General features: G+C 36.8%; 2 protein-coding genes and 2 long non-coding RNA genes across 5 annotated transcripts in view; 2 read left to right on the forward strand and 2 right to left on the reverse strand.

Annotated features, from left to right (window-relative positions):
• Positions 1 to 3856, forward strand: part of LOC140342628 (uncharacterized) — a 12118-nt gene extending 8262 nt beyond the window's left edge. Inside the window, exon 4 of one of the 2 annotated variants that reach the window (XR_011923113.1) lies at positions 3732 to 3856. This is a non-coding gene — a long non-coding RNA (uncharacterized lncRNA). Of the gene's footprint in view, positions 1 to 390; positions 777 to 3731 lie in introns of those variants that run through there. The other variant, XR_011923112.1, reaches the window with a different exon arrangement.
• Positions 3857 to 29061: 25205 nt separating this feature from the next.
• Positions 29062 to 59837, reverse strand: C12H14orf39 (chromosome 12 C14orf39 homolog). The gene is made up of 16 exons (XM_072427654.1): positions 59807 to 59837; positions 59592 to 59715; positions 56912 to 57001; positions 48912 to 49099; positions 48774 to 48816; positions 46848 to 46968; positions 45453 to 45529; positions 44170 to 44303; positions 43988 to 44052; positions 42375 to 42445; positions 42250 to 42302; positions 35072 to 35136; positions 34108 to 34289; positions 33854 to 33986; positions 33175 to 33229; positions 29062 to 30407 (listed from the first exon to the last, which is right to left on the reverse strand). The coding sequence occupies exons 1-16, from the start codon at positions 59835 to 59837 to the stop codon at positions 30211 to 30213; spliced, it is 1629 nt and encodes a 542-aa protein (XP_072283755.1). The 3' UTR covers positions 29062 to 30210.
• A 778-nt stretch (positions 59838 to 60615) lies between these two features.
• On the reverse strand, positions 60616 to 82132 carry LOC140342368 (uncharacterized). Its single transcript, XR_011923060.1, has 3 exons — positions 81839 to 82132; positions 60762 to 60837; positions 60616 to 60674 (listed from the first exon to the last, which is right to left on the reverse strand). It is a non-coding gene; the product is annotated as an uncharacterized lncRNA (long non-coding RNA).
• SIX6 (SIX homeobox 6) lies at positions 79087 to 83188 on the forward strand. Its single transcript, XM_072428524.1, has 2 exons — positions 79087 to 80292; positions 81987 to 83188. Exons 1-2 carry the CDS (start codon positions 79721 to 79723, stop codon positions 82147 to 82149), a joined length of 735 nt encoding a protein of 244 aa, XP_072284625.1. The 5' UTR covers positions 79087 to 79720; the 3' UTR covers positions 82150 to 83188.
• Positions 83189 to 144179: the final 60991 nt, after the last annotated feature.

Consider the following 144179-nt stretch of genomic DNA (forward strand, 5'->3'; position numbering starts at 1 on the left):
AAAATATCAATGTAACATTGTTGATGATGATGATTGTTCAGATGTATTTAACACCTTTCTTTCCTCCTATTTTTTAGTATGTAGTGTATCTATAGGGAAGAATATTTCTTTCCGTCAGATAAATGTACCATCAAGCTGTGTTGACCATTTCAATTAATGCACCTGGCCTCACAGAAAGAACACTTTACCAGGGTGAATATTGTGGCTTTGCCAACTTGATGCTCTGTGGGTTCCAATGAGCCTCCCCGCTGCAAGAAAACATTTTCTGCTCTGTGTAATCACATTTATAATCCCCCATCATGATATTCATATTTCATCTTTTATGAGATTTAACAATGGCAATTCTAGATATGTCCTTGATCACTAATGCAATCTTTTCATTTGACGCAGGAAGAAAAAAACATATGTAAGATAGATAACTATATGGCTGTGCTACAATACAAGTGGAGTCTCAGTGAAGTATACATGCAATATGCTCAACTAGCAAAATATAAATAGAGAAAGAGATTATATGATACATAAATAATTCTGTTCCTGAAAATAAATTAATTCAAATGAATACAGAACAACTTTATAATTATTATTTCCCATGAACCTGATGTACACGGTGGGGTTTTAAGTCCATTTAATTACTCATTTTTTACAATCGCATTTTACCATTCCATTTTAACATAAAAAATATAGTTAACAATAAAATTATATGTATATAATTAATGTATGTAAAAAATAAAAAATATGTTAGGTAAAAATCCATTTTACTAAAAAAATTTATGTTAAGTTAAAATCCATGGTATTAATATATATTATTATATGAAAATACGATTGTAAAGCAAAGAAAAATGGATAAGTAAACAGCTACACAAATCTCTCATGCTATTTGTTATTAACTATTTTTTTTTTAAAGTGGAAATTTAAATGCCAATTTACGTCAGATGTACAAATTTTTAGCTATGAGTAGAATTGTTTTAAATTTAGCTTAATAAATGTTATTATTCCATCTTTTCCTATTGTGATCACCATGAAGGCAACAATGTTTTTTTACATTACAAAATATATTTTTAAATGTTAGTTAAAAATTTGTTTTACATTTATTATGACATTTTAATTCACTGTCTTCTCTGTGCTTTTTTTTAAATTTTTTTTACGTTTTTGTTCTAGGTGTTATTTCTTTAACCCCACTCTGTGATATTTTCAACCCATTGTTTTATGCTTGTATTGAATTCTCCATACTAAAAGGAGAGGGGTGAAGTAATATAAAAGTAGATTTTGTTTAAAGTGGAAAAAAGTAAAACAATAAAAATTCTAATTTTTAAAGTAGTCCTCTTCTAGCATTAACACAATATTCCCTCCTGTAACATAGTTTTACTTGTTGACCCTTCATTGTTGACTATTCTACTTCCTATCATAGGGTGACAACATATTCATTCTTCCTGTAAAATCGAGCATTGTCACCCTATGGACAGAATAGTCTTCGATGGACTTGTAGATTTAAATGAACTTTAAGTAAGCAACAAATAGGCTAATGCCTAAAGTCACATAACACTTTTATGCAATTACAGATTTTTAAAATCTTTTTAGTAAAAAGGTTTAAATAATATAAATGAAAGTTGGCTGTTTTTACCACCCTGGGTCTGGGTCTATTAATAAAGCATAAAATCTGACATTCACTGAAACATTTTGTGATGAAGATTAAACTACTGCCATCAAAACACAGGGATCTGGAAGATTCTCCACCAGGCAATGTTTCAGTGAATGTCATATTCACTGTTTTATAAATAGACTCCTTACAGTCTATTCTAGCCCTTAAATGTATAATTCAGAATATAACCCCATAGAATTTTTATGTCGTCTAATATTTTACACAGTCATGATATTTTATTGTTTACTGTTTGTATACCATTAAGGAAATTAACCTCCACTTGCTATCTACTGGAGTTTTAACAGGAAATTAAAAGGAAATCTCCAAAAGTAAGGGTAAATCCTGACACAAGTGGTCCCATTGAAAGTTTTCTCCTGTATTTCTTGCTGAAATAAAAACGGAGATAGGTCTAATCCTAATCCATGCCATACCAAACTAAAAAAACGGTTTTGCTTTGAATATACTTTAAAGAGCAAACTAACTAAAACTGTACAATAATGATGATAATTCAGTGATTTAGTGAATTATATGCTAGTTATTTTGTTTTGTTATTTTTCTAGTTTTATAAAAGAAAGGGTTTAAAACCAATGCTTGGTTTCTTTGGCTGTCTGAATTCCGATTGGGGAGGTTCACACTCTCTTTGTTCAGGTGACCATTTTCACCAAGACAGAATCCCAAATTTGTAGTTGCCTCCCAAACAGGAAAATCTTCCAACGGGGAAACATTTCATGAGATAATTGTCTAAAAGAGGATTTATCTCACTTTAAATAAATTTGTCCTTCTTTTCTATTGTACCTACTGGATAACTACTGGTTTTTAACTGTACCCTAATATATAGGAATAAAAGGTTTAGCTATTTCATATTTAGATATACTTTAAGCTTTATAATGAAAACTAGCTGACTAGCTAATATGAATTTTGAATTCAAGTTTTAATTGGCACCATCTAATGTAATGATTTACCAATGAGGAGGCAAAAAGACATAAATATTACAACCTACAACTTTTATCATAAAGCTCTTCGTAACCTGCTTTTGTGTTGACCTCGAAAAACTTAATTTGGGCATTCAGTGGTGGAGAGGATACACTTTCATCAGTGAAGCTGGATTTTCTAAAAGTCTTTTGTTAGCAAATGTTTTTAATCCTGGACCAGATCCATTACAGGCTTTCTGGATCACCCAGCTTCACTGATGAAAGTGTATCCTCTCCAGCCTTGGAGAGCTTTAATAAGTCAGGGCCATTGTGTAGTTTGCACATTCAGAGATACTAACTATTTTTAGGCACTGTCAACTTTTGTACAACACGCAGATTTAGTTCCAATGCAGTAATCAGTGGAGCATTGACGCAAGCCAACAACATCATTGTCATCTGCTTGCTGGGTTTTTCTAACATTCCCAACATCTGACTGACGTCTTTTGGATCATTCACAAGCATGCTGATAGTTTTATAGCCATAACATTGAAAAATATGCTACAATAAAGGCACCCAGCATACTTTATTTCCAATTTTTAATATTGGCTAAGATGGTGAAGATTCTTCAGCGTTGCCAGAGGGTGAGAACTTTTGGCACCTTATGTAACAGTTTTTGTTAAAATAAATTGTATGTTGCAGTAATAGTAAAGATTTAATTTATTTATATTTTCCTTTTTTTATTGGAGGCATATAGGGAGAAGAAACAGACAGGGTTTCAGGCCGTTTTTCAAACACGGCCTGAAACCCCCATCTGTTTCTTCCCCTTTTTTAATTTTACATAAAAAATACCTACAGGGAGGCCACTACATATTCCTTTGTAAAAATATAGGGATACGGAGAGAAATTTTCTCCAATCACTTATGTGCATAACTATTCTAGCTTGGTCACTAATAAAGCAATGATGAACTAGCAAAGTAAGAATGAAGTTGACAGCCCTTAGATTTACAATTAGGCTGATCCCATGGTGAAACACATGAGACCTGGGAGTTCTGAAGCTTCTATGGCCATGTTTTATTGAATGCTAAGACCAACAAGTCCAGAGAGCTTCTTCCTAAAGGAAAGGAATCTGACTGATTCATCTATAATACTGCTACACTGATACACGTTGTGCTTTATTACAGATTTTACCTTGGACTTTGGGAGGCAGCCTTCCTTTCCATACATAATGTGCCTGATTTATTAAAGCTCTTCAAGTCTGGAGAAGATACACTATCATGGGAGACACTGAGTGACCCAGAAAACCTGGAATAGATCTGGTCCAGGATTGAAAACCTTTGCCATCTAATAGTGAATGATTTTTAAGAAATCCTGTTCAGGTTTGTTGGATCATCTAGGTTCTTCGTTGAAAGTCTATCTTCTTCAGTTATGGAGAACATAATAAATTAGGCCCAATATGTAAACATTTCATTATGTAAATGTCCTCCCTGCCCAGTGATACCGTCTATTTTATTAGCTCAACCAATATTCATACACATCAAGGATTTTAAAACAACCATACCATTAGGGCTATGAAGCACTATGCAACTAGGTTTTTATTAACTAGATCAATGCCAAAAAAAAACTGGCCTGTCCATCCATTTACCTGCCACCATGTGTCAAGTTGTGTACTTTAATGGATTTCTGATTTGATTCCATTTAGTGATTTAAAGTTGTCTCACAAACCACCCCATTGTTGATTACATTGGTAGATTGCATGATCATTAAAGTACAATTGTTCCCAGACCAAAATATGTTTGTATGCTCTGGTTATGCTTTTCAAACAGATGGCTGTAACAAAAACTGTAGGTGAAAAGAAGTCCCCAATGTTACTGCCCAGAAGAGCAGGGGTGTACTCATAAAAAAAGAAGGGGGGGCATGGTACTATCCATGGCAACATTGGTATGTAAACGCCTCATTTCTGAAAAAAGTTAGGGCAGGGCGTGCCCACGCATGCTCACCCCACTACAACCCTGCAGAGGAGTCCTAAAACAGTAGTGGTGAGCACTGTGCCCTTGCAAAACTGAGATCTTCAGTCACATTGGCTCTTTTTGTGCCACATTCATTCCTTCTAAAATTGTGTTGAAAGTTATCATATATGACCGCAGACCTAAACATTTAACTAAATCAAAATGTTTCTTAAAATTTGAATTGATTAAGTGAATGTTTAATCTCATGGTGTAATAAATACCTGTCTGTGTCCCATTAGAAAAATTCTACTTTACATCCAGTCCCACAGGCACAGAGAGGAAGTTTAAAAGGAAGAACTGTCACCAGAACAGATGTCACTACTAGAACATTTACCCTCACTTACCATTGTCACACATTGTATGTTCCACACTATTTCCAAAATAATGAAAAGGTGGTGCCTTGCCTGCATGTTAGCAGATTGCATTGTAACTAATGAAAAAAAAAGAAAAAAGAAACATTCACTTGATTTATTCTGATAAATCCTTACTAATAAAGTCCACTTAATAAACTTAATAAAGGTAACTCCACAAATGAATAAAGTGAATACTTTTTTAGACAATATATTCAAACTCTTTATTTATTATACATACTTACAAATTAGTATGAAGAAAGGGAAGATGATAACTTAAAAAACAGTGTTTATATTTGGTATGAATGTGACTTTTTTTAATTAAGGAAGCAGTGGTTCTCCTCTGAGCTGCTGATTGACAAAATTACCATTGGCAGCTGCAACGCAATGTGTACAAACTGGTAAGGTACGCATTTGTCTGTGCATTGTCAGGGAAATGAATGACTTTTGTAGGTTGCTGTTGGGTTCTGCCTTTAAACAGGTCTGTTGTAAATGGGCTCTATACAAGTTTTCCCTCTATTGCCTTTTCTTGTTTAAGTTCTTGGTAGATGGACCCAGACATCTTGTTACAAAATGTGTGTTTTCAATGAAAATAAAAAGCAGTTTTGAGTTTTTTCAATATTTGCCCCTTTTCCCAGCAGGGATGTGCTTTGAGTGCCAAGAGACAAAAAAGTGTGTCTTCAACAAGCAGAATTTAAAAAAGAACATCATTTTCATTATGTAGTCAATCTCAATTACAAGCTAATGTTTTCTCTGTTGAGACTTTTCCCTTTTCAGGGCATTGTGCGGGCCTCTTTTGTGGGTTGAGAGAAAGGATCAGTGGTCAATAGGGAGCAGAGTGTTGTGTACAGTGGATTTTTGTATCCTTCAGTCTACTACATAATGCTTTTTGTCAGGAGAACAGCCCAACATCCTGAGCAGATTTGCTGAATTAAAGAGCACAGCGGGGATAGGAAACGTGTTGCTAGGTGACTGACAACTGCTGCATGTCCGTGTCTCCATGCCGGAGGTTACTCTATCCTTTTCTCCCACTGCTCAATCTTGCTTTATTATTATTTTTTTGTGTAATCTGCATCTTTAATTAACTCTGTTAATTCCACATATTGCTTTTTTTCCGCCAACCAGGATTAAACGACACTGCAATGCAATGTATTTGGGAGCATCTGTCTATGTAAGGCTTTGTCTTGTTGATCCCCGTACAAAACAAAACAAAAAAAATAACAGTGACACTTGTTTTACATCTAGATACCATATGTTTTTAGTGCTCTGGCATTATTCTTAGCCAAGTTAATCAGGGCTGAAACGATGTGATGGAACTTTCTTAGTCCAGAAGGCGATACAAAGCTTCATTTGTTAATGTGTTGGAGGGATGGAAGATCTCAGATAGTCTACTGCCATTGGCAATGATTGATATTTATACCTGTGCTTGGGAGAGACAGTTGGGAGTTCTTTCACACATCCATGTCTCTCTTTTACATGTTAATTAGGACCCAAGACACACTCAGGCCTAGGGAGTTTTTAGGGTTTCTTGATGGTCTTCAGTCAACTTGGTGTACAATTGAGAATAGAAACATTGAAATACATTAACACTTACACATGTTAAACTGTGCTATTTGCTAGCTATTTACCTAGTAAGCTAAACAATTAAATACCCACCAAGGTTTATAAAAAGAAAAAAAAAACAATAGAAACAGTTATATCAGTTCTACAGAGGGGGGTCTCCTTCTAGCTCTCTATGTGAATACCAAGATGTATAGCGGAAACAAATATATAACCGAGTCTTCGTTTGGGTGTTGAGTATGTTAAAAAGTATATAAGTATATAAAACTTTAGCCCAAATTTTTTAATTAATTTTAGATAGAGTTATATACCCTGTCTGTTTTCCAATAGCTTTCTATTACCTCACCATCTCACCAATTGACAATGGTCATTAAGACAGGTTGTAAAATGTGACACAAGGGACTAGGTTTACTTAGTTGAGTGAGGTTACAACATTTGTACCAAAATGAGTCTGATTTATCAAAGCTCTGCAAGACAGTAGAAGATAGACTATCATGGAAGAACATGGGTGATCCAACAAAGAATTCCCTTCCAGGTTTGCTGGATCAGCCAAGTTCTCCTATGATTGTTTATCTTCTGAAGTCTTGGAGAGCTTTAATAAATCAGGCCCAATGTCTGCAATATAATGGTGGATGCTCTACCAACATTGGGGTTTACTGGGACTTTAGTAAACTCCTTATTTAAACTTGGTGTCTTTACTTTTAATCACATAGGCTTTTATTGACATTAATAAGGGAGCACTTGAGGAAGGATAGACTCTTTGTTTGTCTGGTTGTATTGCTGTCAATTGCCCTATTTGTGAGAGCTTTCAACATTTTTTAACTTTATCAGGTCAAGAAATAAAGAGAAGTGAAGTTACTGAGTAAAGAAAGGCACCATGAGCATTACATGAGAAAACACTTCATCAGCATTTAAGAGATTTAAAATCACTTTCTGTCCCTCTGATACCATGTTATCCAGTTTTTGCAACGAAGATAAAGACGATAATAAGAACAAAGGCTCTAATCTTGCATCATTTTATCTAAAACAAAAATATAGCTTTGGTTGAATTTATGTTTTAAAGTATATCTAAGGCCACTTTTTACTGTTTTTGGTTGAGTAAGGAAGGATATAAAACCTTATCAAGTTTGCTATCAATGTCTAAATGAGGGTAAAAAACTTTTTGTTTCCACAAACATCGCAAGGAGGGAAAAATGTCTTCAAAGACAGAATGCCACCAGAACCGGTGTCCTCTTTCCGAACTTTTATATGTTAGCTTTTTTCCCATTTCTAGGCCTGGTAATAATGGTCACAAACAGAAAGAGCAAAACTTACAACTCTATGTAGAGGTTGACAGTCTGCACCCTTCAATTCTGTTGAGGTTCATCACTGCACGACATATGAGACAGTCAGTGAAACAACTAGCTGCAGCATGGAATCATACATTTGATATATATATAATTACAAATTATACATGGAAACTGTGAGCTAGCCTCTTTTAAAACATATCTAAAAATCATTTGAAAGGGGTTATATAATGATTTTAAAGATTTATTATTATTTGTTGATTAGCTGACTGCTTCTCTAGAACAAAGCTGTTACCTCAAACAAGAATCTAATAATTACAACAAATTTAGCACCAACAATGAAAATCATTGGGTAGCTTTTTACTCAGGTTGGAATCTTCCTTTTTTTTAAAGACAGCCCCCACTTCTCACCTGCTGTATGAAAACCTCCACCACAGTGCCCCCAGGAGATACCCACTATCGGAGCAAGGTAAATCTAAGGTGGGTATTTTTAATTTAGACTAGGTTAAGGTAGTAGCTAATGGGGACTGAAACTTTTCATCTAAGCCCTAACATCCTTAAAAACAAAGCATTGGAAACCTTAGAAAAGCATTAGAAAAATTTTAGTAATAAACGTCTTTCCTATAGTTTTACAACTGAGTCACCTACGATTACCATCCTGCTGATTTTGTTTCCTTTTGCTATTACCAATTTTGGTTTATTGGTCTGCTCTGCCAAACTATCATCCTTCAGTACACAAATAAAACATTTTACTGGAAACAGTGCAAGTGAGGTTAGCCTATGAGTCAGGATATTCAACCCTAGTTAGAAAGTGCAACCAACTCGTTGAAATTATTTTTTGGGACCCAATAAAGATTAAAGTAAAGAAATTGCAGTGGCAGAATGTTTATATTATAACTGACCTAAAGCAGAAGTATACTTACCTAACATCTGGCAATGCCATATTTTCCATCTTCCTGACCAGCACAGACATTTTCATCTGATCTTTCTCCAGGTTCAGCATCTTCAACCTTCTTGATTTTTATTGAAGATGGGATATAGAATGTCTCTTCTGCAAATGTAAACCTGTTTGCAGATTTTTACTGCTTAAGTTAAAGGTCCACTTTATAATCTTCAGGAATAAAACCTCTACAGTTTACATGTACCCTAATAGCACAGCTGCTCCGTCAACAATGACCTTTACTGAGAGCTCCGTGATTCACTCTTCCTAATGATGCTATGCTATAATGGGATGAAGGAACTGATCCGGCAGTTTCTAGACCTGGAATCCCTCAAATAAGCTGCCCTTGAATTCTAGACCTGTGAAGAAATGCTAAAGATAACAAAGCATAGGAAAACTTTACAATATGATGCATTAAGGAGCTTCAGGAAAGTTAGAGGGATACCTAAGGAGTGATAGAAGATGTACTTTTTATGTATTTATAGCAGGAAACCCTAAATCGACAAACTTCGAAAGAAGAATAATGCAAAGTCAAAGTGGCTTATATCAGACCTATTTTTTTACACTACATTCTTCTCTAATAAGATTTAATTTTTCTATTGTCAAGCTTCAGTCTGGTGGGCTGTTTAGAGGAAATATATCAAGTTCTTTTAAGATACACAGACTGTCACTTTTGACCTCCTTGTGATAAAATATGTCGCCTGGCTGTCATTGTAATCCATTGGTGTCAATGCTTTTTGAGTCACTGACTAGGAATAAGTACACAGCTCCACAGTTTTGACTAGTGCTGTTGCCAGGTTAATCACTCAGAAAGTATCACACCCATACCATAAGATATAAAAGTTAGGCAAGTAACACTTTTAGAAGCAGGTCTGTTATGACCGTATTTATGTTTCAAATACTTTTCTTGAATAAATGTTGTATGTTGTTTAACATCAATGATTTTACTCTGTGTTTGGTCAACTTGGAATCTGAAAGTCAAAAATTGGTTTGCTGTTCTGGGGGAATGCAACCAGAAATTCAAATAAGGTTTATAAAGGAGGTCTGTTGATAACAGGAAAACATTGGCATGTACTACTCTTCTCCAGATACCTCCTTTGTGCTCACTACTGAAAAAAAATGGTTTCTCTTTTTAGTCACCAAGGCACCTATTGACATTAGTGTATAGAGTTTTTAGTGTGCTGTATCACTGTTCAGAATGGCTGCTGCTTTCCACTATTCTGCTTCTGTGGAACTAAACTCATTGGTGGGTGATAATATTCTGCCATAATCAGTTTTATGCTTGCCAATCATAACACATATTTACCTATGTGAAGCCACCCTGCAGCGATGTATCCTTGAAAGGCAAATGCCATCAATATAATGGTAGGTGCTGAACCAACATTGGTTTTCATTGGTTCTTTATTTGACTTTGGTGTCCATGCTTTTAGTCACATAAGCTTTTATTGCTGTCTACATCAATAATGAAGCACTAAAAGAAGAAGAACAATAGACTCCTCCATCTTCATCATTGGCTCCATGGCGATCTTCCATAAGGACAGACAGTCCTCTTTAGGAGTACTCAGTTTTGTGTGCTATGTCATTACGGTATGCAGGCTAACTGTTGAAGTAACATGCGATCACGTCTATTCCGCTTGTGTTCACACTGTCACATGCATGCCTGATGGTTTCTTCCTATTCCCCACCTAAACTGTATCAGTGGCCAAGTAGCTTATCCACCCAGTATCTCTAATCTAGCTGCATCTGAAAAGTCATTTAAGGTTATGTTTGTTGCACAGTTTCGAAATATGGAATTGGTTTTGCTAGATTAGCTCTAGTTTTTGAAATAATGACCTCAATAACAACCAATAGAAAACTAATGAAACATGAAAATTAACAAGCAAAATTAAACTAGATATGGCTACATATACAAAATTAATTTTTTGAAATACTTGATGTCAATATATTCTATATTCAGTAAATTTACAAAACTAATCACAAAGAAGTAATTGAAAACCTCTGTTTGTATGATTTCCTTTTATGCTGATGATCAGGACAATCACGTTGAAGGCTCCAGCAGTAGTCTGCCATCATGTGTCTATCCCATCTGACCTAATAACTTTCTTCCATCACCTTTATATCTTGATGGAACGTCTACTCTTGTTCCTCTCTGAAATTGCCAAGGTTTTCTGGAAATTTTTGCAAATGGCTATGGAGATAGTGTACCTTTATGCTCATAGTAGCACCCAAATTTTTAAAGTTTAGGAGCAAGTTTTGTACCAGTTCCTCATAATTATGTGCTTTATGGTTACCCAAAAAGTTCTTGACAACCATGACATAGCTGTGCCAGGAAGAAGCTTTAGTATCAGTCATGTAATTTGTGAAATTTTATTCATTTATCAGTTTCTGAATCTGGGGTCCATGAAAGATTCATGCTTTTTTTCAGGACTCAATCCAGGGAAGAATCTACAAATGTATTTGAAGCAATCACAGTCCTTGGTCAGCGCTCTAACAAATTGCTTCATTAATCCCAACTTTTTGTGTAGTGGAGGGAGAATGATTTTTTCTTTGTTAACCATTGGCTCGTTAATGATGTTCGAGGCACTTTATTTCATGTTCTCCCTTGGAGGCCATGTCACTTTTTGCCAGTGATCCCGCTATGTTCTACTATTCCACAAGCACATGAAACATGGGTACTTTGTGTATCCACTTTGCTGTTCAAGTAGGAAGTTCACCATTTTTAAATCAACACATATGGATGTTCATGATCATGTGTTCATGATAGCAAAAGCATTCTGATATTTTTATATTCTTCTTTAAGTTTTGGGGAGTGACCAATTGGAATTGATGCAGAGCTGTTGCCATTATGCAGTAAAACAGATTTCAAACTTCGAGTGGAACTGTCTATGAAAAATCCCCCTCCTATTGTGTGTAAATTGCCCCCCCTACTAGATTGTAAGCTCCTCGGGGCAGGGTCCTCTCCTCCTGTATCACTGTCTGTATTAGTCTGTCACTTGCAACCCCAATTTAATGTACAGCGCTGCATAATATGTTGGCGCTATATAAATCCTGTTTGTTAATAATAGTAATAATAAAATGAAAAGCCGCCGATCTTCTGCTCAGTGTTCTGGTACTCCCATATGGGCTAGTAGTCCAGGAATTTTACAACAGTACACAAAGTCTCCATCTTCACTGAAATATGGTAGGAGTGTCACCTTTCTTGTCTTATTAACCATTTTTTTACCCTCAGTCTCAGAAAGTTATTTTCTTTTAGTCTGGATGCTAAAAGTTCAGATGTTTGTTTTGACAGACTTAGGTCACGTAATAAATCATCGAGCTCTTCTTGGGAGAATTGCTGGTTTGATGAAACACTTCCTTCATATTCACTTCCCCTGCTAACTCCTGGATTACACTCCAAATCCTGTATATCCTCCATGTCAGATACAGGAATATCAGGGAGTGTACTGAACGCTGGTATGGGAAAATCAGCACCATGCAGCACAGATCGTCTTGCTGATTCCAAATCGGTACTCCCACTTGTTTTCTTGTAACGATTGAAACCTTTTACATTCACTGTACAAAAATAAGAAATTATTATGATAATTTTTGGGCTCTCGCCATACCAAAGGTACACCACTTTTCAAACTTTTCAGTTTTCTATTTTTCCATTGACGTAGACACTCTACACAAGTTTTGAATACCATATACCAATATGCCAAATACTTATCTTGTTCCCTCAGTTTAATACCAAAATATGCAAGATATGCTTGTGTCACAAATTCTGTAATGTTTCTTCTGTTTTTGCTGAGAATATTCACCACAAATGTAGCAAAACACATTAGGGTCATTTAAACAACTTCTTCTTGAAGAACTCATATTTCTGTAAAAAAAGAAAATGTAGGAATAAAAAGAAGGCAAATGAAAGTTTAATGAAAATAATGCTACATTTAATGTATAAAATGCAAAACATTGGTGTAAACAAAAGATTGATATTAATATTCTGTTACATTACATAACATTTGTTGTTGGTAAAATCGTCTATTCAGATTCATGTATCACAAGAACTAGAGCCAATTCAATGAACCTGATGTCATTTCTGGATTCAGCAGACCCGAAATACACTAAATATATTGAAAAATCCTTGGCAAGTAAAAAAAATTGCTTTTCTGCTGAGCTGTGTAATATATCTATTTTATCTACTAAGTTCTTTTTTGTACCCCTTCCTCTGAAGTTGGTAATTTTTCCCCTTTTTTGTGCTATTCAACGATATGTTTGTTGTATTATTTCTTTTATTTAGTTTTAATTCACTATGTATACAGCTGAAAAGGAAAAAACACTGTAAAATATTGTAATAGTAAATATCATTTTTAAGAAAATCAAGAGCAAGCACAACTTTTACTATTTTACTATGTTTTTTTCCTCATTGCAGACATTCTTAGGTAAAGACATGTCCACAATGGGTCTGTGAATTGTTTTTAATTTATGTCTTTATAGACATTGAGAACACGGAAGAGGTCTGAGCATGCCCAGATATAACTAAATAATGCAGAGCAAATGTGTTGCTTTTGAAAAACTTTTGTCTTTCAGAATAACAAAAAACATCTACTATTTATGAGACATCTCTCATATAGGCAATGGTGTTATTCAAGTTTGTAAACTCATGCCATATTCATTTTAAAATAAACATTACCTAATTTTCTAACTTTTTATGACCATGAACAGCTTAAAAGAATTGTTCTGTGATTACAGTATTCTAGCGTTACAGCCATACATGTGTTGCCATGCTTATTTAAGCAATGTTGTTTTAAGCCATACTTATTTATGTTGACATTAAACACAGAGAATTAAGACATTCTATCAGAGCTGGCAGTTATCTGCTGCTGGAACAGAACTAGTAATCAAGCACTATCCTTACTGAAATATCTTATGTTTTCCTCATCAAAGTGATTATTGATTGGCTTAAAGCAAATCTGGTGACCGAACATATGGGGATATCTCTTATCCTATTGGATTAGCTTGAGAATCCAACTATCCTTTATCTGGAGGACTTTAGAATCAATACTTTAACGAGGAGATGAGTGTCAGGCTAGAATTATTAGCCTGGAAGATTTGTTCGCTATTTTCTCTGTTGCCGAGGGATCTTATTGTGTGTTGTGTGTAAAGGCTCTCAGCATTAGAATACTGTATTTACAATCTGCAAAGTTACTGCTGTACTTAAGAAAACTGAGTTTGTTAAAGTAAGTTAAAAAACTATGTTTTTTTTTCTTGTTGCATTTACTAATAACCCAAATTTACCTTTTTCAGCTCACACATCATTTTGATAAAGTTAGAAACAAAAAAAAATGCATGGATCTGTGTAAGTTTAATAAACACAATTGTAAGTACTAACTCTACAGAAAAAGTATACACAAATACATAAGAAAATGCAAAAAAAAAAGTATAAATATGTGCTTTTATTAAGTAAAGGAGCTTGACATTGCTATCCAGAGAAAAAGGCATGGTGACCACAAGTCAAAAAACTACCACCAACCATTACCTATTCACTTTTCTTCATAATAAAAGAACGGCCCTTTATCTAGCATAGCAGTTGATACAAATACACACAGCTAAATGGCCACAGTTTTCAGCAAAATATTCACCAGTGTATGGCTGTCATAATTAAACTAGCCATACAGAATCAGATCCTTTAATGATAATTATGATAAAAAATAAGCATTAACTCCAACAGAGGTCACGTATATTTTTATTAACATTATTCAGTATTTATAAAGTGCCAACGTATTATGCAGCACGTTACAAAGTCAATTGTCGCAACACTAACTGTCCTTCAAAGGGGCTCACTGTCCTTCAAAGGGGCTCACTGCGAGCAGTCTTTCTATGTTCTCCTAATATATTGTGAGCTGGACAGAAACTATTCTTTTATTAATATTATTATTATTAAACAGGATGTATATAGCGCCAACATATTACGAAGCGCTGTACATTAAATAGGGATATCTATTGTGTTATAGATTTCCATTAGTTTGTTAAACTTGGTACTTAACCCATGCATTTCTAGATAAGTGTATGCTACCGTATACGGACAAAAGTATGTGGATACCATTTTCAATTTCAATGATTAAACGTAGGTGTTTCTACTAAAGGGTACTGATAATACTATAGCATACAAAAACATGTTTGAGAATTGTTCTAACCTTTGGGGCAACAGATTGAAGAATTTCATTTTCTGTTTTCACAAATCTGCTTTTGAATGGCAACAGGTTTTCATGGACACATTCCAAATCTTGTAAAAACCTTCACAGGAAAGGGAGAATGTTTTCATGCCCATGGCATTGAAATGGATGTCTAACAAGCTCATGTTGGTGTAAAGGTCAACGGTTCACAAAACTTTGGCCATCTAATGTATTTTAAATGTGTAGCACTGTTCAGGCAACATGTAATACTTAAGTTTCTTAAGATTTTAGTATCACAATGCATTATTTACACTTAGGACTTTATTTTTTTAATACAATAGAAAACAGAATTAACATCAGTAAATATTTAGTGTTTTTTTCTTCCAAAATGCTAATACATGAATTTTTAGCCAATGTGTTGGTTTCACATGCAGTGTGCTGTCTGAATGTAAACATATGTTGTTCTGGGCAAGGCAGAATTGCAGCTAACGACTTTCTGATGTGAGAAAAACAGTCTGGGATTACTAATCCCTATTACTGAGAGCAGATGTTGATTGTCCTATTAATCAAAGCAAATCATTAGACATTTAATTACACTTTTAAAGATATTACTAGATTTTTAATTGCTTAGCTTACCCCAAATCATGTTCAAAGTGCTTCTGAATGGTACAGGTAAATTTTAAAACTAAAAAATGAATGTCAATTGTATATGTCTATATAAGAACTCATTAAGAGGTAGAAGTATATATTTATTCAAACAAGAGACATGTACATTGTTGATTAAAAAAAGGCTTTCTGTTGTTTTATTTTGGGTGCTTCCAAAAATAAATGCTCCAAGGTAACCACCCTGCTGCTGTAATTGCAAAATTCAGAATTTGGTACTGACCTAAATCCATGGTCATGGGACACTCTAGTCTTTACTCTTTTTCTATTTACAGGGGTAAAGAGGGGTGGTATTTCTTCTTCAGTCCAAATTACTACCTGGATAGACATTTCATGTTGGTTGTCCAAAAAATGTCCTCTCAGCATCCAGAAAAGGAATCTGCAGCAGTCACTTCAACGTAAGGCATCCCCCCATCCCCGGCACTCAGGGTTAAAGGGTAAGAAGCAAAGATCTGTTGGTGAGACCTACTACCTAAACAAATGTTTGAAAGTGATTACATAATAAACCTTGCTGTTGAAGACGATGCAGATGTGAAACTTTTTTTTCCTAATATGCCCTTTGAGTCTGCACTCTGGGCTGAAGTTTAATATGCAAAAGTCTTGAGCAGGTTCTTTCTTAGTCACTACATTTGCGCCTGGAAACTACAAAACCTTTATGGTACCTTTTAGGTTGGGAGGAAAACAAGTACACAATGGTTAAAGGAAAGTCTGTGTCGTTGGGTTAATGTTTGTCCAGACATAAGCTTTGTTACATTTAAATGTTATGTGTTGTGACTTTCACAATTAACAAATTATGTAGCCAAAATCACCAAGGTGAAAAAAGATGGCTTGGAGACCCAACTTAATAGCCCAATGCTTGTCAAAGACGTTGACCACTTAGAACCATTCATGTAGCAGCAATGCATGTTTTTATCTTCATTAGTGCTCATTGCTCTACAAAATGTTCTAAATTTGTGGACAATTTCTACATGATGGCACTGGCCTACTCCTTTTCCAAAGAGTGGAGCAAAAGAAGGGATAGACACAGTTCTGTCATCAATTGAAACAAAATAGAAGCACTAGGACCACTGAGATTGTTTGAGTTGAGGCTGGTTTCTTTTGGTAGTGCAAGTCATAAAAACATTTCACAACTCCATATTGACATAGAGAACATGATAGAACAACCAATAAAAACAGTGGATTAAAATGCCAGAACACAGCTTTCTTTGCAACATTCAAAATTAGCTTTTTTTAAAGGTTTTAGGGTAAGAGGCTCTCAGGGCACCTGAACATATTTGCTGGCACCCCAATGTTTTCCTGGTTTACAAACTACCTTCAAACTAAGGACCACAAGGGATGCTCTGAAATTATGTAATTTTGTTTTTTTTCTGTCTCTATATATTCCAAAATAACATTACATTACTGGTATATTGCAATATCCATGAGATACTTTTATTTCTCATCTCAAAGGTTTAGGGAACACTCTTGTCCCCATTCTCATCTAATCCTTACAGACAATACTTGATTTGAATTGAATGTATTCAAGAACTGAACTGTGTAGAGACCCCAACCAATAAAGAATTTTTATCCATCATTGTCTTATGCTGAGCAGTATCTGCCTAAAAGATTTTCTTGCTATTATCTCTGTTGCTGTGGGACAGCTGTTGCTGAGGGAAATAGAAAACTTTCAGCTGCTTTGGTATCTATGGTTTACAAACAAATGAACAGCAAGTACTAAGCCAAATGTCCCTGTCTGATACAATCTTGATGACTTTCTATCATTAAATTGAAAAGAGCATCTGGAACACTAAGCCAATCCAGTGAAAAGATGAAGAGGGTCATATACACGATCTATCAAGTAGGCAGGGGACAGGCTTGGCTGAGATTATCTAAAAACATGTGTCTGAGAAGTTCTCTTTAAAAAATAGAGGTAGGATAAAGAATTTGGTGTCTAGTGAGCTACAATGGAGGCAGAACTTGAAATAAACCTCCACTGTTGCTTAGCAGGACACAGCTGAGTTGGTTTACCAAAAGAACAGAGACTGTTCACTTAGAATATGTCCCCTAATATATTTATTCAGCTTAGTAAATAAATTAAAGCTATATCAAACTTGCATACCCAATCATGAGCAGGGGAAAAATTTCCAACATCCCTTGGTAATTAGGATGAAAACAAAATTCAACCAGTTTTGTTTTATTAAAGTAAATTAATGTCATCCGAGCCTTCCTATAAGCCCTTAGTGAGGTTAATATTTGAGATTTAATTTCAAAAGGCTCAGTGCATGAGAATGTGCACTCCCAACGGGACCTCTTCAAGTACTGATTGATAAATGCAAGCATATTCTTATAAAAGCTAGTACTTCTGCTTACTTTATATTGCTGGTTGTAGCCATGCAGCAGTCTTTGCTCAATTTAGATGTGGAGAAAGCCTTGTCACCAGGGCAATAGGTAAAAGACAGCAGATAGCGGTAAAACAACAGACAGTACAAAATAACCCTCAACCCCATACAAAATAAAAGTGTTGGCTGGGCATACACAAAGAACCCCAGAAGGACTACAAGCACAGATTTATGTTAACATTTGAGTATACATTTATCAGAAAATGAGCCATACCCTCTTTAAAGTCTAAAGATTTATGTATCAAGACACAAAAAAAGTCATCTGGTCCTTACCTGATCCTGTAGATATTTAATTCTAACCTCGGGTGTGAAACACCATACAGTAGAATTCACAGTTTAAATATTTTTTTTAACAACAATAAAGCAAAATGTGGAAGTCATGTGTGAAAGTTACACCCCATGATTCAATAGATTGTAGAACCATTTTTAGCAGCAATAACTTGAAGTCATCATTTTCTTTATGACCAGCAGTATTTCACAATATTGTTGAGGAATTTTGCTCCAGTCTTCTTTACACCATTGCTTCAGTTCATTAAGGTTTGTGGGAATTTGTTTACACACAGCTTTCATAAAGCAGAACTATCCAAAAAAATAACACTTACCTTAACTTTTGAAGAGATGTCAATCACTCTGCAATCCAAATCTAGTAGGTCCAGCGGCTTCCCGGCTATTTTCTTTACGGTCCAGTTTTTCTTCTTCTTATGTCTTCTCCATGCCTCGATGTCCCGATCTCATACAGTGCATGTGTGAATTTGGGTGACAATATTTCCTGAAACTAAAAAAAAAAAAAAAAAAAAAAAAAGGTACCTATCTTCAGTCTTTACAACCATGACGGTGTGTGGATGGATAGGGATGGGTCCTCCCCAAAAAAACAAAAAAACATTTGTAAATATATAAAAAGGTTTGCCTTCCTTTTATATAATGTAATGAGAAATCCACCTTAAGGCCCTGTCACTGGGTTTGAGGTCTGGGCTGGGCCATTCCAACACTCTAATTTTTTTCTTTTTCAGCCATTCTGTTGTCGATTTTCTTATGTGTTTGTTATTACTAATCTGTTGCAATTTAACCCAAAAAGAAGTTCATGGTCAGCTCAGTGACTGCAAGGTGCGCAAGTCTGGTAGCTGAAAAACAAGCTCAAATCATCACCCCTTCACCGCCCTGCTTGACAATTGGTATGAGGTGCTGAAATGCTGTGTTTGGTTTTAGCCAAAGGTGGCGCTATGTGTTATTGCCAAACATCGTCACTTTGGTCTCATCTGTGCAAAGTCTTGTGGTGTGCAAACGTTTAACATTTTTTAATGCTAACTGAGGCCTGTAGAGCTCCTGGGTTTTTTTTTTTTGCAATTTTTCTGAGCTTTGCACAGTCTGATCTTGGAGTGAATTTGCTGCAATGTCAACTCCTGTTGGCCTTCAGGTTGTTTGCAAATGGTCTTTTAACCTTGGATGGGCAGCAACATTTGCTTCTCTAAGATCATTGCTGATGCTGATGTGTTATCATACACCTGAGTGGTCAAGACCTGCAAACTGTCATAGCTTCTGCTTTTATAGAGGTGGTCACACTTGCTGATGATCAGTTAATCAAGTGCATTTGATTTGCAGTTGATTGCTGCTATTTACCCTCCTAGACATATCTGCTAAGGACCAGACATTTTCTGATATGCAAAACTATAGAATTAAAAGAAGTGGAGTACATTATTTTTCTCATGACTGTATGTCTGTATCAAAACTGTGTCAATAGACTAATATTTATCTACTTCTATTAAAAAAATCCTGTTTCCTATGTTAGCAGCCTGGAATAAATATTTGTTTTATTAGATATTAGGAATCTGTGCTTTACAAATCAAGCCTGATAGTGGATTGGCCAGTAGCTGTCACTGCTCATATAATGTTATGAACAAACACTGTAACTAGTTTTGAAGCCCTGGAAGAATTTACTATGCTACCAGCAATCCCTTGTCAAAATCATCATAGTAACTGACAAACAAGGTAACAAACCAATGACAGATAACACATATGGAGAACCATATCGCAATGTGCCAATGGTATGATAATGACAATGTGCTATATATGTGCTATATATCCCATTAATATGCAAATGTAAAATAAATCAGTTTATAATATATGTTTAGGGTATTAGTTAGAAAAATTGGATTTACAGTAAAAAATAGAAGTTTAAATCAGTTAAATTACATTACCACATACCTTGTCCATTTTTATATAGTGTACCTGTCATCTATAATATCTTATTAATTTAGGCCCTTTTTTCAAACTGGAATATAAAACATGTGTATATATGATATACCATTGTGATAGGGTGACTTACCTTCAAATCGGAAAGTGTATTCTTCTTTCTACACACAGTAACCAAAGTAGGGCGGTGGGGAACCAGTGATTAGTGACCAGTCCTCCTGACATTTCACTGGTTCCCCAATGTCCTCTTATGCAGATTTCTTCATCAGCCTCAAACTGATACACCATTTGGCCCTTACATTTATTGGCCCACTCAGTTTATCATCATTAGGTTTTTTTTGGTGCCATTTCTTTGGCACTTTTCTTGGCCATTTCTAGGTATTGTCTGCTGTATAGTACCCACAATGTTTTGTACCTTTGTTTGGTGTTTCCACACACTGGCAGTTCAATCTACTAATTACCTCCTTCTTTCTGAAGAAGTGGTGACTTGTACTATGAAACGCGTAGAAATCAAAATTTTGGTACTGTTAATCACTAATTGCAGGGTGCAGGGACAACATATTCAACTAATCCAAACCGCTGCACTATTGTAGGCCTTTTCAACTAATATCCTGATTACTATATGGTTTACTTTGTATGTTTGTTTCCTAATGTAAAAGTGATTAATCTTTTAACTCATTGTTTCTTTTTAATATTTCTTATCTGCACTTTATCTATAAATGTTTCCTTGAAGGCCAATTTTAAAGTTAATTTTAGGATGTGCTTTGATGCCTCCTCCACTGTTTTGTAAATCAATAATAGAGCTCTAAATGTATGTTTTAACGCAAGTAGTGTAAAGCATATGAATATGGCATGATTCCTGCCTCTAGTTTCCTGTACAGCAGTGTTCAGAGAGGGAGAGGCAACACAAGGCGACAATAGGATGTGTTTTCAGGGAACATGCTGATCTTAGAAGAGGGTATAGTAACATAGAGATAAGCTCATCAGCATGCTGCTTTCACTGTCCAATCATGGGATGACGTTAGGGGGAGGACCTGTAAGTGAAATTGAAACTGCAGCTGAGAAACATCAGTCTCCCCCCCTTACCAGGCGGGACTGTGCTGTGTGACAGTGTTATGTAGATCTGGAGACTAAATAGATAGAAATACATATGTAAACACATGTATTTATTTCTTTTTATGATTTCTAAAGTTCACAATTAGCTGAAAACTCAATGCAAACAATAATTTGAGCATTGTGGTTTACTGTTTATTGTGTTGGAGTGCGTTTCACAAAAAGTGACACAGCTTGCTTTATGGAGGGTACTAAAATGCACATTTGTGAAGTGGAGGTTGTGGAAGCTGGAAGCATAATTTTATACCCTGCTACTTCCTGAAGGCTTATTGTACTAATAAATCCCAGTATTTGCACTTCCTTATTTGCGAACAGCGTATAGCTTCTTTTTTAGGCGCTGCTCTTTTGGAGAATGGGCTTTTCTTGGTTCGGTGTACTTTATTTTTATATGCCACACAAACAAAAAAAGGCTCCTTGATTTGCCAAAGAGTTAAAATGTCAGTTTTAGCTTTCCGGAGAAGAATTAGTACATAAAGCTTTTAGTCTTCAAGCAGAGCTGCTAATCACGGCCTATATTCCAAGAACATCAGCTTGGTTTCTTGTGGCTTATGTGACTTGTATGCTTTTGAGATATTGAATTCAACCTTTTAATATGGGGAGGACAAAGGTTTCTAAATGAGCTGTCTCATCTCCAAGGCATGGATCCAGGCTAATGAAACTTTACTGGGGAGTAAAAGACATTTAGGGTTTGAAATTTGTTTGGTTTTTTTATGACCAATTTGTTGATTTTTCCCCTTTTGCAAGATTTTACACACAGGAGTGGTTACATTCATTATCTTTTTGCAGCTGACCTAGTGAATAAAGATACAGCTCTCACTATGATATCTTGTTGCTCTAAAGGGGAACCAAATCACCTGTTCAGACTCATTAGTGTCTATGAGGTTTTAATGACCTACTCAGTAGCAGTAAATGAAAAACTAATCCTTATTTTATTTCATTGGCCGAAGAGGATTAACTAATTCGTGCTACCGTGCAATCAACCATGTAGTGGAGAGATTACAATTTCTAATACAGTAAGTCTACACATTTCAATCTGTTACTGTAAGTAGCATTTAAGAATTATTTTTTTTCAGCAATGCCTAAGCACATTAAAAAATTAGTTTTGTCACTGTTGTTACAAGATGAGGGATCACATCCCTGACATAGGTTTAAAAATTTACTGTAAGTCCATAAACAGCCAGATGTATGTAGTGTGCATATACAGCCCATGTGGTGGGCAAGACACTAAAAAGAGACTAATTCATCAAAATTACAGAAAAATATTAGGAAACTGATGGTTGATTAAACATTCATTAGTTATTATTTAATTTATGCATCTTCATAACCTACAAACACAGACACAGACATTGTGCAGGCTCTGTTCAAAGACTGATCCTCAAGTGAACTTTAAATATCCCAGGGCAGGATGATCTAAAAGTACATTAGCATAAGATTAGAGTATTCTATAAAATAAAAGATACAAAATAGTAAAACTTTTCAAACAGTTTATACTCGGATTGCACACATTCTATAGGATGTCACAGTCTTTGTCTTTACCAGCCTTCCCCTACAGCTGCTATAATAATTATATCCACAGCTCAGTACATTACCACTGGGAAGAATATCACCCCTACAGGATAGCTAAAAAAGCTAATTGGTGGGGAGTGTGGCCGGCTGATTGTGGCCTAGGAAGCGTGACTTGAGAGCTCCGAGCTGCCCAAGGAGAGAAACAACTGGTAAGCACGTTAAGTGCTTTCAATTTCAGCATGGATGGGTCCTAAAGAAAAGGGGACTCAGAAGAACAAAACAGCAGGGAGCGGAAGAGCAGCATCGGGGCTGGCAGGCTTCTTCTCAGCTGGCACCTGCGCCACAAGGTACCAGGCCGCAAAGCCTCAAGTAAATACTGTGGTAGCGGCTTCCACAGCGGGCTCGCGGGCAGTGGATTTGTGAGCAGTAGACCAGGGGGACAGCCCTTACCCCCCTAGCCTCTGAGGATACCATATTTTTCCTGCAGCAGGAAACACAAGGCTCTCCAATAGGGACCCCTCACATTTTTTGCAGCATGGATGATTCCCTCATCTCCAGGGCATCCCCATCAGATATTGAGGACAATTGGGATTAGAAAGCCCATCTTAGAGAATTCAATACTAGGTATGATTTGAAATCCAGTATGAACTAGGTGAACTGGAGGCAAGTTGCAAACCTGAATTTCAAGCCATGCAGAGGCCATTGCATCAAGTTACCAACACTACCCTCTCTTTACAAGCTACATGTGCTGAGCTATCCACCCACAGTGCGATTCTGGAACAAGGCACAACTTAACACGCTCTTTCTGCTCCACTATGATGCATAGAATCGTAACCGGCATAATAATTTTTGCATCAGGGGCCTTCCGGAGTCAGTACCAAACGCAGAGCTCCCCACAGCGGCTTGTTCTATCTTTGCCTCACTTCTAGGGATGCCCCCTGACATGGATCTTGAAATTGACCTGGATGCATAGAACCATCGGCCCGCGCAGTAAAGACCATCAACGCCCAAGGAATGTCATCTGCAGGGTGCATTTTTACAGAACCAAGACATCATGAGGAAAGCTGAAGAGGCTGAATTGTATTTGCATTGTATACGCAGGCGCATGCCTTCAACTTCTGCCGGATCCATCTTAATTTTTACTCTGAACCTCCGCAGAGCTCTTAAACCATTACTTAATGAGATAAAGGAAAGGAATATACCGTACCCTTGGGGCTACCCGTTCCACCTGGTCATCCAAAGAGGCAGCAGAAACCACATTTTCTGCTCCCCGGCGGATCTTCCTTGACTCCTTCAGGATTTTCATCTTCTATTCTCCTATTACTTTGCCGGACTGGCCTTCAGCGATGACCATACTGAATCATAACCCCCTCGCTACTGAGACCACTCACCTACAGCAAAGTTCTCCCCCTGTTCCCTCTCCACCTGCAAGCGATCCCCAGGTTCAACCCTCGGGTCACACCTCAACGCTGGCTGCCACTCCATCGCGACATCAGTAGTCTTTTCTTGGCTGATTGATTACAGCTCCTGATCCACCATCTGCTAACAAAATATTTCTGTTTTGTCCCTTGTCTCCCCCACCTTGTTTTTCTTCTACTCCATTGTACAAGAAAGGAACTGAAACTCTACCATGAACTCCCACGCACAGCGCACGGGATTCTGCCATCTTTGAGTTCTCCCAAGCATTTAGGTGGTTATCTCCTGAAGGCTCCTCCTTACATTGGAATTACATTGTCCTGTGGAAGCAGTTTTTAGGAACCCATTGTTTTGTTGTTTTCTCTCTCTTCCCTCTTCAACTGGATTATACCTGCAGCGGATCACTAAACATTGGACACATTTTAGCGGACATACCCGGTATTGTTCTCGTTCCCCTGGTTTGGCCATTTTCAACTGATTATCATACACCGGCTGCAGGCACGATGATTAAAAACAGAGACAGCTCCACCTACATTTGTGGGATGCACGTGGTTGGGTAGCTATACGTGATTGATGTTTTAACATTTGTTTATTTTACATGCTCTGATGGTGTTTCTCCCCGATTTCCCCGTTTAACAATTTTATATGTCACCTGTGTCATCCGGATTCTCTGGGTAAGGTCAGGCCTGGGACATCTGTGGTGAGAAATACCACACCAAGCATTCCTCTTGAGTGGGGGTTAAACGTATTTTGAGTTATGTGATGTTGTGGGATTGGGATATTAATGGCCTACTTTCCCTTCTCGTATTCTGAGATGGGTTTTAATCCCTTCCACAGTGCAGCTTCGTAAGGCTCAGCTATGATTATCAACAGGATGGTGGGCTATAGATTCTAACTGGCTATCCTCCCAGCGCAATGTAGTGTTAATATAATGTTGAAAGTAATGATTATTTAAAGTGTTATTCAATCTAATGGTAGACCCCACGGATGTATACTTGTGGGTGTCCCCTGGCAGTATCAGTTTATTTCCCACAATACACCAACACTTTCCTCACATAGGTTTTCTGTCTTAGACAGAAGTTCGGGATTGCTTTTGATCCCACTTTGGATTTTTACTCCACAGGTGAGAGCTTGGCCTCTCTCGCCCATCTGGTGACCCTTTAACCGTACCATATACCCCACCCTACTCCCTCACTCACTCTATTTCCCCCAAACCCCCTACTGGTATGGGTTCGTTGTTGTCCCCGTTCTCACACCTTCCCCCCACCTACATTTTATACCAGCCTCAAAGCCTGCGACATTAATGTCTTCTCAAACATAATAGGCCCAACCCCTGAAAATTTGCACCCTTAATGTTAAGGGCATTATTAGACCCAATAAGCGTTCAAAGCTCCTCTACACTTAGCATAAGGCACACGTACAAATAAAAATGTAACAATTTCGATACTAGATACCTTATCTGATTTTCAGGGCAGATATTTGTTTATTAAAGCCTCCATTTTGGATAAGAAGTTTACAATAGCTTCGGTGGTAGTTGGGGGAGATTTTAATTTTGTCCTAGATCAGATACCTCTCCTGGGAAAACGCCCATTTCCTGTTCGAAGTTAAATTCCTTACGCTTTAAATTACAGGACGTGTTGGACAACTAAGGATGACACCTTTTATTCTAATCCACACCGCATGTACTCCTGAATTGACTATATATTGGAGAGCCACTCCATACTGGACTGGCACCCCACTGCCTCCATAGATTCCTGCCCTTGGTCCGATCACTCCTCAGTCACGCTAACTCTTCATATGCCACAAGCAGGCCCTAAGACCTGGGCATGGAAATGTAACGATTTGCTGTTTAAAGATGAGATTTGTACAAAGATTGTCCTAGACACAATCACTAATTTTATCAGGGACCACTCCTCTGATCTCACCTCATTACAATGGCAGGCTATGAAAGTGGTATTCGGGGAATTTTATTAAAACAAGGGGCTAGACTTGTTTTAAAAAGATTAGAGCACAGGAGATAAACTCCTTGAACGATAAGATTAGGTCCTTAGAACATTTACACAAACAAACCATGTCCCCTGATGCATTTTAGGAGTTGACCGCTGCCAGAACCCGTCTCCTCGAACTTTATCACCTAACGCATTACTGCCACCGGGACCGCTTCCGAAAAAAAAATCTATCAATATGGTGACAAATGTGGGAAACTGTTAGCAAGAGGGCTACACCGGCGGATGTTGGCTACATATGTTCCCTCTATTCGCACAACAAAGGGAGAAATGTCCTCTATTTCCTGCAGACTTTTCATAAGGACTTTTCTTGTACCATGATTTATATCAAATCCACCCCAATCATTTGCCCCCTCCCTCCAACAGTACACAGAAAAGACAGCCCTCCCAGAATTGGACCCAGAGGCAGTTACCCAATTAGAATCCCCATTCACCGAGGAAGAGGTCTCCGAGGCTATCAAATCTACTCCAGCCGGCAAATTTCCGGGCCTAGATGGGTTTACACTGGGGGTTTATAAGTTTTATGCTCCCAACATTGTCCTCTTTCTAACCAGAGTGTTCTCTTTTATTTCGACTGATACACCCTTCCCACCACAAAGTCTAGAGGATCACGTTACTGTCCTACCAAAACCAGGAAAGGACCAAAAGCTTTGGTCAAACTAAAGGCCTATTTCCCTAATTAATGTTGACATGAAATTTTTTTCTAAGATGATAGCCAATAGGATACCGCAATATATGCCTTTCTTAATTCACAAGGATCAGGTTGAGTTTATACATGGGAGAGAGACCAGGGATAACACCAATAAAACTATCCTGTTAAACCAATACGCACAAACTACAAAGACCCCCTTGTGTGTGCTGTCAGTTGATGCCCAAAAGGCTTTTGACAGGGTCAGTTGGCCCTTCATGTAGGCAACACTAGGACAAGTGGAGCTGGGTCCCAGCATGGTTTCTAGAATTGCAGCGTTATACTCCTCACCAAGCTCCAGAGTACGGGTGAATGGATCATTGTCAGACTCTTTCCAAATTTTGAACGGCACTAGACAAGGATGCCCCTTATCACCACTCCTATATGCGCTGGTCATGGAACATCTAGCAGTGGCCTTGTTTCACACCTTAACTAAACCCAAGAACAAGGGCGGAGTGGGGGCTCCTGATATTGTATCTTACTACCGCACTTCTGTTTTGATGTGCTTGGTAGACTGGTTTCACAGTAGAGTGGATAAGCTTGGAGAATTTACTGTCCCCGATTGATCTCAGGTCCATACCCTGGGTGGAACTTACCCCTCTACAACCAAACACCCCTATACCCGGCCTTACCCCTGACCTACTACATAAAAGGGACACTCATATCCGAATGGGAAAACTCTCCACATGCCCTGGCCCTATGACTCCATTATTCGACAACCCGGCTTTCCCTCCAGCAATGGGTAAATCACAGTTTCTGGCATGGGACCTCTCTGTTGACTGCCAATTAAGGAATTTACTGCACAATAGGCAAATCCCCCCCTTGGCATTCCTCACTATACCTACTCAGAGTAGGATGTTATCGTGGTTGTTATACAAGCAATTACAGCCCTTTGTATCTTCTTTTGCCAGCATGCCGTTGCTAAACAGGGGGTTGACAGGTCTCTGATGCTAAGCCGCCCCATGTCATATCACTGCTATATAATATACTGACACAAGAAACAGATTCTGGCACCCCTGTGTACACTAGATACTGGGAAAGGGATTTAGGCAGTTCTTTATTGGGGGACGACTGAGAGAAATCCTTTACTCTTACTCACAATTTAGCCCTGACATGCAAAGCTCAGGAGACTAATTTTAAGATCTTGTCTAGATGGTATTACTGCCCTGAGGACCTGCATCATATCTCTCCCACCATGTGTGATAGATGCTGGCGCTGCCTTTTCCAAAGGGGTTTCATGATCCATATCTGGTGGGAATGCCCGGTGATTTTTAGTTTTTGGGAAACGGTAATTCAATTATTTAATGTTTGTACGGGGTCTGACGTCCCTAATACTCCCAAGGTAACCCTACTGTCTATGGTTCCCGGGTCGATCAAAACCACCAAAAAGGAGTGCTTCACCACATTCTCACAGCTGTTAGGGCCCTTATTCCATGACACTGGACACAGATGACAGCCCCTTCCATAAAAGGTTGTGTCTCTGAGCTACAGAAAATTCGACATATGGAATTAATGGTCGCAGAGAATGATGGCCAATATGAGCAATTCAAATTAACCTGGGCCGCTTGGGACTGGTTTAAAGAATCCCATCAAATTCAGACATACCTGACAGATTTATTTGTGAACATAAAACGAAGTTTTCATGGGCCTTCAGGGCCGTATCATTGCCCCTATCCCTGTGTTCCGTTCTCCTTCTCCCTCCCGTGTCCTGGGCTGCCCTGTTGGTTTAGTTAATGTTTGTTTTCCCTTTCGCCTGTCCTCACTGTTATCAGGAAGTTTATTCCAAAAGGATACAATGTTCTCTCAGGTTACAGGTACACCTAGACCTTACTGTTTATGGAGGATTTTTGGGGTTTGCATGGAGGTGTACAGGCAGCCTATATGTTAATGAGGGCAGGCTCCCTCTTAGATAATCATTTGTATGTATAATGCTGTCTAGCATAAGTTCTCAGATGTACTCCTTTGGATTGTTTTCATTTGTATTGTGAATTCTTGTATTTTTGTATTTATTGTTGTTTATACCAGAAAAAAACAAACAATAAAAATGATTGACACAAAAAAGCTAATTGGTGTTAGTGGTAACTGACCTGAGAGGCACAAACTGCTCATTACTCAAGGAACCCCTAGCAACCACCGGGGAAACCCTGGTTGAGAAAAACAGTGGCCTACAAATACCATATATATATATATATATATATATATAAAACATAACTATAAACACCATAGTTATAGGTAAAGCTAAAGGTACAATTTTATTGTAACCTTAGTTGCTTCTTGGGAATTTTTTTTAAATACAAGTTGAAAATAAGTAAAATATAAGCAAGTGTGTTTATTACTGTAAACTTTATTATGATATATTTAAAGAATAGGTAAAATTGACCTTTATAAAATAAAAAAACTAAGGACAATTATGTGATTCTACTATTAATATCCAACTGTAAACCAATTATCCGCATTTTACAGTAGTAAAACTCCAAAATATTACCATCCAATTGCTGTAGATTACTGAACTATAAAACTATTGGCTATTAGGCCAAATAATGTGTAGATATATGTGTTCAACACAATATATGTGTTTAAGTAAACCAATAGAAACTCAGGATAAGCTGATCATTTTATTATAATATAGATAACTAATCTGTAATTCTCACATCTGACATGAATATGTTTTATTAACTTATTCATGGAAAACCAAGAATACAGTTTTAAGGCCCTTGAACTCAGTAAGTTTGTCATTAACTTTTAGACCATTCTTCTTAGCATTTCCAAGTGAAACTACACTAAAACCCACTTCTCTGAGCTGCTTACTTACCTCAGTAGAATAGATGCATCCTACTAATAGTCAGTGCATTATTTTCATCCTCTTTTGATCACTTTTATTGTTATTTGGACAAATATCTCTTCACTACTGGCCTTGGAAGACAACCAGGTAAAAGCCTGTAAGAACAGACTGTACAGGAAAAGCCAGCAAGGAGGATAATGGGTAGAGAGCATGAAAACCAAAAGCAAGCTACAACTGTTATCATGAAGTAAAAATGCAAATTAGGTGGGGGGTTTTAGTGTAGTTTTGCTCATAAGAACTCAGCAAAGTAAACTTTAACCATAAATGTTAAATGGAATCTAAAATTAGTTCAGGTAACATATGCTTTAATAAATCAAAAGTTTGGCTAGCTGGGTACTGAGCCCCTGCAGAGAAGCAACCACATCAAAAGTAGTTGAACGCCCCTAGCTGGGGGAACTGATCTTCAAGATCTTGGGCCTGTATCAATTTGCTTTTGTCCAATTACTTCAGTTTGAGACATTTCTAAGATCATTTGGAGTTCATTGAATGATACATTAGAACAATTGCTATGGATTCAGAAGCCACCCTAATGAATGCCTTTAACCTAAACCACAACAAAAAAATCTAAAAGAATGTAAATTTCATTTTACTTTGTGATTCTCCAGACTCCTTCATTGAAAAGTCTTTGGAGGGCCTCATATCTTGTCCAAATGGCAGTTTAAACCCAAAGTTATCTCTGTCCTCATCTGAAGTCTGTAAGGGTTTTGATGTAAATGAAAATGCAAAGTTGTCTTCCCCTTCCATACCACCAAATATACTTTCTGAAAAACATAATACATTTATAAACAGTATCTAAACATACACACTTACTGTGAAAAACATAGACCAATAACTGTGGACTGTAAAAACACACATACAAGTACTTTTAAACTTTGAATTTCTACATATTGATATGACTGTCGATATCCGGAATACTTTTCACACTTTTTTTAACGGTTATTTAATTTCTCTATATCTTTATATATCGTATTATAAACAGTAATAATACTCTCTAAAATGTATCATGAGTCCTCCTTTTTTCTGTATATATATATATATATATATATATATATATATATATATATAAAAAATACTTTTTTCTCACATCTTTTTTTTATAGTATTTATAGAGCTAAATTTAGCTATATATAGACAGCCCCATTTATATTTCTTGTTTTCTCACAGTAAACCTTTCATTACATTTTACATGACCTTTTCACTGTGCTACCGTGTTTCCCCGAAAATAAGACAGTCTTTTTTTTTTTTTTGGCTCCCAAAAACACACTAGGTCTTATTTTCAGGGGATGTCTTATTTTTCCATGAAGAAGACTACAGTACACATTTATTGTTGAAAGTCACTCATGATCACTCATGTTCCATTGATTGTCCCCTTCTGATCACTCTATGCCATTGATTATCCCCTTCTGATCACTCTATGCCATTGACTGTCCCCTTCTGATCACTCTATGCAATGATTGTCCCCTTCTGATCACTATGAAATGATTGTCCCCTTCTGATCACTATGAAATGATTGTCCCCTTCTGATTACTATGAAATGATTGTCCCCTTCTGATCACTCTATTCCATTGACTCCATTGTCCCCTTCTGATCACTTACCCGTAATTAAGTGCAGGGATCTCCGTTAGGGCAGGGATCAGCAGCTTGCTTCCTTGTTCAGTGCAGGCTTTTTACTTTCAGTTTGGCTCAGGAATAGACACGCCCTGCAGCCAGCATCAAAGACACACACGCTGCAGCCAGCATAAAGTACACACACGCAGGATCAGATATCTGGAGCTGTCTCGGTGAGTACTTTTTTAATTTACCGGTATGTATGCTTTTATTTTCTTTTTCTTCTAGGTCTTATTTTCGGGGTAGGTCTTATATTAGGGCAGGTTTACAAAATAGTGCTAGGTCTTATTTTCGGGGTAGGTCTTATATTAGGGCAGGTTTACAAAATAGTGCTAGGTCTTACTTTCGGGGTAGGTCTTATTTTCGGGGAAACACGGTACATTTATATCATGGATACCTAGCGTACAATTCTGATGAAAGTTTAAAATGTTACTTGTAGCCTTAATGACATCATTGAAACAGGTTGGCTAACTTTTTCTCACTCCCTTGATGCATAAAAACTTGACTGTTAACTACGCTTTTCGTCTATAAAACTGTCCAAAAACATTATTATGAGCAAAAGTCAAGTTAAATATTTGTAAATATGTTTGGAGATGAAAACATACTAATCTTGATCTCTATTGTGCTCCTTATTATACTAGCAACAATTTATTTTTGACTAAGTCTGTTGTCTTGGAAAATTTTGAACTCAAAACCATTACTTTGTAAGCTTAAGGTCATTGTAAATTACATGTAAAATAAAAGGTCTTTGGTAATAAAATCTATATATATTTATATGAACAAGATTATTTAGCCGCAAACTATACAAATAATGTTTTTAAAACCTTATTTCTATGTACAATGTTTAATTATATATGTACATAGGTGCAGTCAAATATGTACATTTTATATACTGGCTTTTTTCCTACTTGTTCCTGTTTAAATGAGTCTGAAGGGTCACTAGCAATTTGGAAAATGAATGAGAGTAGGAGAGAACAAATCTGATTTTGCAAGTTCCCCCAGACAATGGTAAGCATTTTACAGTACAGCGTACTGTAAAAGGAGCCCCACTGAAGGATATTTTTGGCCTTTAGCTTTGAAAATACATTCTCACAAGTATTTCTATACTTCCCTCATAAATGCATTGGAGCAGTGGTCGCCAACTTTTTTGGACCTACAGACCACTAAACTTATAGGCACGGAGCAGCTCATGCGCAGGGAGTCATGTGTCACTCAAAGGGGAAGAAACTTCCCCCAGAGTGCTGTCATGATGCCAGAACCCGCCCACTTTCCCATCGCAGGTCTGACCTGGCAATGGGAGAGTAGGCCCACTGCCCTGAGCCTACAATCTGTACAGGAGAAATTGTCCACGGCTGTGGTCAGTGCGGCCCCCCTAGTGGGGTCATTCTTCTGACCTTGATGGGGGGCCCACCAGCCAGAGCCGCGGACCACCAAAATTTTCTTGCGCACAACCACTGGTTGGCAACCACTGCCTCGAAAGACAGAAATGCTATTACTCACCCTTGACTTTATCCACAAATAACCTGAATAGTACTTCGCAATCTGAGCTTGGATTCACTGACAAAAAGGCGGGTTCACAAAACTTTAGGGTGGATACTAAGGGTGTGTCTGAAACTTTTTTCTACTTTTGACTACAGTATGGAATACCTACAGTCACTGCTGTTTTTTTCTGTCTGTGCCCTACTGTGGAGATTTACCATCCAAAGAGGCCTATTCCCTCCACTAAGCTGAAAGTGTTGAAGTAACCAATTCATTTGAACAGGCTAACACACCAAAAAAAGTGCAGGTAGAATTTTTGACAACTCAGTACATCACAACTCACCAATGTGCTGTGCTGCAACCTTTGTCTGTTTGCAAGTGATAGCGAGTAATGGGGCACTAAAATCATGGCAATAATATTTTAAAAATATTTTATACTAACCAAAATCTTTCACAGGTGATGATGTACTCATGTCCACAGATGAATAGCTTCCACCCTGAGTATAAAGAATAATGGCAAACCATAACTTACTAAAATTATATAAATTGAAATACCTATTATACACCAAATAAGTAAGACAAAATTGTTACCTATTTATCAAACTTTTAAATAAAGGCATAATGCATACAGACTTTTCTATAGAAAGAATAGTTAAATGCAAAAAAATACTGTTAAAAAAGAAGAAATATTAGCAATATTCAACATTCTTTGAAAAGCAGCACATTTTAGCCTTAAAGCCAAATACTAACATAGAGAAGGGAACTCCTGTCAAGTTTTCACTGCACTCTAATACCCCTATCAGAAAGGATTCCATAATTTCTTGTTGGTAAACAAAATCTTTTCAATAGGGTAACAGTTGACGATAAAACTTTTCAAAGTGAGAAAATGTCAGATCTTTGTTCAGTTTTTTTTACTGACTGTGTTTTCTCTTTTAATGAAAACTTTTACCATTTTTTCTTGTCCTGCTCTCACTTGAACAGAAAGCAAAATGAAATCTGCTCAACTAACAGCAGGTTGTATTTACTTTTCCCAAGTCTATCCAAAACTGTAAATTAACTCTGAATGCAACTGAACAATAATCACTGGATTTATTATGTTTACTAAATACATGGGGATTTACCTGATCTGGAAATTTAATTGATTTAAATGGAGATGGAGATTCAAAAGTACCAAAGTTGGGTGTCTTGGGTGTGGAGGTTTTAAACAAGTTAAAATAGGGTGATTGTTCATTTTGCTCCATTGAGCCTGTAAACCTACAAACAAAAATGATAAACACAAAACAATTCAGAGTGCAAAAGTACTTTGTAGAAAAAATATCAGCAATAAATCTCAGTATTTATGATTTCATCTATATTTTTCAAATTAAATACATACGATTCTTTTGAAGATTTTATAAAATTCTGTCTTTTCTTGCCATTGTTGAAGTGAACTTTCTTGACTGATGCGGCTGTTGCAGGAGAAGGGATTTCTGGTACAGCAAAAGATGGAACCTTTGGTAATGCAAAAACTTTTCCATTAGATTGATCTTCAGTTTCCTCAAAACTTCCATGTTCAGCCTAAATATTTAAATGAATTATCATCAACCAAATTTTCCAACAGCAATCTTATTTTTTTCTCCACAATTTTTCAATACACTGCTTCATTCAGTATAATTATTTTATTATCACTTTGCCTCCAGTGCTGATCCTTAGCACCTCTGGCCAGTATTTGACCAGGATTTTTAACTTTTTTTGAATGACCAGGACCAGCTACGATTTGACTTCCATAAGTGCAGATGTGAAGCGTGTTTTTTTTAAAAAAGCTTAAAAACTACATGTGATGAACTATATGTAATCTTTACCCAACTTTGGATTTGTTTTTTTTCACTAGTGTTTAATATACACAGTTGAGCAGTGGTGTAGTGTTTTGGCACTAGACTGAGACTGCAAGAATGCTGTACAAGACCTGCTAGAATTTGTAGCTATTGCAACTCATTTACAAATGAATCTTTTTACATTTTGCTACCCTTAAAAAATCCCTAATTTGCCATTACAAAATGTCAGACAAAAATAAATACATACAAAGAGAAAAGGTAATTGGCAGTACAGAGAAAGGAGAGGCAGCATACCCAAGACATTCTTGTGCCAAAGGTCACTTATTGCAGGGCTGCAAAGAAATTTAGGGGCGATCTTGCTGTTCCACATTTGGTGCCTATAAAATCTGAATATGCATTTGTGGGAATACAGTGAACTACTAGTTGCTTTGGTTTGAGGGCCACACAAAAAATAAATAAAAGCAGCTAATGACCCATAAACCCCCTGGTTAGGCACCAATGATATAAGCTACTATTACACTTTACCTGGGAACAGTAACCTGAATCTTTAGATGCTTCTGTTATTGTAGCCATCTGTTCCTTTCTATTTTCTGGTAATAAAAACAAATATTTAAGAGCAACATTGTACTGTTAATACAATAGCTATACATATATATTAATACGCTTTCATAATGCAAATGGATTTAAAAAATATGGTTAATAACCAAATTTCATACTTTGAATTATGCTTACCAATTATGGTAATTAATAATTATTTTTACTCTGTTTTGAGGTTAAACACGGATAATGGATGCGTTATGTTCTAGTAACTACCTTTTTTTTAATCGTTTTTAACACAATTCACTTTTTGTATAAAAAATTTTGGACAGTGAGAAGAAGATGCATTTAACTGAGGGAATGAAACCCTTTTTAGGTAACTAGCAGGCAGTAAGTCAAACTAAAACTTATGAACTGGGCTTTGACCAATCATTCTATGCTGTTAGCTCATTCTTCCCAAGCAAATATTTTTAGGCTAATATAGAGGTTTAAAATAGTAGTCTGCATGCAAGGATTACATCACCAGTGATGTTAAATTGTAACCCATGATGTCTTGGCTAGTAACGCTGGAGTACACCGACATACCAAAATATCTATAATAAGTGGAAGTAGAGCGTAATATTGTAAATAGTTTACAATTCAGCTTATTTATAACCAACTTTTATGCATAATTAGTTAAATAGGTTCCATCTTTGTGGAAATTAAGTACATATTGATCTAAAAATATATAAAAAAATCAATGAACTGGTAACCAATGATATTGTGTATATCATATTTATCCCTAAACATTTTTCTTAGCTCCTGTTACTCTTTAGATAGTTGTGATGTATATGATCATGTGTGCTTGTTAAACCTCCTATATATGTTTTATGTTACCAAATGTTGAGTTGTACTATGATATCAGGCTGAAATGCCATGGCACCTTATCAATTTTTTACCATGTATGATTGCACTGTTACCTTTGCATTTTTTCCAGTACCCCTCCCTCCACTTGTCTTCCTTACTCACCTCCACTGTTCCCCTCTATACCTTATTTTTTGTTTTTTTCTTATAGATAAATATAGTTGTGTGTTGTACTTGGAAAAACAGAGGGAGATGCACTTGGAGAATATGAGTTTACAAGATCTCTGAAGAGATCTCAATGGTGCCAGGCCTTAACCATAGACACAAATCAAAATAAAACAGAAGAAAAGAAAAAAAGAGAAAAAAGAAGACTGTTTTTAAGGGACCGGGTTATATGAATATTAAAAGAATTACTATTTATATCACTATACATATTACTATTATATCAAACATAATAAAACCACATAGGATAAAAGTTAACTAGTACAGAAGATATATAAAAACATATTTAGAAGGTTTGTAACGGGGGGTGGCTACGAGATGGCAGCGTGAGGAAGCTAATGGTCTCAAGATTCCCCAACTAAGCACTCAGTGGTATTGAATTCCCTTAATCGTCTAAAATGTCAAATAGTGTTTATACAGGAAACGCATTTCCGTCACGATAAGATACCATCACTTAAAAACCATCGTTTTTAGACAGCATACCATGGCCCATCCCGACTCAAAGTCCAAAGGTGTCAGTATATTGATTGATAAATCTCTCCCTTGGACGCTAGTCACTTTGAAGGTGGACCCTGAGGGGCGATACCTCTTAGTTAAGAGGAAGATCCACACTCAATTATTTACCCTGGTTAACTTGTACTTTAGAGGATTGAGTAGAAAGAGGCAGCCTGTCAGCAGCCATCCACACACACAGGAGTGGTGCTGTCCACAAGTCGCCCTAATAAACAGAGTGAACGTGATTTTCAATCTGTTTATAAAGGCGTCATGTCTGTGGTAAACTGCTCCTTTGTTTAGGTCACCAAGTGATTATTGGTCACCCAGCCAGGCAACAGGGAGAATTTCTCCCATTAAATGCCGGGTTAACTCATGCAGGGGTAAATTCCTTCCCCTCCTCCCGTGTCCTCACAGGAGGAGTTATTCTTTTTTCAATAGCCTTCCACCATACAAAGGGCAGAAGTGACATATCGCCATTCGTAACTCCTGTGAGTCACTTCCTGTCCAAGCAGGAAGTGTTTGGCTTCATTCTAAATACTGCGCATGCGCAAGTGAATATCACACATGCGCCCTTGTCAAACAGTTGATCACATTCACTCTGTTTATTAGGGTGCCTTGTGGGCAGCGCCACTCCTGTGTGTGGATTGCTGCTGACAGGCTGCCTCTTTCTACTCAATCATCCAAAGTAAGTTGGTTCAAATCTTCCTTTTAATATTTATCATTTATTATTTTCCACCTGTTGCTTTTTAACCTCCTGGGCGTTAGTTACACTGATGTCTAGATTTCTGTACCAAAAGCGTTACACTGTTTTTCATGAAATTTTTTTTTTTACATTTTAGACCTGTAAGTTACAGAAATATGTCCGAACAAGGGTCTAGTAGATATCATAAATATAAAAAAAAAGTTTGAAACACACAATCGCTTCCAGCGAGCGCGGATTTCATTGATGAATCAGGGGCCATGTATGACAATCCGATTGCAATATAACATTTGTTTACATTTAACCACCTGGTGAGAAAAACTCGGGGTTAACCATAATTGCAAAAGTTTTTACCCCCAACATGCTCGGGCTTAACGGCCAGGTGGCTAAGCTACCTTTGGTCAACTCATTTATTTATTTATTTTATTTGTATTTCCCTTTCTATTTCCCTACTTACTCCCATCTGCTTCTCTTTTCTTTCAGAAAAGACTAATTCTGGGGTCTAATCACCAACATTTGTTTTAAGGGTGCATTCTGCATTTCAGCTTATCTGTAAGTGCCGTGAAACATGTCATTACCCTTCTATATTGAATTTACTTTCCTTCATACATATCCTCATTTTATTACTACCAATTAATGTGATATGTTTTTTTCTTGATCCAGAATAACTAACGTGCACCCTGGTTGCTATACTAGGCAGTAATACCCAGGAGACAATTTACAATGATTAAAACAATTGGTAAGCCATGAACATTCCCCATTACCCCTTTTTTCAATAAAGACATTCTGTTTTCCAATTAATCTCTCTCTTTAAGTACGAACCACTTGTCATACCTTTTAATTTTTTTTTTAATTACATATCTTTCTCTTTCCTAGATTTATTTAAATTTTTTATGGGTCGTTATTTGCTCTGATAAACCACATTCCTTTAGCAGATCTTCAGGGGTAGCCTGTATCTTTACCAATACAATAATACACTTAAATTAATCTTAGAGGCGATTTTTATCTAAGTACTAATATATATCATTATCAAATTGATGAATTATCAATTTATAGAACTTTACTTGATTTGATACTGTAAGCCCCTTTTTATTTCTTTCATTTGGAAATCTAAATTCCTACGGCTACAACATATCTCCGAACAAATAATCAATATCCTTTGAATTGTGTTCACTGAGTAGTGCAACCTACAGTGGATTTTTAACTATGTATTATGTATTGACCATTATGAAGTATGTTTAATATGATTATATTTAGTATCGATTATCTTTAATTCAATGCTCATGCGGTTTCCTATAGTCCCAGTGGTGTTGTTTGCAAATCCCCTGATGAAGCCCCCTGTGGGTAAATTGCGTCGGGACCAAAACTTACTGTAACACCTCATCAAACTAAACCTCATCAACAAGTGGGATTTTCTATTTCGTTACAAGCTTCCTAAATGTTTTTTATAAATTTTTTGTACTGGTTAACTTTTATTTTATGAGGTTTTATTAATTTTGATATAATAAAATGGTAATCTATTTAATAATCACTTAACCTGGTACCTCAAAAAGAGCCTTCTTTTTTCTCTTCTTCTGTTTATTTTTGATTTGTGTGTGTTACTTGCCAAAACTATAAATAAAGGATAATATATATATATATATATATACATACACAGACACAAATCTAAATGTCATTAAACCAATAAGTACCATAATAAATACCAAGGAACTGTCAGCCTATGAAACATTTCTATAAATGCCACAGCCAAAGCTTGGTTAGTCAAAGGAGCATCCAAGATTATTCAATTAAACTGTCATTTTTGTCTAGATGTAAATGTTTAAATATGGGAACCCTATAATCTGGCAACTGTGCTTTAGGTGTACCTGTTCTATATTCTGGCAACTAATTTAGGTGTACCTGTTCTATAACAAGCTCTGTGAAAAATCCAACAATAAAATTCAGCTCTGTGAATATTACTTCTAAAACCTAGCTGCTTATATGTTGGCTAACTGTTACATGGAATGACTCTGGGGTTTAGCAATAATTGTTTGCTTTATTGTATTTTATTCTGACGAAATGACACAGCATCTCTGAAGAACTGTACATCCTACAACTGGATTAAATAATAAAATAGGGGCATTTTTCCACAACATGCCACTGCTCCCCTTTCCTATTCTTAATTACAAACATTTTTATTAAAGCTTTTCTGACCCTTTGTTGTCTTGAGCTGGAAGTGTCCCTTTTATCAAGTTGGGTAAAGTCTGTCATTGTGTAACTTTTTTTCTTTCTCCCCTTCCTAGTACATTTACCACATTTCTTTGTATGTCTGATTGATCTTGTTTGTTATGCCTAGCTTTTTTAATCATTTTCCTGCTATTTTACTGGCTTTTATTCTGCCTTCTACACTTCTTTCACACCTATGGTCCTGCATCCACCCATTAGTCTACCTCTTTATTATAAAGGTCTCTTTCGGTCTCACTCTCTACCATCAATGTATCTCTCATTTCTCTGTCTTCAGTGCAGTTCTCCTCTATATATATGTCTCTATTTGCCTTTTTGACCTTTTCTGTAGCCTATCTGCTTCCATATCAGCCATCACAGACTCCGGTTCCCTTTTTCCTGCTTATTATGTCTATTTGCCCTTTCCTTCTGTCTCTCTGCTCGCTTAGTCATTCTCTGCCTCTTCCCCTTCTCTGTAGGCAGTGCTTAAAAACTGGCTGTATAGAAGTTGCTATAGTAACTACTCTGCTGCCAAGTTCAGATGCTTGGGAAAAGCTTGAAGTGGCATCAACTCCCAGCCTGTGCAGCAGAATGATGTTATAAGCCAAAACTGTGCTATATAGATGCACAATACAATATGCTAATACGATTGGATTATAAAGAAGGATACAAAGAGAACTATCCTAGAATCCTATACACAGCTTCATTCTTGTAACTCCATAACTTTCCTTATGCTGTTTTGTAAATGGTCTAAGCCAGAGGGACATAAAGAAATAAAACACTAGCTGGTCATGAGTATAAGCACACATGTGAGACAGATATGGTGGAGCAATCTTTAGATACAAAAAAATAAAAACAAACATCCACCATACCTAATGCAAACCACTGTTAACACCTACCAGCAATTACCATCAATAAGCCCACAGACAGAACAACAGTCCAAAGTATATACAGTATGTGTCCACCACCTCAGGTAAAATCCCAACAAGATGTCTTTAATATCAAAGAAAATCTGTTCATGGGGGTCTTTTCATAAAATGGACCCGTAGGAAAGTTTTTTCTGATTGTGATTGCTGGTCTGTGGCTTGCAATAGGTATTTTAGGTGTCATTTTTATATAATGTAGTACAGCAACTGAGATCAAGATTGCATACCAAGAAAACCATAATAAAATGCTAAATAATACAGCAAGACTCCCACCTGTGTCAAAATATATACAAGCCTTAAAATAAAGTTTTCAGTTTTATAGTGAATGTTTAGCACAAAGTTTGTTTACTTGTGGATAGAGTAGGGAATTATTTTGTTTCCCAGTCCTAGTGTTCTATTACTCTTTTGCCTTTAATAGGTAGTTTTGCCTTAATTGTTTTCCTAGTAATCATTGTCTAAAAGCAATGGAAACTTGTCATCATAACAAAAGGTCAGTAAAATTTTCTAATAAAGACAAACACACCAAAATGGCTATTTTTTTTTTTACTCCAACCCGTTCTCCCCAAAACAAATGTATTCATGTTATCTACTATATGATTTACTATCTATTTCCTCATTACTTTAGGGGTATATCTTTTGGTACGGTAAATTCATCTTTTAACACTTTACACTCATCCAACACCTATTTATTAGATACACCTGTTCAACTGCTTGTTCACACAAATATCTAATCAGCCAATCACATGGCAGAAACACAATACATCTGGGGATGTAGATATTGTCAAGACAACCTGCTGAAGTTCAAACCAAGCATCAGAATGAAGAAGATCATTTAAGTGTCTTTGAACATGGCATGGTTGTTGGTGCCAGATGGGCTGGTCTGGTATTTCAGAAACTGCTGATCTTCTGGGATTTTCATACACAACCATATCTACAGTTAATACAGAATGGTCTAAAAAAGGGAAAAGATCCAGTGGGTGGCAGTTCTCTGGACCGAAAATGCCTTGTTGGCGCCAGAGTTTAGAAGATAATCTCTATACTAGTTTAAGCTGATAGAAAGGCAAAAGTAAATCAAACTGCTCATTACAACAAAGGTATGCAGAAAATTTTCTTTAAATACACAACAGGTTGACCCTTGAAGCAGGAGAACACACCAGGTATACTTTGCATGGGCTCACCAAATTAGGACAAAGCAAGATAGGAATATTATTGCCTGTTTTTTATTTGGTATCAACAACATAAAAGCATGGATTCATCTAGCCTGGTATCAACAGTTCAGACTGGTGGTGGTGTATTAGTGTGGGGGATAATTTCTTTGAACGCCAAGTCCCCTATACACACAAATCTTGTTTTTTTAAATGCCACAGCATACCTTTATGATTGCAGCATACCCATCTTCTGATGGCTACTTTCGGCAGAATAATGCATCTTGCCAGAAAGCTCAGATCATCTCCAACTAGTTCCTAAACATGACAATGAGTTCACTGGAGTCAAATGGCCTTCATTCATGTTTCTAGAGAGTCGGTCACCAGTGGAATGTAAGTTTCCCAATGACTACCATATAAAATGTTTTGAAATTTGCAGAGCTGCTTGAAAGCATTACAAGGCAAGTGGTCTACCAAAAGCTTCTTAGAGCAGTTCTACAGTAAGTCCTCACACATTGTGAAGTTCCCCTTGTCCACAGCTATTTATGAATTTTACTATATCAACACAAAAAAACTTTAAATAAAAAACAAGAAAATTTTAGAAACCCTGTTCAAAAGATAATAAATGTTAACCTGTTTCCCTAATGCCAATCTTCTGAGGAATTTGTTTTTGTGGAAGAATCAACCTAAAAAAAAGGGGAGAGTATTTGAAAAAAATGTTATGTATGCATCTAATTCTCAATCTTTACTTCTAGTACCTTAATGGTCGATGGTGCAACCTTCCTGCTGGAAATTTACTTTTTTCATTTTCATCATTAATTATTGGTTCCTATAGAAAATAATGCAGAATGTACAGCTTTAGACCTTATGTTAATATGTCATATCAAAATACATACATTCCAAAAGCAGCACTCAACTATCAACTTAAACATTAGAGAAAATGGAAACAATGTTTTGTTTGCTGTTTTTTTGGCAAGGGTATATATAAAAGTAATTATGTACTGACTTATGTACTGAATTATGTAATTATGTACTGAATTATGTAAACTTAAATTTGTATAGTACATGTGCTATTCTTCACCACTGAAAGTACACTGTCAATTGTTTTGCATTTCTGTATTTTTGCATGATGTTTATTGGGTCGGTTTTGCAGCAATAGGGTCACCATGACACTATCTGTATGAGGTTTGAGTATTCTCCCCATTGTGTAGGTTTCCTCTGGGCATCCTGATTTCTTCCCACATTCCAAAAGCATGCTGGTAATTTCATTGTCTTCCTCCCACGATGGGCCTAAAACTTTATCAATTGTACTTACATTAAATTGTGAGCTTCTCTGAAGGACAGTTACTGACATGACTAGAGATTGTGTAAAATACTGCATAATATGTTGGCACAATGTAATAATACGAGGATAAAAAGAATGATTCCTATTCATGTATCCAGTTGTGCATGATTCCATGAGTAATGACTACACATCCATTGGTACAGGGAAAGCAATAACATATGTGCTTGACCTCTGAGCCCAAAATATCTAATTCTGGAACTTTACCTTGTATACCACTGGATATCATGTTATAAGTTAAGTTAGAAGTTTAAAGTAAAATTAAAGCCAACCTTTTGGCTAAAAACTCCAATTCAAATATATTCTTTACCAGTCACAATAAAGTTTTAAAGAACTTTGTGTGCCCCACCCTTGTAGTAATGACATCATGACTGTGCTGCACATAGCCTGTGCAGAAAGGGACCAAGAAGGCCCACCGTCTACAGGGTGCCTGCAAAAACTACAATGTGGCAGATACATTGGCAATTAACCTGCATAAAATGAAAGAGTTCCAGTGACTGTGCATTGCTAAAAGTATATTCAATGTTAAAACTGTGTTTTCTTCTATAAACAGTTTGACACTATACAGAAGGGAATAACTACACCCTCCAGTCATTTAAATTTTATTTTTTGTATTCAACTATGGTGATTTTTCTTTACTTCCAGTTCTGTAGACACAAGTGAAAGGGAAATCTTTACACAATTAAAGAAAATGCCCTCCTAGACATCTGTCCCCTTCCGAAGGTTTATCCTCTATTTATGTACTAGTGGAAACTAAAAGTTTTGAATCTATTCTCCTCAATTCTGTTGACAAGGGACACCAGGACAGAGGTAATAAACAGGTACTACCTTTACACTATACTATCCTTATACATTTTTATACCTTTACTTTTTCCTACTTCTATCAATGATTTTGTGCACTCCTGTTTCAAATACAGTAGTTTTCTGACATTACCTAATAATATAAGTTTTATAATATATACTTTTCATAGAAAAGCCTTTTTTATAAACACATTTATGTTATATACTTCCGAACAATATTTACGTTACCTGATTGTTGTCTTCCATAGATTCATCTTGACTTAAAATGTTACTGCTTTCTTTCTCAACTCCACCTGCTTAGAAAATCCAGTAAAATTTATGTTAAATAATTGTACAATTGTACAAGGCAAAAGTATACCATATGTGGAAAATGACACCGTCATGTACTCATGATGAGGAATAAAACCTACCTGACTCATTTGGCTGTGTTGCTAATTGAATTTCTGTTGACGGTTGACCATGTCGAGGAAAATCTGGAAGATGCAGCAGTTGTAAATGTTTTTCATTTGATTGGGTCAGGTCTGTTCTTCCTTCACTGAAAATTCTTTCATCGATGTTTTTTCTTTCAAAACAAAGAAGACTGAAAGTTAAACCTTTAATCGTAAAGGTTTTATATTATTACAGTTCACTCATGTTGGTTAGAGACTTAAACTGGCCCTTAAGCTAAACCCAGAATTAAATTTGTGGCAACTGCACATAATGTAACACCCGTTTTCAACTACAATATTTTATATATGGTCGACAGGCACACGCAGTAACGTCATTAGGAATTGCCGAGGGACGCGAACGCTGAGTGTTCTAATTTTTTCCGTACTTCCATGCAAAAAGCGTTACATTTTTTGCATGGAAATTTATTTTAGATTGTAGGCTATAATCCTTAGGCATAACTCACTGAAATATGTCCAAAATTTAATAAATATAATAAACTTTAAAAAAAAACATATAAAACATTATAAAAAAAAAAATCTTTAAAAAACCAAAATAGTGTATAATGTAATGTAACTGTACACTACCTTATATATTATTTATATAATACAATTATATATATATATATATATATTAAAGATTTCAATCCAATACAAAATGATTTGAATTTCCTGCCCCTCCTCCCGCCCGTACCAACGCATGCACCTACTTCACCGGGAAAACCCTGAGATTGTCACTGCACACACCGGGTGAAGACTGAAGACAGAAGACCTCTCCGGAGGAGCTGCGGGGACAAGGTAAGAGTTTTTTTTTCAGTTGTAATCCGATTGTCATACAATGTTGTATGACAATCAGATTGCACTGTAACGCTTGTTTCTATTTTTAGCTAACCCGAACCTGGTTCGGGGTAAAAGCTTTCAGCAAGTGTTCTTACCCCGAACCAGGCTCGGGGTAACCGCCCAGGGGGTTAAAGCTTTCCAAGGCTGGAGAGGATACACTTTCATTAGTGAAGCTGGGTGATCCAGCAAACCTGCAATGTATCTGGTTGAGGATTTAAAAGATTTGGTAGTAAATTACTTTGAAGAAATCCATTCCAGGTTTGCTGAATCACCCAGCTTCACTGATGAAAGTGTTGTCTCTCCAGGCTTGAAGAGCTTCGATAAATCAGGCCCAATGTGTTTAATAAATCAGTTGACAGCTCAGGTGGGTCCTCATATTACATGAAATTCAAACTCTAACTGGCAAATTGGCAATCAATGCAACTCACATATGCTGCGGCTTTGCTGTTTGATCTGGAATCTTTGCTTCTGGGTTGTTTTCCTGCCTTGCAATGTTTTCAATATGCTGTAAGTAAAAATATCCTTTACATTTGTGCAGTATGATTGTTTCACTTGCAATACAGATATTCCTTCAGAAAAAAACTTTTCTGTGTTCAACTTTTTTGAGTAAACTTAAAGAATAAGGTAACAAAAATTCATACATTAGAAAACGATAAACTAAAGTGCTTTTGCTAGAAAAGGTTGGAATAATAAACTTAGCAAGGTCAGCCTTTCCTTCCATTTACCTAGGAACAGTAAACATTTATTGCAATATCTAAATCTGCAGTGAGCAATATAAGACAATTCAGGCTAGATCATAATACTGTAGGAATATGCCAGTACATACCAATAATGCCCTTGTTAATGTATTTGTATAGGCATAAGTACATGGCAACTTACAGCAAGTTTCAACTTCATCTTTTTTTTGTTTTCAGCAAGTATAGGTCATATATTTCAGATATTACATTTACACACCACACACTGGTGTGTTTCTAAATTATATAGTCAACTTTTCAGATAAATGTAAATGTAATCACCATAAATGACCTTTTATTCAGACTTGGTGAATATAGCCTACTTTTTCTTGCTTTTATGCTGTATATAGGTAGTATACAGCAACTAACATTGATATATGATGCGTTTACGTGTTTATTTTTCCTTATTTCACTTAATAAAATGTGCTCTGATATATGTACAAAAATTGTCCGAAAAATTGGTGATTATGAGAAATGGTACATTTGCAATTTTCGGAGCTCATAAGACTAATTTTTTACTCTCAAAGTTACATTATAAAGTCACAATATTTGATTATCATGCTCAAATCAGAGCAATCAAACATAAGGATACACACAAACAACAAGATATATTGTGTTTACTTAAACAATAACATGCATTGCTATATCTTCATAATGTGTATGTACATGAAAACACAGATAGATGCAAGATTAGACATATCCTGTCCACGCTAATACTTGAGAAAAAAACTTAATAAAACTGTTTCCCAAAACTAAGTTTGTTTAGGGTGTACTGTGCAGTCTAATATTTGTGTAACCTACATAGCCCCTAAATTTTGTCATTTTAAATTAATATGTAATTTTGGAAATATAAACTTTTAAGAATATAGCTATTTCCAGGGGGAGGAGTATAACATACTGATCTTCCAAAAAAATTATCTTTACATTTCCTTGAATGGACTGTTTCTCTCATCAGGCTTCCTTAAACTGCAATAAACATAACCACATTTTACTATCAATAGCTATAAAAGTTATACAATAGCGTATGCACCCTTTACCCTCGTCAAACTCTCCTACAAATAATTTTCCTAATGTAGAACCTACTGTTACCTCGTTTATATATTCTAACTTTTGTTCAAGTTCTTTAACTTTAGCTGTCAATTCTAAGGTTGATTGAGACATTTCAGCAGTGTGTTCAAGTGTTTCATTTGTGTTTTTTTTAAGGTTTGCTCTACCAGTAAAAGTTAAGGGCACCAAATGAATGTATATTGTTCTACTATCTGGAAATAATAACAAAGCATACTGGATATTACATCTGTTTAAAGTATATCTAACAGGAGGGTTAAATCCACTGTCAGTTTTTTTGACATTTGTGTCTGATCAGTGAGATTTCACTTTCTGTTCTGATGACTCAATATAAATTGAGAAAATATCTTAAAATGTAAAGTACATAATGTAGAGCAAAGTACAAAAGAATTTTCCCACTTAGAGAGTTGTCACAGAAATCTTACAGTGGTTCTAATCACCCACTACATTATGAAAATCAAAAAATTGTTTTTTTTTAATTTTACTTTTATTAAAATGTTTAAAGATAGTACATCAAGGTGTGTGCAACATCACATATGAACCCCAAAGGGACTATATTTCTAGGTTTTTGTCCAGTCTATCATACGTTTGTGCTGTTAAAATTTCTTTATTGTTGTATAGCATTTCTCCTTTCAGCAGTGAGTAGAAAGAGTATCATTCATTAAATGGATTTCAACCTTACCTCCCACGGTCAACCTCTTCTTGCAAAAACTCCAACACCTAGTCGGTTGGTTAGAGGGATTTGCCTTTAGTCACACTTTAACTGTTGTTTGAAGTAATTTTTTAAGCATTTACTGGCCATTATGTTTTATTTTATTCATGTTACCCTTGTTAGCTGCTTGAAACAGAAACAGGTTCACCTTCAAATCTACATGTTTATGCCTATATATGCCAAACTAGCTTTTTTAACACAGACATTTTATTTTATTTTAATAAGCCTCCCTCTCACGAATAACAAAAGCTTACCACAGTTCCTAAATCGGGTAGCTGCACCCATACTAATTGTTTTTAAAATCAATTTGTGGATTATGAAACTGCAATTACTCAAGTTATCAAAAAATAGGTTATAAATTGTGTAGCAAAAATAAATTATGCCATATTATGTTAATAACGAGCCATCAGATTGCAGGTTGTTAACATAAAATAAAAAGAAGCTGATTAGTTATTATGAGCAAAATCTTCACCTTTACTTTTTTCTTTTTCAAGGACCCAGTCCAGTGTTTATACGCAGTGAAGTGTGCAGGATTGCATATCAAATGATTTGAAAAAGAGACCTAGTGGCACCTATACATGTAAATATTTATATAAAGAGAAGGCTTGTTTCAAACCTTTTTTGTTGATAATATTAAGGTGAAAATGATTGCTGATGAATATAATAATGTAGGAATTCATCCAATTTAGTTATTTACCTGTTTCAGATAAAATCTGAAATTTAATAATTCCTAAGTCGTGCAATTGAACATATGCAAATCCTAAACAAAGTTGCCACTGTTTACTAAATCATACAGATGGATGACTCTCACCTGGACCTCCCATAGCTATCAGCTTTGCTTCCAAAACTGTAGGTAGCTAAATATAATTTGGACTGAGTATTCCACTAATAAGTCCTAGGTCCAACAAATCTGCAGGTGTAAGAGCAACCATAGCATGAAGTTCGTTCGTGATTAATGAAGGCAGTTGCAAAGAATCATGGAGATTAAAATCTCCCCAAAAATTGCTCCCATTTACATGGCCTACAAATAATAGCTTATGTGCAGAGCTTTCATCATTCCCCTTTCTGTGAACAAAGGGAATGACTGATGAGCAATCGTAGAGATTTTTCTGGAACTTGTCATTGGGCCCAAATATATGACCTTGAATTCATGGAGTAAGTGCCAGTATATATGGTCCTTAAACATATAGGAAATATATTTTTTACCAGTAAAAGAAAATCATAATTTTAAAGGATACAATTTCAAGCCCCATTTGTTATACGATTCAAAAGGTACAGGTTCTGGCAAAAGAAAAACATAAGGAAAGATTGAACCTATGTTTGTACTGGCTAGTAGAATATAAAAAAAAAAGAATCAGAAAAATATTACAATTTACCCAAAGCATTTACAACACTTTTCTCCTTTGTAATCCATTGTTCGTCAAGCTTTAAAATTACATTCTGGATGCTGTCGAGATCTTGTTTTATAGAGTGATAATTCTTTGCAAGTGTGGATTCCATGTACTGTTCTTGGTATTGTTTTAAAACTTCTTTGTACCTACTCACTGAGTCTTGGTATTTCTCCCTGTAAAAAAATATAAAAACACATTTTTAAAAACATAGGAATGTGTTATTTATACAATGCATTTATTATCTATAAAAGAGCTAAACTATTTCAGCTGTGGGAAGGGTGTTTACAATGTTAGAAAACTATATAATAGGTTATTGTAATTTCTAAAGAAACTATCATTGACACAGATCAGACATATGTACTAAATAAGTCATATATTTTATGGGCAATAAGTTACCAAGACATAAGCTATGTAATTTATAAAAGTCTCTTTATCACCTATACAAATTGCAGATATTTTATGTTGTAATAGGAAAAGAGCCTTATGGTTTACCTAAGAGTGAAGCCTTGACAAAGCATGGTAGGAATAGTAAGCTGTTCCAAAGCTTTTGCATTGCAAATGCAATTGCTAACCTTTGGAAAAGCACTGCGTATGAGCATTTTATAGTAAAATGTGGTATTCTCCATGTTCCTACACATGTTCTCACAAAAAAAGCAACACCATCCCCATTGTAGGCAGAAGTCAAAATGTACAGTAAATATAGTATTCAATACATATGCACTCAAATATAACCCAAATGTTTTTTTTTAACTAAAAACACTATATTATATATAGTCGTTTGTCACAAACTCTTACCATTTATGACATTATTTTTACACACTGAAAAATGAAAATCCTATACATCTTATATTTGGGTTTATCATTTTATACTTTAGAACAGTGGTTGCCAACCTTTTTGGTCCTTTGGACCACTAAAATTACCGACTCCTGACAACCCGGTTGTTCCTCCCTCATAGTTACATCATAACGCCATCTGCGATGGGAGAGTGGGTGGGTTGTGTGCAGGGACACAGCCCGCCCACTCTCCCAAGCCTGGGAACTGCTCGGGGGACATGGTCCTGTAGCTCTGGCCGATGCGTCCCCTTGGTGGGGTCCTCCAAAATTTTCCTACGGACCACCAGTGGCGACCGCTCTCACGGTCCGCAGACCACTGGTTGGCGACCGCTGCTTTAGAAAATGTCTGTATTAACAACAAACTTTTATATAGCAGTCTATGTCAACTCTTTTTCCTGAAAGTACTTTATATGGACCTCAGAATAAATGCAAGATACTAAATTCTAAGAATATATATTGATAAACTGTTATAATAATATTTCAATGTCTAATATGAAATGTGCAACCTGCAGATAATTCACAATAAAATTTCCTTGAAAGCTATTCAATGTCCTAGGCTTGAGTGTAAAGTCTTTTATGTGAGAATTAAAGGGAAACTAAACTTAAAATGAAAAAACCCCACTGATTCCTCAGGTCCGTTTATCCATACGGCATAGACAGAAGGGGAGGGGCTTCAACTTTTTTTTTTAAAAGGGTGTTAAAGAAAGAGAGGAAGAAAAAGAATAACATTTTCTACTTTACATAAAAGGGTTGTCTACCCTTTTATTTAAAGTAAAAAATTTGGGTTATAGGTCTGCTTTAGGGTATGTTGCCTTGTATGTTTTATTGATTAAGATATTGCAAACAACAATATAACAAATTGGAAAACTCCACTTGAGTAGTTTAGGAAAAAACAATGTCTAAGGTGCTCACGCGGGAATCCCCAAGGCAGCAACCAGAAAAACAGGCAGGGGGTGGGGTGCAAACTTTAGGCGTCTGGTTGTTTATTAGCAAATTGCCCAAAACAAACCAAACCTCAAAAAAATTAATAATAACCATCTCGCTCCTGACTAACTCGCTTGATAGCCCTGTCTAATCTAAACAAAGAAAATACAAATCCGTCAAAGTCCATAAGTAAAAATAGGGCAACCCGCAATCTTTGGGAACTTCCCTAGCAACAGTTTTTGTGAATCACTTTCCTCTGCAGCCTTCAGCCACCTTCTGAAAACAAGGCTCTTTACACGCTAGGCCTTGTGAGCTAAATAGTGACATACACCAGGTGGTCAGGTCCCCATCCCATCTCTTCCCAGACCAACTCCAGGACTGGGTTTACAGTTTTACAACATCACTACGTAAAACTAATTACCCTTTCCTGGAGCTTTTAAGTCACAAAAAATCTGGGTGCAATAGAAACACTAACACACACTTTCCCATTTAAGCATTGTGACACCTTGTCTAACTTAAGAAAAAGGTATAACACAAAAATAAAAACAAAGCCATTTGTTTTTTATTAATCTGCACCAATAAAACTACATATCCAAATAAATCTATTAATAGAATGGACAGTAACGGAACAAATAAATCTTTAGCTGAACAGTATAGGTATCATTAGCCGTTCTGGCTTCAAAATGTGTTATTCCAGTTCTACCTGCCACATTGAACATTAACAAAAGAATGTGATGCTCAATGCTTGGCCAGACTATTATTGTGGAATTACATTCAAAGTGGCTAAAAATACATACATGTAAATAATAATAAAAACAGAGTACATATAAGCTTATTAGATATTAACATTATATTATGTATACAAAGACTTTCATGTATTTTTAAAAGTGCAGCATCCATTTTTCCAAACTGCTAAAATGGAACTTTCCCCAAAGGAGGACGATGTTGGTTCAACGAGAAATAAAGGGAACAACGCCTAACAAAAAACTGCCCGGGAAAAGGCAAAATGACAACAAAAAAAAATCATCAAAATATTCAAAATGTAGTCATAATGTGAATTCCCATTATATGTGTACAAACCAAACTAAAATTTCACTAAGCTAAATGAAGTGTCCCTAACACTGAGCAAGTTCACTTTGCCAAATTTATTTTAGCAAATCAACCCCAAAGTGTCTAGCTGACCTTGCCAGTATATTTGTAACTAAAAGGTCAATCAAAGCATGTGTTGTTAGCTAAAAAAAGATATAAAAAGAAATATTTTCTCTATTTTTAATACATTTCAGTAAGCTTTTGTGTGTTTACAGGTAAGAGGTAAGATAATGCATTTGTTCTTGTGAGTGATCTGGAAGCAAGAATTAAAACTAATATTACTAAAAAGCCACAAGCATTTGCGCTAAACAACATAATCACTGTGCAGTCATACAAAACAGCACATTACCCTTTTAAGATTTTTAAGTTGTAAATACTTAGATATTCGGGGATAAATAGTGGACACTATCAGCAAATAATGATAATACAAATCTTAACTGGACCGAAAAAAAAAATTAAAAGCCATTAAGAATTCACTATAAAGCCTAAGACACAAAAATATAGGCTTCACTATGGATCTTGAAATGCAACAAACAGGCAAATGTCTGCCCAATCCTTGAACAGGCAATTCAATAGAGTGGCGTTACTGGAAAATAAAAAAGTGTGCTGTTTGGGGTAAAGGACAAATAGGGGCAGAATTATATAAAGATGGTGAATACAGTGAGAATCCTGCTATGATGTTTTAAGATACAAGAATTGTTTAGATAGCTTTGAAAAGCAAACACAAGTCGCCCCTGCAAAGAAAATGCATAAAGCCTAGCATACAAATATAACATCTGGGTTCACACCCTCCACCATCTAGTAAGAGTCTAATGCTTGTGTAGCCTTGGGAGAATGTAATAGGAGAGTTTAGACTATCCTATCCCTTGAACCCACTGGCCACCTCCCCACTGGTTCAAGTTTTCAGAACCATTTTAGGAAGCTGATCTTACTTCAAGGTTTTCAGACCACCATTGCTTCATATTATTAAGGAATCAGTCATATGAACATTGAGTAGGCAGTGTGGTTTCTGCTTTCACATGGTAGCCAAGTTGATTCTTCAAGTAGCATCTTGTCTGCAACTGCCAAATATAATGAATGGGGTAGTTCATGAATGCCCACTGACCACTCCTTAAAGACACTCAAGCTTTCATTTATTCTTGAATGACCACGGAAGTGGTGGGTAGTGATGGCTGCTCAGTGCCTGGAAGGCTGTCAGCAGCACAGGAGTGACTAGAAGATCATTTATGAGAACTTTGCTTTTGGCACATTTGTGAGAATGACTACTTCAAATTATGCTTGCTCCCTTTACTGGAACATTTTTCTGTGTAAGAGGTATGCAAGACATGACTGGATCTCTGGGGCTACACAAAGGAATACGTTGCTTTACTACTAAAGTCTCAATTTTAAAAACTACAGAGAATATGGAAGAAAAGCTACTGTATATGGTGAAATTTACATATATCTGGGAATTTGTATTTACACCTGAAAATCTTTAGGAAAAATTTTATGAAACCTAAAAAATATATAAAAAGTCTACTTTCCAACAAAGAGGACAATATCAAGTGTAGCAATTGAAGGACGTTCAGAAGAAAGATAAAGACACCATTGTCACTGAACTTTGTAAGGCTTGCACTCCTTTGAAAGTAGTAGTAAACCTAGTGGTTCTATTGCACATATCACCTGAAATCAGCAAGTTCTACCATTGCTTTCAGACATTGTGGGGTTACCGTTGGAATCTCATGTCTTTCGAAGACCAGAACCAGCTGACAAAGCATTCTTTTGCTTAAAAGTATTGATTGACATTCTCAGTGTCAAGTGTAGACTGCTTTATTAAAATCGAGTAGGACAATCACTGACATTTACAATCTAGAAATCGTTGTCCCAGCCTTAAAGGGCATGACATCACTCTGAAGCCTTATCCTTTGCGTTTCACCCACACAGGCTTCGTCATCTCTAATATATATACATTACCCCTTCTATTGCTGAAAACCAGAGCTCACTAAAACCAGTGCATATCTAATACACATCAATACCATCATCATTTGTATAGAATCCTTCATGAATACAGGTAAATGATACTAAAAAAAGAAAAAAAGATAAAGGAACAGACAGAATAATTTTGTATTGCATAAATGTTAGAAGTTAAGAACTTACAGAATAAAATTCCATTTTTATCATTTCAACTGCCAAAAACAGAATTACATAGTATCCATATATTTCTAATACAAACACATACACAGCCTTGGAGCGCTTAATTAAATCAGGACCATAGTCCCCGTAGGACAGTTATCCCCGTGGACCCTGCCCTGGAATAATACGAATTCTGCAAACCTCTACAAATTACAGCAAATCTTACAGCAACATCTTCCTGGGATCTGTATTTAATTTACTTAGCCATAAAATTCTGTAATTGTCTGCAGCACCTAAAGCACACAACAATTTACATTAGTACTTACCACTTGAAGGACCTGAAAACAAACGTCACTACTGAGCACAACAGGTTTCTACCGACTTCACATACTGCTGTACTAGTTGGTGAGTATGATAACTTGTCATGAAATCTGTCTGGTGCTATATATCCTAATCTAATAGCTGCCTAGCCATTGTGACTTGGCTTCTTTTGGACTACAGCTTCACTTCAATCTCTAATTACAGGCCTATCTTGCTAATACCTTTTTATATAGCTTCCTATATTGCTCACCCTGCCCGCACACAACTGACTCATTTACATATTTTATATATCGCTCCCTTTCTCTGTTCTTCACCCTTATCCTGACATCATTCCCCTTACTGATTTGGTGCCACAGTCATCCCTCTCTGTGACTGGCTTATTTTACGTCTGCAAATTAAAGTACACAATGCCAAAAGGAAACAAACATTTCATATTCCACTGCAAAATACTTCAGATTTAGGTCTGTACCTGGTTCATAATGTGCAGGAATATAATAAAACAAGCTGTAAAGCTGGTGCCAATATTAGGAAATTAATTCCCTATGAAACCTTGAACTTCTTAAACAAGACCATTAGTTTACCACCCAAATAGGCAACTAGGTCTAAGCTGCAAATATTTCTGCTTGCCACCAGTGAGGCAAGTATATGCAACCACTTCTAATAATGTAATATAAGTTTGTACCAAGCTGAGTAATTGGTAAGAAATGCCTAAATTTTCTTCATAAAGATGAAAAGGTTCTTAGGGGTTCCAATGATACATTCAGTCCAGAATGATAATGTCATCAGTCTAAGCATGAGAATAAGTCACTGAGCTAACAAGTAACATATTTTAATGCAGCAGTCCTTGAGAGAGCTTAGGTGAGCTAAAAATCATACACAAATGTATTCAAGCCTGATACTCAAACTTACATTAAGGCATAATAGGTTTGTGTGTGTATTTTTCTTTTACACTGAATTGCTCTAATTGTGTAGCATCAAAGACCCCACTTACAGGAAGTAATTCTACGTTACTCAGAACCATATCTTGGGCCAAATGTACTGCTTGTCCTGCATTTCAAACCGTAATATAGGAAATTGCAGCCTACTGTTTTCAAAGTTTAGAAAAGTTTCTAAAAAGACTTTTAAAGCTTAGTTGGTCTAAACCAATTCTTTATCCTTATGTGTACAAATGAGTGCTGTGTCAGTACACGACTGTTGTCCAGTGTATGGTTATTATTTTTAGGATCAATCGCTGCTTTTCAAAAGTTGATTGCAAATGTTAAGAGTTCAATAATGTTGTAGCCCACTCAAAGAAAAAAAATACATTTTCCATAATAAATCCAGCCTCTCTTGGGATTCAATTTCCCTTTCACTTGAAAAGGTATGTACCCTAGTGAAGAGGCTTTTGAGTGGTTTGCATCAATTCCTCTATGACAATCAACCTCCTGAGACTCACTGACGACCCATGCCAAAAAAGGTTTTAAATTGCACAGTCTTATATATTTTATAGAGTGAAATAGGACATATCTGAAATTGAGGAACATAAAAATAATTGGTACAACTTCAAAATATGGATTTGACAGAAAGACCTTATAGCTTGCATGAACTGCACATAATAAATAAATAAATAAATGTCATATCGATGTTGTGTATTTGGAATACTGTACTAATATGAAAAAGTGTTATCAAGAAGGTCAGTTCCAGAGAGACATTTGTAAGCCATAAGCATATCCAGAACAAAAAATTAGCTTAACAGTTTTTAGATAAGTTGGTTGTGTTATATTTTTCAGCTTTTTATTTCCTTTATTTTTACTTAGTTATGCTGCAAATAAACACTTCCTGTCCTAGGAAGGCTAAACTCACTCATTCGGTGTAGCTATTGGTTGTCACCCAGTCTACATTTCAAATATGTCTGACTTTTGTTATTTTCATTACATAAGGGTCAAGGAATTAGTCATTTACGCAAGGAACATAAAATTATGTATCTTATTCATCCCACGCAAAGTGAAAAGAACAATGCATTTTTAGTAAAGGTCAACAGCTTTTTTCTGCTACAGGTACAGGTAGTATCACCTTATACACTTGGCTATATAATTATATTATACTTAACAACACAGTGACTACCTCCTTGATAAAATTTTATAAGACATAAGTGTTATTATTTCAATTAATTTACAATATGATAGATTCAAGTGCAAAAAATCAAAACATATATTAGTTCAATGTAAGGCAACTATACTTTTAAAACAGGAAATAAATGATAGGATAGGAAAAAAATGCTGTTATATAAAACACAATTTGTATAATTGTATGTTAAATTCTTTACCTTTAGCAGCAAAAAATGTGTACTTTGTACTTATATTATGTATATAGTATATTAGGTATGCCCACCCAAAACAAACTGAATTCTCAGTTGTGGATAAAAAAACAGTGGGATTCATCATTGCTATATCCTTATCTAAATAATATTTACATAATTACTATTTTTTATATCTTTCTGTAAACCCAGTTTAATAATCTGCCCAATTTACTGCTGGTTATATAAAAGTAACAATTCCAAAAAAGTAAACACAGAGTGACTAGACTTGAGAACTCAGGTACACAGATTCTCTCTGCTATACTTTGAATTTTAGATGTTGGTGCTTTACTCAGCCAGCTTTAATCAAGCCACTACTGAAATAGGGATTTTGTGTGGGCTGCCCCTTAAAATTGTATGTAGCTCATACTTGTCATTTTCAGTTTCACTTTTTGCACTCTCCAGCTGGCTCTGAAGGAAGGCTTCTTCTCTGTTAAGAACATTGCAGAAAGATAAACACCTGGGTATAGAAGAGATTTTAAACATTGATAAAACTGCCCTTTGCTACCAAGCGTAGTGGCAAAATATAGAATAACTTATAAATTTTACAAATTAAAGTTTAATATGTTGAATAACTATTTTTTTACCTGACATAAAACTATACAGTAATTGTTACATTAAAGCCTACTAGGCATTTTTTTGATGTTTACTGATTCTTTCTTTTCTGCTTTAAATTGGTTAGAAAATTACATACATGCATACATACATACATCAAGTATATTTATGTTGTATAACATCCATGGTCTGTGTATGGCCACCATTAGGCCTAGTTTATGTGGGTTTTTATTTTGCTTACAAACACCCATAATAGCTTTGTTTGAGTATTTAAGTATTTATAAAGGCCTTTTAAACCAGGTCATATGGTAGAGAAAATATAGAGGAAGGGAAGATGCCATCTTTATCAGAAACATTGTCATCATAGTAATACAGAACACACTTGCATGCAATTATTTCTATAAATATTATTCTAATGCTTTGATGGACAAACATTTCCTGCAAGACATGAAAGTGTGTTTTTTATATTAGTCTATTAAGTGGTATGTGTATCATTCATATTGAAAAAACAATTCAGAAGAGCATTGTGGAAACTGCGGCATGCTTGTTGACTTTAAGGTTTTAAGTATTGGGCTACATATCAGTTATATAAGCCGTTCTAACTGTTTTACAGCAGTATTAGAAAAGCTTGAACAAGGTCATTTTTACAATGTAACATAGCAAAGTGTTGATAGCAATGTAAACACCCAGAGGCATCTTTAAGCACTACTAAACAATCACATTGAAAAAACTGATGACCCTTCTGCCGTAAAATAACTCTACCCGTCTGATCGCAATTTTTTAAACACACTCACCTGTCCGTGTGCCGTCGTGGGTAACATCATCTTCTACCTGTCTCCTTTTGGGTTTCTGATCTTTGGCCATCTTGATTGGTCAGGCCAGAATGATGTAACTCCCGCACATGTGCACAGAACTTTATTCGGTCATAGCAGCTCTGAGGGGACGCCATAAAACTTGGCATATCCCAGCATAGTAAGTTGAGTTGCTGCTTTTGCAATAAAAAAAAAATAGAAAACAAGCCGGTTTGTGTTATGGCAGAAAGGAAATTGCCTGTCCTTTCTGGAATAAAAATCATGCCTGACTGCAAATTTTAATTACAAAACTATAGTTCCACTTTAATGGCCATGAGCTGCAAAGCTACAAGGGCTGTCTATGAACGTGTTCTTTTGGTCTCAGCAAGATCACATACTGGAGGCCTACAAAGAAGCACCCTGTCAGCCTTATTGACATCTCTGTGTGGCACAGATGCCCTACATATGTGATTGCACCCCTCCAAGATTTAGATACTTTCCAAAGGATCACAGTTGGGGCAATCTAAAAGATCATGCCACTTAGGCAGCCTAACACTGCGCTTTCTGATCCCTATTTTGCCAGTACCTGTCAACATACCCATATTACCCATAATAGTATAGTGCTGTAAGATGTCTGTTTTCCTGACGATCTGTCAACCTGTAAACCATTTGACCTTTTTTTGTTTGCTGCCTGAACTAACCTCTGCTTGACCTCTGAACAAATTTTCTGACGCTTTGGATTACCCACCTGACTGAATGATCTCTTGTGATTGACTACTGGCTTGTTCCCTTTCCAACCACAAACGCTCTATCCCCTTGGGTTATCTGGACCTCTGGCTTTGTCATCTGGACTCCTTATTCAGGACCCTTGGTGTCACCCCATGTCTCTCTATCATTCTCTGGCCCTTTTTTGCCTGGGGCATTCCTTTTTTGCTTGCAAATCCTTGCTCCCCACAGGTGTCAGTAAGGTAAAATTACTTCTCAAGCAACAACATAGTTTTTTTTTACTCCTGTTAAAATCCCCATAATAACATTAAAAATCCAGCAAAGAGATTTCCCCTAGTCGCTGCTACAGGTCTAACCAACACAGTTCTAGGAGGCAAAATTTACATGGGTGGCTGAGTGGAATGTTTCCTAGCAGTTTAGCCACTGAGAAATCATTACCTAGAGCTGGGAAAACATTTGCACAAAGTAGTCATTGAAAACACCAGAGACAGTTACACAAGTGGTTGTATCAGCATTTGTGAAACTTTGTTTTGTGTGGGTGTTGACCAGTAGAAGACTGTCACATGCAGGGGATCTTTGAAGATGGACAAACACTAAACATCTGATAAACATTTCTTAATTATGTTACTTTTTTGGTGTTTTTTCAACATATTGGAGGTACTGCAGACAGAAAATGGCCTAGGGTCCTTTAGTTGCTTTCTAACTTCCTTTAAGCCAGTCTCTTCATCGTGAATGTTGAATGAATAAACTGGATACACTTTGGGTAAACACTGAATAGATGCCGGCATAGCACTTAAAAAGTGCTGATGTTTCTGTCAGTGTTGCAGCTGAACAAGTTACAAATCTCTTAAATGATGTCTTACACTCCAGAATTTGGAAACAAATCATCAATTCTAGGTGAACTGAGGTCACGGTACAGTCTTATATATTGTGTTTGTAGTATCTTTCTTTGCTACAAATATTACAGATCATCCTTACCTAACACTTTCACTGTTTTCTGTATTGTATTTCTGCAATTCTAAAATAGTTTCATCACATAAGCAAATATCTTTTTGTAATTCAATGATCTGTTGTTTTTCTTGCAATGATTTCTCAGTACAACCTTTAAATTAAAAAAAGCACAGATTCATGAGCACCAGAAAAAACAAACTATGACAAAAAAATTAACCATAAATAATATAAATTTGATATACATGCAAAATTATAAACTTTATCATTTTCCATTTTGGCGTATAAAACAAAGTGTCAAACTTATTTTACAAAAACCTATGGAGTCGAAAATATAATCTCAGAACAAACACTTAGTTTTTTACAACTATAATAACTCCTGTTATATAGTTCACATGCAAAAAATACACACACACGTACTCAAAAATACATATATGAGGTGCAAAGGAGAGTAAAACCTAACATTTTGTTATACTCTGGGCTAACACAATCCAACTATTGTCTAAATGATAATGTACCAATTATTCAATCCAATTAAATATTAGACATATTTGCATGTATGGAGTTCTTATACGGCTTCATCTTTGTCCCGTAGATGATATGGGCACTTGGTATGCTTGCCAAATGTATAAAAATAGGATGTGCCTATTACCATAGTTAGTTAAATGTATTGGTGGCTGGTTTATTACGTGTGATTTAAATGTTCTATGGATGAAAACAAAATGTTTATATAGTGCCTAGTTCTTAAGTGAACCACAATGGCAGCTCTGCTTTAAATACTGTATTGGCAATAAGAAAAAAGGCTTTAGAATGTAAAAATACAGTAGTTTACTAAAAGATTCTTCTTAAGTTTTCAATTTTTGGACTATTTCATAATAGTTAGTTTTTTAATACTTACCAATGACATAATATAAATGAAAAACTGCATTAAACACACCAAAATCATGCAAATACCTGCTCCAATAATAAAGAATGGGTCCTCAGCATTTGACAATAGTATCACAGTTACACATTAACATGAGTTGGACTCTGTTCATTATGTTGTTTCAGACTTACACTTGATCAATTCCTTTGTAATTTTCAAATTCTGAGATTCCTGTTCACTCTGAAAAACTAAAAAATGCATTCCTATGAATTCCTCGAAACAGTAAAACCTAATCTGATGTTATTACAAACGTATTACAAATGTATCCTCCATACCTGTTTCTAAGAGGAGCTTGTCAAAGGTACTTAAGTCCATCTCATTCATTTTCACTGCAATACTTAAAAAGTAGAACTATAAAAATAAAAAAAAAACATCTAAAACTACAATATGAACATAAAAAGCAAAAAAGGTCACTATCATATAATAAAATATGATTTAAAAACTAGGAAATATAAATGAATCATTGATGTGTCTCTAATCTAAATTAGCTTTTTGTAAAGCCAGAAAACTCCCTACATCTCAAGTGATAAAGTCCACTATAAAAGTAAGTTTTAAGTACCAAAATCTACTTGTTCAGGGTAACTCAGGCATTAAATAGAATCAGTTGCTGATTTATCCTCGAATTGCCCATGCTGTGGACAAGTCCCTTAGCAATACGCTTAAAGGAAAATCTAGCAGCTTAACCACTGAACCAAAATAATTGGTCTAAGATCCCAATAAATCTCTGTTGTATGCTAGGATGTCTAAACATGTGGTTTAGAAAGCTTTGTATGGTAGAGGTTTCTATTTTATAAAAACACTATTCAGGTAAATGTTGTCAGAGATACACATATTATGGTAGCATAAGGAAGCTTGTAATGTACCTGAGACAACCACATATCTGCCTTTACACATCATAGTGTGAAATTGGTATTTTTGCTTAATTCACTATCTCCATGGAGTTTGCAGGTTCTCCCTGTGTTTGCGTGGGTTTCCTCCAGGTGCTCTAGTTTCCTCCCACATTCCAAAAACATGCAGTTAGGTTAATTGGCTTCCCCCCAAAATTTACCTTAGACTGTATTATTGACAAATGACTATGGTAGGGACATTAGATTGTGAGCCCCTTTGAGGGGCAGCTAGTCACATGACTATAAACTTTACACAGCACTGTGTAATATGATGGCGCTATATAAATACTGTATAATAAAATTAGTAACAGTAACTTGCTTGATTTACGACTTGTGGCATTTTCCATGGTGTGGCCTCATTCATGCTTAGTGATCTAGTATCTCTACTCCATTTAGAAGAAAATAAAATAATAAAGCAGCATACATACTAAAACAGTGATGAAAAAATTTATCCATCTTTATGGTAACTTCTGTAAGGTAGAACTGCAGAGTTGTAAACTCTGAAGTTTGGATGTGTGATCCTTTATTAATATTATTCAACAGGTTTTATATAGCGCCAACATATTACGCAGCGCTGTACATTAAATAGGGGGTGCAAATGACAGACTAATACAGACAGTGACACAGGAGGAGGAGAGGACTGTACCCCGAAGTGCTTACAATCTAGGAGGTGGGGGAAGTAATCCTTTTGCCTCTTTACGTCCTATAAAGACCCTGTTTATACTCACCTGTCCCCACATGGCAGCAGGAGCTACCACCTTCTTCAGCCATCTTGATTGGCCGGGCTGGGACAACATAAATCCTGCACAGGAGTTCATCCAATGTGACGGGTATCCCGAAATCCAACGGCATATGGCAGATAAAGAGAGCAATCAAGTAGGTAAGAATTCTTACTACAGAAAAGTAATTGGGCTTGATTGATCAAAACTCCCCAAGACTCGAGAAGATAGACTTTCATGGGAGGACCTGGGCGACCCAGCAAACCTGGAATAAATCTGGTCCAAGACTGAAAACATTAGCCAACTAATAACAAATTATTTTAAAAATTCCATTCCAGGTTGCTGGAACACCCATCGAACGCTGTGCCTTCACTATTCTCGGTAGTGGGCCCACTTTTTTACAAAGTAGTCTTTGGTGGTCCTTCTCCTGACCCTGCTGGGTCCCCTGTACTGATCGAAGGCTCCAGGCGGTAGGCGGCTTGTCTCTCTGAACACAACACATCCACTCTCCCATTGCAGGCTCAGACGTGGGATGGGAGACTGGACGGGTTCGGATATCATGACGTCACTCTGGGGGAGGCGTCTTCCCTATTGAGTGACACATGGGCAGGAAGGTAGTGGGGCCGGCACAGACCGCGCCCCTCTTCTTTTTTTGCGACTACACCCCTGCTTTTATGTAAGGGGAAAATTGTGAGTTTAGGTACGCTTTAAGTATCTGGGCATGTTAGAATTGTGGGTTTAGGAGAGTTGTACAACTAGTACAACAAACAAAAAGATATATATATAAATAGAAACAAAGAAAAAGGGTGTTAAAATAAAAAGCGATTTCCTTTATTTACAATGATATTAAAAAAAAGCATAAGAAAAGGTCATAATAGTAATCATTGTATTGAAGATAAGCATGTACTGAAGGAAATACATTTCATCACAACGCATGCTAACACATTACTCCGAGACGCGTTGCGCTGCATTACATAAACTGCCGCACGCATTGTTTTTTTGATTCCGCCTAGAACCAGGCCTACTGAAAACAATGATTTTGGTTAAGCCTACACTAAGCAACTCAGCCCAATGCTCCAAGTGTAATTGAGCTCTCACAGGCATGCAATACCCAACATTGTGAATAGGCCCCACTGTTGTCACCCCGAGAATTCAGTGGTACCTCCTCTCCCCTCACACACAGCTCTACCTGACACACAGAACCATCTTTTTAGGAGTCTCTAATGTCACCCATTTCTATGTGATATCCCGCTGTGCAAGAGATTTATCACATCATACAAATGTACCGACTAGCAAGTACAGCCGAGTGCAGACACGACCATCCCCAGAGCTGCGCACCACGAAGTTCCCGCCCGACTCTGCCTCACCTCAGAGCAGCCGCAGTCCTCCCACGCCATGTGACCTGCCTCACCTCAGAGCAGCCGCAATCTTCCTACACCACGTGACCTGCCTCTGCTCAGAGAAGCCGCAACCTTCCGACACCAAGTGACCTGCCTCACCTTAGAGATACCACAGTCCTCCCACATCAAGTGACCTGCCTCACCTTAGAATATCCGCAATCTTCCTACAGCACGTGACCTGCCACACCTCCGAGAAGCCTTCCTACAGCACGTGACTTGCCTCACCTCAGAAATACCGCAGTTCTTCCACCCCACGGGACTTCTGTCAGGCAAAGCGCGGGAAACATCTGTGAGGAAAGTGAAGACCTGTGGAGTTGAGATAATTACCTAAAAGTGTGTGACATCGACTACAGCGGCCATAGCATAGCCGTACAATGCATAGTCATGATGGACGTCATAGAGTCTCATAAGACATAGCATTGCCTTCCAATGTTGGTGTCTGGGTTGGATATGGTATGGATAGGATTACAATAGATAGTGTGTGACACACAGCAGGACAGCCATAATATAACCTAATTGTTAAAGTGATCTTTTTTGAGGCTTTCAGAGACTTTTTTCACCATCTGGCCAGTCCTGGACAGACTAGTGTTTCTTTAAAAACGATGCTACTTGAAGATTATTTTTATTTCCTGTCAAAAACCTGCAGCACTTACCTATCCGCGCTACCTCACTGGGTGCCGCCATTTTTTTTCTACTTCTGCCCCTCAATGATCTTCAACCATCCTGATTGGCCGGGCTGAGGTGATGTAATACCTACACAGGTGTGTGAGGGTTCATGCATTCCCGAAACACGCAAAGGAAGCCGGATTTCACTGGCAACCAAAGCTAAAGTTGAACTTTAGTTCCACTTTAAAGACGTTTCCATTATTTATAGACAAAGCTTTCACTCTTATATTGAAATCACATTTAAAAACAAGTTACAAATGCCTAAAACCTCTTGAATTAGTGTTATAAATCATTTGGAAGTGGCAACAATTCAAGTGTATGGAGATGGCAAGAACAGCAAACCACCCCCGATGCTACATGTAGCATCCAAAATAAACATGTGGCAACACTTAATACACATAACACTGTAACGCTTGTTTATACTTTTAGCTACCCCGAACCTGGTACGGGGTAAACGCTTGTAGCAAGTTTTCTTACCCTGAACCAGGTTCGGGCTAACCGCCCAGGTGGTTAAGGAGATGGTGATGTTTACCTGATGACCATCCCATTACCAGTATGCCATATGCCTAGCTCAGCATTTCTCAATGTTTTTAACATGGAAGAACTTGTGAAATAACTTTCAGGACATCGGGGAACAAATGCTATATTTATAACATTCATAGCTCACAGTATATTACCATGATAGTCAGAGGGAATAATGCTTCTTACATTGCTGGCCAGTGGGAAGAATGTCACCCTTACATATAGCCAAAAAGACTATTGGTGTCACTTAAACTTACTCACTGGAATGCCTAACAACCTCCAGAGGAACTCTAGGGTTCCACAGAACTTTGGTGAAGAAACACAGGTCTAGCTGATTACATAGTAGTTGCAATGTACAAGCATATAAAAATGTTCCAATGTACACTTTTTAAAGTATTTTTAAATGGTGGCTGCCAAATGTAAAGACAAGTGTCTTTACATATTTGTTTTTACATTTGGCAGCTACCATTTAAAAATTCTTTAAAATCCATACATTGGTACATAGCTGTCCCTAGGAATTTATGTGATACAATATATAATATACAGTATAATATATATTAATTTATATATAATAATTTATATAATACCCAGAAAATATATAGTATAAAAAATATAGTATAATATATAATAATTTATATAATACCCAGAAAAGGCTTAAGACCCCCAGAGGTGAGCTATGCCTAATGGGTGCAACTGCAGCTTGGAGACTGAATGCTGCAGCAATACTGTGCAAAAAGGCAAAGAATAAATTGTAAAAATATAACAGTCAAAGCCAAACTGTAGAGTGCTCCAAAAGACTCAAAGAAAAACTTTATTCTGGAGTGTTGTAGCCAGAGGTCTTTGGCAGGGGTAAGCAAACCATGCATCCAGATTAGAGCAAGGACCAACATGCATTCAATAACCAAACCAAGGTTAGAGCAGGGGCAGTAAAAGGAAGATCAACGCTTAATGTCAATCTCAGAAACAGCACCAAAAGGTAACAAGATCTATGGAGGGCAACTTTAGGATAAAAAAAGTTCTACTTTAAAAATTAATGAATTCAAACAAACAAATATTGAGAAGTAGAGAGAATGGAGCCACCCATGGAGAAGAAGTGCAGTATTTGCATGGTTACCAAAGGAAAATAAAGAGAAATACAAGCAGCCACCACATCCAAGAACAGACAAGCTGCAATATTTTGCATTTTTGTTTTGGGACACGCACTGATACTGGCTAACCAATAGACATTCCTAGCTATGCCCCTAAAGCTGTAAAGGTGACTCTGGTGCAAGCACATGGACAGAGGACAAAAATCTAAGAAAAAAGGATGAGAAAACGGGTAGCTAATGTCAGTAAGATATGACACAAGGAAAATACCAAAAGGCATGCAAGAACAAAGGAGAATAAACTTTCAGAAGAATTATCCAGCAAGGCTCTCAGATGGCCAACCATAAAGTGAAAGAGCTCAGGTAAGAGCTGATAGCTCTCAGTTAAGATGAATAATGGCATTCAGAAGCTACTCTGTGTGACATTGCTTTGAATAAGAAATATTTTCACTTGGATTTCTTTTACAGTAGGTACAATATGTCAGATTTCTGCTACTGTGAAAGATTTTAACCTCTGGCAAGTTTTAGGTTGACCAAACACCAGCATATGAAAGACGGAGAATGTAGAGCTGTAAGATCCTATAAGAGCTGTAAGCCTGTCCTCGACCAGTCAGGCTATCAACAAAAGACCGGTCGCCATGTTCCTGCTGATTGGCCAACAAATGATAGCAGTGTACATTTGTTGATCGTTTACAATGAAAAGGGAATGATCAGCTTATGATCACAGAGTTTTTTCAATGTTGCATTGCATTTTTGCAAACAACACCTCTAGATTGCAAATGCTAGATACACAACCTAATTGTTGCAAGAGATTCTATTTTGTATTTCCTACTTTTATTAGGATGGCTGCTTTAAATGTCAGTGTTATTTAGTAGAAGCAACCACAAAGATCCCACTTACCAAAAATTGTTAAGTGCAACCATTTGCAAATTGCTGTGGCCAGGGCTTTTGGATGAAAATTTTTTTTTTCTTCTAACATAATATGTTACCATAAATATTTTTGAATCATTGCTTTTTTTTACTTCAGGACTAAGATGTCTGATTAAGGGCTCTTTGTGGTCCCCAAGCTGTTATTGGACAGTGAAAAGTCAACTAAAAGATGAAGTTATCTTTGCTCTTTATTTCTGTGAGGACAATCTTTGTCAGCACATGTGCCTATGGATCATCTGGACCCTAGCTGGCCCTTCTTTTCCCATTTTAATTATGTATTTAATAAAAATATCAACAGATGTAATAGTGTACTGTGGAAAAAGTGGGTACATTCTTGGCCCCATAATCTATATTGCCCCATTAGCAGAAATTACTTTTTGTAGACATTTTGTATGACTGCCCACCAGTCTAAAGCCACGTACACATGTGCAATTCATGTCATAAGAACCGCACGATGTATGAACGAGTGTTGTACATACATAGCACCGTTCTGCTCTATGGAGAGGGGAGGGGGAGAGCGACGGAGCGGCATCCTGCTGCGCGGTCTTCCCCTTCCCTTGCATTAGGATGACTCATCATTCATCGTCCATGGATCCGCCAGGACGGATCCCCAGACGATGAACAACACGGGCTGTACACATGCCAGACTCTCACCCAATATAGGCTCTGAGCCGATTATCGGGCGAGAAAAATTTGACGTGTGTACGCAGCTTAACAGTAAGCTAAATTGTAAGATGACTCCATCAAGCAGAAGTCCTACAACCGCAATGTATTTCTTTGAATGAGTTGCATGTTAAATCTCCACACAACATTTCAATTGAATTTAAATTGGAGCTTTGACCATGCCAGTCCTTTATCATTTATTTCTTCTGTTTGAGCCATTTCTTGTTGGGTTTATTAGTGTGATTTGGTTCATTATCTTGTTAAAAGATCAATTTCCAGTTCAGCTTTCACTGTGGGGATTTTTGTAAATTAGAGCAGAGGTCGCCAACTGGTGGTCTACGGTCCACAAGAAAATTTTGGTGGTCTGCTTGGGGGCGGGGGGGCGCACCAGCCAGAGCCATGGACCATGTTTCTCGGAGACATTGCAGGCTCAGGGTGGTTGGCAGATTGTTTTTCTGGACACAACTCGCCCACTCTCCCATCGCAGGCTCAGATCTGCAATGAGAGAGTGGGAGGGTTCTGGCATAATGACATCACTATGGGGGGAGTTTCTTCCCCTTTGACTGACACCTGGCTTCCCGCAATGGTAATTTTAGTAGTCCGTGTGTCTAAAAAGTGAGCACTGAGCTAGAAGGAGGGTCACTTCTAATAAAGGAAATACAGTTGCCAAGCCTTATTGTGTAAATAAGAAGAAAGAAGAGAAGAAAAAGCAGCTTTTTATGGCAAAGGTGGTTAGTTGATTTAAGATTTAGGAAGCAATCATTAACAATGCTGAATTTACCATAATTCTCCTATGCTGCCTAAGCTCAATATAGTCCTCTTATGCTAGATAGTAACATTTAAAAACAAATGTGAAATCTTGTATCAGTCCTGACGCATTTCGCCTAGAAGGCTTCCTCAGGGGACTTAAGAGACATGTGTTTGTTAGTGTGCTTTATAAGTAGATATAAGTAGAAACTCATGGAATAATCCACTGAAGAGTAGTGAGAATTTTTCCAAGAATGTTATTTTGTGCTTGGTAGTAGTAATATTCAGTAAAGTTACTAATGGGAAGAGGGCCTGATATTGATAACCTCCTCCACAGAATAAAGCCAAGGTGCCGAAGTAAAAACTGGATTTAGTATAATTGTAGAAGGCAGGTACTGAGTTTTTTAGGCTTATCTGAGTGATGGTATGTTGGAAAGAAAACATTCATACCTAAAATGATATCTATGTTAATTATACCAGATGGTAGAATGACCATATAGAAATTCCTGTTCATTAAGAATGTGATGTGCTTGGACCAATGAAGTTGGATTGATAATAATGTTGTTGGTGTAGGGGAGAAAGAAATGCTTGCAGCCATAAAAAAGCTGCTTTTTCTTCTCTTCTTTCAGTCCAGCTTTCTGACAGATGGCCCCACATTCTTATCAACTGCTCTTTGTGATATGAAGCAGCAAAGCAACCCCAAACTATAACATTCCCAACACCATGCTTTACAGTTGGTATGAGGTTATTCTGTCCCTTCTTTTCCTAGTCTGAGTGCTGCTTTACAATGAAATACAAGAGACAGAAATTAAGTCATATACATTTAATCATTTAAACATATAAAACAACTACATAACATCATTCGATAGTTGTTTTTTTTTCTATCTGTCTAGAGTTCAATTTTAAAGAATAGGCTAGTGTTTGAAAATGTGTATGCTTTAGGGCACCAAATACTGTAACTATCCTAAACATTTCTTTAAAAGTTGTTGTTTAATGTTGTTCCCCCTCCCTTTTTTACCTTTCCTTCATTCCCTTCATGCTCTTTTCAGCTGTTGACATTTCTTAGTATTTCCAGGTATGGAAGACATTGAATTCACTTGAGGTACAATGCTAGTTCTTGGTGTTTTGCCTGGGGTGGGTAAAGTCTTTATAAGACTTTATAAGGTCTTTATAATCAATGAATATACCCACCTCTGAGCTTACACAGGGCTGTGAGACACATATAAAGGAGAATTTGGCTCAGTCAGGGAAGCAAAAGGAAGATTTATGTTTCCTTTATAAAGTTTGTGCATCAAATGGTAACTGAATTTGGGCCTTGTTCACATTGTCATTTAGGAACTTTTATTTTTGTGAGTAGGTTAATGTTAAAGTTTTGTTTTCACAAGTTGATCCAATATATTTTCTTGATTATTCATGGCACGAAGTATGCCTAGCTACCTACAACATTTAGGAGCCCATTCAGGTCTACCTCTCTACTTGAGATCTTACCCTCTACCCTTAAAATTGCCCTACCTATCTCTGTCCCAACTAAGGTAATAGGTAGGAGTGAGATGGTAAAGTCAAGCTACTTTATCAGCTCTTTTTTGTTTGTTGAAGAATTAATAATACAAATTCAGTTCATACATTTCTGGGATGCCCATCTTATGTGGAAAATGCGATGTCATTTTAGTGAGGCAATCAACAAAATTTGCTCTCAATGTTGATTGGAGAGCCATAGCTTTGAATGAGCAGGAGGAATGTTGGACCTTCTTCAGAGAAGGCATTGCTTCCACATAAAGCACAATGGTTCTTTTTTACAGCATACTAGCAAGAGACATACACACTTTTTTTACACCTTTGCAATTTATTCACTTAATTTAAAGTCAAACCAAACAATTCAAATAAAAGAATGCCACCAGGTGGGTCATATTTGCATTAAAATAACCTTACCTGTCTAATCATTTTTTTAAATAGAGTCACCTGTCCCCATTCTGTTGCAGGTGCTTCTTTCTCCTCCACTTCCTGGTTTTGATTGTCAGACATCCAAATTGGTTTCCCCAGGATGACATTACTCCCATGCACAGCCCTTCTAGAGCTGTTCTGCCCACAACCAATATGGTTCCTAACAATGACCCTCCACAATCATCATGGCCGCTCTCCTATATTTGCCCTATGCACAAGCTAGCTGGACTAGGGGAGAAAAAAGTACTAATCCAACCCTGGATATCACCCTTTCTGTAGTAAAGCCTGGCCTGATGGTTAATTTTTAGAAAAGAGTTTAAATGCTTCAAACTAAAACCTCAGTTGGGCTGTGGGTTATAATTTGCTTCATATCTTTACACTTCATCAAGTCACCATATAGGTCCGCCAACAAATATACAGTACATTATTACACAAGCACTGCTATGCTCCCATGAAATAGTTAATATACAATGCTCACTATAAAAATCCACCAACTTCTACATGTTTCTTGACAAAGACAGAACATTATTTGTTAATGCTTGGTTGCTTTTGTTAAATGTATCTCACCCACCAATTTCCAGCTGATAGTGTACTACATGTGCTCTGATACATGAATGTGAATTGTGAAAAAAAAAGCTTAAACATGATCTTTGCTTTAAAAAGTCTCTGACCCTGTCCCTAGGCATTTAAAAGATCATGTGGTTAGTTCACACCCTTAAAGTGCCTCTTAATGTAGATTCCGTGAACAATGTCATTGCTGGAGGTACAATTTGTGGCAATAGACTGTACATCTGAGCCTACTATGTTTTTTGGCAAGTGTTCTAGTTTTACTTTCTTACAGAACAATACATAATCTTGGAATACTATTGAGTACTGGTGTTTGCCCACATATTGTAGTATTTTAATTAGTTTATTTGACTGACCCCTAATTGGGTAAATTTCTTTCATATCTTTCTGTATTTTTGTTGGAACTCTTTACCCTTGTGTAGAGTATTCCATTAGTACACACTATTAAAATACAGTTATAATGTATTAGAAAAAGAAAGCCATGTGCAACATAATGAACACTGAACACATAAGGATTAAAGGTTCATTTTTTGGAATTTTAAAAGCCCAGAACACATAATGATTGTTTTTGACATTATGAAAACATTCAGACTCTGCATTAAAAGCATTTATCATTGACAAGGAAAAGGGGCACGCTTTAAATCACTTAATGCACACCCTGTATTGAGTCAGGGAGTGTATTAAGGACCATATTGTCACAGATAGCTAAAGTCAGGGCTGTTTTAAAGAAAAAAAAAAAGAAGCGTCAGGTGTATAGCAAAGAAAGAAAAAGAAATTAGCTGGCTGTTCGAACTAATTATCAAGGATATGGGCTTCTTTCCTACACACAAAGCCATAATGAATATTATAATTGGCCTAGTATATTTATTTAATGGTGTGATCAACTCACACCTACGGTTATTAGTTTGCTTTTCTACAGGGCAATGAGCGCATAGGAAATTTAAACCACTCTGTCACCTTCTGGAACAATGTAATATCAATAAACTCTTTATAATTATTGTTATGGCATAATTAAGGAATGAGGTGACTGATTTACCATGTACATAATAATGTGAAACTCCAGTTGTGGTACAGAAAAAGTCTTATACTGTTATTTCAAAAAATATAATAACAAACTTTCCTTGTACATCCAACAAGACATCTCTCAAGTAACATCAAGTATCTCAAGGATAGCAGAGGTGCCAAAGTCGAAAAGGAAATGGTTCTGCTTTTCTTTTCTTTTTGTAAAACAAGGTTTATTAGTTGAAATATTTATTGGTTCTTCAAAAAGTTTCTGCACTTTTTATTTAACTTTAATTATTAAGAATTTCAAGGAGGTAAGGTGTCATTTCCTACCTATTAAATATGGTTTTCATATAATTTACGAGCTCTGTTTATTCCTTAAAAATCTTTATTCCTACGCAATCTTTATTCCTTAAAAAACATTTTCTGTCCACGAACTGTAGACTTTTTCAATGTCACAGATAAGTTCCACCTACTAACTGTTCTGCTATCCAATAAGACAAAAGTAGTCAGAAACAGCATTCCTATTTAACAATGCAAGAGTGGTTAGGGCTTTTACTCTTCAAAACGTTTTACTTTGACCTTAATACTTATCTTCATTTGCGTGTGCAAAGCTCAGCAACTAATCAGTTTCAGTTTGCATTTATATACTTAGATATATAACTCTGATTGAATGATGTGATAAAACACTATAGATATACTCCTTTATCAAAATATCTTTGGTATATAGCAGTGCTCCATGGCAATCAAGATGGGTAAAGATCCCAAAACCAGAATAAGACAGAGTTTGTGGATATTATAGCTGTTACAGAAAGATTGTTTGTACATCCAATCTCACAGTGACACGTTTCGCAACATAAACATCCTCAAGACATATCATCCACACACATTTGCAGGCTCCCCACACACGGCCTAATAAATTGATACACCTGATCATTGGAATCAGAGGAAGGAGCCTGAGAAATACATTTTAAATATCAAGCACAACCAAATCTATGGACCTTATTCTATGGCCCTCCCAAAAACTTATATACAAACAGAGATCCCAGGCTGATGGTTGATATCGTAACCACCTGGTCTGCTACCCCCTTTGGATTTTCCATCTTGAAGTATCACAGTAGTAGTTGTGGCTATGTCTGTGGCTTTTATACTTAGTTGATATACTTTCAGATATACTGGTCTCATCAGTCCCAAGGAAGCTTATGCTGCGAAACGCGTTGAACAATGCTTCTGTAAGAGCTAATATATCTTTAAATATTTTAATTATTTTATAAATCATATTTTTAACTGTGTTCAAATTTTAAAATGTTTTATACACTTGATAATTAGTGTCTTTAAAGTTCTGAAAATTGATTTGTTCTTACCTGTTACATTTACTAGCTAATTTAACATATTCACATTTTCATCAGAGTGCCGAGAAGTTTACCCTTTTTAATTAAAGAAGGGAGTACCAATTATTTAGTTTATTACTTTGAAAATTCAGCAAAGAAGATTCTACCCACTGCCCTGGTCTTTATCGCCCACACTAAGGAGCTATGTATGCTATGCACATCATGCAGATTTGTAACATTGTCTTGTCTACAGCCAGGATCATTTGAGTCACCAGTAACATCACTGATGTCTATATGACAGCAGCTGTCATTCTGTCACAATGCATTGAATGTCTGTTGGTAATAGCAGTTGTGTAAGTGGCAGATACTTTACGTCACCAAACTATACACAACTTGATGTTGTCCCTTAATTTCTTTGTTTCATTTGTGTACATAGAGTGCCTCTGATGATTGGCAAAACCAATATTACTCAATAGGACACAGGATGGGCTAAGGTGTACATGTATATTTTTGCATGTGTGTATAGACAAGCAAATGTAAACACATGGCAGAACAGTCAATATTGTGTTTAAATTAAAAAAAAGGCATGAGTTTAGTCTATGAACTGCCATACTGTCTGAACTAGATTTGCTGCTGTAAATATACAGTGTAGCACAGTTACAGGGAGGATGGTGCAATAGCAAAAAGAAAGGAAAGGAAGGAATCACAGATAGCAGCAGTGAAGTGTTGCAAGAACAGTTTGGATGTAGTAAATGCATATTTTTGTTTCTAGCATGGCTCCTACATGTTCCCTATTCCATTCTGACAATGTTCTGTCACTGTCAGTAAAATTAGGCATTCAACATATCAGAGCCCCTTAAAGAGCATCTATGGTCAGACTGTTGCCATTTAAGCATTTATATGTTCTTAAAAGTCTGGGAAAGAGTTTATAAAAACCTTTATTGAGGTTAATATTTAGAAACTATCAACACAGAAAGGATGAAACCGCAGCTCCTCTCTATTTACTTGAATGAAAGGATACATTTCTATATAGTACATGCAGCTACAAAGGTCAGTGAGGGCTCTAAATCTATTTTTCTGCTTTCTAAAAATATGTAGATACTTAAATAGTGTAAATAAATCCATACAATGAACAACAAACGGTTTGCAACCTACTTCTATTTTAAAGTGAGTGCCATTTATAAGAAATCAGCTTTTAAAACTTGTTACCTTACCCTTCTTTCCAGCTAAAATGCCCTGCAGGGATCTATGGAACCCAGCTGTAGCCAAGGAATGTTTTTTCTTGGTTTGTGCACAGATACCAGACAGTACAGCACACATGTGCATTATGGGTGTTGGTGATCCTGTACTGTAAGGAGCCCATGCACATTACCATAGACACATCCCATGACCACTGGATGTAGTGTTGCAGCTTTTGCAGTTGTGAAATCCATCATGGGATATTTATTCCCAGTGTCCTCAAACTCCTCAACTGGATGCCAAGGACACACAGAAGAGAAGAGTGAGCAAAAACTATAAGAAAAATAAAAGTGAATGCCTAAAGCACAAAATCAAGTCAAATATTTTTCACAGCTGCTTACATAGAAAAAGCAGGACTTTGCTGTAAGGACTTAGTGATACTTTAGTATCCATGGTACACTTAAATAGCACTAAGAGATGGTTGAACTTAAAAACACATGTATTTGAAATTATTAAACTTTATTGAAAACATGAAAAACATTTTAATGACATTAGGAGCTGTGCAACACTTTGCTCTTCTAGTCTTTCTTTCAGCCAACATAAATCTAGCTGGGCAGGTTTTAGAACGCTACTAACTCATCGCAATTACTTTGGTTGGTTATTAGGAGGACTTTTTAAACTAAATAAACTGAATAAAGAGTCCAGTCCCTTAAAAATAGGAGCAGAGACACTGCACATACTGTTCTATCTGGAATATGCAGATTTCAAGTAAGTTGATTTCCCAAGTGGTTGCACTTCATGTTGTAACTCTGTATTATGAGCTGCATTTAGCTGTGCATCTATAACTGTTAGTGCATACCAAAAATGCAGCCATGTATCTAACTTCAATTTATCAGCTTTAGGATTCTTATCAAACAGCAGTGCAAGATATGGAACCATGGCTTGATATGAATTAGTATGTAGAGCAATAGGCAGAACAGTATACAGATCGCAAAGGACAGGTCTAACAAAAAAACAAAACATAAGTAACATAATTTAATTCATTGCAAGCGGTCATTTCCTCACTTATGGTTATAAGATATACTTTACTTTTACAGTCAAAATACAAATACTCCAGCTTTAGCACCTTCATACATCTTCCACCTTACCCTACACCACAGACAAAAAAAAACAGATTCTATTTCATGTAAATGTAATTTCATGTAAATACCTACATAGAAACAGTTCTATGCAGTGCTATAAATAATATTGTTCTTATTTTACCAGGAGACAGTTTGTAACTAGATATGTAGGATTAGCATGTCTAAGTCATTTCTAAACTGTTTTTGTAGTACGAAACGACTTGTATACCCCCTGACATAAGAAAGCATCTATTGTAATAATTATCATGGAAATATTTTTCTTTTCTTTGGCTATTTCACCTAAACGTTATGAAAACAAATCAGGTGAGTTTTTGCGTTCGCTACATATTGCTGAATAAATAATTCCTGGGGATGCGCTCAAATGATTCCATTGTTATTATAGCGGCATATGCGGTAATCAGCTGTTTATTTACTAAGACTAGGAGAGCATTTCAGACTAGAAAAGCTGCTGAAAATTAGATTTTTACACACCGTGGTGCTGCTTTACAATGGGGAAAGAAAAAAAACCTTGTTCTTGTTGCCCAGAGCAGTCAGTTATGTCCTGACATTTTCCTAGCACGTGTCAGCAACTCTAATACAAGGGTATAAAAAAGAACCCCATTGCTCCAGGGTCAGGGCAGGAGGGGAAATAAAAAGGCTCCATAAATGAGTTTTCTAGTATTGTTTGCACTGTATATTATATATGTTATGGGGAGGCGCTGGCAGACTTTGCCAAGTCTCTCGGGTTACTAATTTATAATTTGCGTATTTGAGTGTAGGTTACTGTTGGCTTGTGCTTTGGGAATACACATTTACTAAAGCATGCTGATACTTGTAGCCAGAAAGAAATAAAATCTAAATATGCTTTTCCTTCTGTGGATGTTTAAAGAAATGCGACTTTTTTTTTTATTTTTTATAAATCTCGTTGTTCTCACGTTCTGTTTTCTACTGCAAGATATTGCATTTAAAAAAATATAAATATCATTATTTGATATGGCAAGCAATGGCAGTGGTTGCTTGATATAAAACATGGCTCTATTTATTAACTTATATATACAGTTCTTTAAACCAAATACACTCTGATCTGTATCCAAAATCACAGCATGTAAAATGTTAATGATCACAAACAACCCTGCTTTGTACTTTTGTGTAGCATAATAAACTCCACTTGCTATCTTCACAAATAAATATAAATTGCTTCATATTCAGAAAGTGTTTATTGCACTTTGACAGTGAGTAAGTTATTTTTGTCACTGGTTTTCTTTGTTTTTGGAAGCTTTTGTATGCAATGGACTTAAAGATAGCAGTAACATAAATGTGAAAGATCCCAGCCTGTTAAAACGACTTGTGTGTTGCTGTCTTCATCCTCTGTGCCCTATTTTGCAGTATGTGCAGACTATTATATGCATGTATCAATAAGTAATGCAGTGCTGTTATATAGAAGGAGGCAGCAGACTGGGCTGTGCTAGGTTTCTAGAGCACTGGGGACTCTGAGATGCATATTTGTCTTAAATTCCTCTTGCATTTCTAATTTTGGCCGATGTACCTTACAAACCCCTCTGCAGATAAAAATTCCCTGCTGTCATTTTATAATTAGATCCAAATGCAGTCGCTACCCGAAACAAAAGTGTAAGCATGCAGTTTATAATTAGATCCAAATGCAGTCGCTACCCGAAACAAAAGTGTAAGCATGCAGCATATCGCAGACTGGAGGATGACCTTCTATGTTTATTCCTTGCAGTGTCCTGAGGAGGCCCCGTATACTAAGTTCAGTGTCTCTTGTGAAATCAAATATTAATATATGTCATAATAGCAGCCTGTACTCCTTATGGAGCCATGTGCCTTGCATATACCTAAAGGGCAATTTCTTTCCACATTCCTATGTTTCCGAATTAAAAGCACAATAGCATGTGGTCCAGAAGATCTACATAGCGCAATACGGGTAGTCAAACATTTCCGCTTGGAAGTCACATTGCGGTTTAATTAGCACAATTATGCAAACATGGAGAAGTGGGGCATATACCGATCTGTGCAAAGGCAACTCAGCCCTCCTCTGCTAGCATAGGAGAGCATAGGATTGTTTGGACCATGATTTCATGTCCACATAGCCCCTTATTTTATGTAAGAGACCTGGAGCAATACATCAACAGCTGCAAAGAGAAATCAGCACTTCTACAGCCAGAAAGCTACGTGTAAATCATTAGGTTATGGCTACATGTAAAAAATAGATACGACATATATACATATATATATATATATATATATATATGTATAATAATTCAGTCTACATATTTGTTGCTATTCCCATCTCCTAATCTATGTATTTAGTTATTAATGCATCTCTTTCTTTACTTATAATCTACATACACCAATATCTCAATATATTTATCTGTGTATCTCTTTTCTTTTTTTTCCTACATCTTACCAATATATAAATCTGTCCAATGACCTATATACATCTATCTCTTTGTCTCTCTCTTTATACATATCTGTCTTTTATCTAAATTTACAGCTTTTACTCCCTATATGTTTGGAACTATATTTTGTTTTAATCTCTCTCTTCTCTCTCTATCTATATATATGTAATATCTTGTACATCATGATGTATTGTATGAAATCCATGTGATCCCTTTCTAATTGAATAAAATGTAGTAATCCGGTGCTATGAGAGGCTCCCCCGTGCACCCTGTGGCCCTTTGCTGACCATCCCTGTAAACCCCGCATGTTTTGCATGGGGATCTTGTGGCCTTGCTGTCTGATTTTATGAAAATGAGCAGTATTGAAAGCATTTTCATACCGCTAGCTGTGAGCCTCCCATAAATGATGTAAATGGCTCGGAGGGTTTTTTTTCAAGTGAACTGCATGGATCTGTGAAAATAATATCAGGGTTTTCCGTCAGAATGAGCTTAGCGCTGTACCGAGGCGTATCCTAATCCGACCCGACACCTCCAACCATCTGCGGTATCTATCTGCCTTCTTATTTACCAAATCTTCACGAGCAAAAGACAAATTGTTCTTGATACTAAATAAAAGTCGCTTGCATATCTCCTTGCCTTTGCTGCTTTCAGGCAGAGTGAGGGGGTGTATTTTCCCCTCTTTTCTTCTCATCTTCTGTGGCATCAGCAATTGTTTGCTTAAAGAAAAAAAAAAACTGACCTGGGAAGCAAAAATACGGAATATTCTTGACATACTGCACTGAAAATAGCAAGAATCATATCATGCAGATGGGATGCAAATAATAAGCTTACAGCCCTGCCTTCCCATTGTAAATCGGAATAAAGATGCTGAAATGTTTACATATATGTTGCCAGTCAATCCATGCCGCTTTTTGACATAATCTCTTGCTTTAAATAAAAGAGCAAAATACATTACAAAAACCTTAAAGAAGCCAAGTCGCATTGATTATCCTTATTGCAACCAAAAGCCCACTAATGACTTTTATTTAAGGCTATAGTCCTTTATTAACCCTTGATGAGCATGTGAGATATTCATTATTCCCCTTGTGCTAGCTAAAGGGTTAAAAGTTCGGATCTGTTTCTCTCCCTCCAGCAGCTCAACGTTTATGTATGTTGACCTACAAATGACTTCTCACTCTCTGTGGCTATTCTCGGTGCTGCTCGGCTTCATTCAGCCGAAAAGCACCATTTTTTTTTAAACATTAAACTGATCATATTGAACATGGCTCGACAACAAGTGCGCAGGAGCGCGCAGGATGCAATGGGAAGTTAAATGGTTCTGATACAACACAGCTGGAGAGAGCAAATAAAATGTAGATGGAGAGATAGAGAAGATTTCATATGAATGTCATTGCAGAAGGCTGCACTGGGCTGAATTGAAGAAGATGACAGTTTGTAGCAAGGTGAACTAGGATTGCTGCAAAGCTTCCTTGTCGTCATTTTGGATCACATGGAGGAGGCTAGCACATAAGGATTCACTGCAGAGGATTTTCATCTGCACAGTCACCTTTCTAATTGGATGCCAGTTGCTCTTAAAGATGGGAAATGCTTTAGGTGTTTTGTCTAATCTTATATCTGTGTGCCATGCATGGGTCACAGCAATGATCCAGGCATGGATGTGCATTGCCATTGCATTAGGACGGTAAACTGGGGAAGCAGAAGGCTGGGCGCTGTCGAGCCCTGGGAGGTGCTGAAACAGCTCCCCATTGCTTGCCTTTGATTGGCAAAGGCTGACACTGATTGACAAGAAGCCATGGCAACCCAGCAGCCAATCTGCCAAGTCCAATAGAAAATCGTTTGTTGGCTCAGGGCAGCTTCTTCCCTTTAACAGCAGATCGACTGTGATACCTTAGCTTGGCTCTTGGAGTTAGCAAGTGCATCCAGAGATCGTCTGCTAAGGAGGCTGCTGCGTTTACTTTGCGCTGCCTGGCATTGCCTCCGCTTATTTGTGGTTGGAGTCTGCATCAAGACAAGTGGCGTTTGCGACAAATTAAAACAAAAAAAAGAAAGCAGCGTCAATGTTTCAGTTGCCTATTCTGAACTTCAGCCCCCAGCAAGTGGCTGGGGTGTGCGAGACCCTGGAGGAGAGCGGGGACATTGAGCGTTTGGGTCGCTTTCTCTGGTCTTTGCCGGTGGCCCCAGCAGCCTGCGAGGCCCTCAATAAAAATGAGTCTGTTCTCAGAGCCAGGGCGATCGTGGCTTTTCACACAGGCAACTTCAGAGAACTCTACCACATATTGGAGAACCATAAATTCACCAAGGATTCGCACACCAAGCTCCAGGCTCTCTGGTTGGAGGCTCATTACCAGGAGGCAGAGAAGCTCAGAGGGAGACCCTTGGGGCCAGTAGACAAGTACAGAGTAAGGAAGAAGTTCCCACTGCCCAGAACTATTTGGGATGGAGAGCAGAAAACACATTGCTTTAAAGAAAGAACACGACACTTGCTTAGGGAATGGTACCTACAAGACCCTTACCCAAACCCCAGCAAAAAAAGAGAACTAGCCCAGGCAACTGGACTTACTCCAACACAAGTAGGGAATTGGTTCAAAAACCGAAGGCAAAGGGACCGAGCAGCAGCAGCTAAAAACAGGTAGGACAAAATCTGCTACAAACTAATTCACTACTATTATTAGTTCAATACAAAACAACATTTCTCAAATGTACCAAAACTCAACACCAATAATTATTTTCTAACAAAACTCATATTTCATCTAACAGTTTTAAAAGTCATATTGTTTGCTGAAATCTTTTATTATTACACAACAATTGGCATAACACGTTTTTAATTTACAGTCAGAGCCCTTCATGTAATGCATGTCTACTTATGTGTTTCTATTGAAAGATTTCAGTTCTTCCAGTTACTTTTTTAAAAAAAGATGTTCAATTCAAAAGCTTAATGACAAAAGTTGTAATCATTAAGCTTTCGTTAAACAGATCAGAGAAGATGACAATTAGTGGGTGTGAATTGATAATTCACCAAATGCATAACAATCTTTAAAGGAAAACTTTTTGGGATACATTTATAATACAGAATTTTGAATGGTGTAGTGTAATAGGTAAAAATCTTGAATACATTTTTTTATTTTTTTTAATGTATTCAAAATGTTTATGTATTTTTCCAGTAAGTATTTCATTTAAGATTGGTAAATTTTATTTATAACAGAAAGACAGAATGTGAGTAATTGGCAAGGAGAAAGGGGCTAATAAAATAAATAGATGATAAATAGCTTGATAGGTAGCTAGCCAGAGAAGTAAAATGTTATACAGAAGGATGGATAGATAGATAGATAGATAGATGGATAGATAGATAGGCAAATGAATGGATGGAGGGAGAGATTTATAAATAAATAGATAGATAGATAGATAGATAGATAGATAGATAGATAGATAGATAGATAGATAGATAGATAGATAGATAGGTAGATAGATAGATAGAAAAAAAGATAGCTACCCCGGTAAGTGGATCGATAGATAGATGGATTGAGGGAGAGATATATAAATAGATAGATTGATAGATGATGAATAATAGATTGATGGCTAGAAGCGCGAAAGATAAAAAGGCAAGTGAATGAATAAATATAAACATAAGTAAATAAACACATGATAGGTAGATAAATCAAAAGATTGAGAGACCGATCAATAGATACATAGATGATAGATAGGTTGATACAACATGCACAGAAAGGTGGATAGAATGCAATAAAAGCTGTATGGATAACATTTTTAAAACATACTAATATCTGAATATATGATTTATACATTTTTGTCCTGCCAGTGACTTCCGTCCTTGGAGACAATGACACACTCTAGGTCCCTTATGATACATACAACACTGATTCTATACAGCACAGATTGCTGCCAATTCTCCCGAACATTTCTCTGCTTTCCTAATGTTTGGTAACGAGCACTAAGGTATCTCAGATATGTCAGACATGCAGCATCCACTTGGCAGAAGGTAACAAGCAAGGCCATGTTTTGCAAGCTTGTGCTCCCACAGACCACGACCCAGCAAATGTCTTCTGCATCCTCAGATTCTCATTAATTCATTGATGTAGCTTGAACCTTTTAACTTTTAAACGCAGGAAATATATCGTTTATGCAATGAAGGTATTCGCCTGTAATTTGAATGCAAGTACCTGGGCTGAATGTCAAGGTTGTCCATCAGCCAGATCTCCAGCTATCCTGACTGCATGTAAACGCAGAGCCAGTGGAGTGTGAGGATGATGTGGTTTTGATGTGTTCTGTGGCTTATGCTGACTGTCCTCTCCTGTTGTGTTTTGTCAGGCTGCAGCAGCAGGTCTTGTCCCAGGGATCTGGACGCTCATTGGGCCCAGATGAACGAGGGGAACCGTTGGGCTCAGCCTCCAGTCCTGCAGCTAGCCTGTCCAGCAAAGCGGCCACCTCTGCCATTTCCATCACATCCAGCGACAGTGAATGTGACATCTGACCTATGGGGCATACTTAACGCAGCAAAAAGGAGATCAAACTCAGAACAGTGCCTGACTAAGCAGAACAGCCGTGCCACAGGGTCACACAGGGGCTGTCACCAGACCAGGGAGAGTTGATCGTAATGTCACCTTCCTATTCTATTGCTTACAAAAACGTAGAAGACTTGTAAGGCTTATCACCTTTATTTTTGGGGGACCTTCTAAGATGCCTCAAATGCCAAGTTGCCAATCGTCTGAGCACCTGCCCTATACATCTGTGGGTATTTCATGTTGAAAAAAAGACGCTGTTTAATTATTTTTTGCTTTACTTTAAAGTTTGTTTTTATATATTATATAATGACTTATTTAAGGGATTGCCAATGTTAGACCTCCTTTGCTTGTCTGTATGTGCGCAGGTGACTTGTAGACGCATGTGCGCCAAATCTATGGATCCAATGAAGACGTAAAAATAAAATAATGTGGTGAGCATCTTTTTCTACTTAACGAGCATTTTTATACTCTCTGTTCTTTACATTTACACATTTAACCATTTGTTTTGCATGTACAACAGCAGAGTTTTTTTTGTACCGATTGGACCTTTACTGCTTAAAAAGTCTTAAGGAGTATGGTGATTTTTCATTGTGCCAAATCCATGTGAGAATTTAAAACATGGATATTTTAATATCTATCTCATGTTTAGATCTGTTCCTTGTACCTAGAAGCCATGATCAGTCAGCAAAGAAAATTTAAAAAATGAGAAATGAGCAACATAAAATATCATTATTATAACTTGTTTACCAATATTTATATTTATTGTTTTTTCCTGATCATTTAAAAAATATATATATAATTGCTGACCGAACAAATGCATTCCCATTATTTTATTTAAGACACTTTTTTCTAGACATAAAATAATAATAATACGTACACTGATTTCATTAATTGCACCAGTTTTCGTGATTAGATCTTCTACTTACTTTATTTTCTTTTATTTCTACATTGAGGCTATAATATTCTCAAAAATATTATAATTACTAATAATTATAATTAGGAATAAAATTACTAATAGCAGCACTCATTAGATAACTCTTTATATATAAAATTGGAGATATATAATGAGTTTTATATATATATATATATATATATATATATATATATATATATATATATTGTGTTTTCCTACAACAGGCTATTAATAGTTATAATAAAAATATTAATGGTGATATTATTATTAATGCTAGAACTGTCTGCTTCCACAACAATAAACAACCATTGTTACAATACCATTATAATAAAACATAAATCCCTTCCATCGATTTTCCTTAATCTATTCCATCTATTTTTATGCATTTTTGTTCATTTTTATGATTTGATTGCAGGTTGATTTTATTTCTTTTTACCTCCTAATTAATTAACAAACTTTTTTTATTTCAGTGCATTTACCAAAGCCATCCCTTTGCCCATATTGTTTATTGTAATAACAGCGTGCTAATCAGCAGCGTGCTCCCACCAATGTGTTTCTGGATGGAGGGATGCTTAGTCAGACGGAAAGACAAAGAAAATATATATGACGAGTGAGGAATCCGCAGTCACTGCATAGCTAGATTCTTGCATCTGATTTTCGTGATTAAAATATCTAGGATCATTTATTTGTAGGTGCGGGTCTCTAGGAAGCTTAGGAGGGATTGTAATTAAATATATAGCATTTGGTCAGATTCATATTAACTTGTCAATCCAGGTGTCAAGCAGGAAGACGGATAACAATACGTGCATGCCTTCAGTGGTAAATAATCCTAGGATAAAGAAACCTTGATCTAAAGTCATGTTATTGTCTATAGCAACAAGATACGTGTGTTATAAGGTGAAATCCCCAGTGTTAGCTATTCTGTATTGATTTCTTTTTTATTCATAGTCAAGCCCTATTTTGTTAAAAGAACGCAAAAACATATTTTTTATTTTTTTCCCAGGTTAACCAGAATCTGCTACATTTACATTTGCTTTTATTTCCCTGAGAACAGACATCAGGCGTTTCGGTGTCATTGTGAAAAGATCCCAAACTCATTTCTTTATCCCTGCAACACATGGCATTGTTCCTTCTTGTGTTTCAGCAGGAATATTGCTGTTGACCGTAAACAGTGCAGCAAATTGCCGAAACGTTGTCAAAGTATGCATTGTGCGCGCTGCCTTGTGAGTGTGTATGTGTGTGTGTGTGTCTTTTTTAAACAAAAAGAAAAAAATATTGTGTCAAAAGTAATGTGGAGGAGAATGGAGGGAGCGTACCCCCCACCCCCCTTTCCCCCCTTCTATTCAGCTCGAAACATGGTGGAATATTTCCGTTTCTTTTCAGAGCTGGAGCAGATCTGGGCAGACATGAATGGGACGTCTTGTAAGCAGTCTATGAGGCTGTCAAACTGCTCAGGGTAATAAGCGCTAATGATGGGGTTTGGAGTCCTCTTCTGGACAAAAGGGGGCTCAGAATGTTTTGTGAGGCTGAATAGCTAATAAGTTTTCAGGGGGAAAATGAGTTAGCTGTCAACAGATTGATTTAGCCAAAGCAAAAGAAAAGGCAGCCTTACAGGTTGAGACCAGCCTTGTCCTGGTGCAGCTGGGGACAGTAGACACCCCCCTCCTCTCCAAAACCACCACCACCACCTTACAAGTGTGAGTCTAAAATTCTAAAGTGTATTCACCAGGCAATGGTTACAACAGTGGTTACTTTGCAAAGCTCCCTGTACAAACAGCCAAGACTGAATAATGCACACGAAAACGATTAGTGGTTTGTGGTCCCCTTTCTGCCAAACACTTCAACTAAGGACATCACTAATTACCTGTAAATGTATGAAACTCTATAGGAGAGGGCTTGGGGAGGGAGGTTAATAGCTCACTTAGTAACATTCATAATAAAGAGGTTTCTTCATCAATACTCACTGCACTTTTTCACCTTATCCTAGAATAAAATATTTGGATTTTTATTTTTGCTACTTTACCATTTTACATTTTGCAATAGAAAAATGTTATTCATATGTTATTCATATCCCTTGGAATTTTATTTTTTTCTTTTAAATCAGCATCCTAAGCTGTAAAATCACAGGGACCTGAATGACATCTGTTAAGCTCTTATAAATCTGCAGATGATTTGTGTGTCAAAAAGGCAGCTTTTAATTTTGGACCATTGAGGCATCCAATTAAGTGCCTGGAAGGATCAGGCTCCGCTAGCTTTCACCCAGTAGTCGCTCACCATAAACACATTAGGTACACTTTGTGGGTTCCGCTGTGTTAATGGATTAGGCATCACCTGTTTGTAATCTTCCAAAGAAATACAGTAAATGGAGAGAAAATATATGCTTTGCCCTCCACTAATAAGGAGATAAACCTCTTTTGTACTTTCTCTGCTCCGGCTCTAAATGATTAGTTAAGGTGGGATTTAAGAAACAAATTAAACACCTGATGTTAAAAAAAAAATAAGAAGTGTAGCTGAACCTGATTCTGCAATGGAAAAATAAACAATACTTACTGCCTGCACCCAACTGCAATTTAAAAACAGTCTATAGACAGGAAAAAAGGGTGAACTTGTGTGATGGGTGAATGAATGAGCAGCTACAAGGTCTTTCACCCACTGAATATAAACCATGAATTGCCTCCTGTTTATTCTATTAGAGGCTTTGGTGTACAATTAACCCTGAACTGTTATTTCTCCCAATGGCTTATCTCTCTGGCACTGTGTGTTACCTTCAGGAATACCCTGTCACATCACATTGTGTCTGGTTGTAGGTTTGATTGTAGAACATTAGGTTTGGGCCTCACACCTTCATGTCCTCACCTATTAACATCACAGTTGTCCACAGCTAGAGGTTGGGAAAGATAGCCAGCAGTTCTGAGACTGCCAAGTGCAGGCAGGTTTTAACAAGGTAGCAAAGGGCAGTAACCCATAGCAACCAGTCAGAAGTGATCCAGTATGATGGTATGATTTGAATGAAATCTGGTTTGGTATGTGTCAGTCTTGCTGAAACAGAATATTTTTTGGGTATACATAAATAACAAAAGCCTGTGTTACATTTTTAGAGGGTTATATTCATAGTGGTATATATAAATATATATATATATATATATATATATATATATATATATATAGAGAGAGAGAGAGAGAGAGAGAGAGAGAGATACCAAAATTCAATATACAGAGCACAAGATTATTGTATTATATAGTAACTTAAAACATGTAACATTACAGACATGATATAGCAGATATGACATAGAAGAAATTAAAATGTAGGTATAGAAGTTTTTACATTTACAGGTACCATGGAGACTTGATGTGTTCATTGATTAAATATATCATCCTAAATCCAAATACATTCTAAGGAACTTTGTGGCAGCATTAAAGAATAAAGTAGTAATAAAGTAAAGAAAAATAAAGTAGTTGCCCATAGAAATTGTAATTTCTAATTCTTTAGCCTATACAGGAAGAAATATGGAAACATGGAGGCTGATTGACTACAGGAATTGAGAATGTAACATCATAAATTGTTTGAATATTTGCATCAATTAGCCATCATGTAAAAATCAAATTGTACCTTTTTAATTTGCATATGATTGGATAAGTTCAGTGAATATTCACATTCTAATTTACATTTTCATCTCCTAGTCAATCAATTTTGTTGAATATGATTGGTAGTATGTAGCTCTCCTTTTTTTCCTTCATTTGTCATTCAGTCTTATAATGTACTTTTCACCACATTAAGGTGTAGTCATATGATGTACAAATATTTGTGGGCTTTTGTACTGTCAAGTTTATTAACACACTTTAAGAATGTGAAAACTGAATGTGACTGACAAAAATTAAGAACATTTAAGAAATAATCTGACTGCTTCAACCAAAATCATATTTGTCTTATAGGGGTTGCACTTTGCACATCTAACTTTATTTGCAGAGATAAATGTTCATTCCATATGATGAGTGAACTGAATATTTGTTAAACCTGCTACAATGATCTGTAAACTGATACTTTAGTGGCAAATTCAAAGATAGGTATTTAATTTAAAACTGTCTGTATTTAAAACGTGAAGTTGCAAATAAGCTTGAAGCAAGCCCATAGTAGTTAAAATCCCGTAAAATTATACATGAAAAGAAAATGTTCTGTTTGATTATTTGTTTGTGAGAAAAATGTGACAAATATGTTTTATCAATGTGATGTATCAAGACTATAAACAAGCACACAACAACATACAATGTGATCCATTGGCAACTTGATCCAGTTATTTCACATTTGCAATGTTTCATTATCTGCCTATATGTGTATTCACATATTTACAAAGACTCATTATTTCACAAATATATAAATGTCAATGATGTGTCATAAATGCATTAGGATCCATTGATCAAAATCACACTGCATCGATAAAAAGCCAAACAAATAATCAACTTGATTTTACTTTCTCTAATGACTAGCTAAAATGTCTAGATTTATTGGGAAAAGAAAAACTTTAAAGGTAATAACCCCTTATGCTCACTTGAATAATATAATAATGTTATAATAAAAATAATAATACTAATAACAGCAATAACAACAATAGTAATGGTATGAAATAATATTGTTGTTATTATTATTATTTATATGCCTTTGGTTCTGTGTGGTGTAACCGTAACATTATCCTTCTTTCAGAAATTAAAATATATCATACATGTTATAATATTTACAGGGAATACTTACAATGTAATAGGATAAAGATAAATCCACATTTTAGACATGTATTAAAAGTGTACCATGTCCTAGCACACCCTAAAAATGATTTCCTATGGTAACTATTTTTATATGCGGTATGTTTTATTATGTACAAAAAATACCAAAACCATCTTTACAGAATGTTTAATAAATACAAGCTGCATGACTTCTGCCCCTGTGATTCAGAGCAATGTTTTACAGATTTAGATGTGACTTGGTTGATTAAAGCCTTATCACCAATGTTTGAGTGTTAGTGAATAAGGTATGCAATAGAGTTGATTTATCAAAGGAGCAGATACTATTCACATAGCAAAGTCAATGTAAGGGTAGAACATGTGAATATCCGAACATTTCACAAAAATGTTGAAATTTTTTTTTGTTTGGGTAGCTGGGTTGTTAAACATATTTACCCCTTTCCCTAACCTTTCACTTTGCTGTGTGAACAGCCTTCTCTTCACTGCATACTGTAAGTATAGAAACATGAAGTGGTAACGTGCGTTCACTATAAAAGAGGAAAATGTGTGTGGATTGATGGAGTCTGTCCCTGGCATCCCAGCAGTAAGAGCCCTGACAGGGAAGCTGATCTACTCCCCAGCTGGTTGTTTCTGCCTCATTTCATTTTTTCAATCTGAATTTGGCGATCTAGTCAGCCTTTGTCAGAAGCTGTGTAACCCCCAACTATTCCAGCAACCTTTCCCCCCTTGTAATGGTATACAAACAATGCCAGATTTGCGTCTTGGCCACAAAAGACCAGAGCTCCTCTTGAGTTAATGATAGAAACATTTTAACACAGGTGACAAAACATTTTCATGTCTAAATGCAGGCTAATGAGGCTAATTTGTGTTTGAATTTTGGCGAATCTTGATCTAATTATAACAGAAATAGCGGCTTGTTTTCAGAGGCGGGGGCTGTCTAATACAAGAAATCATACTAAAGATGTTACTATAAAATTGGTGTAAACATTCACTCATTGGCTTTCAGTTTGCTAAAGCATTGTGTACCATAAACAAATGCCATTGTTTTTTTTTAATTGAATATAGTTTCATCCTTTGTAATATCTATGTTGATCTCCTGCAGCCTCTTTCCAACCATTTTTTGGCTCCATGGTATTGATCAGGTGGGTTTGCTGATGGTGACAATAGTAGACCATGACTATTCAAACTTGAAATTCGAAATGGCCACTTACCAAGATAGTGTATTAAAAGTGTGTATGTTTGCTTTGCAAAATGTGTTTTTCTTAATATTGATTAATAGGGTGAAGCAAAATAAAAAATCACTTTGCAACAAATATTCCAATTAATTGCAAGGAAAATATATATCCAAATATCCAAATTATATGCAAGGAAAAAAAACAGAATTCTTGCTGACATATGATTGGATGATTTATATCAGTGTAGCTTCACCTCATTTGTGAACATGACCTCCTTTAGAAAATCAACACCAGAGGTTCCCATTGGAAGCCTATGTGATAATATTACAGCACAAATAGAAAACATAGACAGAGAGTTATCACCGACCTCCATGGTGGGAATGGAACGCCAGGTATTGTTATCAAAACAGCAGATTTCATAAATGTTAAAAACAATTTTTTAGATGACACCAACATAAAGCTATCGTTGACAGTTTAGTGATTAGGCTTGCATGAACTTTATTACTTTGTATTAGGAAGGGACAATAACCCTAGAGATATGTTTTCATTTTAAATTTTGTGTTGTACAACTTTGTATTTGTTTACATTGGTATTTGTGATCAAAGGAGATGCAATCTGATTGGTTGCAGCACTCCCAGGTTTTGGAGTAGATTCTGGAAGGCAGTGGTATGGCAGACACACCCCTGTTATATTCCACGTGTCCTATTTTTGCACCAGCACCACGTCACATAACGTAAATGTGTTCTAGGATGCTTCCACTAATATCCAGAGAAACTACATCCACACCAAAGGTCTGAATAAAGAAAGACATATTCTTCACAAGCCTCCCATCCAATTGAATTTAAGGGACACTCCATCTCCCCAATGTAAATTAGAAGTTGCATCCTTCTGTATTGTTGGTCTGCCTAACACTCGGGGTGGCAGAGCGCCTAGCCCTCTTACTATGCAGCACCATTAGGGTCCCAGGTTTAATCATAGCCAGGATGCTATCTGCATGAAGCTTGTGTGTTCTGCCTGTGTTTGTGTAGGTGTCCTTTCATACCCCGAATCATACTTGTAGAGTAATTAGTAGCTTTCCCTAAAAAGTTGAATTAGACCCGAGACCTGGAGGACTCTCAGCAACATAAGTATGGTCTTTGTAAAGCAATGTGTAATATGTCAGTGCTATATAAACACATAAATATTAATATCACATTATCCATACTCTGCTTGGGACATATCTTCCTCACTCCTCCTTTGTTTTAACTTGCCTTGTCTTTACAGAGTCTCTTCTAGTACAGATTAGCAGTTTATATCATACATGTATAAAGCTACATACACACACTAGATTTCTGAGGCTGGAAACAGTCTTTTGTGATTATTTCAATTGGGAGTAGAACAAGGTGCACTGTACACACAGCACTGTTCAGTTCTAAAGAAAGGGGGAGGACGAATGAGGGGTACTCTGCTGCATCCTTCCCCATAGAAAAGCGGCCATTCCTGGACTGTGGTTTAGTGATCAGCTCGGAGTGACACTGCTCTGTTTGGGGACCATAGTACATGATTTTCATCCAAGATTATCACAATTCTTCTCAAGTACCAATTCTCTAGTTTGTGTATGCAGCCTAAAACTAGGCACACACAATACAATCTGTAAATTCTCAATACTTATCAGAGATTTGCCAAAAACTTCATCTATAGTGTGGAGTCCTTCCTAAACAATCCATTCAATTATTCTTCTAAGTAGAACTTTACACTTGTTATTATTACATTTAAAGTACAATATACAATAAGATTATTATGTGTATAAAGGGTGCTGCCAGACTACAATGCATCTAAACTCTAATCTGAGAACATAAACAGATATATTGCAGTTTACCAGTTCCTAGATGAGGTGGCTGCATTAGATTTCTTTTTCTATTTTGTTTTTACCGGGTGATGCATTCTGTGACATATTACTGTCCAAGGGTGACATTCCTTACTCCTTGTTCTGTATGTTTGAAGGAGCAAGGTATCTACACAAGAAATGTGTTAGAACTACTACAGTCCCTCCATTTTTCTGCTACTCCTCCCCATGGAAAGTTTACAGGATACATGACAGCACTGAGTTTTTGGTAGGATCAGTTGTTTTTTTTCCCATTTTAATGGCCAAAAATGGTAGAAAATAGGAGAAGTTCATTGACAGAGATACATAGCACAGTACCTGTGTGCTCCATGTACATATTTAATAGCTCATTGAAACTGTTATCAACTTGGCCCATTCAGTTATGCAAACAAAAGATTCCTATTTAAAATCCAATTCCTTTCTTCCATGATTCAGTGTTTATAGTGAACACAGATTACCTAGGTAAAGCCTCATACAAATGTCCGATGGACGTCAGAGGATTGTCGCTGCAAACAATCTTTAGTAATTGTTTCCAGTGAAAGATGAATGAACGAGTGCTGTACACACAGCGCCAATTTGTTCTGTAGAAAAGAGAGAGGGTGGGGACAAGAGAGTGGCCCCTCCCTGTGCTCTCCTCAATAGGAGTGAACAGCGGTTGTTCCCGCCATGGCCGATTGATGAACGACGTCAGAGGACCACTGTACACATGTCCAAGAAGAGCGCAACTATTCATCCTGGATGACTATTATCTGACTTGTGATTGTAGCTTAATATTTGTGCTCTTTATAGGGTTCTTTCAGGTATTTGTAGTAAAAACAGTAGGTTAAAAAGGTGCATGGTTTGCTGTTGTTTTAGTTTTGTTATAGGAAGAAGCCTGTTTTGTATGGAACACATGCAACCTATAAGTTGCATTGCATCAATGATATATGAACAAACCCTTAGAAAATTGCCAGAAATGGAAAAATATATGAGAATTGTTTGTATCAAATCCAAACAAGAGATTTGGAAACATCTAAAAGAGCCAACATACCTAAAATATATCAAAACCCCAAACCCCTAAACCAAATATGTCTCTGCCCATGCATGGTCCTGTTATTAGTAAATGTTTTTCTATATGTCCTGTTTTTCATAAAACTATACTAGGATTATTATTTTTACACATTATTTATGTAGCCCCATCAGATTACACAAAGTCTATAGCAATGTCACTAGCAGTCCCTTTGAAGGGGCTCACAGTCTAATGTCCCTATCTCAGTCATATGTCTTTAATACAGTCTAAGGTCAGTTTTGAGGGGTACCCAATTAACCTAACTGCATGTTTTTGGGATGTAGAAGGAAACCAGAGTACCCGAAGGAAACCCACACAAACACAGGGAGAACCTGCAAACTCTATGTAGATAGTGTTCATGTAGATTCAAACCAGGGACCCAGTGTTGCAATTGACAGAGCACTAACCTCTGGGCTACCAAGCTGCCTAGCACATTAACAAACACTTCCTTCCTATGGTGACAACACATACCTCATTCATCTGTATCATTGTCATCTTTTCCTGTATTGAACTATAGTCAACTGTTTAAATGCTCATTCTTTTGTAGTCACCAAAGTAAAATCATGATGTTTAGTCACTGCTAGGGCATGGCTTTATCTACTGGGAGGCAATACAGTGATACAAAGGCTGATTTCCAGTTGAGACTCCTTACCACAAAAAAACAAATTATAGCTGTGGCCACTTTAAATACTCAATCATGAAAAGTGAAATTTTCTTTCCTGGATAAAGAACGACATCTTAATGTATTACTCCTTTAGTAAATCATTCTTAAAGGGCCTTCATTATGTACACATTAGCAGGGGGAAGGTTAGAAAAGAAAAACTGATACAAGAAAAGCTGCACAAAAATTAAAAAGAAAAAAAAACATTACAAATTCCTTTGTAAAGGATACTACTGCATGAATAATAATATTATTAGTCGTTTCAGCTAAACACAATTTGTCTTCAGTGGTTGTCAGACAGGAAATCAATTAGAAAACTTATTACATATTATCATATTGTTCTTCTGATTTGATAAACTTTGACATAAAAAAATTGTAAACTTCCCTGCAAATATATGTAAATGTTTTTCCTTTTTAAATTTACATTTTAAATGAGTTTCTGTTCATTATGAGATAATAAATTAGCTACACGCCTCTAATTGCATTTACAATATTCTAGCACAATTCTACTAGTTTCTAGTTTTGTAAAGTGTAAATGTTTTTTCTTTTTGTTTTTTTTTAAACAAATGCATACTTTTCTGTATCTGCCAAAAAATCTATTATTTCCCCTTGTTTCCCCTCTACTTTCAGCTAGTACATTGGGATTTCAGGTGACATTTTTCTTGTAAATGGGGCTCAGAAGTAAAAAAATGAAAATGTTGCATTCAGTCCCACTCAGTGGACATAGCTTAGCTGCTAATAGGGTCTTAACTTTTTTTCTGGCAACATTGTCTTTACAGAACTGGCCTGGAGAGAGCTGCCAATTTCCTTTAATCCTCAATGTTACTAAATCTGCTCCTGAGAAAGTACAGAAAAAGACTGCTTCATGTTTCTGGCTCTGCCCTCTTTCTAAATGTATTTGAGCCCTATGCGCAAAAGGAATATAATAGGGAGGTTGCACGGCACAGAGGGCTAGGTAAAATTTCACCTTCATTAATAAACACGCTTTACTACTTTAGCAAATTTATTATTATCATGCAATATTTATATTGCGCCAACATATTATGCAGCGATGTACAAAATCCATAGTCATGTCACTAGCTGTCCCTCCAAAGGGCTCACAATCTAATGTCCCTGCCATAGTCATATGTCTTTTTTAATACAGTCTAGGGACAACTTTGGGGTAAAGCCAGTTAACCTAATTGCATGTTTATTTTGGATTGTGGGAGGAAATCCACACAAACACGGGTAGAACCTGCAAACTCCATGCAGATAGTGTGCTGGCTGAGAGTCAAACCTGGGAACCAGCACTGCAATGGCCAGAGTGCTAACCACTGAGCCACCGTGCTGAACAAACTTCAAAATCCCACAACAATACAATGGTGTTCCCTGTAACAAAATTTTGAGAACATTTTTTGTTTTAGTTTAAAGCTTTAATGTGGATTCACTTGGGGATTGATCACCTGAGCTATGGATGCAGTTAGTCCTTGATAATATAGAGAGTGGTGCTGAGGACATCTTGTGATGAAGAAAAGCTATTGCAGGGGACAGTGAGAATAGGGAGGTGAGTATTGCAGCCAGGCATCCTAAAAATAGTGGAAAAGAATAATAAAATAGAAATACAGTGAAGTAAATACTACAGTTAAAAGGGAACATAGTATATAAATTACTAGTACATTTGCATTGTAACATTATATGTACTTTATATGTCATTTTTTAATATTTTTTATATTTTCTATTTGTACTTTGTATTATGTAAAGGTAAAAAAAATCTATGATGTTAAGTTACTTCTGTAACATTGTCTTTACATTACATTGTTATGGTGCTTTCAGTTTTTTATACATGCTATTGTATATTGTTTAATTTTTATTTTATACATATGACACCTTTGTGATTCCCTCTGTGGGTTATTGGCATGTCAGTTTATATCGGTACATTGGCATCCTACCTGAATAACTTTTGAGTTACAGCTGAAGCATGAGCAAATAACATGAAAAGTCAGCTAGATGTTTGAAATAATTTGCAGACACTTATAGGTGTATGTTAGATCAATTAGGAGTGGACAAGCAAATAGTATTCTTACAGTATGTACAATGTTCACATGCATTAGTACAGGCTCATGATTTAGTATGTGGGTCACCTCAACAGTTGGTGACGCAAATACAATGGGTTGTGATTTGATTAAATGGAACTTCATCACCCTTAGACAACTTACCTGTACTGTAGTGCACTGCAAAGCAACTGTGTTATAGCATGCTGCAGCTCATGACAACACACAGTTGTATGCTGGTGCCTTTGGAACATTTTCCAATTATAAATACCAGTACCTGGTATGTTTTCTAGACTGGATGTTTTATCATTGAAGCCTAAACATTAAAAATATACCCTAAGTAATAAAACATTTCACTTTTAGGTTTAGCACACTTAAGCACACTTGGTGTTTGACCATCGACAACAATAAATAGTACATGTAGGTACCTGGATATGTGTTGTATTTTTAACACCATGTATGGTGGATTTAATTATTATTTGATTGATACATTAAGGCATGTTGAATGTCAAAAATTGACAGACAAATAAAAATTATAAAAATGAGACCTGAATGTCAAAAAGATATATTGTGTTGAATATAAATACATTAATAATAAACAGTATTTATAAAGCGCCAGCATATTACGCAACACTGTACATTAAATAGGGGTTGCAAATACTAGACAGAAGAGCTTACAATTTAAGAGGTGGGGGAAGTAGCAATGGGGGGGGGGGGGGTATGGAATATGGATATAATGTTAATTTAAAAACTTTTTTGTCACTACTACAATTTAACAGTTTTACAGTTAAAGGTCAAGCCCATCAGAATTACATTAGGTTTGCTTGGTATCATCCTGAGGCTACATCTTAGTACATGTAGCCTCTTGATGGGCACTTGCTATCTGCATGCATATTCTCCAACAATAGCTTCTGGATGCTTGAACGGTGTAAGCAGTGGACAACGCCTGCTTAATGTGTGTTTAAAAATCCACTTAAAGTCTGTCTCCAGCCTCTGTAAAAGGGTGACAATGCTGAAGCATAAATGTGAGAAAGAGACAAGAGTAGCCACTTTGTAACAAGATGTGGATCTTCATGATGGAATTACTAGGTGGAGAGTGTACAAGAAGAAAGTCTTGGTTCTATTACACAGATTTTTAGTTTAGTTAGACCTAGATTTAAATATCATGTGCAGTTCTGAAAGTCTCACAAACCATATTTAAGATAGGACACAGTACAAGTACAACTTACAAACAATATTTAAAAGATAGACCCCATTACAAGTACAGAGATAAACAACAAAAATGAAAAACTGGTCTGAGGAATAAAACATATCAAAAACGACTGTAGGAATGTAATATGAACAGCCTCCAGGAAAGTGGGAATGTGACTGAAACCTTAAAATGCATTAGGAAATAAAGAGGGCTGAGTTTTCAACTTGAAGGTGAGCTTAAAGAGGTACATCCGCTTCAATATTCTACTTTTTTTTTTTTTTATAAACTCCAAGAAGCAATGTTTTCAGTTCCTATTCAGTTTCATGCGACTATTTGCATCACTGGCAAGTCTTCTTCCTCCTCTGTTCTGTTTCCTGTAATATGTGTTTCTGGTGGATGCTTACAAATATGGGTCTATGTATAAGCAGTGAATCTGACATTCACTAAAGTTTCTCTGGTGGAGAATCAGTCACTGAAGATACATGGACTTTGAAGTTTGGTGAATGTCAAATTCACTTCTTTATAAATAGATCCCCTACAGTTTAAATCTCAAACTAGCAGGCAGAAAGTTTAAGTGTATCAATATTATCATTTAATTGAAAAGACAGTGAATGTTTGAAACAGATTACTAACAGAAGAAGCCAGTCATGCTTCTGATATTACATATAATATTAGACTCCGTCTGGTCCTTTTCTGCAGTCCTTCTTTATGTTGCATATTTGAAAAAAAGGTAAAAATAAATGTTGAGATTACATCTACCTGTTACACTGTTTATGAGATTTTAGTCAGTGAGTTTACCTCTATTTCTAAGTTTGTATAAAGCCATGTAACATTTTCTTTTCTGATAAGATTTAACCAATCATATTATTACCATAACACATTATGGCTGCTGGTTGATATAGGTGTGCCTATAGACAACCTTGTGCTTGTTATTTTAAAGAAATCACCTTTATTATCTTCTTTAGATATTGATGTTTATGGCTCCTGACCTTCTGCAGGAATCAGCAAATCAACTGTGATACCAGGATGCCCTGTATGTAACGAAGGCACTGAAAGATATTGTTCTCTCCTTTTACTCTTGTCAGGATTTCCTCCTTTGAACACTCTTAGCTGCCAGTAACAGACTATTGCATTTCTGTACTATTGAAATTATGCTTTTATAACTACACGCTCCTATAAATGGTTCAATAAAGAATAGGAAGCAACATTAGAAAAAAAATTATGCCCTCACTCAAATGCAATGCAAGGGAGTTATTATTTATTTTAAAGTGACTTTATAACATGTGAAGACACATCACAACATTGCTGTTCAGATGTGGAAATCTCTTTTTTCTTTCCTAGTGTAAACTGGAATTCCTAAGTAATCCTTAGTGGCACTGTTATCAGTGTCATATACAGGAAGAACTAGCTTGGTTTACCCATGTTGTAATAGAATTCAGTAATATTTACATACTGCTGTTCAGTGTTTTACTGAAATCTTACATCTTAAAATTTTAGCTTGAAATAAATGATACCAAAATCTTTTAGCAGCATTTTTTTACTTACATATGAATATGTTTATTATACCCTATTTAATCAGGAACTTAGTTTAAATGGTATGGCAAATTCAACAGAAATTTGTTATATACTGAGAAAAAGAAGGCTCACCCACACAACAGATTTTACCGTGTCAATATTTATTTAACAAAAATTAAGCCAACATGGAGGAGCCATGTGGGAAAATGTAAATACATGTATGATTATGTATGATTCAGTAAATTGTAGAACCACCTTAACCAGCAATAACTTAAATTAATTGTTTACTGCATGACTTTATAAGCCCTCCCACAATAACAATTTTAGTCTATTCTTCTCTCCACAATCCACAATCATTTTGATTGGGTTGAAGTCTGGACTTTGGGCCATTGCCATTTCATTATTTTTTTCCCATCTATTCTGTTGTATATTTTCTGGTGTGTATGGGATCATTGTTCTGGTGTATGATCCAATTTTTCAGTCAGTTTTAGCTATCACACAGATGGCCTCACATTTGACATGAGAATGCTTTGATACTTAGAGGAGTACATAGCTGATTCAATGACTGCAAGGTTCCCAGGTCCATCACCTTTCCACCACTGCACTTGACAATTTTATGAGGTGTGTGTGGAAATGCTGGGTCTTTGCCAAAGGTGGCTCTGTGTATTATAGCCAAACATCTTAATTTTGGTCTTGACTGTCCAAAGTACATTGTTCCAGAAGTCCTAATGTTTGTTCAGATGCAGCTTTGCAACGCTAAGCCATGCTGCCATGTTCTTTTTGGAGAGAAGAGGATTTCTCCTGGCAACCGTTCTAAAGAAGCCATACTTTGTTACAAACATATTTTTTTTCTAATTATACTGTCATAAAAAAGCCTGTAAAGTCTGAGATGTTGCTTTAGGGAGTTTTATTTGTTTGTTTCCAATGGTATTTATTCGAAATTGCAACATTTTTACAGAGAAATCAGAGGGGTAAACAAATAACAGAATTAACATTAATAATGAGATGCAAAAATACACATCACAAACACAATAGAGCGGGTATCCATAAACAATGTGAAAATCAGACTCATGTAAACCTACATAACAGGCAGTGTATATTTTGAATGAAGGAAAAAAAAAGACAGAAGACAGTAAGAGAAGATTAGGATGAGAAAGGATTAACCAAGGTGCAGAAAACAGTCACAAGGGGAACTACTAGGCTGGGACCCAAGACCATAAATAAATGCGGAGTATGGTATGCTTACATGAAAGAAGGTGGGAGTGGCATCAGAGAGAAAGAAGACTCAAAATAAAATTATTCGGAAAGTAGTGGGTAATCCAGAGAGTCCAAATATCTGAAACGCCCCCATTGAATCTTTGAGTTTGACTGCTAAGAGTTCGTTGGTGAAATACCAGGTGAACTTGCATTTTACTTGTGTTACAGTAGGGGTGCTAGAGAACCGGCCCTTTTGTAAATGTTTGTTTAGCAGCGGTAAAGACAAAGTTAAGGAGTTTAATTCGGTGCTTCGTGCAGCCCTGCAGCTTCAGGAGTAGCAAGGCCTAATATGGATTTTTACGAGGGCTTCTCTCTAGGAGGGTATAAACAATTTGGTAAACACCAATCCAAAATCTCCTAACACAGAGACAAGTCCACCATATATAGTAGAGGGAGTCAACAGCTCCACATTGTAAAAAGCTTAGGTTAGACTGGCCTAAATTTTGCTAGTTTGGCCAGGGGTAAATACCATTGCATGAGCACTTTGTAGTTTGCTTTGTAAAAGTCCACAAGAATAATATCATTAGCTATCCCAGATCTGTTGCCATTGAGAGCATTCTAAGGCAGTGGTCCCCAACCTTTTCAGACTGGCGGGCCACTAGATTTACCAGCTCTGGACCGCACATGCGCGGGGAACCGGGTGTCACTCAGAGGGGAAGAAACTTCCCCTTTAGTGACGTCATGAAGCCAGAACTTGCCCACTCTCCCATCACAGGTCTGAGCCTGCAATGGGAGAGTGGGCGGGTTGTGTTCAGAGACACTTCCCTGAGCCTGCTGTCCGTACAGGGGACATGGTCCACGGCTCTGACCAGTGCGCACCCCAGCGGGGTCCTTCTCCTGACTTTGCTCGGGGTTGCACAGCCCAGAGCTGCAGACCACCAACATTTTCTCATGCACCACCAGTGGTCCGTGGACCACTGGTTGGCGACCGCTGTTCTAGGGAGCAATTGATATCTTCCTCCCAGCGGGTTACATACAGTGGTTTGGAATGTGCATCTGAGAGGAGCAGGGAGCGATATATTTACAACATAGTCCCTTTACCCAAGGGGTCCTTGTCGCAGACACCTTTAAAGGGGGTATGCAAGAGCCAACTAGTAGTGTACTTGAACAAAGATTGGACAAAGTGTCTCAGTTGTAGGTATGTAAAAATAAATAAAATAGACATTTCTTGGTTTGAAATAAGGGAAGCAACCCCTGAAAGTACTGTCAGATCCTTGGCTCTGCGGAGACAGAGCCACTCAGACATCCACTCAGTAAACCGAGCCAGGCTCCTCAAACCCAGGTTAAAAGGAGGGATTGTGGACAAAATTTGCTAATGGAATGTGAGGCTACATCTGGTCGCTGGAGTATTTCACATCAGAGAGTGTTGGAGGAGAGGGCTAGGTATGCCTTTCCACAGTTGCGGTGTGGTCCAGAGCAGGGTGTCTATTGTTATGGGAGACAGGTAGTGTGCTTCTAAGCTGACCCGCAGGAGTGTGTTAGCATAAGCATGATAAGCTGGTAAGGGGCGCAATTGAGCTGCTCTATAGTATTGCAAGACATTGGGCACTGCCAAGCCACCTTTGGCTTTGGGCAGGTGGAGACTGTGTTTAGCCACCCTAGATCAGGATATTCACCATAAAAAAATCAAGAAATGCCCATTGTAAAGAGCGAAGAATATAGATTTGGACCACCATCGGGAGGGCCCGAAACAGATACAGGAGTCTTGAAAGGGGTATCATATTCAGGGCTGCTATTCTGACAAGCCTAGAGATCTAATATCACATCCAAGACTCCAAGGATGCCTTCACAGAGCCAAGAATCGACGCAAAATTAGCATCGTACAAAGAGTCATAAGTTGCCGTAAGGAAGAGCCCAAGATAGGAAAATTTTGTTTGTTCCTATTTATAGGGGAGGGTGGTCTGTATATACTTGTAGATCTTGTGTGGGAGAAGTATTAAGGACACTAAATTTGTTGTAGTTTACATGGAGGCTTGAAAAAGAGGAGAAGACAGGCAGCACTTATGAAAGGTTAGATATAGAAGTAATTAGGTTAGTAAGGAAGAGGACATCGGGAAAGAGCTGATGCTGTAATGATATCCACTCATCTGCAATGTTGGGGTTCTCTTTCATAAGTAAGAGGAAAGAGTTGGCATCCCTAGCATATTCCCCTAGAAATGGGTAAATAGGCCGATCTGAACCCTGCATACTGCATTAAGGTTTTGGGATAGTGTATAACAACTGAACCCATGTTGAGAAGTTGGGGCCAAAGCCCTGAGTCCGAAGAAGAGTAAACAGGTACGGCCAGAATACTGTGTCGAATGCTTTCCGAATATATAGAGAAAATAACATGGCTGGGAGGCGCCTAGTTTTAGCAAGGTGTATGAGATGTGGTTTTTTGCAATTTTAAATTTGAATAGAGTAGGGAAACATAAGATTGACTGTCAAAGTCATATTTTTGCTTTCTGTACCCCTAGAATGGAGATTCCCCACCATATTTGTACTAACAATCATTTACACAACAAAAGAAAGTCAGGGGAAGCTAAAACGTTGTCACCAGTCCGGTGAGGAGAAATCTTCCAATAGGCAACAAATGTCTAAAACACAAATTCCCCCACATTGGTAGATTTCATCAAACTCCCTTTTGTATATCTGATATATGAAATAAGGGACATTATCCCAATGCTACAAAGACAGCAAAAATAACCTGACAGGGGTTTTAAGGTTTGGATTGCATACACTTTTAAGCTTCGGCATTGGATTTTGAGGCATACCAACAAACAACAACCCCACTACCAGGGGACACAATGTTCATTAGAAAACATTGACTTTTTACATTCATTTTTATATAAATTATTTAAATGTTTCACAATTTCTATTTTTTTTCGTTCAATTAGATCTTGATCTTTATCTCTATGCTTATCAATAAGAAACCTGTATAATTCGAAATGAATATTTTTGTTTCAACTATCTTTCATTTGCCTCGACCTGCTCTCTTCTGTGCAGTATTTCCCTTTAGTATTTTAGACATTTACAGTTGTATCTGTAAGCTAGAAGTATATGAGAATAACTGATTTGGTGTAACTTCTCATTGTTCACACTGAAAACCCTTTCATTGTGATGGAATCTAAGTACATCTCCATCCCACTGTCTTTATGATGAAAAACCCATTCAGAATATCAGGCTTACAGCAAAGGCCTCTACTCGCTTTTGAAAATGTATCCCATTATGTCAAATCCTGTTTCTATGTTTCCATACATTTTGCTATATGCGGTTTATGAATACAGTTGAAATTTGAAGATGAAAAATGAAATAAGCAAAGCATTCAAGGATTGTATAGTCAAGAAATGTGGCTGTGTTGTGGATACTGTCTCACAGCTGTCAGCCATGGTACTTTCAATGCCTTCAGCGTCAGATAATGGAATTCCTTTGTATAACAGACCCTCAAAATCAAGGTTACCTTTAAACCCTATATGCTTTATAAGGTCTTTAGAAGGCAGCAGAATGACTGATCACGGACAAGTTAAATTTTTTATGTTTAACAGGAAAACACAATTGAATGTCTACTACAATTTTCATTTATTACTGACAATATTTTCCCTTATTCCTTTTTACAAAATATTCCTTTTACCTGTGAGATATTTTTATTATAAAATGCATTTAGAATATACAATTCCTTGGTTATAAAACTGGCAAATTATGTTTACTTTATGATCATACTAACTGGCTAAATTTCCCAGTTGTCCAACAATCTCATACAACATCATCCAGTTTTTATGATGGGGTTGAATATTTCATTGGTCATAGGCTTTTCTATTTCTGATCCATTTTCAATAGCTGGAAGGGCATTTTTTTCTTGCAATAGATACAACTGGCCTGTAGCATTCTAATTCAGCGGTCAACGACAGCTTTAACAAACTGCTTCATCAGACCCGGTTTCATGTGCAGAGGCGGGATTATAATATTCTTTCTATCAACACGTGGCTCATGTAGAATGTTTGGATCTTAGAGGCCATTTCCTTTCCACCCAATGCTTCTCACAAGCTCTGCTGTCCCGCACAGATAACAGGGATACTTGGTGTATCCGCGTTGCTGACCATGAAAGAAGCATACCATTTTAGGGTCAACACAGATGACCCAATTGTGTTGGTGATATTGCAACAACTCAATGACTCTCTTTGTGTCTGCATATTCTTCACAAAGAGAAACTGAATGGCAAATTGGGACTGACCCAAATATTTTGCCATTGTGAAGGAGGACACATTTTAAGTTCCGCTTTGAGCTATCAATGAATAGTCGCCGTTGAGTTGAGTTATAGATTTGAATTCCCAATTCCTCCAATAAACCAGGTATGATATGGTAATACACAATGCCACTGTCAGTTCTAAAGTACTGCAGAAATGCAATTCCTCTGGTTCGAAAGTAGGATAACTTAGTTCCTTTTTCAAGTAAGTTTTTCTCACACAGTCTTGATGCTAGGAGTTCTGAAGCCTTCTTTGATAGTCCCAAATCCCTCAACTCATGTTGATCAAATCCCTTTCTAACAGAGTCCTCTTCAATTTCAAACTTTTCATCATTGTTGTCACCTAGTTCATCACCATAATCATGTTCTTCAAGAGAGGGTAGTGTAACGAAAATGGGCACTGGGATTTCATCTGAATGAGCCACTGGGCGTATAGCCGATGGTAGACTAGGACAGCGTTTTTCTACCTTTTTGAGCCACGGCACATTTTGTACATTGAAAAAACCCTACGGCACAAATAAAAAATGTTACAAAATTACACTCTGTAGCTAATTCTCTTATCTCTAAGAATAAACAGGCTTTTAAGCTACCTACTGCCACCCACTGCCACGGAAGAGTATTACATTACTCTGCCAGGTCACTACAGCACAGACAGACGACAATGGTAATCGGATAATTTCCCACGGTACACCTGAAGATCTCTCATGGCACACTAGTGTGCCGCGGCACAGTGGTTGAAAATCACTGGACTAGGATACTCCATTTTAAATTTTTTTTTTATTGTTATATCCTAAAGTTTTCACTATACAAAAGTAACAGTCACTGAAATGATCCCCTGGCTCTTGCCAAACTATAGGCATACCAACTGGCATCTTATCACTTGTTCCCTTTGTCCACATCTGTAAACCGTCGACAAACTGTTTCCACACCTTATGAGGGGCCCAAGACTTATCTTGATCACCAAGTTTAGCTTTGAAATATGCCAAATGGGCTTGCTCTACAAATGTGCTGATGTTCGCCTTTTTGACTGGGAATGGTGAATTTGCCACAGATATAACAAAATAAATCAGGGTTGTTTAGGCACTTACGACGAGAAACAGCAAAGCCAGACATGATCTGAAAGAAAGAAAATACGTGTGTAAGTAGAAAAAATGAATTTTGCTTATTCACTACGTAGAGCAGCGCGCAACCTCTGACCACACTGTCTTGCGTGTAAATAAATAGCCTATACAAATCCATGCTACAGTAATCTCATTAATAGTAATAAATAAGCAGTAGAGAAAAAAACTGACATGATAGAAGAAAACTAACTGCACTTTCAGAATCAGCATGCCTATTTTAGTGTATATAAGTTTAAAAATTGATGTCAACAAAAAATTTGTTCGAAATTGTTCCCCAGTGTAATCAGATTTATGTTTTTACATGATTTGATATTTAAAAATATTCTTTACTTAACAGTCTCAGCTGCTTAAAGTGAATAATTGCTAATGTAGCTGATTTACCAGGATAAAGGAGTGCAAGATGTTCACAAAATAAAATCTTAAAGTGAGACTTAAGTTCCACGTTGTGATCAGGTACTTTATTGCAGAAAGTGTCAGGCTATGTCCCTTCTGAAATAACTATTTTCACCAGCCTGATCGCTCCATGGAAATGGCAAAATCTGTCATATCACGGCTTTCCCTGCGACTGCCAGCACTGAATGGCACTCAGGAGTTATGTCATTCTGGCCAATCTAGATGACTAAAGATACACTTTGCTCCTGACAGACAACCATTCTGTAAAAACATTTCAGAAAAATGTAGGGCTTTTCTCTGTAAACCAATGGCTCTGTTCTTGTTCCAACTACCGGTACTAGTCAGATAGCTTAGAAACCATTGCATGGCAGCCACGCAGCTAATATTTTCAAGATGGATGGTTAGCAACAGCTAAAAGTAAGTGGACAGCAAGGCTGCATTCTGGTGGCTCTTTCTACGGATATGAGCTACAGAAGCACCTGCACTGAACAATATAAAGCATTTGCTTGCAAGTAAAAAGTTTCCAGTTAAAGCAGCATAGCTGACAATGTCAGTAAAAGTTTTTAAATCCCTGGGAGACATAGTTTCTTTTCTTTTAAAGAACATCTCTAACGATGTACTAATTTGTATTTGTTTACATATTTATTGCTTCTGTTGCTTTTTAATATATTGTAAGTTTATCTTTTGTCTGTGTCTAGTAACAGCAATACATTGGTGGTTGATTTACTAAAGTGGTTTAGGCTGTAAACTGAATTAATGCTTTGCAAGGAATAATTTACTAAGCTTAGTGAATGTGGTGAAGATTCCCTTTGCAAACAACACAGAATCACATGCAAGGAAAAAAAAAAACATCAACAGCCCAAACTGCTTTAGCAACTCAACCCTTTTGTTTAATATATAAATACATACAGTAGAGTTAGGTCTTCTTCATCTCCACACTGTGATTTACCTATCATTACACTAAAGATGCTATTGTTCCCTATGGCAATAAATATCCTCTATTCCAGATTTACTTTTGGAGGACAATTTGGGGGTCACTCAATCTTCCTATTTCTTTGCCTTCAAGCATCCCGTGTGGGTGAAATCTGAATAATGTTACTTGGCAGCATACTAAGGTCTAACCTTAACTTTGAGAATATAATCATGGTAGAAGTGACTGGCTGAACAGATACACATCTGAGATGCATCAACACACAGCAGATTTTAACCCATATCTTACCTGGATTTCTGGCAACAACAATGTACTTTATTATTCAAACCATGTGTGATATGCACGCATTGCAATATTAGTTCATTAATCCAATTAAAATGGAAAATTCTACCATGATGTTCAAAGAAACAGATAACTATTCACATCTATAAATATAAATAGAATAACAACTCTCAAATAAAAACAAATGCTGTGATCTGGATTCGTGAAATGCAAGCTCCAGGGGCCAGTAGCTTTCTACTTGTTGATTATATATATATATATATATATATATATATATTTACTATTGGATATTCTATTCACAATTTATTTATAAATCGGACATTTATTAAATGTTCTCTGGCACATGGAACAGGATTATTCTCAGCCAGGGAATGTTTCAAGAACGTCATGCAAATATCCCCCAATATGATTTTTTTTAGAATTCTGTGCCCACAAAATATGTAATGAAGGAAGTATTGTTCATGCCTCCTTGGGGAAAAATAATTAAAATCTTATCTGAGTTCCGCTGTATTCAGCTTTTTTCTCCTCAGTAACTTGCAGGAAATTAAAATGTTTTGTCTAAAATGCAAAATAACTGTTCTGAATGCCCAACTTTTTCATAATTGATTCTTTGATAGCTGACATTCCCTACTTATTGTGTTTTAATTGTTCCCATCTTACTCATTATTCTACTGGAGAAGACTTGCAGCACTGATCAGCAGCAAATGCGAATGAAAAAAACGATTTGATGAAAAAAGCCATGACAGTTGTCAAATTGGATGACTAAATATCATCCAGTTTGGGTTTTTATTTACTTTAGAGACCATTACCAATGATCAGGTGAGGGGAGTTCATGCCTGTAGGACAACAGCAGAAGTCTATCAACAGTCTATCAATATAAAACAGAGGATGTTTTAATAAAGACCCATAAACTAGAAAATTAAAGATAGAGTGAAAGAGTGCTCTGTTTACCATATTGGGTCCGATTTTTTTAAAGCTCTCCAAGTCTAGAAACGATAGACTGTCACAGGAGAACCTGGGTGATCCAGCAAACCTAAAATAGATTTTTTCACATTTGCTGGATCATCCAACTTCACCCATGATAATCTATCTTCTGCAGACTTAATAAATCAGCCCTATTATGTGAACCAAGAGACTCTCTTTGTCCAGAATCCCATCTTCAGTTTATCTTCATGGTCACCGGCTATCCCCAAGTTATTCCTTAGCATATAAGCAGGGGCTACTCTAGGATCTGGGACCAAAGATTCACTTGAAAGGGTCTTTAACTGAGCAAAACGTAGCCACGTACTCTCTGCCGAAAGGGTTTTGGGAACTAATGCTAGTTTTATACTATGCAATATTTTTGAATTATTGGCAAAACTGTTTTTTTTTCTGATTTATTGAAAAGAGCTTTCCTTCAATCATTTTGGGCAGACTCTATTAAAAAGTTCATTGTAAAAGGCCTTCTTCCCTTTACACTGATTGGTTAGCAATGCCGTTGGTAACTTATTGGTAATACAGATAAATTATGAAACAAATGAATGGTACACAAAATACCTTTGGTCAGTTTGTATGTCAATATCATGGAGAGATAATTGCATAGTATATGCCTAGCATAACCTTCAGACAGAGCTGGCCAGTCTAGTGCCCCTGCTTGAACCCTACACACAGAGGGGCGCAATAACAAATATGGTGATTCTATACATTTGGGAGTCAGACAGAAATAACACCTTTACAGGTGTTCTATTTCTTCCCTACTCTATCCAAAAACTAAATGAAGGGTTACATACATTTGGTTTCATTTTCTTTAGGTGTGATTTTATTATGTTTTGTTATCTTTTTTGCTTCTATCTATTCAGACAGTAAACTTATGTTATATGTGCATTACTTTCCCAGGATTTTTAGAACTTATAAAGTTACAAATAGTATTTTAATTTAATTTGATAATGATTGAATTGCTGCCTAAGCAGACTCAGAGCTTCAAAATTCTAGTAAATTTAGGGATTAGTGAAGAATATGGGTGGGCTGTAGCTGCAGCTGTACTTGGCCTTATATCGTACCTGTGACCTACAGAGGTCACATTCTTTCAAGGTGAGTTCAGGATAAGTTCACCTCTTTCATAAATAATTATAGTGAACTCAAAGAACAATAGAATTTCTTTCTTTTGCAGAAATAAATGTCTTTTATGTTCCCAGGCCTTAGAGGTGATACCACCAGTATGGATGGAGGTCTGCAAAAATAAAGCTAATAAAGTGATTTAAAGACAGAAAATTTCTTCCACTTTTTATGCATTGATTGTCTCAGAAAGATTGGTATTAAAAAGGTTTCACTTCTTCTGTTAGATATGACATATACATACCTATTATTAAGCAATGCAGGAGATATTAATATTGTACAAGATATGGTACCCGGCAAACACAGATCATATTTTATCTTACTTTAGAAATGTAAATTTAGGATTATGGTTACTAAGAATATCTGCTGTTGTTTCTCCATTATTCATGCAGCCTTCATATTTCTGGGCATTTACCACATGATGTAGTAAGCTATAGCTGAAGCATTAAAAAATAAGAATCATAAGTGCATATTCACACTACAATGCAGGACACCTCGACACCCACATTTAAATTAGGCAATCCATTCATTTTAAGACAGTATACTCCAATGGAATTGTATCTTCATGTTATGGTGTGCTTCAGTGCATTGTTTAAATGGGTAATGGGGTGCACAAAACAATGAATGGCGATGCATCATACATAGAGTGCGTTGCTGTGTATCACTGTGGAGCATGCTATAATGCACATTGTGGCACAAACAAACCTTAAAATGACCATTTAAAATAAATTAAATAAGGTCAGCCTGTAAAGAAATGCATTATTATTTATCAATTATGTACAAATGCCACAAAACTGAGATGTCTTTAGTGATCTTGCTAAAAGATAGTTTCTGCATTTGACACTTGTAGGAATGTGAGATTCTCTCTGCCACTAGTATGCACTGGCTGTTCAATCATCACATCACACAGCAGTGACCAAAGGTCTGGTTGGTGGGATACCAGTCATAGAAAAATGTGTATTAGTGATAGAGTCTCTTTTAAAGCCAATCCTAAAGAATAAATGAGACTCTGTTGATCCCTACCTTTCATTGCTCCTCCTTAGTGCCTATATGCAAACTGCTGGTGGCATCATTTAGTAGATCCAGAGATACAGGCTAAAGTAATGAAAATCTTGACTTTTTTGCTAGAGCTGTGCTTGGCCCAGTTACAGCGGAAGTGTGGTGCACCGTTGAGTTTACCTATATTAGCATCATCATCAAAGCAACTAGCACGTTTGGAAAAAAGGTTTTCAACAAGTGCTCCCCTACACCTTCTATGTCTGTTGTCAGTGAGCTGATTTACCTGGTAAAGAACTTCCAGTATTGCATTCCAGTATCCCCTCATTTATAAGATTTACCTCTGCCAGCATGGGGATCTGACTTTCTCTGTTGCTATTGGTCTTGTCATTTCCCCCCTAGCCTTTGGACAGTGAAAGAGAATCAGTGGACTGGTGAGCTCATCCCTCTTACTGTGTGAAGGTGTTTGTTGGCACTTTGGAACTGCTGCATACCTGATTGGCTCTTTATGCTGTCTCATCCTCTCACTTTTGAGCTCTGTTGTACAGGGAATAAAGTGCAGCTAAGTTTTTAATGAACTGAGGCATGTTAAGGACCAACTAAATGAATGCACCTATTAATGGCATCAATTCACACAAAATATGCCTCAGTGCGTGTGTATATGAAGCATCCCTTAATATAGACCTTTTACTGGAAGATTGTGTATATGCCAAATCTGTCCTGGTTCTAAAACATCCAGCCTTCTGGTTGGTGTTCTGAACTTCTTCGCTTTATTACCTTCTGAACCCCCAACCCAGAATAAGTATGCAGCTCATGGGTTCATCTACTTGCCCCACAACGTGGCAAACTGTTATCTGCACATTTGTTTCAGCTTTACATTCAGGCAATTGGCATTCTTTACATTAGGTTCAGCAATGTCAGCTTGTTTTTCTCAACAATAACAATTTCTTCCTCCTGTGTTTTCATGGTTTTTGCAAATAACCATGCATTTACACCCATTTTCGTCATAAATTGTCTCGATATATGTGATCAGCATCTTGGAAAGGAGGTGTAAGAAGCATGTGGCATGTTATCAGGGGCTGTTCTAGCTATATATCATGCATGAGCTAACTTGTATGAGCCCGATCAACATACATTGATGGATGGAAAAACAATTCTAAACTATTCTCCATGATGTGCCTCAACCATAGGTACAAAAAACACAGGCATGCCGAGCAACAATTGTTTTCCTACTTCATAATGTGGAGGTTGTAATGTATAGGTTTGAACAGGGCAGATACCATTGCATGTAAAGCATACCCTAACTGCATGCCAGAAGTTTGGCCAAGCACAATAAAATCTTAGTACACAAAGCAACACAGATATGAACTGAACCATTGAATAAACTGCTTCTCACACACAATTATATTATCTGTTTGCCAGTAAAGTAATTTGATCTAGATATGTTTTCTACTCAAACTACTTAATTTCTCATAGCAATGCTAAGGTATTTTCTGCTTGTCTGCTAATGGAGACTCACGCATGACTCCTAAAAAGCTGCTGACATGAGTAAAAGAATATGCTTGTAGGTTTATAGAATGGATGTTTGCTGTAATAGTGACAAAGGACAACTCTTACACAATGCACATAGGGTGCAGCAGATGGCACTCTTACTCCAGATTTCTGTAATGAATTCTTCCTTTTCCTTTCCCCCTTCATAGAGCCACAGAATTAAAAACCACTATCCTATTGACCTTTAATTAGGAAATCAGATATTATGAAGGTATTGCCAACCAGGTTTATGTTTACTGGATGCTTATTGAATGACATGCGCTGCAGTGAGGGTACTAAACATGAGTGACGGATGACTGAATTGTTTGTAAACATAGAAATGGATGCAGAAAATTGCACTAGTCATCCATCAGTGCGGCTCAGGTGTTGTAACGCAACCTATTAGAGGTGGTAAAATATGGCCGGTCATTACCGTGCTGTAGTTTGGCTTTATAACAAGTTTATAAGATCATTGGACCTATTTATATCAAAAAGTGCCTATCAGATACCCCAGCACCACTTGCTTGTTATTCACATTTTTCAGTTCTGATCACCACTTTATTTATCTGAATTTGTTATGGTGGCAAACCACAATTCAATCGCCATACCTTGGTTACACTATAGTGGTGATCTGAACCTCTGTTCACTTGAATAGAGAAACTGATTCCCTATCCCCTTGCGGTGGTGTACATGGCCCATTGACTTACATTGTGATCACATATGCTACATTTGAGAAGTGATCTTGACAAAAGTGGACGAAAACAAAAACAACTTGTTTCCACTATTTCAAATCAAAGTTGTTGTTAAGGTCTTCTCAGCCATTTAAAACTGTGCTAGTATAAGTATCAATGATTAATAATCAATGATCAATGATTGTTTCATTTTAGATAGATTTTGGGAGTTTTAAAACTTTTTCAATACATTCTTTATTTATAAGCATTTTTGCAGTAAAGTAGTCCAACACAAAACAGGACAAACAAGAGTACAGAAAGCTAATAGAACAAAACTGGGTCAGAGTACCTAGTACTTATATCCCTCAGAATGATTCACCAAGTCCAGTGCAACTGCCATGTTTTTATTGGCGGCTGTGCCCCCTTGGGGGAGAACACCCCTCTTTTCTGGTGAACACTGCTACTGGAAAGAAAAGTGAGGGAAATCAAAAACTGGAGGAAGAATTTTTAAAAAGTGGTTTCTCTTTTCATGACACTTTGAAGCGTGAAAGTGAGGAAAAATCTAACATTTCTAGTGATGGAAGAACAGGGGAAACTCCCTAATGCAGGGATGTCCATTTCCAGTCCTGAAGGTCAAGGATCTGAACACATTTTTAGTATTTCTCTAACAGGTAGTAGTAAATTTAGTAATATTTTGAAACAGATTCCACAAATATTAACATATTGACATCTGGTTGGCTGCTTTTGGCTACAGCACTTTGTACATGGGGCCTGATTTATGAAAGCTCTCCAAGGCTGGAGAGGATACACTTTCATTAGTGAACCTGGGTGATTCAGAAAATCAACAATGGGTCATTTTCTATTTGTTAGCAAATGTTTTCAATCCTGGACCAGATCCTTTCTAGGTTTGCTGGATCACCCAGGTTCACTGATGAAAATGTATCCTCTCCAGTCTTGGAAAGCATTAATAAATCAGGCCCATTTCCTCCCTGGAAAATTCTGTATGTTTTTGCTTGGCTTTACATTGTTACAATGGTGCCCACAGACAAAAATAATTATTTCTACTACTGGTCGAGGTCTGTGTTGCCCTTGCACTCAGCTTCAAGGCAAGCAGCATAAGAGATATTGGAAATAGCACCAACCATGTATATATTAATTGTGATACATTTTTACCAAAAATTGTTTGCCTATTCAGGTCTCAACATTTATAGCAGTCTGTATATTCAATAAAAGGCGAGGCAGGTCCAGGGAATTTTGTATCACAATCTTTTTATTGGGTTTTTGACAAATTAATTTTACACAATTTAACATATATGAACAATAGTGTCTGATATGGACATAAGGCTTTGAAAGAACACATACTTAAAAAAATAATTGAAACAAACATCGACCGGGGTTTGCATCAACTACCTTTACAATTCTAGTAATAAATTTATCTAGACTGGGATACACATGAGGGAATAGGGGAGAGGGGGGAGAGACTTTCACGCTAGTAAATAACCAAATAGGATTTTACCCTTTATTGGTAGGGGACTATTCACTTTGAATTACCCACAGGTCCCAAATTTGCTCAAACTTGTCTAACTTGTTGTTAAGGGTGCTGGTGAGCTTGTCATTAACCATTATCCGGTTCAATTTTGCCACAATAGGTTCTAATGAAATTTCAGCAGTCTTACACACCTTCGCTAGAGAAATGCGCGCAGCTAGGAAAAAAGCTTCTTTAAGTTCTTAGAGTGTAAAGGAAGTGGTTGATAAAATTTGCTAAATAAAATTCCTTCTGGCGTCTTCTCTATTTCAGTTTGTACTATAGAAATAAGCTTAAATATTGCCAACCAAAAAGATTGGCTTTCAGGCAAGACCGCCCTTTATATTCCATCGTACTCCTCTCTTTACATCCCCTAAAACATAGTGGGGAAGATAAGGGGTGATAGCGTGCTATACAGTCCAGAAACAAATACTAATGTGAAATAATTTATAATTCACTTCCATTAAAGCCGAGTTTAGTGATACCTTCAAAAGTGTTAGGGACATCTCACTCCTCTCGCTCCCAGGTCTAGATCAGTTTCCTATAATTAGGTCCAGGGAATTTTGACAGGTGTCCCATACCTAATTCAGAAAACATAAAACTTTCTTTTCTTTTGTATGGAGAGCTGGACAGCAAAATACCGATTGAACAGCCTGCATGGGATCTCCAATAAGATATTCACTCCTGGATTAATATCACCTCCTAGACTTTAAGCACTTCAGGGCAGGGTCCTCTCCTCCTCCTGTGTCACTGTCTGTATTTGTCTGTCATATGCAACCCCTATTTAATGTACAGCGCTGCGTAATATGTTGGCGCTATATAAATCCTTTTTATTAATATTAATAAAAATAATAATAATAATAATAATATTTACCCAGTATATTTTACAAAAATGTTGTGATAAGTGATCCTAGGGCTGAAGCTTTTTATTAATAATATTATTATTATTATTATTATTATTAGCGCTAACATAATATGCAGCGCTGTACATAAAATAGGGGTTGCACACGACAAACGAATACAGACAGTGACACAGAAGGAGAGGACCCTGCCCTGAAGAGCTTACAATCTAGTAGTAGTAGTAGGGGATTCTTTTTAAGTTTAAAAGGTAATGTTAGGGACATTAACATATAGGTTGAATCAGAAATCCTGCTTTCTCCACACAGCCCATGTTTTGGAACATAGATATTGACTAGTGCACAGACAATATTTTTAGTCTGATTCCAAATTGTGGGCATAATCATAGTTTTGAGGCTGCGTACACATGTAAAAGTTTCCAGTGACATATACACACAGCAATCGTTCTGTTCTCTGAAGAAGGAAGGAGGGAGGACAAGGGGCACCCTGTGATGTGCTCTCCTCCCTTGTATAGCAATGGTTCCCAATCGATTGCCTTTTATGAATTCATTCTGGTGAATCCACGAATGACCGCTGATCACATGTCAGATAATCATTAGATGTCTGCACATCATGAGAGTTTTTCTTTTGGTTATAAATAATTAAAATAGATTTATTTAGTTTTCAATTGGGCCTTCCTGATACATATACGCCTTTGTTTAGTTATTGTTACATTACATATTGTATGCAGTACAATGGATTTTCATGTGAAATCCACCAGGGTCATGTTTGAGGGTCTGTACTTAATGCTCTGCAGCAGTTGTAGCTTTTATGTATGTATATGCAGAATATTATGATGGCTCTTGTTACATGCTTATGTTGTCCAGGCTGCCCATTAGTGAATGCATGTTGTTTTGTGAGCAAACTGAGCCTGGATTTTCCCTATTGTAAATAAACCTGGGGATTCTAAAGCTCCCAGTATCAGATGTCAAAATAGATGTGTAGGGATTATATTGTGCCTGAAGAGGGAGCTGTGGATTAGATGCTGCTGTCAATGTTTTTTGGTAAACACAGATTTGGAAATGCAGGTCATACTTTATTTTCTTTGCAACAGCTGTTGGTAAATGCTGCCATTTATGGGTAAATACTCTTGCATCATGCTATAATAATCTGCATTAGCACCAGCAGCAATCTTGTATTCTAATTTGTATTATATTATTTTCTATGCTTCTCCAGGTAAAGCACATTGAACAAGCAAAGAAATTTAAGAAATAAAGACTCTTCAATTATTGCCAGCTCATAGCCTGTAATGATGAGTTTGCCTGATGCATTGGTCTTATTATTAATTTTAACAAACAGGATTTATATAGCGCCAACACATTACACAGCGCTGTACATTAAATAGGGGTTTCAAATGACAGACAGATACAGACAGTGACACAGGAGGAGAGGACCATGCCCTGAAGAGCCTACAATCTAGGAGGTGTGGGAAGTAACACACAATACGAGGGGAGATATGGTATGGTGGGAAGTAGTGAGGGCCTTAAGAGAAGACGGGTAGGCAAGGTTTTGAGTGCTCTTTTGAAGGAGCAGAGAGAAGAAGCAAGCCGAAAAGGATGAGGAAGTCCATTCCAGAGAGTCGGGTCAGCTTCAGAAAAGTCTTGGAGCCGTGCATGTGATGAGGTTATGAGTGAGGAAGTCATTAGTAGGCTCAAAGAGAGCAGCTAGGGTTTTTTTTTTACTATCAGGTAAGAAAGGTAAGTGGGACAAGAACTGTGGAGGGATCTGAAGGCAAAGCACAGGAGCTTGTATTCATATACCGTACATTTTTATGCATTACCACAATGTAGCTTTAGCTTGTATAAGAGCAGTGTGTACAGCAACTTTTCACAAAACATTTGCAGAGCTTTTGTCAGCTTTGTTAAAGGCTTTAAAGTACTTTTCAGAATCAATTTGGGGAGGTTCAACACAGATCTTAATAGACGTTCTGACTGTCACTTTAAACGAGCTGTCAGCAGCCTTTAATAAGCTTTAGCACTACTTGAAGCTTGTTAAAAGTCAACTAAATGGTTATTTAAAGGCTTTTAATCTTGATTTTAATCTTCTAATACTTTACCTTACTTAGTTTCTTCATCCCCCAATCAAAATGTTAATGGAATCTCCATCATGCAGATCAAGGCTACTGGGAGGAGCTGGCACGGTGCTGTACATAGCTTACTGAAAGCCAGAAACTGTGGAAATGGTCACGTGTGATGTTGTGCCTCTATAATGAAAGGTCTACATGATGTTAGATGTCCTCCAGCCAGGAAATAACGCTGGCTTTATCTGATTTGCTGCAACCTCTAATGTACATTGTGAGAAGAAAGTGATAGCAGAGTAACCAATTTTAGTAAGACAAAGGAGTCTGTACAACTGTGCGAGAGTAAAATTAAGAATGGAATTCAATTTTAGGAAAGTTGCTGGAACTTCACAAAACCATTGTGGTGCCAATAACCTAGGGCAATATGTCAACACACAAATACAGTAGCTACCAATGCACCTACATTACAGCTCAGCACAATACATATTCTGCTCATGGTGAAGTGCTGAACTGAAGAAAATGCTGCACATCAAGTTTTCTGCTGCCAGCATATTCAAGATAAATAGGAAATTTTAACACATTGCAACTCAACGCATGGAAATTCTTGCAATAAAGTAATTGTGTTAACACAAGTGTAAGTGGCCCAAAGCCAGGGTTCTGAGTATCGGCTCATTTTTGTGACTGTGGGAAAAGCTATATGTAACAAGCAACAAGAGTTTCTATTGATGGTGACAGATTTGTCAATGGGTATTAAAATCTGTAAAACCACTGGGCATTATTGCAACCCCAGGAGGTGTAATGTGTGCATGTTGTAGGAAGTGGTGTAGCTTTAGTTTATAGGTATTAGCAAATGTGAAATACCCCATCACCACCATTTTTATATGTGTCCCCTGTATGATTTTCCCATCACTAATTTACAGTCCCATTACAGTATCAAAATGATACCATAGTGCATATAGTGACTGTAGTGTCTGTCTGAAGTGTCACTATAGTACTGGAGTGTCTGACAAGGAAAAATGCTGAGATCTCCATGACTAACACAGATGGTTCCGATGACTGGCGGAGTGATTCAGCACCATGTAGCCCCATGCACCCCCTGCACTTAGTCATGTAAACTTAACACGGCCAGTGCAGAGTTGACAATTTTTTTCTGGGTAAAAAAATAACAGGCTAATTGTGTTTGCTCTGTTTAAACATTGCAAAAAGTCTCATTGTCACTAGTCAGGGTTAGTAAAATACTGACTAGGTGGCAACCCTAGGGGCAAGGACCAATGACAAACTCTATATTATAACTCAGAGTTTCTCAACCAGGGTTCCTACAGAGATTCCTTAAGCAATTAGAATGTTGTGCCTCTCAGGTCAGTTACCAGTGACACCAATGATCTTTTGGCTATCCGGTACATTCTTCCCAATGGCCAGCAATGTAAAATTAATTCTTTTCTCTGACCACCATGATAATGTACTGTGGGTTGTGGATATAGTAATTATAACAGGGGTTCCCTAGGACCTAAACATTATTTTAGGTGTTTCTCCATGTTAAAAAGATTGGGAAAGGCTAATATACCCATTGTAGCGTCTTTATATTGCAACAACTCAAGTGTGTGTCCCAGCTTTCAAATTTAGAGCCAGAGCCAGATGTGACTGTGATTCCTATACCTTAGTAAAGGAATTGTTCTCTTTTCTATAGAGAAAATTAAATGACCGTTTGATAGGGAAAAAGATTTTCCAACTGTTAAGATATTAGGGTAAAATTATTTTTTATGTATCAAGACACTAGGACTGATTTATGAAAACAGGAGCAAAGTCAGAATTCTGATTTTATTCATAGAATAAAGCGGGATTGGCTGCTGTGGGCAATAGATCAAACATTTTAAATTATTTTTTTCTTTGCCTTAGTTTTCAGTAGACTGTGAAAAGTAAGTTGTTTCCCCTATGATTGGGAATTTTCATGGAAAAGGAGGGGAGTTGTTGTGGTGTGGAAAAATCTTGTGGTACCTAGAGAGTAAATGAACCTATTAAGAGAATCAAATTTAATGTGGGTGGCTGATGCGGAAGCTGATCCATGATGGATCCCATATACTATAGGATGGTCTGTGAAGCAGTGTGATGTACGGTGACATGCTGCAATTCTTGGAACCAGTCAAGATGGGGATGATGGGATTCTTTTCAATGCACCAAAGTGGACAGTCAAAAAACAGGCAATTTCTACTCTTTTCATATTATATTATTTTTGGAATCGTATAATTTTTAAATAGCTTTTTATTATTGTATAAAGTAAATTAGGAAAAGTCCATAATATAATTTAGGGCCCATTCACATTTGGTCCTGTGCAATACAATAATATGCATGTGGTGCATCCTTCTGGAGTGAAATGCTAAGGATACACAGAGTCTGGGGATAATATTGCTGCAGAACTCTATGGAATAAAATGTATTGAAAGAAACAAACAACAGGAAAGAATGAGTGTGTTTGCTGTAACTTTGTACTGCGTTTCTGGGATGGAGATGAATCCCATACAGCATTAGCACTGGTGGTGAAGCCTTAAGTCTACTTCAGGCTGTACTCATTATCACTGCATGTGCATTAGAGCAGCAATGCCTTCGTGCGTCAAAATTATTCACACTGCACATATTATGCATTGCGTTATTGAATGCATTATTGCAAAGCACCAAAATCAACAAAAAGTAGTGTGTCAGACATACAAACCATAAAAATGACAGTTTTCTATTCTGAAAAGCTTAACATAGCTCCTAATAGGACTGCACGCAGAAATTAGCATCAAGTCACAGTCAGAATTTCTGTTAAGATTATTGTTCAAAACTCCCAAATCACATTTGTATGGTACATTTCTAAGACTTCCATAAAGTGTGCTAAAAGCTGTTTGAATTCCTTTCTGTACACAGTACTCTTATCCAAACCTATTCCATGTGAACCAGGCCTACAGAAGTCATTTCCTTGCTGGCCCAGAATGCAAAATCTCAGGAGAGCCACAAGCTAGTGAGGAAGCAAATCCATAGCAAGAAAAAAATGTCTGCAATAGATGTTGTTGCTCATGTGACATCTTCCTTACTTTTAATATTGGTATATTGGCCTCAAATATCACGACCTGGTAGTCATTATATTTCCCACCTGTGTGATTACTGATTGTCAGCCCTTCTTAGAACTACATCATTCAATAAGGCAACATACCTAAAAGGTAAGGTGTTGATTTGATCATTTTTTGTTTTGTTACCAGCATTGCGTTATAATAATAATAATAATGCTTTGCAATGTGCATTTCTCATCTTAACCACCTGGGCGTTACACTGAGGTCTAGATTTCTGTACCAAAAGTGTTACAGGTTTTCATGCATTTTTTTTTTTTTAAATTGTAGACCTGTAACTTACAGAAATATGTCCGAATAGGGTTCTAGTAGATATAATGAATATAAAAAATGTTTGAAACACACAATCATGTAAAAAAAAAAAATTACTTTTAATAAAATTAAAGGAAAAACACAAAATTCAGCTTAAAAAAGAATACATAAATAAATGAAAAGTACTGAAAATGCGATAATTCAGTATACTGTATAGTAATATATTTTTCTAAAACACCTCCCTAGTGTCCAACCGTCCAACGTCACATACCTATAGACAAAACCACATAAATATATTTTCTATTATTTTGTATTGGATTGGATACAGGACTTTGTATTCAATCCAATACTGAAAATGCGATAATTCGGTATAATGTATAGTAATATATTTTTCTAAAACACCTCCCTAGTGTCCGTCACATACCTATAGACAAAACCACATAAATATATTTTCTATTATTTTGTATTGGATTGGATACAGGAGTTTGTATTCAATCCAATACAAAATGAGAACAAAATTCAAACTCTCATTATGTATTGGATTGAATACAAATTCCTGTATCCAATCCAATACAAAATACATACTTTGTATTTATTTTTAATTGAAACTCATTCATTCATTTTGTATTGGATTGAATACAAACTCCTGTATTCAATCCAATACAAAATGAATGAATGAGTTTCAATTTGAATTTCCCGCACACGCGCCGACGTCATCACGCACGCACAAGAAGCCGGCTGGCTGTTTTTTTCCTCCGCCGGACGGCTTCTTGTTTCAGAGATCACCCGGCGCTGGAACGAGAACGACGCTGGATGATCAGCGGGAACAGGTAAGAAACCGGCCGGCATCTTACCTGGTCCCGCTGGTATATGAGAAGGCACCCGACGCTGGAAAGGGAGACCGACGGACGACGATCGACGGAGGACGACGCTGGATGAGCACAGGGGGACCGAGATTTTCCCTACATTAAAATCCCCACTTACCTGGGTAAGTGGGGATTTTAATGTACGGAAAATCTCGGGCTTAACGAAAAGAGCAACTTTTTTGAGCCCGTACGAAGGTCGGGCTTAACGGCAAGGAGGTTAATTACTCATAGTCTTTATTTGAAAGGTGTTTTGAAAGTTTTAAGAAGGACATGATTATTATGTCAGTACAAAATCAGTATGTAGCTGTCTGTGACTCACTACAGCACATTAACTAAATAACAGAAATACATGCAAAAGTGCCTTGGCAAAATGCACTTCAGTGCAACACATTATTAGGGACATCAAACATGGCTCAAAAAGCAATTTTCAATGTCTTTGTGTATCACACACTATATGTGTTGCAATAAACTGCAACAGCACTGCCTATAGAGTTAATGACGCCTTAATCAGTAATGCAAGAATGTTAAAGCCAGTGAATCCGCATAGAAGCCAAGCAAGCAATCTGTAATAAAGATTGTGCATCAATCAAAGCCTGCATTCTCCAAGTTTAGGTTTCTGGTAAACTATATCCTAATTTAAACTAAAACCCCCAAATTCTAAACCAACTACATTTATTGAATGCTCACTTCCTACTTGATCAGTATCCAGGAACGATTATCTATGTTCACATACACTGACCTCAGGACAGAGGGTAAAATTTCTGATTGTTGTGATTTATTGCACCTTGCAGTGCTTTACTAGATAAGCATGAACATTTTAACATCAGCTCTACTTGTATATATTATGTTTGTCATTTTATATGTAGCCCTGTTTTAAAGTATTGCATTTTGTAAAAACCCATTGTACATCTAGCTTAACAGTCTTATGCACAATGATCTCATAAAAGTAATTACAATGGTATTTTTCTTTAAACCGTTACCATTTACATTAGACATAAGCATAAAGACAAGTAGAACCTGCCTATTGTGAATAGTTTTGCTGAGGTTTTGACATCATTTTTTCATGCTTGCCTCTAGTAGATATTTGTGCTTTGTAATACCTTCTATTGTTCCATTATACTCTGACATTATTGAGAGCCTAGTATTGCTTCTCTTCACTGAGCTGAGCCATGATAGCATGTGAAGCCATGTGGGAAAATAGTGTGAAAACCCTGTGAAAGAGTGTAACCTGTAGGTGGAGATTGCTATGTTGTAAATGTTATCCCTGTGATTACCATGGTTGTAAATCAGCCCAGTATATGTTTAACTTGTTTTTGTTTCAATCAACAAAAAAAAGTGTGGCAATGCAACTGATGAATCATTATTACTGCCTAATAAAGGTAAGTGACCCTTGTCTATCCTGCAGCTGTGATCCCAATATAATACTGCCGGGGGGGTAATATGGCAATCTTTTTGATGTATGTTGTGTTAAAATATTGCATCAGGGCTACTTTTTCCTGCATTGTCGTGCATTGGCAGCCCACGCAAAACACAACAGTTCTAAGCAAATAAAAAAAAAAATTCTGTAACTATGCATTAACTGCAGGGAAAGTACCAGCTTATTGCCATTATATGCTGTAAGTATCACTGTGCTATTTTGCTTGCTGACCCTAGGTGCTAATGTAGTTGTTTTTTTGTAGTAGTATATAGTAGTAGTATATAGTATAGTATATAGTAGTAGTATAGTATGGCTGATCTTTCTTTCGGGTCCCATACATATAGGTTGTCAAATCTGTTCACAGGCCCCACAAACAGACTTATTTTGCACATTATCTCACAGGAACACAGGCTGACTTGTCGCTGATTGAACAAAGTAATTAGATTTCCTTGATCTTATGAGGAAATCCACAAAATAAGAAATATTGATGAGACCATGGAACAAGTTTGAGACCCTGCAACTCCATACCTTGGGGGATGGACTGATTGACACATAGCAGGTGGCCTTTCATGCACTTCGTATTAACTGTGATGATAAATAATGCTCAGATATGGACTGATTATAATACAACAGTTTGAGGTCAGCGCCAAGATTGCAAAAGCTAAGGGAAAGCCTAAAAGATTTGATGTGTATAAAGGTAATTCATTACAAATTACTGCAGGGAAACATGCAATAATGCACTGCAATTGACTGCAATACCATCCATAAACTCCAGTTATGGAGAAAAAAATCACTTCCTATACACATTGCAATGATTTTAACCAACTTTATTGCGTATTTATGTCTACTTTTGTAAAAATGGTAACATTGCGTTTACCTAGTTATTCAAAATTCCAGAAAATCCTAGAAAGAAGAGAGCCAGAGTTATGAAATAACACATTTATTCAACATATTCCCCCTGAGACTGATATATGATATACTTGGTACAGCGTTGTTGCAGCTTTTCTAGTCTGTTCAAATAAAAGTCTTTTGGTTGGGCCACAAACCAGCTCTCAACAGCATGTTTGACATTCGAAAAGTCCTCAAAACGTTGCCCCTTCAGGTCTTTCTTCAAATTCGGGAACAGATATTAGTCCGAAGGGGCCAGGTCAGATGAGTAGGGGGGATGGTGGACCAATTGGAAACCCAGGGTGTTCAATTTGGCAGCCACAATGTTGGACGTGTGCGCAGGTGCATTGTCCTGCAAAAAAAGGATCCCTTTGGTCAACTTTCGGTGTTTCGTCCTAATTGCCTCCTTCAGCTGGTCCAGGAGCTTAGCATGATACTTTCCTCTGATACTAGAGCCCTGAGGTAGGTAGTCCACCGACAGAATACCCTCTTTGTCCCAGAAAACAAACGCCATGACTTTTTTGGCTGATATCTGGGTTCGGAACTTCTTCAACCTCAGGGACCCACTGTGGTGCTATTCCTTTGACTGTTCCTTGGTTTCAGGATCATAGATGTGGAGCCAGGTTTCATCCTCAGTCACTAACCTAGCCAAAGATTCCTGTGCAGCTTCAAAATGGGCCAAATGGGCCAAATGCTTCAACTCATTCCTTCTTCTGATCACTGTTCAAACATTTCTGCACCCACTTTGCTGAAAGCTTGCGCATGTCTAGGATAGTGGTGATATCAAACCCAACACGCTCCCGTGAGATGTCAAGTATCTGGGCTATTTTTTTTTTTTTGTTGATATTCGCCGGTCCGCAATTATCAGCGGGGCTCATCTTCAACGGTGAAATGTCCAGTCTTGAAATGAGATATCCAGGTTTTCACAGTGCTGTAGGAAGGACACTTCTCCTCCAGTGTTTGTGACATCTCAGTGTGAATGTCCTTCATTCACACTGAGAATGAAGGACATTATAGAGTTATGGAGTTATGGAGTTATTATGGCCCATAACTCCAAGGACATGAAACTTGCTTGTGCCTCAGCCATTACAGCTTCTCACTAAAAGAACTAAGAATCGCAAAGACCTGATATTTGCACAGTTACATACTAAGATATTAGACATATGTGTCATATGCCCCCACACTCATTTTTCTATTTCATCTGGAAGGGGGCAAAGCCAGGAGCTCAGCACCCCCTCTTATTGTAGCCACTTTGTTAGTATTCATAAGAAACTCTGCAGTCTATGAATAATGAAGATGCCTTCTGTAAAAAAATGTTGGATAAATCTTTTTTCGTGAAGTTTTCCTTTAAGGAAACATGAAAATGTATCTTATCCCTGTGAATGTTAAAAATGCAAAAGTTTGGTCCTAGGTATAGACATGTACAAAAAAATGAGTTTTTAAACTATCCAAAGTGGTTTACTGCTTTCACTTTGTTTCAGAATGATTGCCTTTGTTATTATAGAAAAGACAGTATAAAGGAAATGTAGTGGTACAAAATAAGCACTTGTGGGTTTAACCAATGTTCTTTGCTTTATTATTTCTTCATGGTTTGCATACTTGGGGACCTGGCAGGGGTGGGTCCTTTGCCTCTCAGAAAGTTAGGATGTCTGTGCTGGGGCTAAACTGTGCTAACAATTTTATTATCATACTACTGAGAGATTTTATTACTTCTTGGCAATCACTTTATTTGCTGCACAGTGATTTCATAACTGAAAGAGGACCTATTCTGGGAGATTATGTGAGCTGCCATTTCTGATCTGGTTCAATAAAATCCAGCTTGCCTGACTGGTGTTCAGATCCTGTGCTTTTATTACATTCTGAACTACTGACCCGACAGTTTTCTGCACGCTTGTACAGGTGTGTGACTGACACTACTGATACCAAAATGTCAGCTTTACATCCAGGCAATTAGCATCCTTTAGAATGAGTTCAGCAATGGCAGCCTACAACTATCTTGTTAGAACTTAGGGTCTCCAGGAGCTTTTGCTATTTTGTACAAGTATGTTTGCATATTTACATATTGTCACACATTTACCTTTCAAAGTGTTCTCCTCCAGTGATTCGATGTCCGTGCTTTCCTTCGTTACTCCATCATTGGTGATCCCATTTTCTTCTAATTTTCTCCAGACCTGGAGTCTTCTGCCCTCTTTATTGACTGGGCTAAAATGAGATAACTTCCACATGAGCAAATTAGCTACATTGTACTGGCACTATTGTCATATTGAGATTTTACACCTTAGTGTACAATGAAAAAAAAAATGCAGACGAGGAAGAAGCATTTACAGCAGTAGAGCCATTCAGGGTCCCTCCTGCCAAAAAAGCTGCTAAAGCGGAAAAGATCATTTGTGATCAGACGGTTTCATTATTGCAGTAGGGGCAGGAGATTTGCCTTCTGCAATAAATCACACTTACCTGCCTTCTTTTCCTAAAGCAGAATTTTCAAAAAAGATATAACACTTACTTTAACCTTTGAAGAGCCCTTGATGCCTGAATTTCCTTTTCTTTCAGGTTCGGGGTAACCAGTAGGCATGGCCATATTCTCCTGTCTTTTTTTTTTTTACATTCCAGGAAAGCCCCAAAATCAAGCATGCACAGAAGGATCAGCCCGCAGTTAGCCACCCTTTTTATATAATGTTATATATAAATGTCATGATAGGTCCGCTTTAAATACATGCCATTTTTTCAGGGTGGCTTTCCTAATAGTGACAACATTGAAATCTACCTGGTAATGTATGCAATGAAACTACAATTTTACAATAACCTGGTTTGAGATTTACTGAGAGTGTTTAGAACCTCTCATGAGATTTAGTGTTTATATCTCATTGCCATTGTAGCAAAATCAGTCTTAAGGCGATCGTTACCTCCATAACAAAACTAAAGTTTTGCAAAGTAAATAAAGCTAATGTACATTTTCATATATAAGATTACACAGTTATACTAATTCAAGCATTTTTCTAAAAGCCATAGTGTGTTTGGTACTCTTTATTATCATTTAAATATAGATATTATATATATATTATATTCTGCTAGGCAAATTGCAGAATTTCACTGATCTAACCACCTACTGCAATCCCTTGCCATCTTCTCCAGTTGCTACTTAAGACGGTATGCGTTGGACATGTGCACTTTTTAAGAGCTGCCAACTGAAACCAGAAAGAAATTCATAACAGTTGTCTGCAGGCCCAGTCCATGTCATGCTGCAGCTGCTTAGGGGAAGGGCCTGAGCAATTGGCATTAGAGAAACACACGCAGCCAAATGGCTCAAGTATTCCTCAACCCACCACAATCTTAACACACTAGACTACAAGAGGAACAGGGAGAAGAAACTATTTGTGGATACAATAAAAGATTATATCCTGTCTATTAAATTATTTTTGCTTCTAGTGCTGCTATGGGTACTGGTAAACACAAACTAGCTGTTTCTTAAAATATCAAAAATAGAGGTTTATGAAAAGCATATATTGGACTGCAAAAGCTTTGAGTGGTTTGATCAATGGGGAGTGGACAAATTATGGTGGTACGTACATGGGGGGACCATTAAAGTATGGCCTTCTTGACACTTAACAGCCTCTTCCCTGTTCTCTGGGTCATTTCCTCCAATGTATATGCACCACAATCAATGTTCCTGATAAACACTACATAGCCCTGCATAGGCTTATTCAGCAAGGAGTACTCATTCCTAAAATTAAATGCAGAAATCCATAATATTCAACTGTAAGCCTGTACCTTTTTGGTTGCAAGTAAACTAATACAGTTATAACCCATTTTACCAGTGAAATTAGACATGAAGACCTTCACTTATCAAAGTGATAGACTTCTGTGAAGTTTGTCAGTATCCCTGTTAGTGTATTTGCACTCTAGGTTCATCCATGTTAAAGAATATCCAGCATTACAGCAATATGAATAGCTCTGACTTTGTGTAGCCGTCTGTAGTAGCATTAGAAAATTAACTAGAGGGTAGGTAAGAGAATGAATAGAATGCTAAAATAAAATAGGCCCTATAGCTTGTGCCACTGGTTGTAATAGTAACTCCCAGGGGTGGTGTCAGTCGTCACAATAACAATTCCTAGCATTGGTTTCATTCAATAACACCTCCCATAATTTCAAACCCCAAACACTAGTCTATGTTACAATATTATTAAACCCTCTCAACTAGTATCAATTCTAGTAAACAGTCCTTGGTGGCTAATGGCAATGCTATATACCTCCTAGCACTGGTGGTAAGTAAATGTGCTGGTACTTCCCCACCCCACACACACACACTCCCCTTACCACTACTCCTGGGCACAGCAGTATTTACCACAAGCTGCATTCCACTGCCACACTGCATACTGCTCACAGGTGCCCAACAGGTATGAGACCAATCCCAGGGCACTGCAAGACACCCCTGGATCAACTGCAAACTTCCAGAAAGTTCCATGATGTTTGTGGCCTGAATATTGAGCACCTAACTTATTATATATGTGCAACAGTGAAATATCAGGTCTCATGCCTCACAGCAAGAACTATGTACATTTCAGGGTTAGATGAACAGAAATACAATTCCAGCAAATTGACATTTTGATTTAATGCTTTTTAGGTAAAATATACAAGTCTTGGTGCTTCTGCAGCCAGTGCTATGAAACACATCAGACTAATGAACTCCTCTCTTTGTCACTCTCTTAAAACCTATCATCAGGTCTATTGTGTTGCTTCTTTCTTCCAATCTCAGTTTTGCTGTGTAGGTAATTGCAAGAGAATGCAGATCAAATTGGTTGCTTGCACTGCTTGCATTAAAAAAAAAAACATTCTATGATATATTAGTAAATACAGAGCTTTAATAACATGCAATTTGGCACCAAACTAGGAAATCTACCCTTAACAACAAACTTCTGTGGTAAGCCTAGGAGCCAACTTTCCTGACTGCCTGCTGCCTTCAGCTCATTCATGCTCCAATTTAACACTGTTGAACTTATCTATATGCTTATGATCAGGTACTGGGTCAAGTCTTCAGCACAGAAGAGGTTAAAAAGTCCCTATGTTCTTCCAATACATAGTGGAGCCTGCTGGAGGCACGGAGACGTGTTGTGAAGAGAATTCCAGTATCTTATTTCTACAGCACTAACTTTAGCCCATGTGTCACTCATAAAAATATATATGACGACGGGAAGGGATGTAAGAGACCTAAGTCAGTCAGAGCGGTGGGGCCAGATTGATGGCTGGCATCTTTTTACAGATGTCTGGCTTTCCTAGATAGGAGGTTATATGTTGACTGTGGTCTATTCACCACCTCAAGCTTGCCAAATTTCCAAACAAATAACAAGAAAAAAACTGCTCCAACCTCAATCTATTCCTAAGTTAACCTCATTCTGCCCAGTGATAAATGACGTAATATGTAATATGTGGCACTACAAAGCAAACATGCAGTTTAGTACTCAAAGATACCTGCTAGAATGATAAAAGCTACCTTTTGTGTCTACTTTTTTAAGGTTCATGTTCCAGGGCATCATCCATTTTCTTCTTACAAAGTCCTTAACCTAGAACAAGTGTATATGGATCAGGTGTCCTAACACCTACTTTGCACATGCCTGTATATAGATAAGTCTTCACCAGGTAGTATAGAAAGGATAAAGATGATGGCACTGGATCCCATAACTACAAAATCAAGTAAGTGATAGAAATTCTGCCTCTTTATTTTTCTTTTACATCACAGCCAGGTTGAAAATCTAGCAACTCTAACAATAGCTAGAGCAAACAACATGTCTTTATGGATCTTTATGAGGTCCACAGTTTGCCTAGCTTCAGTAAAGCAAACCACATATGAATTGATTGATCTATTTTCAATTCGATTGCCTCATCCCAGATAAATGTCAACCAGTGATGGAAAATAGATTGATCATAGTGCATGGCAGTATCATACATATCAAAAACACATATGCACCTATGGATCAGTTGATTCTTTAGTATTGATTCTTTGTAATCTTTCAAAATGCAAACAAATCACTTTTTACTTGATCAATCTCTCAATTAATAAAGATAAATATATAGTCGCATGTTATAAAGTTCTGTTAACAGAAATCGACTGGGAGGTCTCAAAACCCATAAGAAATTTTCAGACTTGATCAATTGAGGCTTTTTTTTTTACACTCAATTTTGTTCAATTTTGATTGATCAAATTAAAAAAAAAGATTTGTTTTTAGGTTAATTGTAATTAACAGTCAAATAGATTGCTTGATACAATGGGAAAATCAACCCATGCATGGTCTTATTTCATAAACTTACAAAAGTTCCCCACATCATGTCAATGTTCTGCATGTGATCTCCAAACCCTCAAATCAGAAGTAGTTCAGGAGTATTAAAAAGTCATCTTACAAATATGGAGGATTGTAAATTGTTGAGTTGCTCTTTTCCCAGAACAGCATTGTTCTGGATAAAAAATGATTGAATTCTAAAACAGTCATATTCTAATCTAAATTTTAAATCAAGATAGACAGCAGATGTCTTCATTTCTATTTCAACAACAACTTAGCATTATTGGTAGCTAATTCATTATCCTTACATTCTAATAGCCATTTGGCATATTGAGGTTGCCACCGATTAAAACTTTGCTGCCCTTGTGTTTCCTATGAGCTTTATTTGTTGTGTCCCGAGCTGTGTAAACTTTTATCCCATGATCTGATTAAGTTACATACTGTATGATGCCGCTCAACAGCTCTGTGGCATACCCCTGTCTCCTGACAGCAGCTGCAGAACAATCTTTGCCATATTTCCCCCTACAACTTATTTCACAACAGCTGAAACAAGGCCCGGCTTCCAATATCCTACAATGACTGCTTTAGAAAAGGCTTTCCGTTATGTAGCCTGATTGAATGCCTAAACCAGCATTTAAGAAAAAGTTTTCTTATTTTAACATCAATGTTTAATTTAGCTAACAAATGCAGAGAAGGATAGGAAAGCGTATTATTTTTAATATGCATCATATACATCTAAAATAACAAAACTGCATTGTCATATTCAGAATTTGCTGCATTGATTGGGGATTACTTTTGTTTAGACAGGAATCAGAATTTTGCATTAGTTTACTCTTTTTGCTCCTGAAGCAGGGTCAGGTATATTTTTGGCTGTGGTGAGCTGCATTGGCAGAACACTCAAAATAAATAAGGTGCCCCAACATGCAGCTTAAGGCTATGTACACATGTAAGATGATTCTTGTCCAATAATCGCCTCAGGGCTGATATCGAACGAGAATCTAGTGTGTGTACAGCACTCGTCATCCATACGACCATCCAGGCGGCTCTACAGACGAGGAATGATCACATTGAAACTGAAGGGGAGAGTGCGCAGCTCTCCCCTCTCCATAGAGCAGAAAGGCGCTGTATGTACAGTGCTTGTTCGTGCATCTTTCAGTCTTTTGTCGTTGGAAAGGATCTTTCCCGATTATTCCACGTGTGTTCCCAGCCTAACAGGTGTTATTGTGTGTCATTGCACTGCAAAAGTGTAAATTCCATTATAATTTTCATTCTTAGACAGTTGTTACCAGAACAAGCACCCACCTACTGGATGATTTCCATGTATCTCTTATTCTGGTAACATCATCAAATTCTGGTTTATCCTTTTACCTTCATTCCAATGACAATGGTCATTAGGTAAAATGAAGAGGATAAATCTAATTGAGACAAAGGCCACATTAAAAATCACAGGGTTTCCACATCCAAAAACCATAAACAATCACCAGTCCTCTACACCTAGAAAACAACACTGTCAAGGACTGGAGTCTAACTTTTGCCTATCGCTTAACCTTTATGGTACAGAGCTTATCAAGCCTAAATTTTAAAATTTCCTCAGCTTAATGCTGATGCACAGTACACTTCCTCCATCTCCTATATTTTATGGAGCTAAGAAGTGGGTCGGTTCTTGTAGTCTTGTCCAAGGGTGACATTGTTGCTCCTCAAAAACTTCTGTACAATTAGGGAACTTTGTCACTCTACATCCTAACCTAGTGTGACATCCATGATCACTGAGACTGCTGCTGAGTGCTATCTTGGATTTGATATCAACGGCCCCTGCAGACTCCATAGTATTCCCCTATGTACCTCCCACAGCATCTAGATAAAAGGTTTTGCAGGGACGTGAGGGAAAAAACAAAGGTGCTAGGGCAGCACAGACAGTAATTAGACACTTTATGGCATGCAACTTGACTTTTCCAGAAGTAGTCAAATTTGCAAGTTCAGAGTACCATTGCAAGTAATTAAGCAAAAAACTGCAAGTAAGAATTTAAATTTTCTGATTATATTACATTTTAGATTGTAAGCTCTTCAGGGCAGGGTCCTCTCTTCCTCATGTGTCACTGTCTGTATCTGTCTATCATTTGCAACCCCTATTTAATGTACAGAGCCGCATAATATGTTGGCGCTATATAAATACTGTTTATTAGTAATAATATTATTTTACCTACAATTTTTTAAAGCTGGCATCAGGGACCCTTTTTAAAATGGGAAAATAATAATGTCGGTCTGCTGTGCGGATATATCTTGGTCATTAAAAGTATCTTTTTCTTTTATGGCCTAAATATTTGTAATGCAGCAAAGGCACATCAATATCAACTTTTTTTTTCAATGTTATGTATACAAAAAAAAATTTCATTTTCTGTATCCACACACCCATTTACCATTACTTTCTACCCGAGTAGCCCTAATATGATCATTTTCAAACTTGTCAACATGTCCCAGGGATTAGGTTTCAACACAAAACAGCTGGCTAGCTCTGTCCATAACAAGAGGCAATACTTAATGTATGAGCCTGCTTCCCAGAATGCTGATTGATTGGACACGCATTCTGCTAAAAACAATTCTGTGTTCCCAATAAAAAATTAATTCTACTTTATTATGTGTTCACCTGAGAATTGAACCAGTGTTGTGTGATTGGACTATTTATTAATGTGTCTGCAACTCAAAATTACTTGGAAACAATACATCGTTTCTTCCGAACAGATGGCTAATTCAATGTATCATGCACAAATATGACAAAATTCACGCCATAACTCACATGTTGTCAGGAGACCAACTCGCTTGTTTCCGTGCTGGTAGTGAAGGGGTTTACGCAGTCATTACGGTGTATCCCTATGGGGAGTGTAAAAATACTCTGGAATTAACCCTTGTGATGGTTTGATTGACATCTCACAGCTGGTTTAGTACAAATGTTTCTATGTTTCCATCTTGGGTTAATGTAAGGCAAATACTCGGTAAAGTACAGATAGAGTGCAATATCCAAGCACAATAAACATTTTCTTCTTCTCTATTTTTCTTTCCAAAGAAAATTCACCTAGTGTATATACACCATAGCAATGAACTGTATTATTTTCTCCCTTTTGGTCTGTTAAGTTTTCAATAAATATATATTGTTATCTCTGCAAAAAAAGTAAAAACAAAACGCTTGATCTTCACAGATATTCTGATCTGTCCAATTTCCAGTGCAATTTGTGGGTAGTTCCAATGATTTGTAAGCTATACAGACTGTGTTATAGATAAGAAGAGTTCACTGTATATCTAATCCAGACATGGATGTATGAAAAATGATGTATTGTTAAATACAGAATTGCAATTATTTGTGTCTTTATTATGAGTCTAGTTCCGCTTTAAGGGAGAGGGTGCAGTCGAGGGAACATGTCAAATTTTACTTGTAAGTGAAGTTTTTATATATAGTGTAGATAAATAAGGGAAATTAATAGCATCTGTAGGTTTTTTTTTTTGTGCACTCTACATTTTGACAAGAAAACCGTCTTGAGATAAAATAACAAACACACTTGGAATGTATGATAATGTATGTTTTTCTGTGGATAGTTTCTACATATATATTTCTGGTTTTAGAACACACCCAATATTCTCGTTGGCACCAAAATGTATTCAGCTTAATGTCTCAATATGCCCGGCAATTAAAGGATAAAATAAACAAGTACTTGGAGAACAAACAAAATCTTTGGCCAACTAAGCATTGACCAAAGGGTCTTGGATGGCACTAATAAATGCAATGGTTGGCCTTTTGGTTCAGGATGTAAACCAACTCTAAATCCAGACGTAGAACCTCAAACCTTTACACTTCCTGGTCTATGTTTGACATTTGGTGTCGCACATTGAAGAACAATAACTATGCCTACTCTATAATCCAATACAGTACAAAACCAAACCCTGTATGATTAAAGAAAGCTCATATTTTCACATTCATCTATTGTGTGTTACTTCCCCCACCTCTTAGATTATAAGCTTTTCTGGACAGGTTCCTCTCCTCCTGTGTCACTGTCTGTATCTGTCTGTAAACCCCTATTTATTTATTTTTCCAAAATAAACTTTGAGTTTACAAATAAAAATATACAACATTTTCCATTTGTGCAAATTATATACACATTGATTAATACAGTTAGAACTAAACATTTATTTTTGTGTAACATAAGTGACTCCAAACCCTACACTTCGTGCAATGGCCTAGAGACCCTTTTTAGCAGCAACCAAAACTGACAGTCATGAGAAACTAAAGTAATACAAACTTCATTTGTGAAAAAAAATAATCTTTATTGAACATATGTACCTCTTTCCTGTGTCATATTGGACTCTCTCTTACCAAACCTAATGTAAGAGATCAGAGATCATTATTGAATACATTCCTGTATTCTTGGGATGCATGAAAATTCCACCATAAGGCCCATGTTGTGTAATATTTTGTAATTGTGTCTCGGGATGAGTGAATCAATTCCACCATTTCAGCAATGTGATCAATTTGTGTAAACCAATCATTTATAGTTTGACTAGTTGTTGACTTCCAAACCCTCGGAACCAATAGTTTTCCCCCATTCAATATGTGAAAAAGCAGTGTTTTTTGTATTTTCGTGGTGTGGACTGGGTATGATGTAGTAGAATTTGAGCTGGAGAAATAATATTATACTCTCCGGTAATTTTCTGCAACCCCTATTTAATGTAGAGTGCTGCGTAATATGTTGAAACTATATAAATACTGTTTGTTAATAATAATACTATTTGAACTTCTTTAATCCTATATAGTTTTTTGTCAATGTTCCTGGCCCAGAAAAGCCAGTTTTTCATATTTTGCCATTGTATCAATTTGCTGCAGCGCCACCTGAAGCTTGGAAACTTTTTTTAAAAAGGTGAAAGTGAATCTTTCATACTTCAGCCACTGTTAAGCTATACTTGAAGAGGTTGTCCTGCGAGGAGCTTATCACATTGTTAACTCTTAGAAACTTGTCTCGGTATTTTGTTCTGGCTTTGAGTCCTCTTGGTCCCATCAGTTTTCTCCAGTTCAATTTTAATGGTGCAGAAAACTGTACTCATGACTTTCTTTGAAATAGCTCCGAATGCAAGAGCTACAATTTTTTTTTTAAGGATTATAAATCTGAAATGTACATGGATTTTTCAGATTAGTAATATTCATAGTAAATTACACTAATAGGTAATTAGTATAGGTTCAGCTAGGTAACCTAAATGTTTTTTTCCTTTATAAGTTTACTACTTTGTACCATATTAGAGTGTTTAGTGGGTTTTAGCTGCTTCAATAAATCTTTCAATTTCAATCATTGGATGCATTGTATATTCTAAAATGCTGATCAGAAATGTATATGTTATATAGGACAGTCATATCTGATTGTCATAGCTTGTCTTTTCAGCTGATCAATGGTGCGCAGTGATTGTTGAGCTTGTCAAGTTTTTTGAGACTGCCTGAAAAAAACAGACTCTCAAAATGTAAAGTGTACACTCATGACTCATTCATGAGTGTAAAGTATTACCATTAGAACAGAATTTTACAAATTTAATAGATGCCACATTGTCAGGACCTCCGGTGCCTTTTAATTTTTTAGATTGAAATCAAACAACTGCTCACCACCTCATGATTTCTACTGTACTACAGAGGTGCTGGAAATATATATTAGAAAGAAAAAAGGAAAAAGGAGGAGGCTTTTAGGGTGGCACTGGAGGTATTGTAAAAAAGTTATTACTTTATATACTACAAAATACATTAAAAGCTAATTGAAAGAACAAATCATGTGTCATATAAAAAAATTGAAATGTCTTGCTACAAATTTTATAGGTAAACCTTAAACTCAAATAGTCTGACAAATGCTATATATCATATTTTTTTATGACACATGATTTGGTCTTTGAATGAGCTTTTAATGTATTTTGCGAAATGCATCGTGCATATCTGTATTGATCTCACAAAGTAGTGCCACTGTGTTCAATACCTTTAAATGCAATCATGTTTTTTGTATTTACCAAGAATGGACGTATTTGTTAATATGAATTTTTTAAAAAAATCTGATTTTTATCTTATGAGCCAACTCAAAATCTCATCTATAATAAGAACTATTGTTATTAGCCCCTGTTGTTTATTTCAATTTGTTGTTGTTAGGGGATGTGGTGCTCTGATTACTATTGGGGACTTTTCTTTCTTTTTGTATATATCTAAGATACATTTTACAGTAACATTTGGATTAAAAAAATCCAGTACAACTTGAGAACACACTAGGCAACAGCAGTTTTATTACTTTACCTTGTTTTTTTTTATTACCAGGTTTATTTTTATCTTGCAGTTTGAGGATAATTGGATAGGCCACAATCAGCAGAAGCATGCCATCTAAAGTCACAGATCAATGGCTAGTCATGAATTCAAAATCTTCTTTAGGTTGGTGGATCTTTTTCTTGCTACCTTTTAACTCTCAGTATTTGCTCTATGTCCCTGGACACACAGGCCAGCATATTAATATTCTCATTTCTTTAAATGCACCAAATGTATTTAGGAGCAGCAAATAGATTTTAGATCTCTAACCTTTTCTATTGCTATTTTATTGCCTGACATAGAATTAGCTATTGAAAGGACAAAGCAAATGATCTGTAAATAGAGAGGCTTTTTTCATAAGACTGCCTTCTACCATGCAGCAATGACTGCCCTTAAAAATGGCATTCCTTGCTCCAACTAGAGCTTCCACAGAGAAATCACATGAGTCACCTTTACTGACCCTGTTTTTAAATTTGGGGCACTCTTGTATGCAAACTGTGACACCCAGAAAGTTGATACATAAAAACAGGTGAACATTGTAGTTGTCATATAAGTTACATGATCCTCTTTACAAACTTTCTTAATCATTTTGAAGCATGTGAGAAAAGTTTGACATTTCATAAATCACTATTGTCTCCCACGCTTGTCTTGGGGAAAAAAAACAAAACACAAAAATACAAAAGCAGCCTTTTGTAAGTGTGTAAATATTATACCTTGGAAATATCACAGGGAAATGTGCTCATGTAACTATAAACTTGTTGGAAAGTATGCAGCTCAACTTGCATTTTTTCATGACAGGGAAGGTATCCTCAAAGTGAAATCTGCATTTTAAGGTGGCAACATAAATGTTGCTTGTATTTGTAATGGTTGTTGTAAATGGTTGCCAAAGATGTGTTCTGTGACAGCATTTTGAAGTGCACGGAGATGAAAGATCATCAAAGATCATTCAGACAGCAAAACAAACCTGAATCTGTAAAAAGTAATAATAACAATAACAGTAAAATAGTTCAGAGTTGGGCTTTTGTTTTAAATGTTTTTTTTTTGTGTTGCTATTAAATCTTTCATTTACAAACTAAGAACTTTACACGGTGCACCCATGTCCATGAAACTGGTTTTAGAATATTATGAATTCATCTCTCGTCTGGACTACTGTAACATTCTCCTTTCTGGTATTCCACTAACCCGACTCTCTCCCCTACAATCTATTATGAATGCTGCAGCCAGACTCATCCATCCTTCCCACCGCTCCTCTTCTGCTGCCTCTCTTTGTTGTTCTCTTCATTGGCTTCCAATTCACCTGAGAATCAAATTCAAGCTCCTGTGCTTTGCCTTCAAATCCCTCAGTTATTGTCCCACTTACCTTTCTTACCAGTTAAAAAATACTCCTCTAGCCGCTTTCTTTGCTCCTTCAATGACCTACTAATGACTTCCTCACTCATAACCTCATCACACGCACGTCTCCAAGACTTTTCTAGAGCTGCCCCGACTCTCTGGAATGGTCTTCCTCCTCCTATTCTCCTTGTTCCTACTTTCTGCTCATTTAAAAGAGCACTCAAAACCCATTTTTTCAAACTTGCCTACCTATCTGTCTTTTGGAACCATCTTTACTTCCCACCACTTTATATCTCCCCTCCTATTGTGTTACTTCCCCCACCTTCTAGATTGTAAGCTCTTCGGGCAGGGTCCACTCCTCCCCCTGTGTCACTGACTGTATTTGTCTGTCATTTGCAACCTCTATTTATTGCACAGCGCCGCATAATATGTTGGCGCTATATAAATCCTGTTTATAATTAATATTATTAATAATAATAATAATAATAATAATAATAATAATATGAATTTACTAAAGAGAGATCCCGGCAAAAGCTATTAGTTTTTATACTGTCTTCCTCTAACTAAAAAAAAAAAAAAATATATATATATATATATATATATATATATATATATATATATATATATAGAGCCTTTCAGGGTAAAGGATGGAGGATGAGTCACGGAGTCACGTCATGTCCGAAGCACCCTCTATATTTTCAGTGGCTCCTGGGGTGTCTGATGCCAAAATCTGCTGTCATGTACTAACATATAGGTTGGTGGAAAAAAGCAATGAGGACACTCAAAAAAAAATGTAACTTTGTAGTTTCTTGAAGCTTCTTCATCGCTACAATACAGTGCAAAATGATGTCAGGGGAGGTAAATCTGAACTCTCCTTTATGCAAGGTCCTTGGATTTTATCTATTTTTTCAATTATTATTTTTGCTGTAGACAATTCAGCTCAAAGGGTATGGGAGAAAAGTAAGTGTGTCACCAGTAACTATTGTATATTTTGTATCTTCTTTCTCTTGACTCTTTTATTTATTTTATTTTCATTATCAGTGTGAGATGTCTGCAGCTTCTGGATTTACCCTTTTGCAAATGCCCATGATTGTTTACTTTGCTATGCTCTGTTTGTAGTATTTGAATTTCGTTACAAAAGGCCAGGTAGATTTTAGAAAGCACATTGGAAACAAATTTGAATTGCACTGTTTTCTACTGACCTATTTGCAAAGTCCTACATTTTCATAGACACTTATTTGCTTAACTTAACCGATGTTAATGTCGGTTTTCCACAATCCTGCACCAACATTATTTTGTGTACTTAAAGCCTTTCAGTATTAACCGCTTGACCACAAACGTGGTCTTCTTTATTTTTTCTTTAGCTTCTATATGGCTGTAGAAATATTTTGCAACTGAAGAGTAAGCTATATGAAATTACTATGGCATACTATTGGCTTTTAGGAGGATCGTTTTTTTTGAACATTTAAAGGTACACTGGATAAATAAATTCTATCTGTAATAAAACTACTATGACAGGAATATGGAGAATATAATTTATTACCTTTTTTTCTGAAAATGCTTATTACTATGCTTATCCTCATTATTGGTTCATTTTTTTTCTAACTGACTGATGTGTAAGAAGTATGCAAAGAGAAGTCCGAAGTTCTTAACTGCATAATGTTTCCAGGTCCATTGTGATTCATATATTGAAAATATAGGGTTGGGAGAATAGCCTGGCAAGTAGCATTTGTACAAGGTCAGCATTTTTTATTATTATTATTATTATTATTATAATAATAATAATAATAATAAATCATTTTAATATTATATATATATAATAATTATTAATATTATTATTATTAATAATAAAAATAAACAGTATTTTCTTGGCGCCAACATATTACGCAACACTGTATATTACACAGGGGTTTAATATGGCAGAAAGCTACAAGGACACATGAAGAAAAGAGGACCCTACCCAAAACAGCTTACAATCTACAGCATTAGCCTCTATATTATCCCTGTGTGAAAAGTTTTTTCTGCACTGTATATTCTTTTTGCTAACACAACCCCCCCCCCCCCCCCCCCCCCCCCCCCCACCCCAAAAAACATTTATCTAAAAAGCACAATTTTTCCAAAGTCAGAAGATCCTATGCAGAGTTACCACAAAAATTTGAGCAGGACAGTGAAGAGCTGCCCATGCTGTTAAAGGCCTCAATTTTTCCCTGGAATTTGTCTATTTGTCCAAAGAATGAGCTGCTATCAGTGTTTTTTTTAGTCTGTATGCCTCCATGCTACATAGATCTTGAAGGAAAAAGTTGGGATCAGGCACTCAGTGTCTAGATGTGTTAACAATGTCACCATAATGAAATGTTTGGCCAGTGCCTAAGGCATCGTGGTACTGGAGGGGGAGACCAAGTATGAAAAAGTTTAAATTGCATTACTTTTACAGTCTATAATAAACTAGAGGGGGAATGGGGGTGTGGAAGTTGGGAGATTCACTGTATTTTAGGGTACATAAAACCATCTCTCCTTTCGTTGCTTGGTGGTCTGTACAGTCAAATTAACTGTGACCACAGCAAACAGCCCGCTTCCTACAATGCTACATTCTACCTTTAATTTTTACTGAAATATTTGCATGTCACCAGAGCAAAGCATGTATAAAAGAGTGTCCTCATTTAAAAAAATGGTCTACAATACAATGAAATATTCCTATTTTGGGAACTGGTGGCTGGACAATTTGCTGTGTTGCATAAGACAAGCTTGTGCTGTCCCTGTTGGTATGTCTTAGCTGATTGTACACAGCCTCACAGAAGACATACTAATTATATCTGCCAACATTGGTCAGTTATTTATGCTTCAGTACATCATTGTTGACATGTGCAGGGAAGTATACTTTTTCAACAAGTAAACTTTATCAAACTGCATAATAAGTTATTGAGCACATCTAATAATGATTTCTGTGAAGCGTATACAAAATAGGTTGTCAAGGGCACAGCAAATAGGAGTAAAAGAATATGTATTTATCATGTTAAAGAAAGGATTATGAAAAGCATGTACTATCAGAGATGCATACATTTTTTTCTCCCAAAAGATGTGCATTTTGACCACCCAGTTCTGAGATTTAAATTGAAATTTTTAATTTGTGGTAAACATAACAGACAGGTTGGTCATTTGGCTTTTCTCTGGTGCAGTTAAGCAACAGAGCTAGGTCACCTTCCTATGCCCAGCCTAGGATTGGCCAGTGGATCCCTCTACTTCTCAATTCCTTTTAGCATGTCTGATTGACTCCTAGCAGTGTCCCTCCCCCTCCAGCTGATGTTGTATTGTACAGGAAACTACAAAAGACCAATACAATGCAGGAATTTAACATGGGTTGCATTTAAAACATTTTACATTCATTTTTAACAAATAAATATTGTATCTGCATTCGCTAATAAAATATGCCCAGAGTTTAACTTTAGGACAAAAAAAGTTGTAGCATAGGGCAAATTCAGACAGCCATTGGTTATAATGTATATGTCTCAGGGTTTGGCAGGGAAAATTTTCAATTTAAATTAAAGAAGACCCGACAAGAGAGGAAAGAAAGCTGCAAATGCTTAACTATTTCCTGAAAATGCTTGTTGCTTAGGTATTTTGACCCTATAGCTTTGATACTTTCATGATGACCTGGATCAATTAAATATATCAGAAAGTCATAAAGTTAGAATTCTTCATTTGCATACTTTGAGACACTGACCCAGAATATTAGCCAGCCAGGGCATTAGTATGACAGCCAGGTGTATTATTAAGTGCTGCCTACCCAAAGACAAATTGTTAAGAAAGATTCTTTATATCAGCGGTCGCCAACTGGCGGTCTGCGAGAAGATTTTAGTGGTCCGCGACCACTAGAAGGACCCCGCTGGGGGCTCACACTGGCCAAAGCCATGTCCCCAATATGGGTCGTAGGCTCAGGGTGGTGGGCGAGTTATGTCTCTGGACACAATCCTCCCACTCTTGCATCACAGGGTCAGATCTGCGATGGGGGAGTGGGCAGGTTCTTGCATAATGACGTTACGCTAGGGGAAGTTTCTTCCCTTTTGAGTGACACACGGCTCCCCGCACATGTGCAGTCTGGGATCTGTAAATTTAGTGGTCCGTGAGCTACAAAAGGTTGGTGACCACTGCTTTAGATAGAATTCATGGCACACAATTTACAATAAAAATTTGAAACATTTATGGCTTGATAATGGTGAAACAGATATGTAAGGGGCGATCATGGTAACTCTGTGGTCATAAAAAGAAACTTGTCCAGGCTGGAGGACGCCTTCTGCTCTCACTGGGTAACCCAATGAAGCTGGTGGCACAGAGGTCATTTATGGCTGGCCACTTGAGCCTTAAGCTACGTACACACGGCAGATTTTTATCGCCCGATAATCGGCATCGGCCAATTATCAGGCGAAAATCTTCCGTGTGTACAGTCGGTGTCGTCCATCGTCCGGACGACCGACCTGCCGGATCCACGGACGATGGACGACAGCCGATCGTAATGAAAGGGAAGGGGAGAACGCGCAGCAGGGTGCCGCTCCGTCGCTCTCCCCCCTCCCCTCTCCATAGAGCATGAACGGTGCTGTATGTACAGCATCGTTCATGCATCTTGCAGCCCCTTGTCGTTGGAAAGGATCGTGAAAGATCCTTTCCAACAACAAAAATTGCAAGTGTGTACGCAGCTTTAGTCTGGAGAATGTCAAATACTGCAGCATGCATGACTAGTATTAGGACAGAGAGCCTCTAACTCCTCAAGTGTCCCAGCTGACAATGGCAGGGGTGCAGGGAACTGGAATTCTGTGTATTTGGGGCCACCACTTTATGTTTGCCCAGGGTCTCATTTTGTCAGAAAGTTGGCTGCAGATTTGGTGAATTCTCCAAATATACCTCACAATAGGTTGTCAAAGCTAAAAATGTGAGAAGTGGTAGAACTGTCCATCCGGAATATTAGGCGAGCAACATAAGGCGGTCATCCCATGTTAGTGGAAAATAAGGATCTGTCATTGCTTATGTGCCCTGCAGTCAAACTGTAATTGTAATACAGACAGTAGGGAAGGAGCATCTGTCTGACATTCTGTGAGTCGCACAGTTCTGTTCCTGTTACACATGAAACTTGTAAAGATAGATTTCATCCTCCATTGTAAAGTTCTGAATCTAGTGCTTGCCTGAGAAGACTATTATAGGCATTTATAGAAAATATACCTATCAATACAGTGAACAATGTTGACATGCTCATTCCAGGGCACATCTAAGTGAAACAGCTGTTAAGCATCGAAGATCTAATTCTGCTGGTAATGAGCAGAGCTAATCCTATTTGCATTAATGGTACTGATGCAAAAATGGGGATATTTTGTCTGGGGTATGCAAAACATCATTCCATTTAAATCCTTTTATACCTGACAGGCAATTTTCTCCTAGTGGAAAGTAAGAACCATGACTTTACCATCTGCTGTAATGAGCGGGTTTCAATGCTGATGAATGTGACACCACATATGTACCACTTTCCTCCTGCTCCTCCTTAAAGGCAATGTGTATCATTTCACCCTTGACCCCATCGTATGCCACATAACAATATGTGCATATTCTTGCCCTAGTAGCCCATTTAGACATTGTCTTCTCCAAAATGTACAGTGTGTGCATTCCAGAGCCCAAATTGAACATTGTTTTGGAAAATGGCCACATGGAACACATGCAAACACAAACTATATCACCATGATATTGCCTCCAACAGCTGACATTGGAATAAATGTATTCTTTTACAAGTCATTTAAATCTGAAATCAGAAGTGGGAAATTGTAGTGCACCACACACACTTTGGCAACCCAGGACAGGAAGGGTCCTATACCATTTATTTCGTGAGGCTCGGGTCTGCAATTTCAAACCCATCTTTTTCTTGTTCCCTGGAAGACCAAAACAGGCTAAATTTTAGCTAATAGTATGTATTTCAGCTAAATTCTTCACGTCTGCATGTAGTGCAGCAGACCATTACTCTGCAATATGGAACGTTGCAAATCAGGTGTTTGCAAGGTGCATTGAAGTGCCACTAAAAATATTACCTCAATGCATCAGCATGGTATCTGTATTGTAATAACATGTGATAATACAATTTAGAGGGGTTAAAAAATTGGAGAGTACAAAAAAACGTATTATATAAGATTACAGATTTCTATCCCCATCTTTATGAACCTGGAAGGACTATAAGAAAAGTGGTGGGGTCATAAACAAAAACATATCTAAGGCCCTTAATTCTGTGTTTTTAGGTTTAAGAATCCTTGTTTTAACATGTGTCCCAAAAGCACAATAAAATCTGTAGCCATGATATATACCAAGCCACACATGCTATAGCATACAATATGGCCGCCCACTAATAAATCGGCATCTTTCAGTAAGACGTGAGTGGGATCTTGTGATGACAGAAAGCTCAGGCAGAATCGAGACACATTTTCCTTCATTTCCTTCCTCTGACCTGCTAACATTCACACACCAAATTAATAATGTAATTAGAGGAAACTAAAACAGCCCAGGAATCTTGTGTTATTGAAAATCCCTGCAATGATTATTTGTACAAGTGGTCGCACTGAAAGCTGTTTCATAACGAACGGGACCTGCAATATGTCTGCCCTGCATCTTAGTAACTATCCTAAAGTAAACTCTGCTATTTCAAGTCAAATATGGCATTACTTTTAATCAAGATTTAATGTGGTTTGTTGAAGGAATTCTCCACCTGAATGAACCGAATGGATTTTTAAAGAAAGTGACGTTCTCGTTTTTCCCATAGCAACACAATTATGTTTCTTCTTTTTGCTCTATGAATATTACAAAATAAAAGGAAGCAGCTTGTTGCTGTTGGCAACAGAACAGCGGAATGCTGGCTGCTTGTGTCCTTTGGGGACAAGGAACTTCATTCATAAGTTTGGGAGGAAAGAATTCACTTAATTACTAATACCTTCTAGAAAATTGGAATTACTGAAATTGGTTATTATTTCCACAAGAATCAAAAGATTTCTGCAATATTTTAACCTGTTGGCGAAATGTTCTGGGCCAACCAAACTCATTCACACAAAACACATCCACAAAGAATAATAAATGATGTAAACTACCCTAAATACACCACCTAAAAAACCTTTTAAGCAAAGAGCAAAACAAGAATAGATTCATGAGCAAAGCTGAGAGCTTCTGCGTAGGAGAAATTCCACCAACAACGTGATTACTCCGCTCATCCTTACCAGTTTTTTTCCTGGTCTGTGATGGCGCATATCTGTCGGTGTAATTGCAGCAGAGGACAATGGGCTTAAAATGACTGCTGGTAAATGTTAATCTGCAAGATGAGAAAAAAAGAGATGAAAATGAACGTAGGGAGCTCTGTACACCAATGGGCCATTATGTCATTGTCCCACTCTTTACAGTTTTCTGTCACCTCCAGGGTTGGACATTGAGCTCTCGAGCTCTTTGGGACTTATCATGCTACTATTGTCATATCCATAAACTTATCTTCCCCCTGTATGCAGGTGCAGCCAAAACATGTGATCAAAACACAGCTACCTGTTGTGACCACACTGATCCCCGCCAATCTGCCTCTCCCATTGTGCCTGCAAAATCGTTTTGAGAAGAAAAAGTACAATTTGTTTGCAGGAAAAATCAGAGCCAAAATTTCACTTTGTGCAGTGACCAATAAACCAAGCAAACCATAACTTTTGTTTAAGGGTTGTGCAGGTTCTTGATATTTGTAGTCAAGGCATATGAAACTTTGTGAACTACAGTTGTTGCCACTTTCCACCTTAATAGTGGACACTGCAAAACACTTTATTAGTTGAACCCACATTGTACCCCAGCATTGTTGGGTATTAAATAAAAAATAAATAAATTTATTAGAAATGCAAGAAATAAAATGTTTAATTACTGCAGATAAACATCCATGCAGGGATCCATGCTTTAAACTGAATTGTGAGCTTTTCCAAGCTAAGATATTTGTAAGTTCACCTTGTATTTTCTACTTTTAATCTTTTAAATGGTTTGTTAAATCTTTTCAATAAAAAATTATTGTTGATCATAACACAAAACTTTGTGAACTAATACCTAAATGTGTTGCATACCTCTGCCGATGGGTAACTTGTTAGCATATTTTTCCCATCCCCCTGTAGACTACAAAACACTTCTCACATGAGTTATAGAGACATAGCCAATAATGCAATTTGGGGTAACACATGTTTTCCAGTGCTCCTGGTGTCAATAAGTCCTAAATAAATCACACATTTTATGTGTATGGTCACATTATCTTTATGCTTTCCCCATAAACTGGTGATTAGCATGTTAAACCCTGGAAGGTCATTACATTGCTGCTGTGACTTCTTAGGGTTACAGAACAGGCATTTCTCCAAAAATAACCAAATTAATATAAATATCGAATAGAAGCTGTTACCAAAGCATGACAAAATGTTTGTTTCTCTGCACAGTGGTTACAAATGTTTTATATAAAATG

The sequence above is a fragment of the Pyxicephalus adspersus genome, chromosome 12 (assembly GCF_032062135.1).
Source record: "Pyxicephalus adspersus chromosome 12, UCB_Pads_2.0, whole genome shotgun sequence".
Classification (NCBI taxonomy): Eukaryota; Metazoa; Chordata; class Amphibia; order Anura; family Pyxicephalidae; genus Pyxicephalus; species Pyxicephalus adspersus.

What these genes read in the sequence shown, in the direction of transcription:
- SIX6 (XM_072428524.1), top strand. Translation starts at nt 79,721, where the DNA reads ATGTTTCAGTTGCCTATTCTGAACTTCAGCCCCCAGCAAGTGGCTGGG. An exon ending in GCAGCAGCAGCTAAAAACAG is followed by an intron (nt 80,293 to 81,986) that starts GTAGGACAAAAT and finishes GTGTTTTGTCAG; the next exon opens with GCTGCAGCAGCAGGTCTTGT.
- C12H14orf39 (XM_072427654.1), bottom strand. Translation starts at nt 59,837, where the DNA reads ATGGAAAATGATAAAGTTTATAATTTTGCAT. An exon ending in AGTGAAACTGAAAATGACAA is followed by an intron (nt 49,100 to 56,911) that starts GTATGAGCTACA and finishes ATTTTTTTACAG; the next exon opens with GGAGAAATACCAAGACTCAG. An exon ending in AGTTAGAATATATAAACGAG is followed by an intron (nt 45,530 to 46,847) that starts GTAACAGTAGGT and finishes TTTTACTTACAG; the next exon opens with CATATTGAAAACATTGCAAG.